This window comes from Pelobates fuscus, chromosome 1 (assembly GCF_036172605.1).
Source record: "Pelobates fuscus isolate aPelFus1 chromosome 1, aPelFus1.pri, whole genome shotgun sequence".
Classification (NCBI taxonomy): domain Eukaryota; kingdom Metazoa; phylum Chordata; class Amphibia; order Anura; family Pelobatidae; genus Pelobates; species Pelobates fuscus.
In genome coordinates, this window is record NC_086317.1 from 477288331 (window position 1) to 477432509 (window position 144179).

Genomic DNA, 144179 nt, shown 5'->3' on the forward strand with positions numbered 1-144179 from the left:
AAAGCACTCCTGGAAAAAGGTGCTCTTGTCAAATGTGAATCAAAATGCAACACACCATTGTTTCCTGTGAAGAAAAAGACTCCCAAAGGAGAACCAGAGAAGTACAGAATCGTTCAGGATCTCCGTGCAGTGAATGAAGCAACAGTCCTGGACACCCCTATTGTGCCAAACCCACACACTCTGCTCTCTGGGGTCCCACCTTCTGCAAAATACTTCACAGTCATTGATCTGGCCAATGCCTTCTTCAGTGTACCCCTGGATCCAATTTGTCAATTCCTGTTTGCCTTCACACATGAAAAGCAACAGTATACATGGACTGTCATGCCCCACGGGGCACAAAATTCTCCAAGTCAATTTGCAAAGGCCATGTGTTCTATTCTTGATCCATGGCAATCTGACCATCCAGAGGTGGTCCTGCTCCAGTATGTGGATGATTTGCTGCTCTGTGGTGATGACATTCCCACAACTGAAGAATGCTCAATTTATCTCCTCTGCTATCTAGCAGAACAAGGATGTAAAGCCTCACTTCTCAAACTTCAGTTCTGTCAACCTACTGTTATCTTCCTTGGCCACTGCCTATCTCAAGGAACAAGACATCTCACCCATGACAGAGTCAGAGCAGTACTGGATATTCCACCTCCAAGGACATCAAAGTCTCTACATGCCTTTTTAGGCCTCATTTCCTACTGCCGAGCATGGATCCCAGAAGCCTCTCTACTCATGCAACCACTCTATGATGCCCTCAAGTCAGACCCATTCTGCTTGACCATGGAAGCCCATGACAATTTCTGCACTTTAAAACGTGCTATTGCATCTGCTCCTGCTCTTGGCCTACCAGACTATACCAAACCCTTCAAGTTATTTGTCTCTGAAAGACAAGGCCATGCTACAGGAGTTCTTACCCAAGCACATGCATCTAGAGGAAGACAAAGGCCTATTGGTTTCTTCTCCTGCCAACTGGATCTTGTGGCCAGAGGAACCCCTTCTTGCCTTCGGGCCGTTTTTGCAGCCAAAGAACTAATTGAAAGAACTGCAGACCTGGTCCTTGGCCACCCTCTAGTTGTTTTGGCTCCTCATGACATTTCTGCCATCATTAACCAAGTACAACTCAAGCATGTCTCTCCTGCCAGACACCTCCGTCTTCAATGTCATCTCCTTTTGCCTGACAACATCACTATACAAAGATGTCAGGTTCTCAATCCGTCCACCCTTCTCCCACTACCTGAGGGGGGTATCTACTATGGGTTTATCATGGATGAAACCTATGTTTTCCTTCTTGCTGGCACCATCAAGAAGATGCATCCCAAGTTAACCTTCTATGACGGAGAAACACCTCTCTGTGATGGAGCTGGATATGCCTTCTGTACCATGTGGTACAAGCCAAACATTACCCCTGAACCTTGCTATGAAGATGAGCTCTATCATCTGGTGGAGGTAAAACTCACTGCACAAGACTTCTATTGTGACTCTGAAGGCAACAGCATGGTCTTGATTCATCTACCTTCAGAACTCAAATATCTGTATCGTCATTGGGACATTGCCATTCCACATGTCCCTGTTACCAAGTTAAAAACAAGATCATGGAATGATCTTGGGCCCATGGCAAAATTATGGGCCACCGTGAATGAATCACAGCTACAGGAAAATGGCGTTGTCAAATACCCAGCAACTGACCATCTGGAAGCATGGCCACGTCACTTCCTGGAAAATGAGTTTCAAGATCTGGTCATAGTAAATGATTATGACCCAGAAACACCTCATGACTGTTTTGAACAGATGAAAATGGAGACAATACATCTACCAACCGTACATGAGGATCCACTAGGAGATCCTGATCTCACTCTGTTTGTGGACGGTTCAAGGTATGCTGATGAAGAAGGAAAATATCACACAGGATATGCCGTAACCACAACAGATGAAATTATCAAGTCATCATCTTTACCACCAACAATGTCTGCGCAAGAAGCCGAATTGCAAGCCCTGACTTCAGCGTGCAAGATCTCTGAAGGAAAGCGTGCCAACATCTACACAGATTCAAGATATGCACTGGGTGTGGCACATGACTTCGGATTAATTTGGAAAACAAGAGGATTTCTTACCACTGCTGGTACGCCAGTCAAACACAGTTCTGCAATCAAAGAGCTAATGGATGCCCTCCTACTCCCAGAAGAAGTGGCCATCTTGAAAGTAAAGGCACATGGGAAATTGGATACAGATGAAGCAAAGGGCAACCATTTGGCTGATCAGGCTGCTAAGCAAGCAGCAAGAAAATTGCAGGAAGTGGATGAAGGAGTGTCCGGACACGAAGAAGTTCCTATTTTCACCTTGCAGACTCTTCCTACTGACCTAAGAATCCTACGGGAACAGCAAGTTGCAACTGCCCCTGAAGAAATACAGAAATGGAAAAAGAAAGGAGCAGTCCTAAAGGATGTAGTATACTACAACAACTTTAGATTCTGCCTCCCTAAGAATTTATATCCAGCAGTTGTCCAATGGGCACATGGACCTGCACATCTGTCAAAAGACTTAATGGCTGCCCTTATACAGAAGTATTATGAAGCACCCGGAATTACAACACTGGTCAACAACTTCTGCAAGGCCTGTGTCATTTGCGCAAAATGCAACCCAGGAAAACCGACCAAAGTGCCCTTGAAACACCTGGCTAAGCCTACGTACCCGTTCCAGCGAATTCAGATTGACAACATACAAATGCCAAAAAGTGGTCCCCATGAGTATGCACTAGTAATAGTGGATATGTTTTCAGGCTGGCCAGAAGCCTATCCAGTAACCAACATCACTGCCAGAACAACAGCAAGACGTCTACTCACAGAAATTGTATGTAGATTTGGACTACCAGAAGTTATTGAAAGTGACCAGGGCCCAGCTTTTACAGCAACAGTGACTAAAGAAATTTGGACTGCTCTGGGAGTGTCCCTAGCTTTTCACACCCCTTACCACCCACAAAGTAGTGGCAAAGTGGAACGCATGAATGGCACCCTAAAAGCTAGAATGTTAAAAATGTCACAAGAAACAAAGATGCCCTGGCCCGAAAGCTTGTCAATAGCTCTATTCAGCGTCAGACACACACCTAGAGGGAAGCATTCACTATCCCCATATGAGATTCTATTTGGGACTGCACCTAGGCTAGGTTGTTATTACCCCCAACAGCTACAGCTTCAAACTGATGTTTTAGTAGATTATGTAACTGAACTTGCAAGTGCTTTGAACAAGATACATGCCCAAGTTTTCTCTTCAATTCCAGATCCCGATTTTGATACGGGTACCCACAACCTGCTTCCCGGAGATTGGGTTCTGGTCAAGAGATTTGTGCGAAAACACACCCTGGAACCAAGATTTGACGGACCATTCCAAGTTCTCCTGATCACTTCAACCTCTGTCAAGTTGGCCGGCAGGCCACATTGGATCCACGCTTCCCATTGCAAGAAGACTCCTGCCCCAGAGGAAGCAGATACCGCACAACCATGTACCTCTGGTACATCATCTCCTTAATTAGCCTAATTAAGGCCCAACAAGTAGCCATTACTAAAGATGCCAGTGGGTATACCTTCTGGTACAATTCCTCATGTACCTGTGTGGCTACATACACTTTTGACTATTGTGACATTGTAGACTGCCCATTTCCTACGTCACAAATTCAAACCATCTATAGAGATATACCCCATGTAAAAGACCCCTATGTTTGTGTAGTTGATAAACAATGGGGGCATAATTGTAACCATTGGGGGGCTGCAGGGTGGAATGCTGGGCCTGCCTGGGGTTACAAACCCAAAAGTGCCTTATCTAAGGTAGATGACCATGGTAGATCCCTCCTCCAAAGAATGACTCTAAGAAAGCCTGGAGGAGGTACACCTATGAAACTAATCCTAAACATAGAGCATCCCAGCCCAACGGATGCAGACCAGTATGTAATGGGAATGTATTGGAAGAAAGGTTCCTATAACAAATTGGGGCACTTCTACCTAAAAGATATGTGCCACTCTCCAGAGTGGCAAGGGGCTACCCACATGGTCTCAAACCCATTAAAACCACACATTCAGTCCTTTAAAGACATGATGGCCATTGCTAACCCCACTTTTGAAGATACCATGGCCGCTGAAACAGGTTTTAATGATGTTAACTTATGGTTAGAATGGATGAAATATAATGCCAACAAACATAACAGAACTGCATGCTATGTGTGTGGTGGTGCCCGACCCCATCTAGGCACCGTACCTTTGACTTTGCCTGTAGATATAGAAGAATGCATTTTAAGCCTTTTTGCCTACCACTACAATTTTAACAGGTCCCTCTGCAAGGCATGGACAGTAGAATACCCTCTCCTAACCAAGGATGTCAAACCCCCAGATGGTATTATGATTTACAAGGGAAATTACACCTGTTATGCCAATTATGATGGAATTGGTAAGTTCCTGGGTAACTTCTCCAAAGGATATTGTGCCACCTACAGAACTGTCCCTATGTACCTGTTACAATTCCATACTAGGTCATTAGGGGATATTTACTGGTTGTGTGGGGATTTACAGCTAAGATCCAGGATGGACAAGGAATGGTGGGGGGAGTGTACTCTGGCTAAAGCTATCATGCCCATACATATTATCTCTGACACACACCCTGACATACATGAGTCCATACACACACCAGCCAAGGTTAAGCGTGAAGCCCCAGTAAGAGGCAGTTTTGACCCCCACATTTACATTGATGCCATTGGGGTGCCTAGGGGGGTACCTAATGAATTTAAAGCAAGAGATGAGGTTGCTGCAGGGTTTGAATCACTTTTTACCATAGTTACTGCAAACAAGAATTTAAATTGGATTAATTACATTTATTACAACCAACAACGCTTTGTCAACTACACTAGAGATGCCCTCCAGGGTCTAGCCGAACAATTGCATGCCACATCCCAAATGTCCTTCCAGAACAGAATGGCCTTAGACATGATTTTAGCTGAGAAGGGTGGCGTATGTAAAATACTGCCCGACACCATGACCTGTTGTACATACATTCCAGAAAACACAGGACCTAATGGTAAAGTCACCATGGCCATAGAGAAATTAAATAAACTCTCTCAAGAGTTAAAGAGGAATTCTGGGGTGAAAGATCCCTGGGAAAGGTGGTTTGGTTGGATGACGGGGTGGCAAAAAGCTTTAATTCACATTGGTATGGCATTACTAATTTTTCTTTTTATTCTCGCTCTTCTCGTTTGTTGTGTCCTCCCCTGTCTGAGAAAATTCCTACAGAAGACTGTAGACCAAGCGGCACCAACTTTTACACATCTGACAGTTGATGACCAAGATTTCCAAGATTCCAACTCACCCTGTATACCGCTGCAAACTATCCCTTTTACTGATAAAGTGCAAGAGTTTTAGGTAGGGAACCAGCTTAGGGACAGCGTCCGTCTCTATGGAACTGACTGCCGTGCGGAGATGTGGTGGATAAGCCACCGCGGGTTACCAGCGGAGTGAAGAGATTTCCTGACCGTATTGACGGATGTGCTGCAGCCTATTAGGGAAAGGAAGGGACAGATTTGCACTTTGCAATAACACCTAGCTAGTGGTCACGGGGTTTCTGTGCCTTTGGGCTAACACGTCTTCTGGTATTAACAAATAAAGTTTATCTTTTTTAGAGTCTAACATTTCATAGGGGGGACTGATGTAGAATTATTAAAAAACCTTTATTAAATTTTTGCACTAACTCCATTTAACTTCATTATATTACAGAATTTCCTAACAGCATTTAGAATATTAGAAAGAGAATGTATTGTATGTATTTTCTAGAAGGATATGACTAACACCGGAATTATCAAGTTCCTGTAATATGAAACAAAGTATACTATAGCTAGCTCATGAGAAACTGCTCTAATGAAATGTTCTTTCATAAAAAAGGCCCTGAACCTGACCCCGAGTCTGACATCACTAACTACCCAAAATGACGCCCCAAGCCCCCCTCTCATCGAGTAAAGCCTCGTGCTGAGTAAGATGGCGCCTGAACCATCTGTCCACACCCGTGTCCAAAATGACGCCACCTCCCGGTGGGAGGACACTTAGCCAGCCACTTAGTACTTGAGCCAATTAATAATATTGATGGGTGGACATTGACATAGCCACTTAACACTTAACCCAATTAATGATGTTTATTTGTTGTTATCTTGATATTCAATGATGATGTACTATTGCCTTTATAAGGGTCTGCGAGACCGCTTTTTAACCAGATGCCATTAAATTTCCTCGAAGTTATTTTAACCTGAACTCCGTGTGTCAGTGTGAATTTTCTTCTGCTTATACGCAATTTAATCATCTCAGATTTGGACAGGAACAGATAGACATTCAAACATATTTGTTTGCTTAAAACAATCTATATCAATATTATGGGGTATATTATATTATGGGGTATATGATATTATGGGGTATATTATATTATGGGGTATATTATATTATGGGGTATATTATATTAAGGGGTGTATATTATATTATGGGGTATATTATGTTATGGGGTATATTATATTATGAGGATATTATATTATGGAGTATATTATATTATGTGGTATATTATATTGTGGGGTATATTATGTTATGGGGTATATTATATTATGAGGTATATTATGTTATGGGGTATATTATGTTATGGGGTATATTATATTATGGGGTATATTATATTATATTATGTGGTATATTATATTATGGGGTGTATATTATATTATGGGGTATATTATGTTATGGGGTATATTATATTATGGGGGATATTATATTATGGAGTATATTATATGGTATATTATATTATGGGGTATATTATGTTATGGGGTATATTATATTATGGAGTATATTATATTATGTGGTATATTATATTATGTGGTATATTATATTATGGGGTATATTATATTATGGGGTATATTATGTTATGGGGTATATTATATTATGGGGGATATTATGGAGTATATTATATTATGGGGTATATTATGTTATGGGGTATATTATATTATGTGGTATATTATGTTATGGGGTATATTATATTATGGGGTATATTATATTATGGGGGCTATTATATTATGGAGTATATTATATTATGTGGTATATTATATTATGGGGTATGTTATGTTATGGGGTATATTATATTATGGGGTATATTATGTTATGGGGTATATTATATTATATTATGGGGTATATTATATTATGGGGTATATTATATTATATTATGGGGGATATTATATTATGGGGGTGTATATTATATTATGGGGTATATTATATTATGGGGTATATTATATTATATTATGGGGGATATTATATTATGGGGGTGTATATTATATTATGGGGTATATTATATTATGGGGTGTATATTATATTATATTATGGGGTATATTATATTATGGGGGTGTATATTATATTATGGGGTATATTATATTATGGGGTATATTATATTATGGGGGATATTATATTATGGGGTGTATATTATATTATGGGGTATATTATATTATGGGGTATATTATATTATGGTGTATATTATATTATGGGGTATATTATATTATGGGGTATATTATATTATGGTGTATATTATATTATGGGGTATATTATGGGGTATATTATATTATGGGGTGTTTATTATATTATGGGGTGTATATTATATTATGAGGTGTATTATATTATGGGGTGTATATTATATTATGGGGTATATTATATTATGGTGTATATTATATTATATTATGGGGTGTATTATATTATATTATGGGGTGTATATTATATTATGGGGTATATTATATTATGGTGTATATTATATTATGGGGTATATTATATTATGGGGTGTATATTATATTATGGGGTATATTATATTATGGGGTATATTATATTATGGGGTATATTATATTATGGTGTATATTATATTATATTATGGTGTATATTATATTATGGGGTATATTATATTATGGGGTGTATATTATATTATGGGGTATATTATATTATGGGGTATATTATATTATGGGGTATATTATATTATGGGGTGTATATTATATTATGGGGTATATTATATTATGGGGTATATTATATTATGGGGTGTATATTATATTATGAGATGTATTATATTATGGGGTGTATTATATTATGGGGTGTATATTATATTATGAGGTGTATTATATTATGGGGTATATTATATTATGGGGGCTATTATATTATGGAGTATATTATATTATGGGGTGTATATTATATTATGAGATGTATTATATTATGGGGTGTATATTATATTATGAGATGTATTATATTATGGGGTGTATATTATATTATGGGGTGTATATTATATTATGGGGTGTATATTATATCATGGGGTATATTATATTATGGGGTATATTATATTATGGGGTGTATATTATATTATGAGGTGTATTATATTATGGGGTATATTATATTATGGGGGCTATTATATTATGGAGTATATTATATTATGGGGTGTATATTATATTATGGGGTGTATTATATTATGGGGTGTATATTATATTATGAGATGTATTATATTATAGGGGATATTATATTATGGGGTGTATATTATATTATGGGGTGTATATTATATCATGGGGTATATTATATTATGGTGTATATTAAATTATGGGGTGTATATTATATTATGGGGGGAAATTATATTATGGGGTATATTATAGCTCCTCCCCCCCCCATGCTTGGTATCCCATGGCAGTAACTGAGTCTGGCCAGCCGGGAGCGCTCTGCTCACTCACACTGTGTTACTATGGTTACACTCACCCTGGAGACCGCCATGAGCAGCACGTCAATCACCAGCGCCAGCAAGAACAGCCAATCAGCGAGGTCGCCTGGGGCCCCGCCCTCCGCTGACTGGGAAGCAATGAGAACGCTGGGAAGCAAAGGGGGCGTGGAAGTGAGTGCTGTGCAGGGAGTGTGTGGCCCCGCCCTCCGCTGACTGGGAAGCAATGAGAACGCTGGGAAGCAAAGGGGGCGTGGAAGTGAGTGCCGTGCAGTGAGTGTGTGGCCCCGCCCTCCGCTGACTGGGAAGCAATGAGGACGCTGGGAAACGAAGTGGGCGGGGCAGTGAGTGCTGGGCATTGAGTGCGTGGCCCCGCCCCCGTTGCCGGTCAGGGCGCGGGTACGTGACGCGCTCGCGCGCGCGCTCTCCCCGCCTAGTGCACGCGGACCCGGAAGGAAGCCGCAGTCAGTGTGTCAGTCAGAGAGCGCGGCCGGTACCGGGGACACCGCCATCACCATGAGTGTAACCGGCACTGCCGGCCGGGGGAACACCGCCAGGGACACACTGCCTGCCGGACCGCCAGCCCCAGCCAGGGCCCTGCACGTAGAGCTACACAGCCAGCAGGTAACCACCATAACCACTGCACAATAACCATAACCACTGCACGTAGAGCTACACAGCCAGCAGGTAACCACCATAACCACTGCACAATAACCATAACCACTGCACCATGACTACCATAACCATTGCACAATAACCATAACCACTGCACCATGACGACCATAACCACTGCACAATGACCATAACCACTGCACAATAACCATAACCACTGCACGTAGAGCTACACAGCCAGCAGGTAACCACCATAACCACTGCACAATAACCATAACCACTGCACCATGACTACCATAACCACTGCACAATAACCATAACCACTGCACCATGACGACCATAACCACTGCACAATGACCATAACCACTGCACAATAACCATAACCACTGCACGTAGAGCTACACAGCCAGCAGGTAACCACCATAACCACTGCACCATGACTACCATAACCACTGCACAATAACCATAACCACTGCACCATGACTACCATAACCACTGAACCATAACCATAACCACTGCACCATAACCACCATAACCACTGCACCATAACCATAACCACTGCACAATAGCCATAACCACTGCACGTAGAGCTACACAGCCAGCAGGTAACCACCATAACCACTGCACCGTGACTACCATAACCACTGCACGTAGAGCTACACAGCCAGCAGGTAACCACCATAACCACTGCACCATGACTACCATAACCACTGCACAATAACCATAACTACTGCACGTAGAGCTACACAGCCAGCAGGTAACCACCATAACCACTGCACCATGACTACCATAACCACTGCACAATAACCATAACTACTGCACGTAGAGCTACACAGCCAGCAGGTAACCACCATAACCACTGCACCATGACTTCCATAACCACTGCACAATAACCATAACCACTGCACGTAGAGCTACACAGCCAGCAGGTAACCACCATAACCACTGCACAATAACCATAACCACTGCACCATGACTACCATCACCACTGCACAATAGCCATAACCACTGCACAATAGCCATAACCACTGCACAATAACCATAACCACTGCACAATAGCCATAACCACTGCACGTAGAGCTACACAGCCAGCAGGTAACCACCATAACCACTGTACAATAACCATAACCACTGCACCATGACTCTTATACCACTGCACAATAGCCATAACCACTGCACAATAGCCATAACCACTGCACAATAGCCATAACCACTGCACAATAACCATAACCACTGCACGTAGAGCTACACAGCCAGCAGGTAACCACCATAACCACTGCACCATGACTACCATAACCACTGCACAATAACCATAACCACTGCACCATGACTACCATAACCACTGCACCATAACCATAACCACTGCACCATAACCACCATAACCACTGCACAATAACCATAACCACTGCACAATAGCCATAACCACTGCACGTAGAGCTACACAGCCAGCAGGTAACCACCATAACCACTGCACCATGACTACCATAACCACTGCACGTAGAGCTACACAGCCAGCAGGTAACCACCATAACCACTGCACCATGACTACCATAACCACTGCACAATAACCATAACTACTGCACGTAGAGCTACACAGCCAGCAGGTAACCACCATAACCACTGCACCATGACTTCCATAACCACTGCACAATAACCATAACCACTGCACGTAGAGCTACACAGCCAGCAGGTAACCACCATAACCACTGCACCATGACTACCATAACCACTGCACAATAACCATAACCACTGCACGTAGAGCTACACAGCCAGCAGGTAACCACCATGACCATAACCACTGCACCTTGACTACCATAACCACTGCACCATGACTACCATAACCACTGCACAATAACCATAACTACTGCACGTAGAGCTACACAGCCAGCAGGTAACCACCATAACCACTGCACCATGACTACCATAACCACTGCACAATAACCATAACCGCTGCACGTAGAGCTACACAGCCAGCAGGTAACCACCATAACCACTGCACCACGACTACCATAACCACTGCACAATAACCATAACCGCTGCACGTAGAGCTACACAGCCAGCAGGTAACCACCATAACCACTGCACCATGACTACCATAACAACTGCACAATAACCATAGCCGCTGCATGTAGAGCTACACAGCCAGTAGGTAACCACCATAACGACTGCACCATGACTACCATAACCACTGCACAATAACCATAACCACTGCACGTAGAGCCAGCAGGTAACCACCATAACCACTGCACCATGACTACCATAACCACTGCACAATAACCATAACCACTGCACTTAGAGTTACACAGCCAGCCGGTAACCACCATGACTACCATAACCACTGCACCATAACCACTGCACGTAGAGCTACACAGCCAGCAGGTAACCACCATAACCACTGCACCATGACTACCATAACCACTGCACGTAGAGCTACACAGCCAGCAGGTAACCACCATAACCACTGCACCATGACTACCATAACCACTGCACGTAGAGCTACACAGCCAGCAGGTAACCACCATAACCACTGCACCATGACTACCATAACCACTGCACCATGACTGCCATAAGCAGGTAACCACCATAACCACTGCACCATGACTACCATAACCACTGCACCATAACCACTGCACGTAGAGCTACACAGCCAGCAGGTAACCACCATAACCACTGCACCTTGACTACCATAACCACTGCACTGAGCTACACAGCCAGCAGGTAACCTAGCACCATGACTACCATAACCACTGCACCATGACTACCATAACCACTGCACCATAATAACATAACCACTGCACCATAATAACATAACCACTGCACAATAACTACCATAACCACTGCATAATAACCATAACCACTGCACTGAGCTACACAGCCAGCAGGTAACCTTGCACCATACCCACTGCACCATGACTACCATAACCACTGCATAATAACCATAACCACTGCACGTAGAGCTACACAGCCATCAGGTAACCTAGCATTATAACCACTGCACCATGACTACCATAACCACTGCATAATAACTATCATAACACTTCACTGAGCTACACAGTCAGCAGGTAACATTCCATAACCACCATAACTACTGCATAATAACTATAACCACTGCACTGAGCTACGCGGCCAGCAGGTAACATACCATAACCACTACACTATAACTACTACACCATCACCACCATAACCACTACACTATATTCCTCAAATAAAGTAATTTTTTAACCAGTGAATCTCTAAGTTGTGATTAAGAAGGATATATTTTAAGACATATTTTTTCTCTATTTTCTATACACACTGGGATTTACACGATGCAGCTATCTACTTAATGGGACCACCAGGATGAAAATGTATTATTGGACTTTTATGCATATATCTAATTGTGATATGTTCTATAGACATCAAATATCTGGATTTTATTACTGAGCCTGTTATATTAAGAGGAGAAGGGTTAAGCAGTTTGTTATGTACATCTGAACATATCAAGCTTTCAGGGATTTACCTGTGGAGTCTTATTCAATCTCAATCGCTGTTTCTCTGAGAAGCATCAGGTTGGTGGAGTGTGGTTATTGGTATCCATGCCTTCTCTATCAGTACTGTTCTCTAAACTCTGAATTGCCATGACTTAAATCCGGATTGGAAAAACGAAGGAAAAAGTTCCAGACAAATTGTGATTATGGCTAAAAATAGATTCAAACTCATCTAAATGACCCTATGCCATTTGAAGTCGCAGATGACGTGGACCAATCTGAACAGATATAAATTTATTTAAGACCTGTTCAGGCCCTTACTTGTAGCCCTATAGTGGCTTCTGTTTAGTAACACGTTTAGTGCTCCTGTGATTTCTTGTGATTTCCTCTTATTGAATTTGGCTTAGTTTTGTCTCGGTTAACCTCTAGTATCCTGACCCGGCTTGTATATTGACTTGTGTATTTCTGGTATCCTGACCCGGCTTGTATTTTGACCTGTGTATTTCTGGTATCCTGACCCCGCTTGTATATTGTCCTGTGTGTTTCTGGTATCCTGACCTGGCTTGTATATTGTCCTGTGTATTTCTGGTATCCTGACGCGGCTTGTATATTGTCCTGTGTATTTCTGGTATCCTGACCCCGCTTGTATATTGTCCTGTGTATTTCTGGTATCCTGACCTGGCTTGTATTTTGACTTGTGTATTTCTAGTATCCTGACCTGGCTTGTATATTGACCTGTGTATTTCTGGTATCCTGACCTGGCTTGTATATTGACCTGTGTATTTCTGGTATCCTGACCCGGCTTGTAATTTGACCTGTGTATTTCTAGTATCCTGACCTGGCTTGTATATTGTCCTGTGTATTTCGGTTATCCTGACGCGGCTTGTATATTGACCTGTGTATTTCTGGTATCCTGACCCCGCTTGTATATTGACCTGTGTATTTCTGGTATCCTGACCTGGCTTGTATATTGACCTGTGTATTTCTGGTATCCTGACCCCGCTTGTATATTGACCTGTGTATTTCTGGTATCCTGACCCCGCTTGTATATTGACCTGTGTGTTTCTGGTATCCTGACCTGGCTTGTATATTGTCCTGTGTATTTCTGGTATCCTGACGCGGCTTGTATATTGTCCTGTGTATTTCTGGTATCCTGACCCCGCTTGTATATTGTCCTGTGTATTTCTGGTATCCTGACCTGGCTTGTATTTTGACTTGTGTATTTCTAGTATCCTGACCTGGCTTGTATAATGTCCTGTGTATTTCTGGTATCCTGACCCGGCTTGTAATTTGACCTGTGTATTTCTGGTATCCTGACCTGGCTTGTATATTGTCCTGTGTATTTCGGTTATCCTGACGCGGCTTGTATATTGACCTGTGTATTTCTGGTATCCTGACCCCGCTTGTATATTGACCTGTGTATTTCTGGTATCCTGACCCCGCTTGTATATTGACCTGTGTATTTCTGGTATCCTGACCCCGCTTGTATATTGACCTGTGTATTTCTGGTATCCTGACCCCGCTTGTATATTGACCTGTGTATTTCTGGTATCCTGACCCCGCTTGTATATTGACCTGTGTATTTCTGGTATCCTGACCCCGCTTGTATATTGACCTGTGTATTTCTGGTATCCTGACCCCGCTTGTATATTGACCTGTGTATTTCTGGTATCCTGACCCCGCTTGTATATTGACCTGTGTATTTCTGGTATCCTGACCCCGCTTGTATATTGACCTGTGTATTTCTGGCATCCTGACCCCGCTTGTATATTGACCTGTGTATTTCTGGTATCCCGACCCCGCTTGTATATTGACCTGTGTATTTCTGGTATCCTGACCCCCGCTTGTATATTGACCTGTGTATTTCTGGTATCCTGACCCCGCTTGTATATTGACCTGTGTATTTCTGGCATCCTGACCCCGCTTGTATATTGACCTGTGTATTTCTGGCATCCTGACCCCGCTTGTATATTGACCTGTGTATTTCTGGTATCCCGACCCCGCTTGTATATTGACCTGTGTATTTCTGGTATCCTGACCCCGCTTGTATATTGACCTGTGTATTTCTGGTATCCCGACTCGGCTTGTATATTGACCTGTGTATTTCTGGTATCCCGACTCGGCTTGTATATTGACCTGTGTATTTCTGGTATCCCGACTCGGCTTGTATATTGACCTGTGTATTTCAATTGACTTGATCTGGCTTGTTTTTTGTTTCTGTATTCTTGATCTCGATTTTCTCTTGTAATACGTTCATTCCGGCCACTCTAAGGCCCGGTAAATACGGCTTTTGGACCCTCACTTTGTGGGTATCCTCTTTGCTGTTTGTTATTGTAACGGTATTCATGACAGATTGGAACAAGATCATCAAAGATGATCAAAAGTGGCAGAGCTGGATTATATAGGTAGTTTTAATTTATTTTTTATTTTTCTAAGGGCAACTCGTACTATGCAGCAATAAATATATTTTTACACTTTTTAGGGTATCTCAGGGAGAGGCTTGTAATGTGAGGATCCGTCCAGAAATCGATCTGTTATTCCAAAGTGCTGACTTCAGGTACTTTACACACACAGAGAATACAATGTTTACAACATAACAGACTCATAAATAGAGGATTAATCTTTAGTCTAATGACACTAATGATAAAGATCCTCCTGATAGGCTAAATGAGTGAACATTGGGATAAACTCCCAAACCCCATATGGTAATATTGGTTATTCAGAGGCCTTATGCCCAATATGTGCCATATCTTGGATTTCTGTGTAACCCAAGGGTCATGGGTTTAAATTCCCTACAGCCATTATCTCATGTTCTGTATGTAGTATGTGATCTCTCTCACCTATTGTTTCAGCTGCTGAGTTATGTGTGCACAAAACGGTAAATAGTCCAAGTTTGTATCACAGGTGTCATTCTGCAGATTGGCTTCCTAGAGCAGAGACGGGCATTTCACGTCTTGGTAAATTTTTATGATATATTTTCTGCATGGTATGTAATATATACTGAGAGTGTCTGCAGCGACCTACAGCTGAAGTCAAAACGTATATAATTTATTTTCTACTACATTGTGTTCAGCAGAGCAGTTTGTTGCCAAAAAGGAACTCAAAGACCCACAGACTTGTCATCCTAAAAAATTGCACAATCCTAGCAGACCGGGTAGGAGTGCACAATGCTTTTGCTAATTAATTCCTGTTTTCTTGTGTCTGTCAAAATCCCACTGGCCGTGCCAACGTGCTCATTGGCCTGATCAGGAGCGGCACAGGGCACCGCATTTTGTAGCTCTGGTTAAGGGTTACGTATTGAGAGCATGGAGTGTGAGCAGTTTTGGGTTTAGGTGAAGCTTGTCATAGACTTCCTGTATTCCCCCCCCCCCCCCCCCCCATTACATTATTGCCAGACCTGATCAGAATGAGAGGCTCATGATTTGTGGATTCCCTCCCTGGTCTCCTCACTGCAGGTACTGTTTAGAGTATAATTTTTGTACTTTATAAATGATAATCATGTACGCTCTGAAGTATCAATTTTATATTTGAAAAGCAAGTAACTGTTGCATAGTATGTGTAATGCTGTTTTCTCCTTTTCCTTTATTCCCGTGATATTTTATGTACAATACGTTCCCTTACTCGTGGGACCAGACCAGTTTTTGCAACGTGCCATTTGTACCCAGTTGATGTAGTTTTCCTAAAGTGCTTTCCATGCTCCATTGTGGAATTCTGAATTATTAATGCATTGTGGAGCTGTATCCTCGTTAGCTCCAAAAAAGGGCTGCTTTTGTTTGCACCACTCTGTGCTAGGACCCAGATAATGAGCACTACTGACTGGCACAGGCTGAGAGATCACTGCAGATTGCTGGTAGCTGTTCAGTGTGTTGGCTGTAACACCATGCATTCTGAATTGTCCGGACTGCCCCAAAATTCTGTGTAAAAGGCATTGACCTCTGACCTGCTTTAATCCGGCTTCTTGTTCCAGAGGTATCTGGGGCACCATGCTGCTTGCTGTCCAGATCCTTCTTGTTGTGACTCTCACTGATCCGAGCATTACAAGATATTTTATTAATAATGCATGAAGTCTCAGCAAGCTGCCTGCATTTACTAATACCGGAGCTTGTGTTTGTGTGTGTTTAGTTAATATAATACAAACAGAAGATAGGGTGTTTTGATATATTTTTTAAATTTGTTCTAGAAATATACATTTAAATGTGCATCACAACGGAAAGGCAAACGCTTTTTTTACAGCTGCATACACAGCTCTGATACAGAATCTCTAATAGATTGATTTCCTTCTGTGTAAAACCTTCTCACACGTTAACCACACGTGTATGGTGACTTCACTGTAACAAGGCTGGGAAATATGAGGGTATTTAAATACAAACATTCTCCGAGCTCCAAGGTTTGCTTTAAGCTTAGTTTTTGGCCGTCTAGTGATTTTTTTATTTATTTTTTTAAATTCTTTATTTTGGTTGTGCAAGAAATAACAAGAAAACTTACATTGCCACAACAGCGTATGCAAGCTTCACAATCGCTTAATAATACATATACGTGACATTTTTTATGGTAACAGAAAGTTATTGTCTGAAAGGCATTACAGTGGTGGTAAGGCGAATCAAGATGAGAGCTAAGAGGTGCCACCATCTATGGGGTCACCCTCTCTCCCCTGGATTAGGGGTACTCCAGGGTCCCTGTGGGTTGAGATAAGTGAGAGGGGTGGGTGGTTTGTTAGGTTATGTGTCATGCATTATACAGAGTATCTGCGTGTTGGGAGCTGGTTTGGTCTGTTCTCCGAGCTGGATAAGCAGCTTTGTAGGGTGAAGAAGGGGGGGGGGGGGCTCTCCCCGGTATGTGACTACGTGTCGTCGTTATTGTATGTATGTACATGGGACAGAGCATAGTAGGTGAAAATTAAAATAAGCAAAGAGGAAAGAAAATGAAAAAGCAATACGATGGCAATAATAGGCAGGAAAGTCCATTGAGGTGGTATCATTAGGCATGTCCCGGTATAGTGAGGGGCTGTAAAGCCCAAGCTGACTGCTGTTGGGACGGCCTCAGATTGTGCAGTCAGGTCGCAGGTCCGGGTTTTGGGGAGGCCCGAGCAGTGCGGGGTACAAACTCCCGGATTCGAGCCGGGTCAATACGAGCCAGTCCAGACCCAGAAGCAGCGTTCGGGGAGGGAAAGCCAAGCCTGTTCAGGTGATCTTCGAGTTCTTGTAGGGTGCTCACCCGGTATGATTCCCCCTGTACCTGGTGGAATAGGAGAGTCCTCGGCATTCCCCAGCGGTAAGCAATGTCCTTTGCCCGCATGAGCTGCAGGTGAGGGCGCAGGGAGCGGCGCCAAGCTAGTGTGTTCCTGGTGAGGTCTGGGAAGGGAAGGCTTCTTCAAATAGTATTGGATTCTTCCCCCTTACTGCTTTGAGGAGCAGGGCCCTGTCCTGCAGTGACTGGAAGCGAACTATGAGGTCCGGAGTTGTAGAAGGGGGTGCACTTTTTGGTACCGGGATCCGGAACATACCATCGAGTTTTACCGCCTTTGCTTGTTTGGGCGGCATGTAGGCCGCAATGAACCTTCGAAGAAAGTGAGGTAAGTCCGAGACCCCCACTGATTCCGGCACACCTCTGAGCTTGAGGTTGTACCGTCTCCTCACGTCTTCAAGCGTGTCCAATCTGCCTGTTGTAGTGGCGTGTAGCTTTTCGAGCTCTCCCACTCTCTTCTCCACTGCGGACAGTCTGGAGTCGTGGGTGCTGTGCGCTGCCTCCAGTTGGGCAATTTTAGTCGTTGCGGTGTCCACCACCTTTTTGAAGTGGGCCATGTCTCCTGCGATATTGGCGCGCAGCTCTGCAAGCATCGCCCTCAGCATAGTTGCAGTAACAGGCTCCCTGTCAACCAGCTTCTTGTGCCTGGGGCCTGCACTTAGATTGGCGGTAGCCCCTTCCTCTGGGTCAGCGGAGTATTCCTCCGAGGAACCCTCTTCCAGGGCCGCCATCTTGTCCCACGCGGCCTGCTGCTTATTGCGGAACAGTTCCCAGATGTCCCGGCTTGGAAAGTCTTTATCAGCTTTCGGCTTCTTATTTTTGCGGCCCATGTCGGTTGCCTTGTGGTAGGTAGGGTTTGTGGACCTTCTATTTGCCCGCTATCACCTACAAAACTTGCGAATATTGTAGATTATTGCGGAGAAAAGCGTGTCTCCTCCGGTACTCTGCCAGGCTCCGCCACCCCTTTTAAATCTAATTTTAATGTACAGGTTTAAGCTGTCCCAGTAAACGTATTTACTGTCTTACAGGAGAATACGCATTGTTATGATGTACAATTACTGTTAGTGTTTTTATTTAGGCACTTTTGTGTTGTTGATCTGCAATAATTTGCCATTTATTGAACTTCATGTAACTATTGGAACCTGCTACAAAATGTCTTATGTTCATAAAATCTCCTTCTATTTGTGGAAATCAAAGCTCTATCATCAAAGACTTGTTCTCTCGCTTTCTTCCAGTTCTGGTTAAGTTTGCTAATGTGAACTATTGCACTTTCGTTAAGGCAGGGCTCCACAAATCCGAGGCGCCTGGGATTCCCTCCTGCTCCTATCTCTCGATCTCTGCGCACCGGTAGGAAGTGAAGGGAACTGTAACTACTTCCTTCCGGCACTGAGATTAAGACGTATCTGCTCACTGCGCGCCTCATTCGACAGAGCCGCTTGCCTGCCCATTAGGGAAGAGCCGCACGCACCCTAGCCCAATCCCCTGTGCTGGTTCAATGCTGGGAGAAAATAGTTCAGTTAGTTCACTTCCTCCCAGCGCACGGAGATACAGAGACAGAAGTGCTGGAGTCCGGACCAGCTGCAGCCCACTGCCATCAGCCGCATGCAGCCCCACTGTACCCTGCTCCCAGTCCCCCTGACCTCAGGGAAGCCACCCTTCTGTGCCCACAGGGCGGGTAACAGGAGGGTGGTAAAATATGTATTACATTTTTTTCTGTGTGTATTTGTCGTGTGTGTGTGTATCTATTTGAATGTATCAAATAATAAAAAAAAATACTTTGTGAGAGAATGTGTCTGTCAGTGGGTGTGTGTACATATGTCTGTCTGATGTGTATCTGTCTTTCAGTCAATGTGTATGTTTAGCTCACCAGTTGTGAATGACAATTTAACTTTCCTTTTCCCCCCCTGTGGCTGGCACGCCTCCATAGCTGAGATGATCAATTTTATTGATCTCCGCTAATCCAGTGCTTTCCCATAGGAAAGCATTAGGAAGCTATTGAGCATGCGCGGCAAAATGCTGCACCAATAAGCATCTCCTCATAGAGATGCATTAAACCAATGCATCTTTATGGGGAACGTTCAGCACCTCCAAGCAGAGCGTGAAGACGCTAAATGAAGATAGGAGATACTTTAGTTAGGAGACGGTGTTTTTCAACCGCAAAAATACAATTCTTAAAGGAACAGAACCATTAAATTGAGCTACAGTGGTTCTGGTGACTATAGTGTCCCGTTAATAAATTTATTTTTGTTGTTGGGGGGGAAAAAAAACTGGTTCCTAGATTCAAAGCAAATTTGTCCATCCCTGGGCTAAGGTGATATTTATTCCCTGCCTGTATCATTGACTTTTTCAGTAACGGTTTCTAATTTGTGATCCTATTTCTCTCAGTCCAGTGACATTCAGAGTTACCCTCCTAGTCTTCGGCTTTTACTCTGCTTCTTTGGGTTCGTCATCCCCTAAAATTCGACCTTCAACTGGTTGTGAACCTAAAATTTGTAAAAAAGTGCTGTTTAACTTGGTGCTTACAATCCAGTTGCAGCGAGTGGAGACTGAATAATATTAATATAAACTCTTTACTAGGAATAGATTATAGGTTTTGCCGATTATTACAACGTATTTCTGATCATCATATTGGCCTTGTTTATTTACCGATAACTTCCTCACCTCTCCCAGTCACACACGCTGTCCTCAGCATCTGGAAACTCCAGCTGCCGGCCAATGACCTCACGTTACCCTGTGAATCCCAGCATGCAGCGCTGAGTGAATAATCGACTGAATTATACTAGTCTGACTGCCTGAGAGTGGTAGGGGTTTGATTACTGTAGGCATGTTAAGTTAAGCGCAGATTTGTGTAGAAATTGTTGCTTTTTTTTTTCAAGATTTAAATGTGCAGAATATCAGCACCAGTTATCGTTAGTCGGCTTGAAATGCGACCGATAATCTGTAACGGCATTGGCTCTGGAATAATATCAGTCGATCCCTAGTCTGTAGGTGACTGACATTGATTAGCACGTTGCATTCTTACCCACCCCCTGCACTATTAATATTAGCTGTGCTAAGCTGGCCTGCGTGACCAGTTTACTCAAATAACACCTAATCCAGGAATTCCTTCCCACGGCTTACATTCACTAAGGATGTGTGAATAACTATTTTTAGGAGTAAAATATTTTGTCTGTTGTGTCTGTAAATGAGAATTTAACCCACATTTGTGCATCTAAATCAACAGGATATCGAAACCTTTGGTAGAAAAGGTCCTGTTTTTTTAAGAGACACAGAAAGTACCCTACATACACTGAATAGTCTGGATGCCCCGCTGGAGCTATTTTGTGCAGTCTTGGCTGCCGGGCACTTTGTAGCTCTATATCACATGATTTAGGCTTTCAACATGGGAAGTATTTTCTTGACTTGATACACTACACAACCGGAATTTGTCGATTTTGTCATGACCCTTTCACATATTGTGCTAACCAGGAACTTCTTTTTGTTCAATAGCCACATCTATGGGAACGACTTGTGCCCCTTCTTATGCAAATCTATATTTTATTTTAGGGAGGAACGCACCATGGCTTCTTCCTGTGTAAGAACACTTTATATTACCCACTGATGGCTTTATTTAATGGATATTCGGGACAGGACAGATTATTTATATATATATCTCACTGTAGGTTCTTATTCTTCTCTTGAACAACAGATTCAATGGTGCGTTAGATTCAAGTACGAACGGCGCATTAGATAAGACAGGCTTACGATGCGAATTTGCCCATGTAAAATTTGCATTCGCATCACAACAAAGATGCGAGGTACCTTTACTGTACACAGAAACAATCTTGCATCCCTGCCGCAGCAATGTGAGTTTCGCCCCAACAAATTTGTGCCGTATGCCCGTCGGATCTAATGCATCATTCGTACTCGAATCTAATACGCATTCACATTTTGGAGACTTTATTTTGCCAATAATGCATTAGATTTGAGTAAATACAGTAATTCTCTCTGTGTATTTGTCCCTCTTCCTTTTAGATTGTAAGCCTGTTTGACTAGGGCTGTCTTCGCCTACTATTCCTGCTTGCCAAACATGTTTTATTTTTGTTTTTTTAAGTTTGCCTTGTTTTACCTATTGTACAGAGCTACAGAATATGTTGGTGCTATATAAATAATTGTAGTTGAGCAAAGCTGTAATTTTATACTGTTTGGACCCTTATTGTCATAATCATCACAGCTAGTGAGACTTTTCATGCCGGTTACACCTCTGCTGTGCCATGTTGGTGTTCAGTGCAGCATTACATTGATCTAATATGCCTTACCTACTAATGGACAGGTATATTGTAATGCAGAAGTGGGGAACATACTTTTCAACTCCCACAATGCACTGCCAGCTGAAAGCCCAAGTTGCTTGCCTTGTTTATCTAATTTATTGTACAGCGATGCAGAATATGTTGGCGCTATATAAATAATTGTATATTTGATGTTGGTTATACCTCCCAAGTGGCACTATTTTTGCCCAACTCCCTCTGCCTCACTTTTCCTGAGAATTTTGTAATGGTTTTTAATGGTCAAATAATGTGTTAAGTATTTAAATTAGGGATATTATAAAAGCCTTTAACTATTAGATGGGGAGAATAAATAAATGCAATGTAAAAGCATTGTTACAGCAGGCACTGGGTTAGTAACACACTGAATCTTTACGCTTGCTAAACACAGTTTTGTTTACAGTGAATGATAATGTCCCTGTTAAATAAAATATTGATTTAATCCCAGCCGCCTGACTCCTTGAGCGTGTCGCAGGATTTTACTTTGTGCACATGGGCCATCAGTTGGCTGATTCTGATAAATGTATTATTTCACAGTGAGGCCTAATTGAGCGTTGGCAAGTTTCCTCTTTAATTCCAAAATAAAGTATGGCACCTGTGTGTGTTTTTATTTTTTTTTTTAAATGAATTTTTGGCTATAGCACTCACAGATAAAATAAGAATATTATTTATAACGAGGGCATTTTTTAGCTCTTTTTAATACCGTCATCTCTAACCCACAATTGCTTGCCTTCGTGGCTGTTCCACATATGTATTACTGCATGTGCATTTAGATCTGTGCATTGGCCGTTTATTTCACAAAGATGGTTATTGCTGACACAACAAAATAATTGACCTGCTTTCTTGAGCTATTGGAAATTCTATAATTTGACACTTTAAACCCAAAACCCCACTGTTTAGCAGATCTAGCCCCAATTATTGTATGTATTCATTGGAGGTATTTCTTAGAAGAGCTTGTAAAAGCTGCGGTTTGTTTGACTGCAGCCTGTGCAAGCCCTCACCTTTTCCCCCGGAGGAGACGTTCAGTGCGTTTTATTAAGAATATAAGGGTGACCGGTATCTTAAAGTTGTGTGCAGAAAGCAGTTTTATTGAGAAGCATCTGGTCTGAGCAGGCACTGGAGAAGTTGGTCTAATAGAATGTGGTCTTTTTTTAAGCTGGGATTAAAACAGTTGACTCTTCACCCATGAAGCAATTTTGCAAGCTGAATTATTACTGTTATTATTATTATTTTTTTTTCAATTGCCAACGCTTTTAACAGTGCTTACGATTATACAAGTGACAAAGAAGGCTCTGCTCACGCTACAGGTGATTTTCAATGTTTCCGGGAAGCACCGTATCCCTTTAAGGGGCATAAATGAATGGAGCATTTTAGTGGCAGGAATAAAAAACATATATTCCGGTCCTTATAGCTGTAATATCACTATTTAGCCCCCTGTAACCTATGTAAAAGGGGAGTTTACTCCCCTTTATTCAAGTGTTTTATTCCAGGCTCCGCCTCCTTGGCTGAGATCACATAGAAAAGCATTGTGGGGCGATTGCGCATGCGTGGCAAAATGCCGTGCTGCACCAATCGTCATCTCCTAATAGAGATGTATGGACACAATGCATCTCTATAGGGAACGTTCAATGTCTCCATGCAGAGAAGCTGAACATCACCCAGGAAGCACCTCTAGTGGCCATTTGACAGCCACTTAAGTTGTCCCTAGGCAGTATTGTGGAAATGAAAATTAGGGAATATTAGCGCGCTTTCTGGCAGGTGTCGCAGAATGCAAGCGCTGGGCGGTCATCTGATGCGGGAGCCGTGAAGCTGTTCCGGAGAGCATGCAGCCTCACAGACCTGCGGGCTTTGATGGGCTGGGGTACCGGGGAGCCACCCACAGTGCTCACTGCCTCTCCTGGAGTCTCATTGTTTATCCTTTTGCCTGTCACACAGAGAAAGCAGGACTAGAAAATACATGTGTGGGCATAATGATAATGGAAAGGTGCTGGAGGAGAGAACTACAACTCCCATCATGCTTTCTCACCTTTTAGGCTCACAGAGCATCATGGGAGTTGCAATTTTACAACACCTACCTCTTTGACCTAGCAATAAATTCAGGGTTATTACTTGCCTGTCAATTATGAGGAAGTGAAACTGATTTTATTTTAAGCCAAGCTGAAAATAGTTTTTTTTGTTTAGTTTTTTTAGTTAAGTTCCTAAAATATAATATTCACTGTACGTTGCTGACAATTAAAAAGTCCAATATTAATACAATTATAGAAAAAACTATTTGAAAATCGCTTGGGGGAAAACAGTCATTTTCTGTTTTCGGCCATGGGCATCCTGAATTTTTGGTTTCGGCCCAGAATTTTCATTTCGCTGCATCCCTTATTACCGTAAAATGCCTGCACAAGCTATCCTTTAAGCTGTAGTTGTTCTGGTGACTATAGTGTCTCTATCTTCCCACCCTGCATTTTAAGGGTTGATTTAAGGACTCGCACTGGGGATAAAACACATGATAAGATTGTGTGCGATTTCTTATTTGTTTTATTTTACAACCTTAAAGGGTTGCTCCAAGCACCAGGACCATGTCAGTGATTTGAACTGGTTATGGTGGTGGGAGTCTGGATTGGCAGTATTTCTGCTTGCACATCCTGATTAGTTTTTATTTGTGTTCTGGTGGCTCTGTTCTGGGCTGCCTAATGTAAATTCTAGGCACCCCTCCTGCCGTAAACTGGAAATGCTCTTTTTTTTCCCCTTCTAATTAAAATCGGCGAATCGGTCCAGTCACGTGCTTCTCTATGCTGAGTGATGTCATGATCAGTGCCGGGAGCATCGTCTAGCGCTTGTTTCAAGAGAAGTTTTTAAAAATTTTTTTTTACAGTCGGTGACTTATTAGTTATGCCCTGGAGGGCATTTATAGTATAAAAGGGCATTTTTTTTTTTTTGCAAGGGTTGAAGTACCCCTTAAATAGTATAGATGACATTCAAATAATGTGTATATAGTATTTAAATGGAGCAGCACTGCTGATCAGTGTATGTTTATGCCAATACCATAATTTTACATATCTGTGTGTTTTAGTTTAGTTTATGAAGGTAGCTCTAATCTAGAATGGCTAGGGATGATTCTAAGATAACAAATGCAGAGACTTCCTGGGCTTCAAATGGAACTTTGCTGATGAAAGCAGAAATAGACCTTAGAAGTAATTACATTAATCAACTTACTTTGGCTGCAGTGGGGGAGGGGGGCGAGGAAAGCGATCTGGAAATACTTGGGATTAGAGCAGGAGAAGAGGATATCCTCTTAATTACAGTTCCCTCCGCTAATGTTGGCACCCTTTGTAAATATGAGCAAAGAAGGCTTTGACTTATTGTTTAACCTTTTGATGTTTTGTTAAAAAAAATACACAAAATGCTCTGCTCTCATGGATATCATAGAAAGCAAATACAACAGATTTATCTCCCCAAAAATATTTTTAAAATGTGTGGCACAATGAATAAAATGTGTGGCACCGCTATGAATTCATATGCGCTCAATATACCGGTATTTGTATATTTGAAGTATATTCCCATTGATAGTTTAATTTTTTTAGTACACCTGGGTGACTAGGAACAGGAAATTGTTTAACCATAACTCCCTGTTTCACAATGATATAAATTTGAGGTAGCACATAGGCCACTTCCCATAGTCATTGATCACAATGGTTAGGACCAAGGAAGAAATCTGTGGGGTGTGACATTAGGTTGCTGAGCTTTGAAAAAATGGGAAGGACTTTAAAAAAAAAATATAGCAATAGCATTGAAAATGCCAATTTCCACAATCAGGGCAATAAGTAAAGTCAACTGGAAATGTTATGAATCAACATAGAAGAGAATGTGTGTCTAGACTGTCTCAAGATGGTCAAGTGGCAAAAAGTTCTCCAAAATATCCTAGCTAGAGAATTGCAGAAGTGTGTTGACTAAGTTGTTTGGAAGGGTTTCAAGAAAAAAAAACCTCTACTCTCACAGAAAAACAAACTCGGGTGTCTTCAGTTTGCCAGACACTACTGGAACTTCAAATACGACCAGGTTCTATGGCCAGATGAAACCAAAATAGAGATTTTTTTTGGCAATAAACACCAGTGGTGGGTTTGGTGCACACAGAGGTAGCCACATGGAAAAGTACCTCATGCCCACGGTTATATATGGAGGTGACTTTTTATTGTTTTAGAGCTATTTTTCTGCCCGAGGATCTGGACATTTTGTTAGGACACATGGACATTATCGAATCTAAAATATTAACAGATATCAAATTAATAACCGACTGCCTCTGCCAAAAAGCTTAAAATGGGGCATGGTTGGATCTTCCAACAGGACAATGTTCCAAAACATAAATCAAAATCAACACAAAAAATGGTTTACTGGCCATAAAGTCAAGGTCCTGCCATGGCCATCCCAGTCCATTTTGAAGGATCAGGAGATATTCTGTATGGAGGAATGGTCTCTGATCACTTGCCATGTAATCTTCAACCTCATCAGGCATTATAGGAGAAGGTTTAGAGCAGTTATCTTCTCAAAGGGAAGTAGCACAAAGTATTGACTGAAAGGGTGCCTAGAATTCTGCCACACATATATTTAACAAAATTTTATTTTTGGAGAGTGGGGGGGACCTGTGTTGTGTTTACAATTGTTTGATATCCAGGAGAATCAACGCATCTCTACGTTGAAAGTTCAGCGCTTCCATGCAAAGGGTAGAGACACTGAATGTCAGTCACACTGTGCAGCACTGACCCAGGAAGCACCTCTAGAGGCCGTATGAGTGATAGCTACCAGTGTCCTTAGGCAGTAATGTAAACCCTATCCTGTCTCTAAAAAAAAAAAAAAGCAGTGTTCACATGAAAATGCCTGCAGGGACTGACTTTACTCACAAGAACAATTACGGTACATTAAGCTGTAGTTCTGGTGACTATAGTGTCACTTTATATGTTAGAATAAAGGGGGCTGGACAGTGCTAACAAAGTTATAAGGGAACATATAGGGAACGACTGGTATACTATTTTCAGGACCATGGGTTCCCTTTAACAAGAAAATCTTCCAGTCCAGATATATCAAGTGGCTTAAGAAAGTAAAAGAAAATAGCAGGATATGTTGTGATAATGTCCACAAACTTCTGCAGTTTTTGCCAACTGCTTAAGTTACAAGCACTGAATGCAATGAGATAGCTACATGCCTTGCCCAGTAACCCATGGAGGGTGGGTGTTATGGTGTTTGGATTGGGCTAAGTAGAAACCATTCTCTGTGGCAGGAAACCCTCAGGAAATAGTTAATTTGAACAGTTAAGATGGCTCATTCTTCTAATATCTGCTGTTTCAATTAATGGCGGGTTGCGTGGGAAGCATTTATGCCACAATGGAAAATATTTTACTATATTAATTCGGATGGATTATTTTTACATGTTATTGTGCTAATCATTCAGGAAGTTTGTATGGTGTGGTGTTATGTCCTAAAGCTTATGTCCAGTGCTGGCCCCCGTGTGCCCTGCGAGGGCAGTATAATGTTAATAGCTGGTGAATATGTGGCTTGCCGTGGTGCAATAAATCCTGTGCCCACTGTACAAATGTAAACGTGTCTTTCCACTCGCCCACTAGCTAGTAACTAGTGAAAATGTATTCCCGATGGGTAGAAATTCATCGGGGGGTTACTAATTTTGTCTTTTTAAAGCAAAAGATCAACCAAAAATAATAATTTAAAAAAAAAAATGTTGACATGTTAACTGTATTTGTAGCTTGTAGTGTTTGCAGTATGTGGTTAAATGAGTCCCAGGTGCTTTCATTGTTTATTTGCCCATATCATGTATTGTATTTCAATGCTGTGTAGAACCCAAGTTTCGAGCTGTACATTATAAAGATCTAAATTAGAGACACAGTCTTGCTCACCCCCATTCTTCTTTAACCCTGACACACACTGAAGTCATTCTCGCCGTAGAATAAAGCCTGACCGCTTGGCTCATATGGCTGTCATGTGAAAGGAGACAAGATGGCAATTATTAAAGGATTTAGGAATCCTTTTCATACAGCCTTGCACCATTAACATGTGTTTAACCTCTTTGATGTAGAGTTATTTTCCGCAGTTAATCTAGCTGGGAAATCGATTTATGTTGTGCTGTTCACTTGGTGTGGGTGCAGGGCTCGTTATGTATGTGGTTGTGAAAGGATTGGCATACTAGGGTGTCTTTTGGCGTAATAAAAAATCTAATTTCTCTGATGGCCTCTATTGATGATAAACTTTCCAGGAATCTTGCCATTGCCGTCCAGACCCTGTAGTACGATTTAGCCAATTCTTGTGCCAGGAAGCATAGTAATAGGGCAATATAAGGGTGGTTATTGGAAACTCCGTCTTATTGCTTGATGCCATTGACAGGAACAATTTTTTTTTTTTTTTTTAATATAACAACAAACGTAAATAACAGCTTTTAGTTGGAACGAATTGTTTTGTTTTTTGCTGGTTTTATGTTGGTTTCCTTGAGGCTTTTAATGACCTGATTTGTAACTCTCTTGGAAGACTATAGACCCGACTAACAATTCTTTAAAACACTGCAGTAAGATTAGGCCTTGCTACTAGTATCTAGCAGTTAGATCATGCTGCGACATGTCTGTTATATAACGTTCTCTATAACACACTATTTTCCGAATACTCGTTTTACTTTTAAGATATGCAAAGATGTGTATATATGAGATGGCATGCATACTGTGGTCAGTGCCATTTTTTTTTTTAAATGACGTATTTATTCTTCACTGATTGTTATGAATGTGTTTCTGTGACTGAGTATCACTTCTCTTGTTTTATCACTTATATTTCTGCTGTTAGTGCCTTTGTTCAGGTCTGTTAACTTTTCAAGCGTCTGTTCAGTACTATCGAATAACTATTTTTACTGACAAATTAACTAATGCCTCTCTGAAGGAGTAGAACATGTTATGGGGCATGACGTTTGTTTTGGGATATTTTCTCTCGTGTCTAATTTGTTGCAGCTGGCTCGATCATGTATTAAAGGAATCCTATAGGCACTGTAGCAGTCAAATCTCACTGAAGTGGTTATAGTGTTGGGAGTCCCCTGGCACCTTCCTTCCATTCAGTTGTAACCCTTTTTAAATGTTTTAGTGTTAAACAAGAGTGTCCATCAGCCCATCCCCTCTGTGCTGCTTGGGCTAATGAGGACAGCAATGTGCCTATCAGAGCTCCCATTGATAGTAAGAACAGGTATGGCTAGAAGGGAGTGTGTAATCCCTGCCTTAGCCACACCTCCTAGATAGGACGCTAGATACCATAACCACTTCAATCAGATTAAATGGTCATAATGCATTCAGCGTGCCTTTTAAAGAAGTACTAGCTAAAGTTATAAATGGCTGTCAGTATTCTCTAGAGAAGAAACAATCTTCATTTGAAGTAATTGTCAAATCATTATAATTCTATATAAAAGGCTATATTTTGAGTAATAATGGTGCTTTCTTTGTGTGATTTGTACCACTGTCTTGTTACGAACATGAAGATAAGTTGCTTGGCATTGTATGTAAGTCAGCTTCAGGTATGTACTTTCCAACAATTTCTAGTCAATCTTTCAATAAGGTGATATTGGGCATTGGGGTCGGAAGCTGCATAATATTGTAGGAAAATATGTCTAACTTTATATTGATGGATGCCATTTATATTCTAGTACAAAACGTAATATGTTTCTGATTTAAAGATCTCCAGTGTTTGTAAATAAATATACTCTCCCTATCAATGTTTGTTTAATTCCCCCGACCTTCCCTCAGTTTGATGTGGAAGTATGGTTGTCTGTATAGTTTTGCCCTGGGGTCTGGTGAAGCCCAATCTACCGGTATATGGTAGTTATAGTTAGGCTGACACGATAAGTGGCTTAACTAGCATTAGAATAGATACTAGCTTGATAACCCCCTTGATAAGTCAATACAGGACATGTGTGTCTTCTTCACCTGGCTGTAAAATCACATTATAGGAACCATTAACCGAGTCACTGGTAAGTTAGTTTGGGCTTATAGAGGTGTATTCAAGAGGTTGGGGTTCTGTAGATAAAAAATAGCAAATGGGTTATAGAAAGTTTAGGAGTCAGAAGCAGATCCAGTTTGTCATCTTTTCCAGAGTGCACCTCTGACGTAATCATGAGCCCTCTCACTGTTTTGCCATCCGCGATCTGCTAAAAGTGTGCACAGCTTGGACGGACCTCTTTCTCATTGCTAGAGAGACCCTGAACCGTGGCAGCCCCATGTGGTGGTCTGTTAGAGAGATCTAAGTGTGTGTTTCATAGCAGCCTTGGTATTGCTGCTGTTAACTTATTGCACAGTTCCTAAAAAACACAATAGACTATAAGGAGAGGCTTCTCTGGTGGACAGTCTTCCTGGCATGGGCATTGTATTAAAAGAAAGGAACCGTAAAGTTACCGCATATATATATATTAATGCATGAAAGAGGGTTACTGTCAGCCTATGGCGTGATTGGCAGTATCAATGCAGCTTTATAGGTGAATGTATTGCAGTTGTTTCTTTCATTGGGCGAGCTTCACTGGTTCATATCTTTCCTTTCTCAATCATTAGTCAGGGCTCCTGTCTAAATCACATTCCAGGGGAGTATTATGAATATACTCTCCCTATCAATGCCATCCCATAATGGCTCCAACGTCTCTCTTACGGGGAATTGCCATGTGCACTCTGCATTCTTCCCAGCAGTGCTGTAGGCACAATGCTTCAAAACCAAAATAAAATGAATCCAGGACATTTCAGTTGGCTATTGGCTAATCGTGCTACAGTTTACAAAGTTACATTTCAAACCAGCCAGTTAGGATTATTTTATGCTTTTCTATTGGACTTTGAAAATGCTAAATCTGACCCATAAATTCCCGAGAGGCAGAGGTTTGTGGGAGTCGTAGTTTTTATCAGCTTTTTTTAAATTTTGCTTATGAAATCTGTTGCCTGATCAACCATACAGGAACATTTTGCTGTCGGTGACACTGTAGGTTTGCAAGCATGGGATAGAAAGTATGCAGTAACCAGCAAGAAGGAAGGGGTGACAATCTAACTTGCAGAATGCGGCTATTTTATTTTTTCATTTACTGCTGTATAAAATAGGGTTTGACACATATTTGTTAAGCCTTGCTGTGAAATCCTATAAGTCGTGTTGGAATGAATCTTCCATTTAAAATGTATTTTTAAACTGTTTCGCATTGTGCATTCGAGCCGTCATAATCTTCTTTACACGGGTTTACAGTTGGCCATTATGTACAATTTCACATGATTTGCTCACAAATTCCATCCAGATCACAAGTGACTGATTTAAAAAAGTGTGAAATGTTGCTATCTCTAAATTACCCACAGTTTGTTTTGGTCATTTGATGTTTTTATCTGGCAGGGGGTCATTTTATAAGTCAGTGCCAGTAAACCATTGACGGAGGAATTGTTTCTATATTTACATTTTTGTGTTTAAAGCTTTACATTTTATTATATCTATCCAGTGTCCAAGTAAAACCCCCATTACATCAAATCCTACTTCGCGCACTGAGGATGGGGTACATTTCATTTAAGCATCACGCCAGGTATCTGATACAAGAATTTGTGATAATCTTGCATCTTACCATCATTCTGTCATTGGGATTTGTTTTTACCCATATACAGCTATTCTAAATTCCTTGTCTCCATCTTGGCAGAAGAAGTGAGAGCTGAGCTATAGAATGTCCAGGTAGCTGTGAATCAGTCAGGATAGGATAATAATTTGCACTTGATAAAGTATAGTTTCTGGGGTTTTTTCTGTGCAGCTGCAGGGGGTACTGGAGATAAATGTGTGCCTATTGATGTAAGAAGCTGTAGTGGTTATGGTGCAAATGAAGTGTCATTTTTCGTTCTCTATGAATGAGACCAGCCATTGTCTCAATGTGAGCATGCAGTTACCGCTGCGAACTACATTATCTGCCTATTATTCTATGATGGCTGGTCTCAATGGATAATCGCTGAGCATTTTCAACAACCAAGGGAATCCAGATTCAGCTGATCTGCAATAAAGAGGGTTACGATGCCTTCTAACGTTTAACACTTCTAGATTGCAAGACCCTGGAGCACAGTTTTTCTCTGTTACATTATGTAATAAATTTATTAGAGTACTTTAGAATTTGTTTGACAACAAACCTTTAGGTATTGTTTGTGGTAAGGCAAACCAAGACTGTTATTACCTGGTATATCTTCTCAGCCATCAATCAGACTGTATAGACATCATCTTTCACCTTGTGCGGGAGATTCGGTATAGATCATTTCAGAAGTCCCCCAAATCTCCCATCTAGTTGGAACTTTCGTACATTTCTGTTTGTCTTTTGTTGTCGTTTCTTTTTTCCACAAGACAAAGAATTGATCACTTGCATTGCTAATCATAAAATTGCTAACGCACATGTTTGAGAGCCATGTAGTAAAAACCTGCTAACATTGTATTGTTATTATTTATTTTTCCAGCGACGCCTCCGCCACTTGCGATACATCGCTGCAAGGAACATCGTCAGCAAAAACAGATACCGGTTATTAGATACCTATTTCACACTTCACATGTGTGACGACTCCAAAATCTATAAAGGTATGTTTAGAAAGTAGATGGAATCATTCTGTATGAAATGTGGGGAGTTTGGCCATGTTACCTGGATTCAGCGCCTGAGTTTTTAATATTTAACTTTTTTCTTTTAATAGAATTTTACAAGAGTGAAGTAGTGAAAGACTCCCTGGTAAGTAATAAGTCAGTGATATTTCTATTGAGAAGGATATATTACATTGTGACGTGCAGTTTTTCTTTCTTTTTCTTTTTTCTTTTTTTTTTATATATTTTCTGTATTGACTGTTTGCAATCCATTATCATTTTGCTGCTTTGAAGGTTCTATTCCTGCCCAAGGTGTTAATTAATCTGGATATTATTTATTATTTAAGTTAGGACTACTTTTCTTTATGTATAAACTGCACCTTGATAAAGGATGGAGCTTTAGTCGAGCGTTGCATCCATTGCTAACTTTGTCACAGGCAGTCTTGATCCACATTCACCTCTCACCAGCATTTCAACCCTAAACCATTTAACATTTCTTTACTAAAAATGTAATCTGAGGAGTTTTTACAAAGATGAGTGACAACACATATATTTTACAGGATAATAAAACATTACATCTGAGTCTGTATTTCAATGTAGAGAATCAAGAGTCACTTTCAGCACCATAACTTTGTAGAATTGAAATACGATAGAGCATAGAGATATGTAGAACTCATACAGGCTGCCCCTCAGAGCTGTCAATCACGCAGTTCACTTAACAAGGGATTGGGTTGTTTATAAACTGATAGCCTCTTTATAGCTGTTAGTTTACAGATTAGCTCCACTTATCCTAAGGTATGAGGGAAACTTCTCTGGGAGGATAAATTACTTATAAACTACGTTGTCTGCTAATGAGAGCAAACCCACTAAACAGTGCCTCGGGGCAAACTATGAATATGAGTAACTTGCATTAAAACAAGTGAACGTTTTTACCCCATAGTTTGCTTTTCAATGTCAAGTTAAAATTCTAATAAAGTGGAACGTTTTACTTAAAATTATTTATGGTGATACCACAATATTTTAAAGATATTTTAAAAAGCACTCCACCTTATCACAATTTTGGTTTCTTTTTGGTGTTTCACGAATGGAGGTAAAATACATTTGAAAGTGTGAAGCAGCTAAAAGGTATATTGTGGAAATCGTTTTTTGTTACTTTTGCAACAAAAATAAGCGCCATTCATATTGTCTCTTTTAGGTTTTTTTGATCGGTTAGTTGTCTGAATTAGTCTCTGTAAATGACATCACAGATCAACTCCAGTTGATGAGTTAGCCCAATATTTTACTGAAATTGACTTTTACTATACCCAACAACGTGAGGCGTGGGGTGCCTTACTATATTTTACGAGGATACTCTATAAGTGCATTATGTGGTCAGTATGTGCGGCTTAGTTTAAATGTCAACATGTTTAGTCTAACTGCCACCTATTTTTTCTTTCTTTCTATTGTTTCCACTATGTAGAACCCAACTTGGAGAAGTCTTGACTTTGGCTTAATGCCCGATCGACTGGACACGTCGGTGTCCTGTTTCGTGGTGAGAATATGGGGTGGAAAAAATGAAGTCTACCGGCTTCTGATTGAGTGGCAAGTTAATCTAGATGGCCTAAAGTATCTGGGTCCTCAGGTAAGGGCAAGCAGTAATGATGTTTAATAGGCATGGTGGGTGGGGGCTACAACACTTTAATTATTAAAATATAATAAATAAAACCAATTCTAGCACGGATTGGGCTTTCTTGCAATAGATTTATTTTAATGTTTTGGTTTTTATGCACATATATTTTTATATACGCTTCTATTTAAATGAACACTGCAAACACCATAACCACTGCAGTGTGTTGCAGTGGTTATGGTGTCAGTAGTACTCTGCCCATCTTCAATGTAAGAAGTCAAACCATTTGCTAACTATTTACAATTTGGTGAAAATGGGTGTCAAGCCCTGCCTTTCCCCTTCTCTACAGCACCAGCTCATTGGCTAAGAGCTGACCACTCTCGGTGAGTCGCCTGACCACTCTCGGTGAGTCGCCTGACCACTCTCGGTGAGTCGCCTGACCACTCTCGGTGAGTCGCCTGACCACTCTCGGTGAGTCGCCTGACCACTCTCGGTGAGTCGCCTGACCACTCTCGGTGAGTCGCCTGACCACTCTCGGTGAGTCGCCTGACCACTCTCGGTGAGTCGCCTGACCACTCTCGGTGAGTCGCCTGACCACTCTCGGTGAGTCGCCTGACCACTCTCGGTGAGTCGCCTGACCACTCTCGGTGAGTCGCCTGACCACTCTCGGTGAGTCGCCTGACCACTCTCGGTGAGTCGCCTGACCACTCTCGGTGAGTCGCCTGACCACTCTCGGTGAGTCGCCTGACCACTCTCGGTGAGTCGCCTGACCACTCTCGGTGAGTCGCCTGACCACTCTCGGTGAGTCGCCTGTCCACTCTCGGTGAGTCGCCTGACCACTCTCGGTGAGTCGCCTGACCACTCTCGGTGAGTCGCCTGACCACTCTCGGTGAGTCGCCTGACCACTCTCGGTGAGTCGCCTGACCACTCTCGGTGAGTCGCCTGACCACTCTCGGTGAGTCGCCTGACCACTCTCGGTGAGTCGCCTGACCACTCTCGGTGAGTCGCCTGACCACTCTCGGTGAGTCGCCTGACCACTCTCGGTGAGTCGCCTGACCACTCTCGGTGAGTCGCCTGACCACTCTCGGTGAGTCGCCTGACCACTCTCGGTGAGTCGCCTGACCACTCTCGGTGAGTCGCCTGACCACTCTCGGTGAGTCGCCTGACCACTCTCGGTGAGTCGCCTGACCACTCTCGGTGAGTCGCCTGACCACTCTCGGTGAGTCGCCTGACCACTCTCGGTGAGTCGCCTGACCACTCTCGGTGAGTCGCCTGACCACTCTCGGTGAGTCGCCTGACCACTCTCGGTGAGTCGCCTGACCACTCTCGGTGAGTCGCCTGACCACTCTCGGTGAGTCGCCTGACCACTCTCGGTGAGTCGCCTGACCACTCTCGGTGAGTCGCCTGACCACTCTCGGTGAGTCGCCTGACCACTCTCGGTGAGTCGCCTGACCACTCTCGGTGAGTCGCCTGACCACTCTCGGTGAGTCGCCTGACCACTCTCGGTGAGTCGCCTGACCACTCTCGGTGAGTCGCCTGACCACTCTCGGTGAGTCGCCTGACCACTCTCGGTGAGTCGCCTGACCACTCTCGGTGAGTCGCCTGACCACTCTCGGTGAGTCGCCTGACCACTCTCGGTGAGTCGCCTGACCACTCTCGGTGAGTCGCCTGACCACTCTCGGTGAGTCGCCTGACCACTCTCGGTGAGTCGCCTGACCACTCTCGGTGAGTCGCCTGACCACTCTCGGTGAGTCGCCTGACCACTCTCGGTGAGTCGCCTGACCACTCTCGGTGAGTCGCCTGACCACTCTCGGTGAGTCGCCTGACCACTCTCGGTGAGTCGCCTGACCACTCTCGGTGAGTCGCCTGACCACTCTCGGTGAGTCGCCTGACCACTCTCGGTGAGTCGCCTGACCACTCTCGGTGAGTCGCCTGACCACTCTCGGTGAGTCGCCTGACCACTCTCGGTGAGTCGCCTGACCACTCTCGGTGAGTCGCCTGACCACTCTCGGTGAGTCGCCTGACCACTCTCGGTGAGTCGCCTGACCACTCTCGGTGAGTCGCCTGACCACTCTCGGTGAGTCGCCTGACCACTCTTTTTTTTCCAATTGGGGTATATCTAAAAATAACTTGCAAAAGCTGTAGATCTCTTGTCTGCAGCCTTTTCAGTTCTTTCCTTCTAACCCCGCCCATACTTCTTCTGGCTGTCCAATCACAAACTTTGCAAGGCAGATGCTCTTTGCATTTGCTGCCTCTTGAATTTAGTTCCACTGAGCTAAACAACCAGGAAACCTTGTATGACAGTCAGGGGTTGTAACAAAGTTGAACTAGCTATGTACCTACATATGTAAAAACAAAAAAGTGTAAATTTTTACTAAAATATGCACTTTTTCTAAAATGAAAAAAGGGGTCAAACCCTACACATAAAGATTTCAGCAAGCCAAGGTGCTTTATGGATCTGGAGTGTCTCTTTTTTTTTGTACATATATAGGTACATAGCAAGTTCGGCTTTAGAAATAAGTGTGGAGCTTGCTGTAGTGTGATATCTATATTTTCCAGGATACTTTACTTTAATAGGGCAATGAGGTACACACTATTTAAATCCCATGTCTTCACACTTTCCATATTGTGAGGAGCAGTGAAGATGCAAAGGTTGAAAGGTAGCTTAGTGTATTGCAATATAGTGTCAAATGCAAACCTACAAAGTGTGTAGACATTTTTGTTAGTGAATTGGGCTTTTTATTTGTCGACATGGAATAGTTCCAGCTCTTTGTATAAACGAACGTGTTTTCCATATTTACCAAAATGGGATAGTTTATTCTAACTCTCACCCAGTACAGGTGACCTGTTTCTATCGTGCCGTACTCACGGCGCTCTGTGAGATGCTGTCATTTAGCAGACTGTGTACTGTTAACACCACCCAAAGCTCTTGTTTAACTTGTCAGAAATTTAAGATGTGAGTTACGTGGAAAGTTTTTAAATAATTGAAGTTCTTTTTCATTGTGTTAGCGAGCTTAGAGATACTGGGTTAATGGGTTACTCAACAAAGCTTTCTGTCCTATCCATTTCATTGTTTTCTACAAGGTCTTTGTTTAATTACAGTATGTTATTTTATCTAAATATGTTCTTAACAGATGTTTTAGTAGAACTGCCAATCAGTAAAACAATACTGTGTGTGTGTGTGTATATATAGCCAGTGCAATATTAACGCCTGACTCTAAATGTGACCAATTGATGGATAAAATGATTTTAAATAGTACTTGACCCTCTCGATGGCCTTTACAATTATTTAGATTTCACCAAATGAATCCAGTGTTGCCATTGGTTTAGCTCAGTGTATCTGTTCTGTACAGTAGTTCTCACCTGTTATTGATGAGATGAAATGAAGTGTATAAAGATACTACATAGCCACATATACTGCAATATTTACAAATAAACACTTGGCATAGTTGTCTTACAAATCTAAATGTAATAATATATACAGTTTAAAATTATGAGTAAAACAATCGATAAGCTTTATTGAGCGTAAAGTATTGCTTGGCATGAATCTGCACTTTTAAGGAAAGGTGAGGACGATCTTTCAGAGTCCACATAATAAAGCACTGCAGCGGTGCCAGGGATCGGATCACGGCTGCCCCAAGTCTATAAGGGAGCCAATACCCAGTCCCTATGAACCCATGTGACCTGCATCTCCCAAGACCTTTCTGCCAAAAAGGGTCTACGCAGGGTCAGAAAACTGAGACCAAGAGAGAAACTCATTGATTGAGGGATAGTAACGGCTTTATAGAGATGCCAGCTCCCTGGTGGGGAGACGTGGCCCTCTAAAGCATGGACTGGGTCTAGGTTGATACTTAACACTCTCAGAAGTAAGAATTGCTGGTCTCCATGGCTGTGGTCAAGCCCGATCAGGAGTAGGAGCCATCAATGTTGGGCACGGTGCAGTGGAGTCTGAGTTAAGTTGCAGCTTGGCATTCACAGTGCAGGAGGCTGCAGTTGGTGGGTCAGCTTCAGCCAAAAATCTTCAATGTTCTTCTCTAGATTAGACAGAGTAAGAGACCGCTAGCATGTTGAAAAGGTGCCTTTCTGCCTTCACACTCACCAGTACAGTAGGGCGATGTTTTAAGTGAAGACTCCACAGTGAAGCTCTTTTCCCCTCAGCCATCATTACAAACGGCTGAGAACTTGACAAAAGGTAGATCCCCATTTTGTTAAACTTACATAAGAGAAAATAGTTCATACTGTATGATATCCTGTGAATTATTCTATCTCTATGAAATGCAAATTGTTATTGGAAGGCGGGGTGACAGGGCCACTTTAAAACCATCATTTTGCACATTCAATTAATATAAACGAGTAATCCTTGGATGGGAACACCACTGATTATACAAATAAACTAATGGAGAATATTGAACAGTAACAATTTATTGCATTCAACTACATCTTTAAATACAAAGATTTGTTCCTTCCCAAAACAGGTGCTACAGCAGCATCTAGTGGTTAAAATGTATAATGCCACTATCAAGTCGTTAATTGACTTTGTAGCATGTTTGACATTAAACCTATATTCTAAAGATGCATGTATAATCTGAAAAAAAGTAATTAAAGGGACACTCCAAGCAACCTATAACTATTGCACATTTCATGATGTGCGCAGGCAGTCCATCTACTCGCCTTAATTTTTGCAGTAGCTTCAGGAATTTTAGTAGTATCTTAGTAAATATATGTATTTGTGTGTATCTCGTGATATTGTCATTTACAGACTGCTTTATAAAATTCTCCAGCAGTAATTATTTTAGAAGCCCTATAGTGCCTATAGCCTATAGTGTTCTTGTAATAACTTTCTACACCTATTCACGTCATACGTCTGATTAATTGCTATATATGGTGCTTCTAGTCCTGTTGGGCAGTGCACAGTTAACTAGTGTTGACAAGCTGTCAACAGCTGTCTGTCTCAACCCTAATATTTTTCTCTTTTCTCTTAGATTCGTGCTTGTAACCCAAATGAAATCATTTTTGGCCTCAATGATGGTTACTATGGTGCTTCATTTGAATCAAAGGTAAGCTGAACCGAGCAAATATAATTTGAGAGCAAATAACGTTCAGCAGCTGAGCAATTAATATTCACTTTGTCATATTCAGAGTTCACATCTTAATTCAGAATAAACAGCATAACTAGACTGTACTTTCAGAGAGTTCAGCGTGTGTTTTTTGTAAATGTCGTATGTATCTCCCTTGTGATTTATATCTTCAGCAGGGCCACCAGTAAAATGAGTCTGGCATTTCAGTGAACTACAGCCAGTGTTTGAAGTTTTTATAGGGGCTTTGTCACTAGTGGGAATTGTGAATATAAGGCATAATTAGCCAAATTCTGGAATCATAGCTGTTAGCAGATTGCGTGTCCAGTGAACCCTAGCTAGCCAGTTGCTGTACATTGTGGCTGCATAGCGTTAGTGGCTAGAGTGAATGGAAGCATTGTGCAATAATATCTGTTGCACAGCATTCAGATGTACACAGCTGCCAACGTTCATATTAAGCTCATATTATCTCTGTCTTGTCTGTCACAAGTTGCCACATGCAAGTGACCTGCTAGTACAAAGTATAGATCAGCAGATAATGTTAAAATGGCTTATATTCATAAGTATATGAATGAAAAAAAGAGGTTGATATGTAAATTAGTTATTTTCCTGTGAATTTTCACAGTGAATTCACAGCAACATTTCTGAACCAGAATCAGCTGGGACAATTACTTTCTGTACGCACAGCTCACAATGCAGTGTTCCTTAAATATCCGAACAAAATGCAGAATAGGGGCACCTGCCATGAGAGTTCCTAAAACGCTTCAAATGCAATGCAGAAACAGCGATCTACTACCACTTCCCATAAGTTAACTTAAGATATGAATTGGGTGTGAGAAGCCATAAACATTGTATTCTCTTCATACAGTAGTTATTATTTTTGTTGTCTGTTTGTTATACTGCGCGATGATGTACAATTCTAGAATGTGAATATCCTTCTGCAAATAAGTGACATACAGAGTATTGACAGAGACCACAGGTGAAGAAGCCCTGCTCAGGTGAGGTTTCAATGTAGATGCCACCTAGTCCCAACTTATTGTGCAGTTAAACCTGAAACCGGACTTGTTTTCTTTGATCTATACTTGTTAATGTATCTGATAGTATGTCCAGTGTATGTATGTATGTATGTATGTGTTTTTCTGTAAAATTCTGTAAATGTCCCTGACGTGTATAATTTACTTGTATGTATACATTTATTTCTTATGTAAAACGTGTTGTCTTGTTCTTTCAGAGTCTTACAGAGTCTCGTAGAAACAGCCATCTGCAAGTGGAGCAGAGCTCTGTCCGAAACTCCTATGGGGTGTTCTCTTTGCTCAGGTATGAGGGTACATTTTACAGGCAATCACATTATTTTCATGCCATCTCTGGCATCACGCGCAATGATAAACTTGACTTCCTAAGTTATGACAGGAAGTACAGTTGTGCTCAAAAGTTTGCATACCCTGGCAGAAATAATGAAATATTGGCATTGATTTTGAAAATATGACTAATCATAGTGATAGTGATCATATGAATGTATATGATTTAAATCATAATGACAACAGAAATCACCCAAATGGCCCTGATCAAAAATTTACATAGCCTTGAATAAACACAGGTTAAAGTGACAAAGGTTAATTTCTCACACCTGTGGCTTTGTAAATTGCAATTAGTGTCTGTGTATAAATAGTCAATGAGTTTGTTAGCTCTCACGTGGATGCACTGAGCAGGCTAGATACTGAGCCATGGGGAGCAGAAAGGACCTGTGTAACAAGGTAATGGAACTTTATAAAGCTGGAAAAGGATATAAAAAGATGTCCAAAGCCTAGAAAATGCCAGTCGGGACTGTTCAATCACTTATTAAGAAGTATAAAATTCAGGGATCTCTTGATACCAAGCCAAGGCTAGGTAGACCAAGAAAGATTTCAGCCACAACTGCCAGAAGAATTGTTTGGGATACAAAGAAAAACCCACAGGTAATCTCAGGAGAAAAACAGGCTGCTCTGGAAAAAGACAGTGTGGTTGTTTCAAGAAGCACAACATGGTGATACTTGAACAAAAATGAGCTGCATGGTCGAGTTGCCAGAAAGAAGCATTTACTGCACCAATGCCACAAAAAAGCCTGGCTATAATATGCCCAACAACTCCTTGACACACCTCACAGCTTCTGGCACACTGTAATTTGGGGTGACAAGACCAAAATAGAGCTTTATGGTCACAACCATAAGCGCTAAGTTTGGAGAGGGGTCAACAAGGCCTATAGTGAAAAGAATACCATCCCCACTGTGAAGCATGGTGGTGGTTCACGGATGTTTTTTTTGGGGGGGAGGGAGAGCTCTAAAGGCATGGGGAATCTTGTGAAAATTAATGGCAAGATGAATGCAGCATGTTATCAGAAAATACTGGCAGACAATTTGCATTCTTCAACACGAAGGCTACGCATGGGATGCTCTTGGACTTTCCAGCATGACAATAACCCTAAGCGCAAGGCCAGGTTGACCATCTACTGGTTACAGCAGAAAAAGGTGAAGATTCTGGAGTGGCCATCACAGTCTCCTGACCTTAATATCGTCCAGCCCCTCTGGGGAGATCTCAAACATGCAGTTCATGCAAGACGACCAAAGACTTTGCATGACCTGGAGGCATTTTGCCAAGACAAATGGGCAGCTCTACCACCTGCAATAGTTAGGGGTCTCATAGACCACTATTACAAAAGACTGCACTAATGCTAAAGTGGGCATTATACAGTATTAAGAACTAAGGGTATGCAGACTTTGAACAGGGGTCATTTATTTTTTTCTTTGTTGCCATGTTTTGTTTTAGGATTGTGCCATTCTGTTATAACCTACAGTTGAATATGAATCCCATAAGAAATAAAAGAAATGTGTTTTGCCTGCTCACTCATGTTTTGTTTAAAAATGGTACATATATTACCAATTCTCCAAGGGTAGTCAAATGTTTGAGCACAACTGCAGATAAAATACTATAGAAGAACCACCATGCTTTTGAGTGGCATGTTTTTCATGTCCTACCTCAATTCCTTACCTACCTTATATAGGTGTGAGCAGCATATATTATGTATTTATTTATTTATTTTTTGCTGCCCCTCCCAAAATAGATTTTTTTTTTTCAGTTCCCTAGGTTGGCAGCTTGATGGGTACATGTCCTGTGGTATTGTATCACTGTGTGCCCTTGGGACAAAGGTCAGACCACAAGGAAATGAAGAGTGTTTATAGATCAGGCCCCTGAAGTCTCACTGCTTAATTCTCTTCTATTTAGGAGTTATATTATTTTTGTTTCTGTTCATGCAGCCCTAGACACACCTCCCCTGGCTGTGATTCACACATCCTGCATGAAAAAAATAATGGTTTCATATTCAATCAGATGTAACTTACTAGTTCTTAATTTTATCTCCAGCTCTGTAAATTCAACACAGCAGGCTAAGTCAAGGAGTAGAAAGCTTTTAACAGTGAAGGAGATACTAAATTATAAATTAAACAGAATTTGCAATAAAGGAAGTGTAAACATTAGATCTCACTTTACAGGAAGTGTTTAGGAAGTGTTTGTGTCAGAAAATTGAGCAGTGAGACTGCGGGGGCATGAACTATACTCCAAAACTGTTTTGATGAGCATTGACGAGAAGCAATCAAATGTTTTTCATGGAACATTGAATTCCCTATGGCCAGCTTTAGAGGACATTTAACGCTCTCATGCAATGTGTAAGGATGTCGCATAACTTAGTGTGACTCCGTTTTCACAACGGGAGTGCCTCTGGTGGAAGACGACCACTAGAGATGTATTTAGCTCTGCAATAAAAATAATGCAGTATCTCCGAAACAGCCATGTTTTACATTGCAGGACTTCATTGAATAGTCATGGGTGCCTATAGTGTTCTTTAATGCTATTAATTAATAATTCAATCTACAGGGCTCTTCTAGCACAAAGGCGAACCGTATCTTAAAAGGATTATAGCCTTGGGAATACAAACGTGTGTTTCTAACGCTACAGTGACCTGCTCATTGTTTTTTTGTCTTGTCTCACTTTATAAATTTTATTTATGAATATATTTAAATGTTGTTTGAATTAGCCAGCAGGTGGTGCTGGTGCTCTAAAAAGAGGCTCCGCTGACCTGCTTCATGTTTGTAAGCATCTAAACTCATGCCATTTACTCTATGCAAAAGGTCTTTAAAATGTGCCTATTTAAACTAAAATGATCGCAAGTTGTCTTATGGTGCACCCTGCTTTATTCTGTTGGAGAACATTACAGGAAAGGAACACGGGGTTATTGGCTAAACACCAAAATTTGTCCGAATAGCAAAATTCAGTTAAAGTGACCGAATTCCGACCGCATTGCCAATGCTCATATTTACTAAAGCCAAATGCGGTCAGTCCAACCGATTCTGGAATATAGGTTCGGACGCTAAAATCACTGACTTTCTAAACTCCTCTGAACCAATCTACACCACTAGAATGGAAGATTTATGCGTGACGGCTGATGATAAACCGAATGCATTTGCAGGATGTCTATTCGCGAATTATCATTCACTTGCTCTTTGCAAGTAAATTTATTTGAACTATTTTCACCTCTGGTGTTCACTCTTTTCATTCTGGTGGGTGGAGGCCCTAATAAGTATGCTAAAGTGGGGCTGTTGTCCTCAACCTCGGCCCTACCCATGCCCTTATTAATAATAAAGTGAGGGGTGGATAAGCCATTGTCGGTCCCCCCACCCCAGTGGCCAGAGGTCCCCAATTCCCTAGCAACTCTTTTAAATGTAGTATCTATTAACCCACCCCCACCCAAAGAGGGAGAGAAAAAAAAAAACTTAGTAGAAGTTCTGCTGCTTCTTTTCAGCTTGTTTTGTAACCGTGCCAGATCCAACATGTACTCGCATGACCTGTGTACACAAAAAAGAAATATTTAATCTTTTTCTAATTGCCCTTTGAGAAGTGCTAGGTGTTTCATTACAGATTTTGTGATGGCTAGTTTACCTGTCCTAGATTATGTATTGTCCATTGTTACTATTGTATAAACTTTTTGTTAACAATGGGCAGTACATTCCCTATTTAGTATTTAAAAGTCCACACTTCCCCGTCTAGTGGATAGGATATCATTTTTGCAATGATTGTAGTTATTGGACAGCGCACTCACCGGCTTGGTGTTTTAATTCCTGAAAATACAATGTATCTATAGCCTCCCCTCCCAACTCCCATCCTGTTGTGGTGTAAATTACTTTGTACTAATATGAACTTTGTCTTATTACAATTTTCGTAATTAGAGATCTTTCACAACTATTTTCCCCAGACTCTCAAAATTTGCTAATTCCACAAAAAAATGAAATGAAATAAATGAAAATAACAGTTAACATTTCTAGCAAGGGAATTTCTGTTCTTACACTGATTGGAAGAAAATACGCTGGAGCGGTTTGTAACCGAGCACAAGAATCGCATAGAGCATTCGTTTTGGATGGCAGTAACATCCGCTATTTTCAGACAATTAGACCCTTTTCTCTTTTCTAATAACAAACGCTGATATTGAGGCTCATGTGTCACATTGAATTAGTGCACTTTAGAGCTTTATTGTATTCGAAACATTCTGTATAACAAAATCGAAATTAGCCACCTCGGAATTTCTCCTGCCAGGATAAGCGCTGGCAAAATACTATTGTTTTAAATCTCGTAAATGTCTCTTCTTGCTGGGATGCCAAAGGCTGTAGAAATGCAGTGTTTACCCCTCCTGGCACTCACATGGCCTTATTGGCATTTGGAGAGGCTAATCTAAACCAAATGGAACTTGTTTAATGTGTTTTTAAGTTGTTTATCAAAGTGAATCAGGCCTTTTTCAATGATGTTATCATGGCGTTAACCAATGCAGTCATTATCACAGTCTGTGGTCATTACGGCCAATTAGTCTGGTGTTATTTAAATGCACGTTTGCTAATATTTGCCGTTCTATGGAAAGTGTGAGGACAGACCAGAACCATTGATTGTGTGTGCGCCTGTAATGAAATCTAAGACGGATTCTGCCTGTTTGTTCTTCCCGATAACTTTCTATGTGTCCTGAGGATTTACTTTACTGTGTTTCCTTTCCTTTGCAAGGTGTTTACGCTCTACTGGAAGGCTATTCCATGTATCTAATACACTTTCTATGCCAGCATTGGCCTTTACTGCTTCCACACCAGATAATTATGGGGTGCTGTTTAATGACTTTGAATACCCTTCATTCATTGAAGGTAATCGCCTTCCAGTGGAATCAGTAAATGCTGACAGTGATCTAGAAAGGGTAGTAGGTGAATGGGATCGCCTTCCAGTGGAAGCAGTAAATGCTGACCGTTATCTAGAAAGGGTAGTAGGTGCATGGAATCGCCTTTCAGTGGAAGCAGTAAATGCTGACAGTGATCTAGAAAGGGGTAGTAGGTGCATGGAATCACTTTTCAGTGGAAGCAGTAAATGCTGACAGTTATCTAGAAAGGGTAGTAGGTGCATGGAATAGTCTTTCAGAGGAAGCAGCAAATGCTAGCAGTGATCTGGAAAGCGTAGAAGATGCATGGGATCGCCTTCCAGTGGAAGCAGTAAATGCTGACCGTTATCTAGAAAGGGTAGTAGGTGCATGGAATAGTCTTTCAGAGGAAGCAGCAAATGTGAAGTGATCTAGAAAGGGTAGTAGGTGCATGGAATCGCCTTTCAGTGGAAGCAGTAAATGCTGACCGTGATCTAGAAAGGGTAGTAGGTGCATGGAATCGCCTTTCAGTGGAAGCAGTAAATGCTGACAGTGATCTAGAAAGGGGTAGTAGGTGCATGGAATCACTTTTCAGTGGAAGCAGTAAATGCTGACAGTTATCTAGAAAGGGTAGTAGGTGCATGGAATAGTCTTTCAGAGGAAGCAGCAAATGCTAGCAGTGATCTGGAAAGCGTAGAAGATGCATGGGATAGCCTTCCAGTGGAAGCACCACAAGGAAAACTGTACTATTAAAAAGTTAAACAGAGATGTGGAGTAGCCTATTAAAGGTAACCTTGTCCTCCTCTGAATTTCAGGGTTACTATTCAGGGTTAATCTTTTTAATGTCTGAATTAAACTGTGCCCTTCGTATCTATCTAGTGGAAGTGTCAGGGAGCTTATCAACTGGATAAATTATATTTTTATAACTTATTCCATGTCAGAGCGAATTGCAGTTGTTACTCTTCTGGCACAAAGTAAAACGTCCTAGGATTGTGCTTTTTTTGATGTGTTTTAAGAGGGATGTGCGATTAGTTATTTCTTTCCTCTTTGGGAATTTCTTGTGTAGGAGTCTGGAAACCATTGATGGACTGTGAAGCAAACTCTACCTTATAATATTTTATATTAATGCCCTCCCTCCTGCCCCCCCCCCCCCCCCCCACACACACACACACACACACAAATCAGCCTCAGGCCGTTCCTGTATTAGTACGCTTGTTTTGGCGTGTTCTTATTCCCACTAAGACAGAAGCTTACTGCTATCCCTCATCAAAATCTGAAGATCAGCCCACATGCGGAGCGCAGCGAGTGTTACGCTGTTTGAGGTGGATTACAAAGGTTTCAAGGATATGCTGATTTTATAGTTAAATACACAATATTTGGACCTTTCTGTTTTTTTTTCTTTTTTTTATAGATCCTATATTTATATCAATTTCTCTGATAAACAAACTGCATAATATTAAATGGAGTTAAAGCTGAAACCCTTGTGTACGTGTGTCTAATTCAGTGAGTACTGATGTTTTAAATAAAACAATACACGAGTACAAGAGTACTCTCACTTTCCCTTTACTTATCACACTGTATTTTCATTGTATTCTGGTCCTGGGTGCTATCTTCTTGGCTCTCTGGCAGTTATTATTATAAGCAGGACCACTTCCACCTGTCAATCAGTACAGAAGACATTATATAGCATTACACCGAATTAAAATAGTGTGTAAATTAAAAATTACTTATCATAAAAATATATAACCGCTTCCTCTCAGGATATTCCAGACTGTATCCCATACATAGAATGTCAGCAAACCGTATATAGAGGGTATAGCTGATTATCGACAGAAGAAAACAAAACAATGCAATAGTGTAATACAGCAAACCTATAACGATAATGCGCCTGATACAGGACAGACAGAAACAATGTTTGCAATGTGTGCCTTGGCTGTGCCAGGACTGAGCTGGCTTATGATAAATCTTTATTGTACTTTTAAGAGGAAACAAAGCATTATATGAAACTCACACTTTATTTTCAATGTTGCATTCACTGGTGTAATCTCCAGAGAAGTGACTGTTCCTATTTAAATTTGCTTTTGTTTTAAATTTGCCTAAAGGGAAGCTCCAGTGCCAGGAAAACAATCAGTTTTCCTGGCACTGCAGGTCCCCTCTCCCTTCCACCACCCATCCCCGGTAGCTGAAGGGGTGAAAACCCCTTCAGGTCACTTACCTGAGACCCCGCCGATGTCTGCTCGCCGCCGCTCCTCCCAGTGATCAGGTCAGCCGGTGGGCGAGACTGATCCTGCCCGCTGGCTGAGGACACCTAATGCGCATGTGCGGCAATGCCGCCCCTGCACATTAGAGCTCTCCATAGGAAAGCATTGAAAATGCTTCCCTATGGGGAATTGAGCGACGCTGGCGGTCCTCACACAGCGTGAGGACGTCCAGCGACGCTCTAGCATAAGTTTCCTGTGCTATGGACACGGAAGTGCCCTCTAGTTACTGTATAGTAGACAGCCACTAGAGGTGGAGTTAACCCTGCACGGTAATTATTGCAGTTTATAAAAAAAACTGCAATAATTACACTTGCAGGTTTAAGAGTAGTGGGAGTTGGCACCCAGACCACTCCAATGGGCAGAAGTGGTCTGGCTGCCTACAGTGTCCCTTTAAAAATGGCTTGTTTCAAACAAATCAGAATCGCGATGGAATTCAATTTGTGCTTTATTGATAAAAAAAAAAAACACACAACCTTTACAAACGAGAATGCACTACTCACACACACCACGGCTGTAAATTTGCAACAGTAAAATTAGAAATGGTATATACCCGTGGTGGCGAACCTATGACACACCGCATTCGCCAATGCTGTGAGTAGACTATACACTGTCTAATTAGAGAGCCACGTGGTTACCCACCTCTTCCTGTGTCTTACTGTATGGATATGTCTCATAGGTTGACAGGCACACTTAACACAAAGTGTGGATGGTTAATGTACCGTCACATTAATGAACAAAGCATTTATTGGTTAATTTATGAACCGGTTTTGTTGTCAATTTGATATTTCACTTAGTGTGTACTTTCCCCTTTTATACTGTATTAGTATATACTTTGTTTTGTTCTTACGTTTGTATAATTAGAAAATGTAAGATAAAAAAATGATACATCAGGTGTGTGGTGGGGGGAGGGGGGATTATTCAGTGCCCATGATGTCTATCCGGTGCCATCTAGTGGGTATATGATATTATTACAATAACTAGGGGCTGTTTAGGATAAATCAATGCATTATCTTATGTGAACCATAACAATCCTTTTCAAGGGTTTTGATCTATATTTTGGATATCTATGAACTAGCCATGAAGACGTTCTTAAATGATCATTATACAATGGCTTTCTTTCCAGACTGGAATCTCAAATTCCCATCCATTTATCGCTTGCGCATGACTGAATATTCTTCCTTTGCTGTGGGCAAGATTTAAAGACGGTCCTATTATCAGAGTATGAGGAGATTTCCCGTATTCTGGTACAAATGAGTGTCTGTCACTGATGCAGTTATTATTTATATCCAGAAATCTTTTCTCTAAGCTCTAGATTGTCGGAGGAGATCCCTCAATGTACCGTGAGCTGACAATTGATGGTTCAGTGCAGGCAGACTCGGTTCATTTGAAGCTGTTGCAGCCACGTGTTTAAATTTGGTTTCAGGGATCGATCTCCGTACATTTGTAGAGATCATCACTGTTTATAACAGTTTCTAACTTTTTTCAGACTCCGCATGTGTTTTTAACTTGATTAAGCTTCCATGCTCCCAATATTGTTCTCTTTTGATGCTGGTTTGGAACGAATGTATTGGGTCAAATCGGCTAGACTGTATTTAACTTCCTGAACCCAAAAAATAACAAGTTTAACTTAATGCTTTGTTTTCCATTGGCTGTATGAGTTTTCTACAGTCACACCTCAAACTAATAATTCTATATAATAATTGCATGTACACAAATCTATATATCTGATATCAAAAGTATTAAAAATGCTTTTTAGAATTGGGAAAAAAATAAATATAGCATGTTCTCAAACATACCTCCACTTGATATTAGTTTTAAACAATATATCAATTATTTAAATTGAATTGTGCTTTTAGGATATTTTGCATGCTCTAAATAATTCAATAGTTTGATAAATCGTTAATATGATAACTTTAGGACATCTGACAAAGACACTGATAGGAATGTTTTGTTCCTATTTGATATATTTGCCATTATTCAGCAGGTATGACTGAATTAAATGATTGGTATTTTTATGTTAACTATTTCTTTTTTATTTTATTTTTTTCATGTTTTCATTTTTAGCGGCCGAATAAACTCTTTTAACAGCAAACGTGGCGTATAGTCTGTAAATGGCTTAAAATAAAAATGGTTGATTTTGGTTTACATTTGTTAAATTCATTCTTTGCAGACTGCATCGGGCACAGTGCGCAATCAAACAAACTCAAGTAACTGTCCAAAAAATTGGAAGAGAGATTGAAGAAAAGCTACGCTTGACGTCCCTCAACAACCAGCTGGTAACGCTTATTAATTCATACCATTTTGCAGCATTGTATAAACACAATCACTTTGTGTACATTGATAGTGATTTCAGCAGAGGGCACTCCTTCCTGCAAATGCATGTTGCCAACACTGGACAAGAAAAAAACGATGCCAAAGCATCAGCAACTCACTCTACTGACTAAAACCCTAATGTCACTGCACCTCTGTTTACAGAAATGTCTTTATTTAAAGTATTGTTATGACAATGACCTGAGTAGCACTTTGCTTTATTATATTGCTCAGAGAGCCATGCTATTCAGTACAGGACATTTTGCTTTATGGCATTGTTTAGACAGAGGCATGGAACAGTTTTAAAGGGACACTATAGTCACCAGAACAGCTTATTGTATTGATTCTCGTGAGTAGAATCATTCCGTTCATGTACATGTTTGTGTTCCTGATCCTATAGTGTTCCTTTAAGTTTCTTACAGTAATAATAAGTAATAATAATCTTATTACCTTAGCGTGCATGTGTAGCATTGTCCACTATAAAGGGGGGGGGGGAATGAGCAGTCTGTTTCTTTTACACTACTAATAATAACTTTAGCCCGAATCGTACTGCTTTGTTATAAGCGATGGAAAGCTTGTATGGTATCGGTATTATTGCCGGCTGGGTAAGCACCTCGAAATCATGGATCGGAGGGAGGGGGCACCTCGTGGTATGTGGAGTTGGTGTCTGATTTATAGTTCAGTTTAATTAAATTAAACCTGCCTCGCATTCTGTATCTGTAGAAGAAAGAGCGAGAGTGTCTGCGCTTGAAAATACTGGTGCTTCAGGATGAACTCGAGAGACAGAAAAAAGCTCTGGGCCGAGAAGCAGATTTACTACATAAAGGACTTAAAGCGGTGGATGATAAACGTGAGTAATGTGAATGGGCACGGCTTTATTATTATTCATAGTGTTATAATTCACTGCCCTTTAACACGTTGAGAGGTGGGCTTTATGGTTCACTGTAAGAGATGCTCCACGCTGGAAACTGGCAGATAATGCATCACAAATAACAGATTAAAGAGAGGCTCACTTTTCAAGCTATTTCATTTTTGTGCGGTTCCTTTCTATTTATGAAAACTGATAGTTGAGCTACAGTTCACAAAAAGGTTTTCTTTGCTTCCTTCTGACATGTGCAACTTTGCTATTGGAGATAGTATTATAGGAAGGAGGAACAGAAAGGTGGCTGCACGCAGGTACTGTAATATTTTATCATAGGAGGCAGGTCTGAAGATGCAGAGTTACAGAAACTGTCACCTCGACAGATAGTTACAGAATCTCATAAAGCTGGAATGTTTTTCCTTTAACCCCTTAAGGACCAAACTTCTGGAATAAAAGGGAATCATGACATGTCACACATGTCATGTGTCCTTAAGGGGTTAAGGGCATAAAGTAAAGGAGTACAAAAGAGTAAAAGATTCCCTGAATTTGCAGAATCTAAAGTGTGTCCATAGAACTCCACTAGGGGATAACCCTTGTATGTATACAGAGACACTTAAAGAAAAGGTGATCCCTAGCCAAATAGGTTTGAGAAACACCAGAAAAGGAGTTCTATGAATGCAGTACTATGTATATGCATTAAAAAAACATTTTATTGTAGGGCATAAACTGGCCCCAGAGAAATAAGGAAACTTAAAACACAATCACAACTATAAGCACACAGGGGAGACTGTATATTTTACGGCAGAACCAATGGTGTAGATGGGTAGAAAATCTTATGGTCTGAATCTTTCCATAATCTATATTAACACCATAAAATAGAGCCTTCAATAAAGAATAGTATCCCTTGCTAGGATCACTCAAAACGTTTCATTGGAGTTGTTACATTTTGAGTGATCCTAGCAAGGGATACTTTTTATCCATTATTGTGGGTCCTCTTTAATTTTATTTTTACTCCACAGAGATCAGTACCTAAAGATCACTATTATTCCAAGCTATTTACTGGGAAGTTTACTTTAAACTGTGAGGTTCTCTGACACTCATATCCAGAGTCTTATCTTATTTTTCTATTTTTAGGATAAACCCTAATTACTATTCTTTATTGAAGGCTCTATTTTCTGGTGTTAATATAGATTATGGAAAGATTCAGACCATAAGATTTTCTACCTATCTACACCATTGGTTCTGCCGTAAAATATAGTGTCTCCCCTGTGTGCTTATAGTTGTGATTGTGTTTTAAGTTTCCTTTTTTCTCTGGGGCCAGTCTATGTCCTACAATAAAATGTTTTTTTAATGCATATACATAGTACTGCATTCATAGAACTCCTTTTCTGGTGTTTCTAAAACCTATTTGGCTAGGGATCACCTTTTCTTTAAGTGTCCTTTAAGGGCTTGTTGGGAAACGTTGGGTCTACTCTACCTTATGTAGAGCAGTCAGGTTGACACAACTTGACAAAGGACAGAGCTTAAATCAAGGTTCTGCTCTAGTTACCAATCAGATTTACCCACAATCCTCAACAATCAATCCTACAAAAGGACAAACCGCAGAATAAAATGGCAGCACCCAGATATTGAGATACGACACAAAAAGATAATGAAAATAAAAAAGGCAAGTGGCAAAGGAGGAGTGTAATCATTAAGATACAAGGGCATAAGGAAAGCAAATCAAAAGAAAAAACAAACTTGACAGGACCGTTCTAAGACGAAATAGAGAAATCCCATTCAGATGTTGCATTTCAGTGTTACTGTATATTAAGTAACGCACATTACATAACACAATACCGCACACTGAGAAGACAAGTTATTGATTCCTTAAAACACAACGTGTCCTTAGTCATCTCATTTTGAATATTCAAATTTCCATTATGAAAAAAGGTCCGGTCTCTCTTGCTATATGGAAAGGAACATGCCCATTCAAGGTAAAGGTTTGCGACTTTCGACCCCTTTTTATTGGCCCTGTAGCAGCTAGCTGATCTTATGTAGCCTGGTAAGCATGCTCACACAGTCCTGCTGTTTGTGTACTTTATTTCACACACAATATGTTGGCAGAGCTGGAACTCATTAAAGCCAATTCCGTGGTGTGTTTGCATTGTTTTCATTAGACTGTAGCTTGTAAGTTTCCCCCTAGTGTGATAATTCATTGCAGTTTTTTCTCTTCCTTTTCTTTTTTTTATTTGAATCAAACGCCATATGTTGAAACATCATTTTTACTCTAGTGGCATTTACTTTTAAGAGCGCACACATCTGACACAAAAATTATTTTTTGTTGCTGTTTTGAGCTATTTTTCTTTTCATATAAAAGGACATCACTGTCAAGAAAATAAATCTATTTCCAAACCAACAGCTGAACGATCATAAACTTGGATCGGTGTTAAAGGACTAATGCAATTCGTTCTCAGCCTTTATAACTTAATGCAGACTGTCACATTAACGTGCGTTGTACCACAGCAAACCATCAATGCACATGCTTTAACTTGCCTTTACTCCTTCCCCTGCCAGGAAATGCGTTTAACGTGGAACATGAGAAGCTACAGAAACATGGGGAATCTCTAAATATGTCAAATAAAGAGTGCACAGCAAAAAGGTAAAGAAAAGCTCCGATACGTTCAGTTTGGGTTTGAAATGGGAACTGTATTGTACTTTCTAAAGGAAAACGCCACGCACCATAACCACACCATAAGTTTGCTGTGCATATGTAATATCACTGCTTCTCTGCTATATGAAGAATGTATATGCCTATTGATCAATGACTTGACTTCCTGTCTGCAACATTTTAATTCTACCTTCAGTAAAATATCGTGCTTTACATGTGATGCCCAGCTATTTGCATTAATGGTGGATATGACAGAAGGCTGCTTTTATGTGTTTTTTTAATTGAATTTCTTATTTTACTTGTTTGCTCAGACCCGCTGTTGTGGGACAACAGGAAATGTTGACATGAAGCCACATCTTCAGTGTCCGAGAATAGGCAATAGGTGATATAGTATAGAAACATGCTTGGGTGAGAATTAGGCTGTCTAGTGGTACAAGTAATGTGGAATGAAGGTCTGAGGCCACTCGTTCTGCTTGCAGCTTCATCAATGTGGTTCTCTCAATATTACGCTCCACACGGCAAAGTGGAGGAATGGCTAAAACAAGGTGTTATAGAACAGACAGAGCTGTACATAGCCCATATAAACAGACTGTGTGCTAAATTGAAATAGATCCATGCAGAGAGAGTCGTGCGCATGCGTGGTGTACCCACTAGTGAATACCACATAACACAACCAACCGGCTGCTTCTATCGGCATGAGCGAGTAGCCATCATTTCTTCCCATAGTGCATACAAATAAATAACTCCTGTCTGTAGGGTCTTTTTAATGTGTACAATGGATAAGAAAATTAAATAGTGCTAAATCAGATTTTTTTTTTTTTTTTTAAATGTCAGTATTTTGGAGATATAATAGATGGTACTCGAAATGTAGATTAACACTTAAAAACCCTTCCAGGTGTATATTCGGAAGCAAGTCATTTTTTCAGGTTCTGTTTACCTTTCCGATGTACAACAAAAAATTGAACCAACAAAACATGGTCGGTGTGTATTTAAATGTATTTACAGGTGTACTGTTTGAGCAGCCTCCCGAGAGAACACTGAGAAAGCTAAATGGTTGAACAGTTTTAAGGATTTTATTTTAAATATTTGAAATCACAGTATTACATACATACCTCTTGTAGTTAGAACATCTTTATAACTGTTCCACAAACTAGGATAAGATTGTTGTGTAGCCAGCTGTTGGTAAAATGTTTTTTACAAACCTGATGGAACGTATTATCCACACTATGATGGGTGTCACGTTCACTTTATTTATTTCAAATCTTTTATTTTTGTTGTGCATCAGAGGAGCAAACAGTCTTGCGCTGTCCCGATAACGGTGGCAATAGAATTAGTGTACATAGTTAAAGTGAAGGACAGTCAATATTACAGCACATTTTTTGGTAATAACACGTTTTTGCATGCATAGATAATTACAGATAATTACAAGAAGAAACATGAGCAGTTTATCTAAATAATGTAATCAGAGAGACATCTCAACATATTATGATAAAGTAGAAGAAGAACCATGAAGAACCTCACTAGCTGGGCACAAAATGATAGACATAATGCAATTAAAATGAATTAAAACAAAACAAACTTAGCAGGCACTCTGCCATATTAAGCATCCCCATAAGGGCCGCCAACTCAACCACTGCCGGCAGAGTCCAGACTGGTGAAGAGGTGGTCACGTTCACTTTAAGAACTATTTTCAAATGTTTTTCTTGATCTGTTTGATACCAGTTACTGGTTATATCTTTTTTTTTTTTTAATGTTTATCTTCATTTACAGGGAATGCTTCTTGAAGGTGAATGCTCAGTTGACTTATCGCTGTCGCCAGCTACTAACCGAACTTGCCTGTATTTATCCAATTGATACGGTAAGTAACATCATCCATCTCACACAATTGCAGCGCCCTTTTTGATAATCGGTTGACTCGTTGCTGAATGAATGAAGACACTTTACCTTTTGTAAGTGTCTTATCTATTCAAAAATAATAAACATGTAAGAGAAAATACAAAATAAATAATAAAGTTCACTATCTTTATTTGCATTTTCTCTTACATGTTTTGCCATAATTTTCTGAATATTGAACAAATAACAGCAGTATTAGCCACTAATTTAGTTTATTTTTAGTCTTTGCCTGTTCTGAGGGGGTGCATTTGTCAGGGTGTTTTTGTCACTCACTTTTTTCCACTACAAATCAAGCTCCACGTTTGAGTTATTCTGCTCACCCTTTGTGACTTTACATAGGGGTAAAACATGTAACCCAGGTATAAAAAGCAGTGAACTCTCGTTAATGAACAAATCTATTCCACAGAAGCAAAATAAAAAATAAAAAAAAACTCTGATAAGAGAAATTGTGTGGTTTGCTAGCTGAGTGTGGGACATAAGTCAATGGGTGGGATTGTTGCTGGCTGGGCACCCAGGTATGCGTGGGTGGGATTGTTTTGTATCATGCTTAGTGAATAGGGCATGGGGTATTAGAGTATAGTGAATTATGTGGTGTGTGATAGGGAGGCAGGGTAAGTGAATGAAGGGTGTGATCATAGCATAGTGGGTAGATATGTGGGGAGATTGTTAGAAACATAATGGATTGACTACAGTTGGTTCAATCGAAGGATGACTTGTATAGGGCGGGAGGCACATTATGACAGGCATGCAGCAATCTAAAATCAAAATCGGACCATAAGTCAATGATTTCAGTGTGTTGAAGAAAGTGTGAGTTTTATGTTTCTGCAAGTTAATTTGCACATTTATTTATTTTTGGCTATTGCTGTTTTTTGTTATCGTTTGCACTGGTTATGGATAGGGCACTCTGAGCTAACATTCAGCATAGCTAAAGAGGTACGCTTCTAGTGCTCAAAGATTCAAAACATTTCTGTTTTATATAAAAAAAAATGGGAGAGATTTAAACCACTTAATGCAGCATTCTGTTCACTCCAAAATCTAAGTTGTTTTGGTGCCCAGATTGTTCCCTTAAACATTTTGTTGCTGGAACAGTACTCTGACATATCTTACTCGTATACTCATGTTTCATTCTTTTGACAGCATGATCAAAAGGATTACTTTATATGCGGCGTGAAATTGCCTAATTCGGAGGATTTTCAAGGTACGATGTTTTTTTGTTTTCTCCTTGTCTTGATTACATGGAAACATACATGATATATGATAATCTGTGCCCTAATTATGGGAAAGTGTAATATATAGACATTGTTTAGCTGTTAAAGAAATAACAGGGAAATATCTCTAGATGCACAATTTGTTTTTCAAGATTTTTGTTTTGTTTTGTTTATATGTACCGTAGTTGTTCTGTGCTGCAGAACAGTGAAATTCTGCATAATTTGTGCACTCTAACTCCCACTAGTCTTGGGCTGCAGCAATGACTATGGCATCCAGTATCCAGCCCAGATATATAGTACAGAACAAAAACCTATTGTAATGTTACTACGTGTCTCTTTATGAAGATTGACTTCCTCTGTGGTTATCCGTTTGCATATGGGAATGTAAGTTGACATAGTGAGGAAAGGACTTTCAATCTTCATATTTATTTAGTGCTGATTATAATGTTGTTATTTTGAGCCATTTGTTGCTCAATCATCAAACTATGGCCTTTTCTATTATTCCAAGTGGTTTTTGTTGGCTATTTCGAGCAACGGAGAGAGGGTGTAACGGTGTGTACACTATGTTCTGTTAGATACACTAAATGTGGTTTGTTATTTAAACAGAGACTGTTTGTGATTATAAAAGAAATTACGGCCCATTACAGATCAATATGTCCCACCACTGTAACTCAATCAATCTAACTGGGTTTTCCACTTCCATTTACTGTAAAGGAAGCAGAAAATAGCAACATGATTGCACACTATTTTTATTCTTGGCCATGATAATTTAATATAAGTGGCAGGAGAATCATTTAAACAACATTAAATAGTCAGTGAGTTATTATTGTGAATTATGGCGAATGTGACCTATCTGTCAAATGGATACTTTTTCTTTAAAATGTGAACCAAATGTGTAGAAGTTAAGATTTTGTGCAGCTGTCACCTTAGTTGGCCTGCTATGTAGGAAGTTTCGCTGGTTATCATTGCGTGCATAGACATTGACTATGATATACAGTACATCGTTGATTAAACATATCACTATGAGATATCTACCATTGTTGTCAGAAATACATTGCAATAATTCGAATGCAAATAGACCCCTCCGGATTTAGATAGATGAGCAGAGTGGAACTGATGGAAGTGTTTCATACCAAATTGGGGAATTTTAGCTTTAGGGAAGTAGGTTTCTTGGAGTCAGAGTATGCCCGCCGCGGTTTTGCGGGCCTCCCGGAGAAGCATGTGTCATCTGTGGGTCATATTTAGCCCCCATATGTTATGGGAGTAGACTCTCAATGCAATCTGGATGTGGGATCTCTTACTGACAATTTGGGCCTAGTCTACGTCCTACAGGTATCGGAGGTGGTGGCAATGTAGGTGGCATGAGCTGGCTCGAGATATCATGGTGCCCTGGTTTAATACATCTCTGTAAATCTCTGTAAAGTGAACATAATTAAAACATATAAACTCAACAGTAAACATTTGCTTTGGGCACCCCTATACGACATAGTGAAATTTCCAGTGTGGGGGTATGCCTTAATCTAGTCTAGGGAGTACGTACATTGTGTCATAGTTCTCTGGGCGACAGTCATATCACATATAAAGAGGAGTCTGCCTGAGGCAGGTAATACTTGCAAGATTAGTGTCTTTAATACAGGGAATTACACCGATCAGTCACAACATTAAAACCCTTGACATGTGAAGTGAATAACATTGATTATATTGTTACAATGGCTTCTGTCAAGGGGTGAGATATATGAGTCCGCAAATAAACAGTTCTTGAATTTCATGTGTTGGAACCCTGGAAAATGGGAAAGCGCAAAAATGAGTAATTTTGACAAAGGCAAAATAGTGATGGCTAGGTTGCTTGTGGGGTGTTCCCAGGAATTCAAGTCTTGTGGGATGTTTAGTACCTACCAAAATTGGCGCAAGGAAGGACTACCAGCGAACCAGGGTCAGGATCCTGGGCGCCCAAGGCTCAGTGATGCACGTAAGGGAGCGAAGGCTAGCCTGGCTGGTTCTATCACACAGAAGAGCTACTGTTACTCAGATTTCCAAAAAACACAATGCTGGCCATGACAGTTGTCATAACACACAGGGTTTCATGGTATTCATGTGGATGTTACGTTGACATGTACCACCTATCTGGAGATTGTTGCAACCACGTACATCTCTTCATGGCAATGGTGTTCCCTGATGGCAGTGGCCTCTTTCAGCAGGATAATGGTAATGCACTCTGCCATGCTGCAAAAATTGTTAAGGAATGGAGGCCCCACCTCGCAACTTTTAGGATTTAAAGGATCTGCTGCTAATGTCTTGGTGCCAAATGCCACAGGACACGTTCAAAGGTCTTACGGAGACCATGCTTCAAAGCAATCAGAGCTATTTTGGCGGCACAAGGGACCCACACAATTTTAGGCAGGCGTTTTTGATGTTGTAGCATATTCGTTTCTAATAAATGTGTCTGTATGGATGCATGGACTGCAGTTTCCATTCTTATAGGTTCTATATGGTATACAGCTGTAAGCTAAAATCCCAAACCTGAATCTATAATCTATACATTAGCTGGTAGTTTAACTAGCGCAATGTATTTACAAAGGCATAAAATGGTCAGTTTCCTATAATTCCAGGTCAGTTACCAGTTTGGCATAAGAACTACGACTAAGTGGGAAAAATTGCTGATTGTTAGAATGTTTGCATCTGGGCTATTCTGACAACGTCTGAAATAGTTCATATAAAAATAAAAATGGTATATAATGTAAAAGATGTGTTCTGGCTATTTGAAATGTTGGACAGCTGTGGTTTCTCACGATAATTTGCTGAATTCCATGAAAAATATTTCTTCCCAGCAAGCTCTCCTTTTAAAAAAAAATAAAAAATAAAATAAAATAGTTATATCAGAAAGTAAGGCATCCAATGAAAACAGGAAGTAAAGTAGCAAGCTGCCGAACGAGAATGTGGTTTGCGTATCATTAATTGGAGAATATCATTGGCATTAAGTGGATCCCAATGGTGTAACAGAAAACATGCAAAGAATGGAAATCCCAATTCTGTCTTGGCCAGATATGTTTAATATCGAGTAACGAGTTCAATGACAAAGGGACATCGTGGTTTTCATATAGAATACGCATAATGCAAAGCTGGCCACTATATGCAACGTATAGAATACAGAGCGTGATGCACATCGCTCCCAAGTTTCACCAGTCCCAGAAATCTGAAATTGTCTGATTAAAGAAAACTCTCCCAAGCATGCCAGAGTTACCTTGTGTAACTTGACCGGACCCCATTAGCTTTTCCATAGATCTGATTTCCTCCACCATGCGTAGCCTTATTAAGCAGTCTGTGGCTCTTCCCTCCTTCATTCAAAAAGGTACTTGAGCATTCTTGCCGTTATCAAATGCCATGGCAAGGAATCTTTTATAGATTTTTACTGAAATTCCTGTATGGTGTAACAAAATTAACATCATGTCCACCACATGTGAGATAAAGTTCCCAAGGATCTCCCACACCTTAGGGAAAATGTCCCACTAGACAGAAGATGTTTACCATCTAGGTAATGTTTTAAAAGCAGGTTCTTGATCTGATCTAGATGAAGTGGAACGGTTATAAACAAGGATAAACCTTTTTGCCATTGTTCATGCCTTAGAAATGCCCCCAGGTCTGTTTCCCATTGTGTATTATAGTGTAGAGGTATGTATTCAGGAAGAGAAAATACAAGAATTAAATAGATACATAGAAGCCAAATGCTGAAAGGTTACCAGATTATCAGAAGATGGCAGATGGCTATAATGTAGCTGGGTGCCTAAGGGGAGATGTGATGTTGTCTGTCCTGTGGATATCATAGATTGTCTGAGACTGTTTCAGTACATTTAATTACACTTACGAAACCTTTTGTAGTAATAATGTTCTAGGTGTGGGAGCCCAATTTTTCCATCAATCTTTTTTTTAAAGTGGTAGCACACCTCTTACAGCATTATCTTTGTCCACATTGTGTGGTCTGATGTATAGCATTCTGGACACCGATTGAGAAGCCGTGTTTTGTTTGCCTTTCAGCAAAAGATGATGGGAGTGTTGCTGTTGCACTGGGTTACACAGCTCACTTGGTTTCAATGATTTCCTTCTTCCTGCAAGTCCCCCTGCGATACCCCGTCCTGCACAAAGGATCCCGATCCGCCATTAAGGACCATATCAACGACAAGCTTACAGAAAAGGAGAGAGAGTAAGTATATCCAGGCGCTCTCTGTGCACAGAGACTGCCATTTCTCTAACTGTCATGTCTGTATTTACTATAGATCATCTCCAACACTTTGTCATCCAGCTACAGTTTAGTGCAAAGCGGTTTAGAGAGGAATAGTATCTACCAGAGGCTGCACTCCGTTACACAGCATGATCTATTGTTGTTAAAAATGTATTCAATATCTGTAGAATTGATCACTCAATGGGCATCTCCATACATGGCTATCCGTAGCATTATACCAAGTAATGGCACACTCTTTATATAGTTAATAGATTGGGAGTGTTAGCATTATTCCAAGTAATGGCACACACTTTATATAGTTAGATAGATTGGGAGTGTTAGCATTATTCCTAGTAATGGCACACACTTTATATTTTTAGATTGGCAGTGTTCTCTCCATGCATTTGCCACTATTCCGTTACATTTATACTCGTGACACTGTGTTAAAAGTATAGAAATATGTCCAGACATAGTTAAATCAGTAAGTTTAACAGCTTAAGGACAGAGGCAATTGTCGAAGTTCTGAACCAAGACAAAACCTTATCCCAGCGCCAATGTCCCACGGTGCTGGGTCGAAGCTCCGCCCACTCCTTCGTCCCTCAAATGTCGCTCACGCATTAGTCCTCCGAATAGGAAAGCATTGAATCTGATGCTGGAGGTTCTCATGCAGAGGATGACAGACCAAAAGTCTGTTACGATTTCAGAAGCCCTCTGGTGGCTGACTGATAGACGGCCACTGAGTGCAGACTTAGAGCTGCAATGTAAATGTTTTACATTGCGGCACTAAGTGCAAAAGGGACACAGCACCCAGACCACTTCAATTAGCTGAAGTGGTCTGGGTGCCTACAGTGTCCCTTTAATATTTATATATTAAAAATCTAATATGAATACAATCTAAAAAAAAGTGTGAATTTATTTTCTCTGCATGGCATGTTAAAGGACCACTCTAGGCACCCAGACCACTTCAGCTTAATGAAGTGGTCTGGGTGCCAGGTCCAGCTAGGGTTAACCCATTTTTTTTTTATAAACATAGCAGTTTCAGAGAAACTGCTATGTTTATAAATGGGTTAAGCCTTCCCCCTAATCCTCTAGTGGCTGTCTCACTGACAGCCGCTAGAGGCGCTTGCGTGATTCTCACTGTGAAAATCACAGTGAGAGCACGCAAGCGTCCATAGGAAAGCATTGTAAATGCTTTCCTATGCGACTGGCTGAATGCGCGCGCAGCTCTTGCCGCGCGTGCTCATTCAGCCGAATGGGAGGAGGAGAGGAGGAGGATCGGAGGCAGAGATCTCCCCGCCCAGCGCTGGAAAAAGGTAAGTTTTACCCCTTTTCCCCTTTCCAGTGCCGGGCGGGAGGGGGACCCTGAGGGTGGGGGCACCCTCAGGGCACTATAGTGTTTTCCTGGCACTAGAGTGGTCCTTTAACTGTGAATGTCATAATGATGTTGACTTTTATTGCAATAAACACACATTTGTATGCTGTGACGTTCCATGAGTACAATGATGCTTCCCATGTACAGATGCTATGGGGTTTTGGAAAGTTACAGGGTAAAATATAGAGCTGGCCAATTTCACTATTTACACATTGAAATTTGCCAATTTGGTTTGCTGGGCCTATTTTGCTTTTGAGACAGTATTGCAGCTCTGGAATGTGAATTACCATTATGGCATACCATTTGCAAAAGTAGACTTCTTCGGTTATTTAAAATGTCCTGTCTTTTTTAGTAACCTATTGGTCAAAAACCTGGCCAAAGTGTTCATATTATTTTTTTTGTTAGTTTTTTTTGCTTTTTTCACACACAAACTGTACTTGCACTGATGATACCATTGTCTTTGTTTTACAGCTCTAAAGCACAAATTTGTGTGTGAATATGTCAGTAGCCCCCATTTTATATGTTTTTGGAAAGTTTACAAGACAAAACATTGGGGCATGATTATTTCAGGCTTCATACCTGGAAATTTGGCAGTCTGACATTTTCTGGGCCTATGTCACCTTTGAGACCTTATGGCAGCCTGGGTGGTAATATTTCAACCATTATGGCATACCATTTTCAAACGTAGGCAGAGTATTTCAAATCGCGTCTTTTGAGATGTTTGGTTTAGCTACTTTATCACAAATGCAGACCCCATTTAGTGGTAATACCTTTATTTGTGTTTTTTCACACACTTGAATTCCATTTTCACAGGACATTTCATAATTTTGAGTTAGAGTAATAATACATCAATATGTTTACTTTGCATGGTCTCACTAACAGTTCTCCACATTGCCACAGTGTTCCATGTTTTTGGGGAAGTCACAGGGCCAAATATATTAGATGCCCTTTTCAACTTGTAAATTATTTTCGGGGCATATGTCCCCTTTGAAGCAGTATGGTACAGATATTCTATACTACAATCATCAGGCAACAGGGAAGGGGTTAAAAATAATACATTGCTGTAGCTGACAAAAAGAATCAAAAAGGATCATTTTTGGACCCTTAAAAAAAATAACTAAAATTGTGAACAGTCTGATAACTATCTGTTTTTAAATCTATTTTCATCAGACTGATTCACAATTTATTTATTTTTTAACAGTAAGAGACACATTGTAGCAATGATCTCTCTGCCTCTCTCCGTCATATCAAAGTGAGGAAAGAGATGGACAGAGAACAATGTCTCAGCTAATTCTAAAATTAATTGGTTGAGACATTGTAACAGTGATTGCTGCGGTATCACCTTGACCATGTGACTCGGATCGCCAGCATTAATTGCAGGGGGACTGCCTGGATTGCCTGGAGCGCAGGGTAAGTCTTTTTGTAGGACGGCATAGCATGCCCTGACTTCGTTAAGGGAATAGTTATCTGACAATATTTGAGTGAAGTAACCATGACAATTCCTCCCTGCAGGTTTATTTCACGATCTGCGTACCTAGCGTACCTATTTATTTTTGTATCTGGCGATCCTTTGGTAGGTGTGTTGCACATTTGCTTAATTCCAATTAATGCAAATACTTTAACCTTTTAAATGCCCAAAAAACCCTCAAACTGTTATGAGTTTACTTTTCTGGCTCCAAAAATATTTACTTGTAACGTTTTGCTTCAATATTGTATCCATCCCCAGTACAGATAATTCCCAGCAGCATGGCTTGGCAGCAAATTATATGAACATTGGTCTAGTTTCACTGATTTGATCACTTTAATATGATTTCAGACATTCTGCACCAGTATTTTGTCAGGTTAACCCCTTAAGGACCAAACTTCTGGAATAAAAGGGAATCATGACGTGTCACACACGTCATGTGTCCTTAAGGGGTTAAATAAGTTTTTTTTTTATTGAAATGGCCTTCCATTTTTATCCAGGTTTACTTATAGAAACCACTGCCGGGGATCATTAATTATAGCAGTTTAACCTGGGAAGTGTATAGGCTGGAAATGGGTACTGTACTGTGCTCTGTACATGGGAAACTAAACACAAGGTACAGTAGGGACTACTTTTTCTCACGGGGAGCATGGTATTTGGCAATGGGCGGCAGGGTCGGCTTTAGGCGCCATGTGAGCAAAATCTTCATAGTGCCCCTGGCACCCAGTCCCTTCAACCATAACTGTTTTACTCACAGATATTAAACTTGTAGGTACAATACTAGTATAATTATTATTAAATAAAACGGCAGTAAACCATAACTGTCAAATTAATATACCAACACCGGAATCTGCAATCATCTATAAAGCTACAAAAATCTAGACAATATTTGTTATACTTGTATGGAATTGCCAAATATAATATATTATCAAATTAGGTTCTAATCAAAAAGGTTCCCAATGCATCTCAGTGAGAAGTCTTTACAAGGCAGGTGCTCTGGGTAAGGGCTGCCTCTTGAGTTAATCCACTGAGCTAACCAAACCAGGAAGTAACTGGACCGGTTGGTTGTTTGATTGACAGCCAGGGAGGTTGTTAATTCTAATGAAATCTGCACAGTTTGTAAAACGAAAAAAAGAGGACGCCATCTTCATACATAAAGCAACAAGCTGAAGTGCTTTAGGAGCCTAGATTGTCCCTTTAAGGAAAACTGAAAGAAACAAATGGCACAACTGCTTTAAATCAGTCTTTGTCACCTGTTTGGAAACTGTATGTAAGTGTGTGTGTAGGGGATAAACATACCCAAAATATATGCTAGAGTACAAAATGGGGTCTATGGAAAGACCCCTTACGATCGTCCAAAGAAGATGTTTGTTTTTGTTTTTTCCCCATCAGTCATTGCAGGAGATGGCTGCTGTGGAAAAGTGAAAAAGTGATGTGACTGCAGATTTACATGTTCATTGCAAGAGCTGAATCAGTCAGCGTTCGTTATATGTATATATTTTCTTTTTTTTTATAAATAGCAATGTGGACAGAAAGATGAATGGGGCATTTTATAAAATTCAAATTCCAGCCCTTTTGTTGTAAATGAGGGATTTTGGTAAAGAACAAAAATGAGGATACTGTAGATTTATATAGATGGTATTGTTAAAGGAACACTATAGTGTCCCTTTAAGTCCTCCTCTAGTGAGTGTCAGTATGATAGCCACTAGAGACTCTTCAATGGCCCACGCAGAGTAGAATCAGGTGCCGTGACCCGAAGCCCCATAGGAAAGCATCGATTCAGTTCTTTTCTTGAGAAACTTTGAATGAATATTTGATTGGACCATCAGGGAGGGTGAGGAGAGGTCTGCAGAACAGAGAGTGTCTCTGTGCTGGAAACAAGGCAAGAAAAAAATAAAATAAAGGGGGGGGCGGGGAAGGGCGACAGGGAGGTTTAACACTATTTATGCTCCATAAGGTGGGGGACCTGGTGGTACTAGGGACAGGAACACTATAACATTCGGAACACAGATTTGTATTCCTAACATTATGATGTTCCTTTATAGAAAACTATAAAAATCACTTCTTGCTGCTTTCTGATCGATCTTTGATATTAAAGATTTTCTATAACCCTATTTATGCATTATTTTAATCAGTAATACCCTAGTTGGCATATTACAGATTTGTATCATGGTTAGCGCTAACCCTATTAAAAAGCAATAAACTTTCCTGGAATCCAGTGCCAGTGCTATGTCACAGCCTGGCTCGTGTGATCCAATGAAATACTTTTTATTTTTATAATTATTTCTTCTCATAGAGAAGCATTGTTTTTAAACAGTTTCACCAGATCATCACATGCACGTGTTCTGAGCCAGGAAGGGAGGGTGTGCATGGGGGGAGGGAAGGTAGATAAAGCTACCCCTTGCAAGGGAGAAGACAATTACTTCTGTCCTCAGCTGTGCTCACCGACAACAGACAGAATTTTCGCATAGTATTGATGTCATACAGCCCGGAACAGAGTTCTAGGCTGCCGTAGTCACGTGTGCTGGTGTGTAACTTGCCAGTGGCACATAAGGGGTCATATCTCTGAAAGTGTCTGAATATAGAGACTCCTACCACCATGATTACTAGTGGTTGGAGTAACCCTTTAACTGCACCAATCGCAGCTTTGTAAGAGACTGTCAATACCCTCACCAGTAGCTGGTCAGCCGGTACACAGAACCCAACCTGAAAAAGGAGGACACAGGGAACACTAGATAAAACGAGTTTAAAGTGAAAGGGTTCCTTTTTACATGCTGCTTATATTGCATTCATTTTAAAGAAAAGAAAAATACAGTGGTTTCCTTTTTAAGGAATTAAAGCCCCCCTAAGCAGTAATATTGAAATTAAAGAAATGAGATAATATTATGAATGTGATTTGCTGTATGAAAGGCAAGTGACCCCATGTAGCTGATTTGCTATATAACACAGGGCTGTAAACGCTTTCATCAAAATGTCTGGGCGCCGGCGACTCTGCAAATTTAAGAATGGTGGTAATACTCACCTTGTTTGTTCGTTTTCCCATAAAGCCTTCATCATGAAGCGTGTTACTTTTATTTCTCTTTTTCTTTTCACAAGGTTACAATAATCCAGCATGTGTGTTTCATCAAAAGAGGAAAATCTTTCCCCAATATGATTAATTATTCTCAAAATGGCTAGATATGCATAGAGTCTGTCTTCAGATTCCCTGTTTTTATTAAAACAATTCTGTTTTCCTTGGCTTCGAGTCGCAGTTCTTTTTACACAAATATCTATGGGAGCCAGTACGACTTGTTTGACATCTTTCCACGACATTCAAGCTTCTATTCCTGCGTAATCACAAAACGTATCATTTCTACCGGAGTACCTCTGAAGCAGTCCTCACTCCAAGCTTCCAGTCTGCTATGGTGTTTAGAATGATAGGGGCATCAAAAGTTTAGGTTGTCTTACAATAGATTGATCCCCAAATAGTGGATTTGGTAAAGTCTCAATCTGTGCTGTATGCACTCTCAATATTTTGCTGCCTAGGAAAACCTCTAGTGATGTAATTCAGACATACACTAAAGGGACTTCCTGGGTTCAGTCTTGCAAAGATTGTAGGGCGGACATTGAGCCTTTCCATGCTTTGCATTGAGGTGCTGAATGCTTCCCATGGAGATAGCGAGTTGCTGTTCATGCACACTACCCTCCCAATTCTGTGTGGTACCATTGTACCAGGACTGATAATCTCAGCCAGGGAAGCTGGTGGCAACAACAAGATCTGCATGCCACATGAAATAGTGTAAATCTGCTTTGCACTCACGGGGGGCCTGTTAATCTAAAAGCAGTGAGTGGAACACTTTAGCATTATTAACCCATGTTTGTATTCCTAACTCTATTGTTCTTTAAGCAAAGTTGGAGAAGAAAGCAAATTAATAAACATTAAATACTAATCAAGTAATCATGTTGAATCGAATCGTAATTTTGTGCGATTGGTCATAGGCAGCAATGTAAATGGTGATGTTGGTTGTCAACATTGAACCACATGGTCACACAGCTCTGCAAATTCCTTTGGATCGTGTCTAGTCAAAGCCTTGTAGTGTATTTTTTTGTCTTATTCCTTCAATGCGATCTTTATTAATAATACACTGGGGAGAAAGCTCACCGTGCATTTTACTTTAAAAGAGAACCATTTGTGCCTTCCAATTAAATGGCTGATTTAGCCCACATTACTAATACCTCATGAAATCTCCACTCTCCCTCCTTTTTGTTCCAATTCATTAAAGAAAGCTTGGCAGCTCCAAGCATTAGCAGATGGCGTGAGTCACATTTGCCCTTGGACCCTGTAATGGGCAAACTTCAGCTTTATAGTTGGTAATCTAAAATTCCCATACACCTTGTGCTCCAGTCTATCGGCACATCATGGTCATTCTAGTTTGGAATTCAGGTCTTATTGGTATAGTATTATGGTAAATGATTAGTTACTATGAGGAGTACCAGCCAGTAACGCTGCATTTAGTTCCTATTGTTGGTCAGCAACATGACCCAAGCAAAATGCTTGCAAACTCCACAGCAGTATGTGATTGCTTTTGCCGATGGTCTGATGCCGAGTCATTTGTTGGCAGTGTTACAGTAGGTCTGTAACTTCAGTACTTCATGAATATACTTTATGAAATACTGGCCCAGACGGTGTGGGAATTTCAGTGACATTCCAACGCGTTTCAAAGATTCTAGAAAAAAGATGGGCAAGCCCACTTTTGTCCAATCCCTGCAGTCATCACAGGTGAGGCTGGAAGATTCAGGCATTGTCTGTGGAGGCTCTCGCTGGATCCTCATATACCTGAGTGTTGTACTTTCATGACTCCTGACACCTAAAGCACCAGCAGCTGAAAAGACCCGCAGGATGAAGATGGTGAGGGAAAGCTTGAGGTATGTACAACTTACCTACCCCTGTACCCCGCAGCCACTGGATCTGTCACTTTGCAAAATATGCACAGGCCCCAAAAGTTACTTTAACAGACCCACCACGCTTTTCTGGACACAAATCTTTTCTACTCTTCAATGGGCAGAATATGCTAACGTGACTTGCAGTGTGTTGAATTCATGTATAGCTGAGGAAACATGGGGGATATGGCCATCATACCTGCAGTTTCTGCTACTTGTATGTGATTGCCCCTGAAAATTCTGACAGATGGCCAATCTTGCTGCCTTTGGACATTTACTGGGAATCCTCTATTGAAAGGTTGACACTCGGTGGGCAGTGTCCATTGTAGCTATGGCAGCGATGGTGCCGCAGACTCTGGCTGTTTTAATTTTGGCATTTTATATTAATTTCCTCTCCTGTAGCACAGGGAGTTGATGGTAAATAGCATTGATTTTATATATATATATATATATATATATATATATATATATATATTTATATACAGCTTCCATATTTGAACACTTTAGCGAATCGGATCGTCCTGCATTTGAATACCGGACTGAGCTGTAAACATGAAGATGTAACAGGTGGCCATGTGCACATTAGAGGCACTGCCTTCAATGGCAAGGTATAAAATACACACTGCAGATAATCCGTATAACCTTATATGTAATTGGCAGTTCCAGCCGTCTTAATGAGAGATCATTGGGAGATTGTCAAATACACACCTATTCTATATACGGTATGTCAGATGAGATTTACTGGTACACCCTCATATGCATGAAACGGGATATTTAGATTTTTTGTGAGGATACCAACGTATGTACCTATACTGAGGAGATTTATTAGTATAATCTCGAATGTATTGCTTCCCGAGAGACAACAAAAACTGCCATTTTTGTTCTTTGGACTTTTTTTCTAAATACATATCCACTTGGAAGTGAGATTTGCAGAGGTCTATGAATGTGTATGTAAATTAATAACTATATATGTAAATCAACTATATGTAAATTAGTTTTGTACAAGCCTGGCGTTGATAAATATGTTGCTGTTGACAATAAATGGATATAAATACTGTGTCAAACCTTGCTTCTACACACGAGTTCTCCGGAGCTCTGTTTTGCTGCAGACCCGATGATGTTATCTGGGATTTGAAACAATCTGTAATGTTGTAATTGATTCAGAGGAACTATTAATTAGATTGCGGAATTTTGTCATATTGGTTTACAGTCTGTTACTGTTGCACCCAAGGACTGCAGTGCTTTAACTATATTTACAAAGTACACTGAACCTATTGTGACTATATCTGGAGTCTTTAAAATAACACTTTTTACCAGACCAATGTAGATTAAGCTAAAGTTACGTCCATAAAATTGTGCAGTGTCTCCTGTCGCCAGCCTGCTGGATGTATGGTATTGCAATCTCCTGAATACAATCGGAAAAATAAAGTTCCTAGTTTAGGAAATGGCAGGGTCCAGAATTCAGTATTTTATATAGAGCTATCTGGATGTGCATCTTTCCCAGATTTTACAATAATCAGGTTTTTATTAATGGGGTTTAATCCTAGATATTGCTGTCTTTTTAACAAACCTGTATAAGCACTTATTCTGCTATTGAAGGATTGTTTGCTAGCATGTGAGGGTTCCCAGGTTCGAGATCTCGAATCTAGCATTAGTCATTGTGTTGTCTATAACAGGGGTTCCCAACCCAGTTCTCAAGTACCCCCTAACAGTCCAGGATGTAGGGATTACCCAGTTGTAATGGGTAATGTTTTTAGAAGAAGAAACAAAAAACAGTTTAGACCCAACAGGGCAATCCCTAAATCCTGGACTGGTAGAGGGGTATTTGAGGAGTGGGTTTGGAGCCCCAGGTGTAGAAGATGACCATTTATTAAGATGGAATGTGTCAGAAGTTTGATGAATTACATTTACAGAAAAACAAATTTTGGGGGAAAAAAACATACAAAGTTATAAAATTGAGTTTTTATATGGTCATCAAAACTATTTTGAATAAGCTTTTAAATGAATAAACCTCCTTTAAAGCATTTAATATTTTAGTGCTGATATGTCTTTTTTTTATATATGGTACAGTTTTGATTATTTCAATATTTTGATAAAAAGTTTTAAAGGGGAGAAAGCCAGGGGCCAGCAGTGTCAGGTGCAGTAGGACCATCTTGAAGGTTAAACTGTTGGAAAAAGATGGGTCTCACACACTCCTGCCCCCATAACTCCAGTGAGCTGACTTTATGGGGGTGGGTGGCAAAGTTCCTCTAACCACAATGTACCTGGCATCTACAGCATTTGTTGGCTGCATTGCTCTTGTGGTTTGTTTTTTAGTTTTTTACCAAATTATAAAGATTACTAGACAGTTTACATCTAACCTGCAATGGTTTGCAGGTGACTATCTGAGCAGGTAAGTAACTACATATACATTTGTAGCGGCTCCTGGATTATGTGAAATCCTTATTTTGTTTTACTTGGAAATTTAAGATAGAGCTTTCCATTCTTTTCTAGATTCCCTTTGTATCCTAAAGGAGGAGAGAAGTTGCAGTTTGACTATGGAGTTTACCTTCTCAACAAAAATATTGCTCAGGTATTTACAAAAAAAAAATCTCTACAGCATCACTCATGAAAAACAGTAAATGTGGGTTTTTATAAACACATACTAGTTGTTGTTGTTGTTAAACAATTAATAAACTTTTGCAGATGAATATCCTTTTTCTAAGTCCCTTGAGGTGTCCGGACAGGTTTACCGATCTTTGTTTCGAGTGCTGTATTATGGCTGAGAGCAGTTTATGGGGGAGAGGTCCAGTGTTGCTGTGAAAATGTTCTTAATTGCAACAACATTGACACTCGAAAAACAGTCGCACAGCTCTTGCAACACAGAAAAGGTATAGAGAGATTTGTCAAAATTCCCTTTCTTTTATTTGATACTAACTTGTTTGCCATAAACCTGTTATCATTACTGTGCATATGGTTTTTCTTTTTTCATTTACCTGCCTCGATATGTAACTGTTGTCCGTCCTTGTAAGACTATATTTAAACAAGCGCATTCTTGCTATATATATATAAAATAATAATTTAGGCACTCACCCCTGAATAGTGTTCCGATATATCCTGCCTTCGGTGCATCCGACGTCCTCAATATATATCCAACGATAAAGTGGAGCACTCCGAAGGTCTTTTAACAATAGTGAATTTATTGGTACAAAAAAGTTTTACATCGACATGTAAATCCTGTGATTCGACGTTTCGACCCCTCAGGGTCTTTTTTTCAAGAAAAAGACCCTGAGGGGTCGAAACGTCGAATCACAGGATTTACATGTCGATGTAAAACTTTTTTGTACCAATAAATTCACTATTGTTAAAAGACCTTCGGAGTGCTCCACTTTATCGTTGGATATATATATATATATATATATATATATATATATATATATATATATATCCGGTAATATTTGTAAATACTTAAATCTAGGCGTGGACAATTTATAAAGTAAGAAATAAATCTAATGTATTGTGTTTTCTAGTATAACACAAGTCTGATATTTACTTGGAGCCTGCAGTGTGGTCGAAAGGTTTACGAGAAGAAAGGGTGTGGTGGCCAGTTTTATTTGTGTTTTTATTTATTTTATGACCCTGCTCTGTGAAATGTATTTATTAGCTGGCTTTGCAGTTACACTGTTGGGTCGTATTCCTTGAAACAGTAATATTTATTTTAAAATTAGCACAGCTAAAACTCTGGCAAGTGCAGTGATTTCTTTATAGTCTTCTAGCGCAATGGGATCTGAAGTATTGTCCGTGTTTAATTTTTCTTAATCACTTCTGACTTTGTGGATACGGTTCCAAACTTCCTTTATTTCATAGCTGAAGAGATCAGGTTAGCGTCTCTCCTCAATTTCAAAACCAGGGAGCATGTGAGTCTTTCCGTCACATTCCAGAGTTTGTTAGTCACTTATACCAGGCCAAGTGGCAAGTTAAACAACGAGGTATAATTATAGGCTAGTCTGTCATGATTTGTATTTTTTTAATTGGTCTCTTAGCCCTGATCTAATCTTCTTATCGTGTAAGAAATGAATCACATTTCTTGCATTACTAAGAGAGTCTGTTTCTCTGCTGTACACAACTCTAAAGGATGTGTGCAATTTTTAAGGAACAAGGAGAAGGTCCCAGGTATCTGTAATTTTCCACCGATAGACTTCCTACCTCAATCTATAGCTGTGATGATGATTAAAATATTCTATATTATGAATGAGACTAAGAAATATTGCTTGTGATCATTGAGAATGTCCAAGATTTGTATTTGTCTTGCAGAGTAATTTCATTAGTAATTTTCTGGATGTTACCCATCAGCCTTTGGAGCGTTAGGTGTTTATATTTTGAGGTTTATGCTCTTTAGATATGCAGGCAACTTTGTTTACATATATATACATTAAGCAATGGTGACCAAAAAAGTAGAACTACTTCTTCAATGATGCTTAGCTACTCAGGAGGTCTACTTTTTGCCCGCACCAGGTTTAGAGACCAGGACTAGCCAGGGTTCCATAATATTCTAATGGTATCCTAATGGAAGTAACCATTATAACTACATTGTACCTTACACTGCTCAATCTTTCTTAGATGGACAAGGCCACTCAGAGACTGATTTAATGGACATCCTGCATGCAGCACGTTGGTCTGATTACATTGATTATAGCAATTATTTTTATTCGTGTTTATATAGTGACAACTTATTCCACAGTGCCTTATGATATAAATCCAATGTGATATTTGTTATATTCATGGGAGCCCAAATTGTTATTTCAAGTGCACTTGGAGGAGCGTGAATTCAGACACCAGACGCTTGTATTTTGACACCAGACGCTTGTATTTTTATACATTAAAAAGTAAGTGCTTACATGCAAATACTCATAGAACAGTAGTTGAAAGGAGTACAGATAAGACATAGGGATGAACATATAACATATTTAAGTTCAGAGAAAGGGAAAGAACAGACTGATTTAGGAAAGACCGCTCAGGTGGAGGCCAACTGCTCCTGGAACTAGACATATATGGTCTTAAGTGTCGTATTAAGCATTTTTTGAGTCCAAGTTATATTATATATAGGCTATCTAATAAGACACCTATAAGCTTGAACCTTGGAATCGAGGTAAATTCTTTCACACTTACCATAATATAACTGGGAAATTTAACAACAAATGACACAAACTATTAGATTTTGACAGGACAATGGGCTGATTTTCGGGCCCTGCTTGAACAAGCTTATAGTCTAGAGGAGGTGGGATATAAAAACACAATAGAAAGGGTGACAGGATGGGAAAGTAGCAGAATTGGAAGGTGACCTAATAATTAAGTTGAGGAAGTAGGATATAGGTTTGAAAAATTACTGATGGGAGGTAATAGGCTATTCTGAAGAGATGGGTTTTTATGGACTTGTTAAATAATTGAAGACAGGGGATGAATCTTATGAGAGCGAGGTAGGCTGTTTCAAGAGTGGAGCTGGCCAAGTGCGAGTTAGCAGTACGGGTACGAGCAGCTGACCGGATAATGGCTGAGAAAGCAAGTATCTATGAATTAATGACAAAATATGGCAGGGGGTTGAGTTGTTAAAAGATTTGTAGGTAAAAGGTAATCTGATTTGAATCCTATAGGGAGCCATTGTAACAATTGAAAGAGAGGTAACGGGATATAAAAACAAGCTTGCATTCATTGTGGACTGTAGGGAATAGCCGTTTGGTTTCTGTTAAGACCAGTTAGAAGAGAATGACCGTAATCAAGGCGAGAAATTACAAGAGCATAAACACGCTCCTTGGTATCAATTGGCAGGATTTAGCGACAGACTGGATATGAGGTGTAAAGGGGAGGCTGGAATGAAAGATAGCACGAGGGCAGCTAGCTTGCAAGGATGAGCTGAGTCTTGTATCAGTGACCACGGAGGACTAGTATTCTAAGGAGGGGAGGTTTAGAAAGGTTACGTGTGTGGAAGGTAAAATTCATGGTTCCCATTTTCTATATGTGTACTCACTCACTTTATAGAATTATCTGAACCCTATAGATCTTTGATCTCACCTTTTTAATCACACATGCAGAAAGCTCCATTTTCACTGTACGCTCTGGGGTAAAACAAAACTGTCGTTTTTATCATAGTACCTTTGTACCTATTTCAAGGAAAACTATACTATTAAAAATAAAAAATTTGTATTCCTAACGGTATAGTGTCACTGTCACTACTTTTTTCTTTTTAACCTCCCATCACCGTTCTATTCAATTCGATGTTGCTCGCAGAGGAGAATTGGGGACCGAATGTACATGCACAGCATGCTTCTGTGTCACATGACAGTCTTACTCTAGAGTCATACTGGCAGCCATTAGGGATGGCCTTAATCTTGCAGTAAAAACATTGCAGGTTTTAAAAAAATACAATGATTTACATTACAGGGTTAAGAGGACAGGGACATTGCACCCAGACTACTTCATTAACATGAAGTGGTCTGGGAGACTCTAGTGTCCCTTTAATATATCTTTGATCCACACAATCGACAAAATACAATTGGTCCATCTTTTTTTCTGTTTGGAGTATTGAAAGCTCTAAAACAGGGGTTCTCAACCTTGTCCTCAAGGACCCCCTACCAGTCGAGGGTTTAGGGATTACCTGGGTGTGTCTAAGGTGTTTAGAGTCTAAGGTGTTTCTTTTCCCTTTTTCTAAACACCTTAGACACACCCAGGTAATCTTCAAATCCTGGACTGGTAGGGAGTCCTGAGGACTGGGTTTAGAACCCCTGCTCTAAAAGATCGATCCCCAGAGCAATACACAGACCTGAAATACTAATGAAGGTGTTTGCAAAGCATTGCATATTAAAATATTAAGAATTTTCAGAATAAACATTTATGTAAGCCTGCTAATTTGTAAGTTGCATTTCTTTACACTTTAAATAGTTTTTTTTGTTTGGGGTAACCTTGTTGTTTCTTTAACTCTTAAAGGAGTTGTATACACCATTGTAGGCATGTGATGCTGCAAATATTGCTTACTAGTGGACTGTGATGTCAGTTTGGTAATTTTATCTGGAACCAGACAATAATCTTAACCTTTCCTTAAGAAAGTGTATTCATATTGGCCTGTTCCTATGTTGTAACACAATTTGATACTCACATTGACGTTTGGGCGGTTGGAAAAGTTGCAGAGCTTCGGTGGAGAGACTTCATTAGCTGTTCACTGGAATGGAAATGGAATCTCGACACCTGTATCCCAGTCTGGCCAAATGTTCTGCAGTAACCTTGTGTCGAACTTAGGGGAGATGTAATGTCTTGGCTATTCCACGGTCATAAAATAGAACACTGACCTCAGTTCAACAGGCCGACTATAAACACATGCAATCATATAGGTAGATCTCAACGACGACTTTTTAATGTCTTGTGTCTTCTCTGGCCAGGACTTGTTTAAAAAAAAAAAAAAAAAAAAAAAGAATTTGAGGTTTACCAGCAAAGAGGGGAATTATTATTGGTTCACAGGTAAAAGAAAAAAAAGTGTGAATTATTTGTCCGTACAATATTTTGCAGCCCAAAATTAAAAGCTTAAATAAAATTCTGCTGACTGGTTTATTATTTGCCTCTTCAGAGACATAACTGCAGATATTGTAAAGACTGACTGGTAAGCTGTTTAATAGCGTGTTGCTTCCTAAGAACATGCTGTTTTTCTCTTTTGATGACCCTGAAACTCATTTGGCCAATGCTTGCGTCCTCCCTACTTATGGATATTATCAGAAATGCATTCTAGAGTATTGGTTCTCTCAAACAGTCTGGCCTGCTGGACGGTTTGCTTCTCCGGCTTGTCTGTGCATGGTGTGTCCAACTGTTTTGTCCTGAGTTATTAGAGTGGACTTTCACATCTAGCCTTGGTACTTGTGGAGCTAGAGTATCTCCCACCCATGGAGGATATAATAGGAGGTGTATAAAGAAGAGGATCCCATGATATGATATCTGTCATGTCCTGGTTGCCAAATTCGTTTGTCATGACCCAACCAGTTACCTGGGTAAATCGGTGTATGGATCCCCACTCTCCCCTACAGAGCTGCTAGGGTTTGTTTTGGTTGCATACTGATGAAGCCGTGCTTATATTGCAATCAGAGATAATAGCTCAATTAATGCAATCCCAGGTATATTTGGCAGTAAGAATGGGATATGGTAATAATGAACAAATTCCCGAAGCACCACTGTATTTATTAAAAATAGAATGCCGGCCTGTGCTCATTTACAAGCATTTACAAGCTCATTTATTTGTACTGTGGAGATTTTGATTGTATCTGGTCTTGCCACAATGCTTTTATCAGGGGAAGGGGGACTAATTTACAATACAAAGGCAAGTCGTCCCCCCCTCCTGCCCATATATTGTTTCTGGTGTTTATTTGCTTATTTCCATGTTCTGTCCCCTTCCCCCCCCCCCCCCCCCATTATATATGCCTTTGCTTATATTGTTTAATTTCTTTTATTGTATGTGTGTGTCTCTGTCTCTCTGATAATACATCTTTAATGCGATCTATGCAAAGCTTTGCGTTACAAGTCACAGCATTGACTATCTTTATCTTCTAAACAAAGGGCTTAGAACTAGAAGCTACACTTCTTACTTTGCTGTAACAAGTACTGTTGGTTTCCCCTTGTATCTGCACTATGGCTTATTTGCAATGTAAACATATTGTCCTCTTGCAGCTATTTAATTTGCCAGCAATAGTGTACATAAAAATATCGTTACACATTTTTCCTCACTGTTAAACATCTTGAGCTTTACTTTTAGGGCTTTTTATTGACCTCTGCTTTGCAATAAAATGCTAATATTCTGGCAGGAGCCTTACTTCTCAAAAGGCCATATACACTCTCCGGCTCTCCCAAATGAAAAATGAAAAACAAAGAATCTCTCCTACTTATAGCTCATTTTTTAAGAATTGTGACATCCTTTAGAGACTTTTCTGAACCGTGTAATAAATGGGCTGCTGCAGCATGTGTAGGTAATAAGGCATTTGTAATCCATAATAAACGCGTTGAATATTTGATTTCATATTCAGCATTTCTGTTAAACAAGAATTAATTAATTACAATTTAAATGTAGCCGTTTAGTTTTTACCTACTTCTCAGACTAATTTACTAATTTTCCGTGTTTTCTATCTGGTGCCTCTACTTATGTTTTCTTTATTTCAAACAGAACATTTGTTTTGTACAAAGGTATGTATGTAAAAAAAAAAAAAAAAAAGCAGGTGTATGGTGTAGCAGTGGGAGGAGGGGTGATTGTCACGTGTGCATTTTCTTCTAATGTGATACACTTTTCAAGTAATTGTATGAATAGATGAGCTATTTAAAATGAAGGGAACTGAATAATTAACATTGACAGTTCGTTTGGGCAGGGTCCTCATCAGCCTATTGTTTTAACTTTTTTTTAACTCATTTGTTATAATATTGGAAAATGCTGTGCAATAAGTGCTTTGCTTATGAAGAGTCCGTATTGCATGTTATATTTACACACCCATTTGACACCCAGTTGTTGGCTTGACCTCCAGATTCATCAGATTGGCAGTGATATTAGGCGGGTGGTTTTAATATTTTGGCTGATATATAAAGTTAGACGCGCAGATTTCTTAGCGTTATAATCATTTGACATCCTGCTTCTAAAACTCTACTCAACAAAGACAGGAAAAAGCGCATTTTTTCAGCAGACGGGACTACGTTATTTTATTGAAGAAACGTTTAGGTTAACCCTACGGTGGCTTGCTTTTTCCAACCCCACTGGCACCCATTTGGCCCAGATTGTATTTTTCCTTATTTTATTATTTTTCAAAGCACTGATCTTTCTGTAACTTGTCCCAACATCACGGTTTCTGCATCAGACACGTACCTTGAAAGTATATGCAAGCCATGAATTTTAGGAGACAGATTAATGTGTTCTTCGTCCCCATGTAATCTATCACCTTTTTATGAGCCTTGAAAAGAGCGGCTATTTGTTGTTAAAAGTGCCTAATAAAAACTAAGATCTTCCCTAAACATTGGCAGAGCTTCACTTGTCATCATATAGACCTCTAATAAACGCAAGCTGTGAGTGTCTGAAACGAGCTCTAATGCACTCTATAAATTCTATCATTCTATTGTTACCATTTTATTCCTCCCATGGCTTTGAAGGACGGAGGATCTTGGCACACTTCAGTTTTTCGCCATAAGGCACTCTCGATACTTTGCTACATTTGGTAATGATATTTCCCTGGTAAAAGCCAGAATCCATTGATTTGTATCTTTCAGCCGCAGTAGGTTTTCTTTTCTTCTCATGTTAGAAATGCGTGCGGGTCTGAGGATCATAAAAATATCCCGGAATCCTTCGTTATATTATTTTCACCATCGTATATGACAGTTTCTGTAATATTAATACGGCTTTTCTTGTGTGTGTTCAAAACGTACTTACTGAGTTGCCATTTACATCCCGGAGTTTAGATTTCATGTTTGTTTATACTAAATGTAGTATGTTTTTTTTTACTCTGTGCACCATAACTTCATCAGAAGAAAGTTGTCTCGGCGAGAGTGTCAGCTGACCGTCTCAGATTATCAGTAGTTCACCATTCACAAAACGTAAATATTTTTTTTAAACTGTTTTGTGAATAAGGAGCTGCCGAGAGCGTCGGCTGACACTCTCAGCCTATCAGCGGCGTCATTGTCTGAAGTTTCCGGACCAAGTAAAGCCTTGGTCTGCAGTAATAGTAGGTACAGATATCTGGGCACACCTGATGTTTCTTTCAAAGGCAGTTTTTATTTGCAGTACAAAAGTGAACACAAAGTTTCACCTCCTACAGGAGCCTTTTGTCAAGTCTAAATTAACAAGTGTCACAACTCTTATGAATACCATTCCCAATAATCGTTAACAATTAATCAGTTAGTGATAATAAAAATAGTCAACTCACATGTTTCATGAAATAACACAGCATGATACAATCACAGATCGTGATGGCTACCTCGGTCTTGAGAAGCACTGGGTTGCAGGCATGTGACATCCGCAGCCATATGATGTTGTCAAGTTGCAGGACTTCAGAGCGAACCAAGCGATCGGGAAAAGCCCAATGCTTGTTACAACGTTCCAAAATGATCCCCTTCTTTGGTGGTTTAGTGTTTATTATTTTGCCAGGTTGCTGCCTGTGCATCGTTAAACCCATTGGGCAGAGTGTTCATGAGTCAAGAATGGTCCAGCCTCTTTATGTTGTGACGCCAAGGGATGGAATTAGAGACCGGCCCTCCGTTATCACAAAAAACAAATGTGATCCAGATACATCGCGAGGGGGAGCAGAGTCAGTCATTGCCAGTCATTAGGGCTGGGTTTGGCAATAGGTAGAATAGGCCACTATCTATATGAGAGGTGTACTTTCTCCAAATTATGGATCAATGAACTGATGATGGATTTTTTTTTTTGTGGGATGGTTCTAGTGGTGAATAAGCATTCTGTGCATACAGGCACATGTTCTATATTTCTGGCTCTTTCAACCAGTATAAGTAACTAAAAGCTAAGGTTTGTGCAATAAAAATCTATCTCTATCTTATATTATTCCACTCCAGTTTTGCATCCTATGTAAAACTTCCCTGGCTTACTGTGCAATTTCTTTGCCGCCATGTTGCAAATGAGTGTGACGGGAGCAGCGTACCATAGATGAAATGCCGCGCATGCATATACTTGTGCTGCACTTTAAGATGTTAGATCGCACATGTTTGTTCCAGGAACTATCCATGTGTATCCCACACCTGTAATACTTACCTTCCCTGCTCTTCTCAAAAACACACCTTTTAATAGTTAACATTGTAAGTTTGTAGTTTTGTTGTGATTTTCTACCTGAAAATCAATGGTGAAAAATGCTGCCCGCTTCCCTGGCCATCTGTATATTCCATCTCTGTTTAAAAGAGATTTGCAGATATTAAGCACAAGCTAATGCAAGTCTGGTCAGCCTCATTAAAACTTAAAAATCATTGCAACATGGATAGGTTTCAAAATTAAGATTTAGCTTCATGCTTTCTCTTGCACCGTTTTATAGTGTGATCTCTTTATGTAGCTTTTTATATGCATAATTGTCTCAAATACCAGTCCTTTCACCTTATCTGCCATGATTTCCCTCTACACATACACCACCATCGCGTAAAACCGGGTTAATTTCATAAACGAGCACATTTTAGGTCACAAAATGTTCTCTCAGTCCTTGAATTTGGAGAACATGTTACAATGTTGTGAGCAATATGGAGGAAACTATTTTGACAAAATTAAAATGTAAAAAGGACGACGGAAGTCACCCGGGCCACTTTATCTCAATGAAGTGGCCTGGATGCAGTGGTCCTGTGAATGTAACCCTTCAGGTTTTGCAGAAACGGCATGGTTGGATTAAGCACACCTCTGGTGGCTTTTACACAGCCACTGGAGGTGCTTCCACTGCACTTACCAAGTCCCCCAGTGCATCTCTATGGGTAGCATGGGATTGGACCATCAAGTAGGAGGCTGTACATGCGGAAGGTGGAAAGGTGATCAGCACTGAGGGAGTCTCTGTGCTGGAAAATGGTGAGTAAAAAGACCGAACTTTTTTATTTTGGTGAGACACACATAGTGGGGGGAGGTGGGGTGGTAACCAGGGACACTAAAGCCTTGGAATACAGGTTCCTTTAATCTAATGGTCTGCCTTTCCTGGTTCCAGTACCTTGAAATGAGTCTGCGAAATGGAACTCCTCGGTTATCTAAACATCCGTGTGAATAAAGAGTTCCCTTTAAGGTACAAGTATTTAATTTCTCACGCCCTTTTCACCATCCCATTTAACCTACTAATACTTAGGCTTTATACATTTTGGTAAATAACGGATCACTTAGGTTTATTTGAATTTGCTCTACCATAAAAAAAAAAATTGGCTCATTGTCGTCTGCAGTGTCCAAATATTACCTGATAATCTAGGGTAATTCGAAAACCAATACCCAGCAAAAACGTAAGAACTGTTAGAGAAATGCAGAATGTTTTTGCTTAGTTTTAACCATTTTTTTTTTCTTTGACCATAACATCATTTACTATTCCATCCAAAATTCTGACTCACGAATGTATTGATAAAACTAACTTTGATTCTCCATCATTGCAATGTGCCAACTTTATTCTAAAACTTGCGTAATTAAATGCATGCGTGTTTTCATGGAGTGTATTGTTATACTCTGAAAACTTTGCTGAACACAAATATGAATGTTTAAAACAGTAACACTTATCACGACTATGAAATCACCAGTAAATGCAGTTTTTGTGTAAAAAAACAAAAAACAAAAACAAATATGAACTCTAACTTTGGCAAGCGTTTGTGACTAAGTGGCTACTACAAAAGACTGGACATACCCTATTTTAAATAACCTGGGTTGTCTAATTTTTCAAATGGTATGCCATGATGGGGTTCATTTCGATTTCTGGGCTGCCATACCGTTTCAAAGGCAACATAGCCAATCTGTCAAATAGCAATTTAAGGAAACAGAAATTGGCAAATCTTATGTATGACCCTGTAACTTTCCAAATCACCATAAAACCTGTACTATAGGGGTACTGTTGTACTTGTGAAATGCAAAAAAAAAAAAAAACAAATATAACTTTTGGCCAGGGTTTATGACTAAGTGGCCACTAAAAAAGACTGAACATACCCTATTTTGAATACAGTGGGTATGGTAATCCATGATTGGGTTAATTTTCATTCCTGGGCTGCTATACAGTCTCAAAGGCAACAAAGGCCCAGCAAACCAATCTGGCAAATTTCAATGTGCAAACATGGAAAAGGGGAAAGCCCTACATTTGACCCCTGTAAGTTTACAAAAACCCATAAGACCTGTACATTTTGGGGCACTGTTGTACTCATTATCTGTTGCTGAGCACATATTGGGGTGTTCTTTGTCAGTAACACATAACGGGAACTGAGAATCCATGCCTAAAGTACAATGTGAGAGAAAAATAACACAAAGGTTTGACAGAGACTGGTGGTAGAATTAGTGCGTGGAAAATGTTAAAATACCACCACTTGAAATCCCTTGGGGTGTCTACTTTTCAAAAATATATGGTTTGATGGGGGTAAGTTACATTGGCTGGCTTCAAAAATGTCCCAAATAGGACATGGGTGCATGATTACCAGCTGTGAAAATTCCAATTGGAAAACTGGAATGCGCACCCTCCAAATAAGGTCTTTTAGCCCCCAGAGAACCCGACACACATATACATGGGGGGTATTACTGTACTCAGGAGATGTTGCTGAACACATATTGGCAGTAACCCTTAATGTTCTCAGTACATGTATTCTTAAATTGTTATTTGTCAAACAAATCACCAATTTATTTATTTATTTTAAATTTGGCATAAGTTGGTGGTAAAATGGTTGCATGAAAAGTCAAAATACTATAAATATATACATGTGAAGGTTTTTTTCAGTGTTACAATGTAACTTTGGTTAATTTGGGGGGGGGGAGGGGGAAATGGTTTGGAAATAGCAAAGTGCAGCTTACACTTTTTGACCTATAACTTTCCAGGAAAAGCTAAGAACATCACCAATACAAAAAACTCTAAAAGAAACTGAATTGGAGTACACAATAACCCTGTGCAAGAAGGAAAAACTAAATAATAAAAGGGCTGCGTCACATACAGAGGAGCGACTAAACAACTAAATAAAATATAAACCAACAAATCAAAATATGACCACTAGAAATTATACTCCAAAGCAGCAGCTGTTGAATAAAAAATTTAAATATACACAAAGTATTTATTTATACATATATAAACAATAAAATGAATCAAACATGAATACAAAAAGAAAAAAAAAGTTTGTTACCACAAAAATATATGTCCAGACCAAAGTTCAAAGATACAGTGTGGGGCCCCCAAAACTAATATTTATAGTGTATCAAAAATAAAAATAAAAACCAAAGGACTGTGCACATCAAAATTAAAAATTAAAAAATGTAGAACATCAAAAAATGAATATCAGACCCCAAACACATATATCATTCCTGGGGGAGGGAGCTCTTAAACCCGCCAAACAACTAGGTTAGGGTAGAGGGTGCCGCTGTGAATAATCTCCCAGAGTTGCAAACCTAGGGAGTAAGTCAGAGCCAAAAGCTAAGAACATGTTAACATTGGGTATTTCTAACCTCAGGACAACATTTTGAAACTATTTAGCATGGGTGGTTTTGGCGGTTGTAGATGCACAACAGATTTTGGGGGTCAAAGTTTGAAAAAGTGGTGGGTTTTTTTTTTAAACTTTTCATTATATTTTATAAAAATTTTTTACAGTAAATTATGATATGATAAAAATAATGGTATTTTTTAGAAAGACCATTTAATGGTGAGAAAAACTGTGTAGACTATGTGGGTACAGTAAATGAGTAAGAGGAGAATTACAGCTAAACACAAATACCGCAGAAATGTAAAAACGGTCTGGTCACTAAAGGGTTAAAGAGGTTATGATTTTTTTTTTTTTAAATGAAAAAAAAAAAACCCCGCTGTGTCCAAGTTCAAAAGGCTAGCAGGATCTCGCTATCGCAAGTCACCTGATATGATCATATTCACTCGACTTTTCGGCTTCCAAGAAAAATACTGGTTTCTACTCCTTTTTGGTTTCCTGATATGTGTTGCTCTCTCACTGTCTCTGGGAACCATTTTTCACATGACTAATTTAAACACTTTGCCGTCTTTCAGGGATCCAAGACCCATTTTGTATACTCATAATGTCCAGCATGTAGCAATTTATCTTAAACGAAAAGAAAATTCCGACATTCAGATTATTACATCGAAACCAGAATTCTTTGGCTAAGACAGCATGACACAAGGTCAAAAAAATCGTTTAATCATGTCTTTTTCCTCTAAATGCTCTTTTTTTAATGTTCACAGAAACTTTGTAAGAGACGTATAATATTTGGTCATTAAACTGTCTAAACTTGTTTTGCTAATTTTCACCCTTGATTTCATGCACATAATTTAAAGTCTTCAGTTTTGCGTGCCATTGCATTACCACAGTAGCTGTCCATTAGACTAAGGGTCACATACAAAGGAGGGTTCATGAATAGACATTCGTGGTTGTCAAACCTCTCACATGCTCCACTTACTGATGTGATAAACAGATTGTATTGATAATCTCGTCTCTTGCTTGTAGAATTATCAGGACCTGATAAGCTCCGATCTAATCGTGTCTAATTTGCAAGGCAGACTATACGACAGAGTAGCTAATTGATAATACAAATAGATTTATGTTGGTGATTTATAAGCGCATTATGGGAGCCCATTTATTCCATCTGTTCTAAAACTTGTATTCATAATGAAGAAACAAATGATGCAGAACAAGTAAGTTACTTAGAAAACTAGTTCCGGACTTGTCCTGCTTTCAAGAAACTAAATTATATTGAGTAAATAAAATGTTTTTGATATAAAGGTCTGGCAAATGAAATCAGAGACAGAATCATATTTAAGCTCTTAAATCTCTTTTCAAGGGAGACATAGCTTCCATGCATCTGTCATTCCCAAGCTTTCTCCAAACTGTAGCACACTTGTTTCCTTAATCCCTGCTTTTTTTCTATATAAAGGATAATTAAAGCGCATCTTTGCCTTTCTCCGTGCTGATCTTGATCTTTACCTTCTATGATACTCCACCAGAATGTGGCTTGTAAAACGTGGAGAATAGGAGTCTGTAGAGATGTTTGTAGAAGCACGGAAAGAGAATACAACCTCACCGGTATGTAGGTTGAGATAAGGTTCATGCTATTGTCATCTGGTCTCATACCAGCACATTATTTAACCGAAGTTAGACATCACTAATTATTGCATAAAATCAACTTGTTCTGTCATCAAACTGAAACATGCATTTTATTTCTGTCTTTGTGGACTAGATTTTGCGAATTTCTTACCTTTTCTCATCTATCTTGATTGAGGAAATTAACTGTGCTAGGCTAAATAATGGACTTGAATAACTATTAGCCTCTCACTATGATGGAAAGTTACAGTTGGCAAACACATTATGGTAACCCAAAGTTACCTATCACATACATTAGATTTGTTGAAGAGATACATAACTGTTATCCGACCTTCTGACATGACTGTGGCATGTTGATTTTTTCACAGTAGTACATTCTGGAGCCATTCATTGTGCTTTGTAGGGACATAGCCCTCATATCACTCATTGTCTTATGGTCTTAGTCCTGGAATCTGACGGTAGCAGAATTTCTGGCATGCGCCTTGTACTGCTAATTCCACTCTGACAACTGCATTATTTAAAAAAAAAAAAAAAACATTTTATTACAATTTTCTTGGAATGCAACATGCGAACATAAAGTATAAAACAAGCGACTTCTAGAGTTAGATATATAATGATTAATAACTTTGAAGGAAAAGTTTACCATCGAAAAACCTTTCTATAAGATTGCTCCTGCAGACCAATATGGATAAATGCCTTGGATGTTTGCTCACATCTTTCTTCCAAATGGTAATATGGCAAACAAAACCTTTGTCTGGAAGAAATGCGCAAAGCCGTAAAGAGAAAATGGCGATAAAAGGAGGGAAGGACAGCTTCCAAGTATTTGTTCTCAAAGAAAGAATAAAGCAAATGATTGTATTTCTGGCGAGGCAAAGAAACTTTAAATCTGTTCTAATCTTCAAAAAAATAAATAAAAAATCTGCAGTGGATAGTCAGGATATCAAACATAATCGACTTGCTTCTTCATGTAGCTATTCATATCAATGCCGACCTACATTGAGTTAGTTGAGCCAAATTTAAGTTCCAATTGAAGTTTCTCATAGGGAATTCAGTAAAACAGAGCATGTTCGGTAAAATAAGGGGATAGGTCAAAACCCATCATTAGTCATTCTAAATCGGCACTTCTGAGTTACACGAAAAGAATGGAGCATATCGATGTAAGATAATAGAGATATAATTACATAGAAATAAAGGGAAGATTCAAACCCCTACACTTTTTTTGTTGGTTTTGTCTGTAGAGGAAATCACTTGAGATGCACTACACGTATATTGCTAAATAAGCAAGTCTGTGTGTTATTGTAATTGGGAAATGTCTGCTTTATCAAGAGGAATTGGTAATGCATGGAAAGATGACGGTATGAAAAAATGACTAGAAATGTAGACAGCGGCATGGGATAAGGGAATAAAGTCAGTAGTGGGAGAACCACCAACCAAAGCAGGATATTAAATAGGAAACCTCTTCTATGCTAAAGTCCGTGCTCGTGTGGCTTTCATTTGAAATTGCGACTGCTACTGGTAGTTATCATGTGTTAATGCAAAGAATAAAGTAGAAATATCTCTACCGCTTGCGTGTTTTATTTGATTGAAGAGTTGATAAAAAGGCTGTTGTTGTATAAAAAACTAAATAAAAATAGAGAAACAAAATAACCTTCTTGTGTAAACGGTAAAGACAATTGGTAATAAAGGGTGGTAGACATGGGAAATATCCTACTGGTGGAAACCGTAAAGACAATCGGTGATAGACAAAGGCAGTAGACACCTAAAATAACCTTCTTGTGTAAACGGTAAAGAAAGAAAAAACATAAATACTTGGAATAGCCGACTAGTGGAAAGGAGTGAACCATTGTAAAGAAATTAAATATCTTGGCTGGGCTTGCATTTAGCTAATCTGAGGAACAAATGATTTGTGTTTATTTTCTTAATCTGGCTTCACAACCCTTTTCTTTATTTGCCTACTAAGATCCGTTATTAAAGGTGTTATTGTTAAATTGTTAAAATAATGTTCTCGCTACATGTCAGGGGTTATGATAGGTCTTGTTCCATGTCTTTTTCTTTTGAAGGATTCTCGCTAGAGTAAATTATTAATCATATTCCTAGTGCACTAAGTTGAGTACACCCTAATTAAAAACCATAATCTAAATTAAGATTTATGGAGCTTGCATTCCACGAGGTAATCTCCGTTTTACAAGACATTTTATAGGCTGTTTTTGGAGTTGGCATTGTTGTACACTAAAAAATTGTAATACTTATCTCATTTTGTTGAAGCTTTCATACCTTTCATAATGCTTTTATTATTGTCCAATGAGTCATTTTGTCCATCTACATTCTTCTGTAAATGTTTCTCATGCAAGTACATTGGAAAATGTTCTGAATTCCGTATGACTGTATTGTTTTGTCCCAAGAGATGTAAGAAGTTTATTATAACCATGAAAGTTAGTTTAATGGACACTATAGAAGGATATTTGCATTTGCACTTTAAGAAATTCCCTGTTAATAAACATCTAGTGATCTTGTAATTTTGTGTGTGTATATATGTATGTATGTATGTATATGTATATATATATATGTGTATATATATATATATATATATATATATATATATAATACAAGGAATTGATCTTGATGCATATTTTATTATGCCTATCCGATAAAATTTGGACATTTGCGAGTTAATTTACATAAATTCCGTTTGAGAATATCACAGGATTTCATGCTCCTTCAGTGGAACGCAATTTGCGTTCCACCCAGGAACACAGAACGAAAACCGGAAGTAAGTGCTGACGCCCCACGTGACCGGAACCCGGAAGCAACTGCAGACGAAGAAATGGAACGCAAGGTGCGTTCCACCGGAAAAAGACCGCGAAACACAGCATTTAAAGACAAATAGGCACAATAACCAACATACAGCCAACTGAGGAAGCCACAGAGGCGAAACGCGTTTTGGCTATTTATTTACTTTACTTTATAGACTTTTATTTCCATTTTATGTACCAATAAATATAAGTTTTACTTTTAAACAATCTGGATTTATTTCAGTCTATGATTGGGAGCTAACTTATTTTTGGACATCCAAACCATCCAGAGAGGGACTTGGAATCACCCTTGCAAGATCCTGAGGCCATTGACACCAGAGCCAGGTTTACAATTGGCTCTACCTTTGTGAGTGTTACCTTGCATATGTCACTTTATAGTTATACTTAAAGGGAAACTCCAGTGCCAGGAAAAGTCAGTTTTCCTGGCACTGGAGGGTCCCTCTCCCTCCCACCCCCCAATCCCCGGTTACTGAAGGGGTGAAAACCCCTTCAGTCACTTACCTCAGGCAGTGACATGTCCCACGTCGCTGCCTGCTCCTCCCCCGCCGCTCCACCTTCTTCCTCCGTCGGCCGGTGGGCGAGACTGATCCCGCCCACCGGCCGAGGAGTCCCAATGCGCATGCGCGGCAATACCGCGCATGTGCATTGGCGCACCCCATAGGAAAGCATTGAAAATTAATTTCAATGCTTCCCTATGGGGAATAGAGCGACGCTGGAGGTCCTCACACAGCGTGAGGACGTCCAGCGACGCTCTAGCACAGATAATCTGTGCTAGGGACCAGGAAGTTGCCTCTAGTGGCTGTCTAGTAGACAGCCACTAAGGGAGGACTTAACCCTGCAAGGTAATTATTGCAGTTTATAAAAAAACTGCAATAATTACACTTGCAGGGTTAAGGGTAGTGGGAGTTGGCACCCACACCACTCCAATGAGCAGAAGTGGTCTGTGTGCCTGGAGTGTCCCTTTAAAGTTATCTGCACTATTTTGTGTACCTCTCTGTCTCCACAGAATTATTGAATTGAGAAGAGGGGATTATAATTGCTCCATCCATTGTGTTTGTACTGTATGTATATTTTTGTGTTGGTATAGGGGATACCACACGGATGTTTTAGAGCAATTTTTCCACTTGTCACTATTAGCTATACCACTTTTGTTTTATTAATGGACACTATAGGCCATTACCCCTGTTTTTAATGTATTGTGTATATAATGGTTTAAAAATTAAATCCGATTCTTGCCTTTGGAATCCCTGGATTTGCTACGAATACCTAGGCTTTACATAAATGTTGTGGCACAGCCAATCCATTTGCTTCCTTTAAAAATCAGTGCATGTGAGCATATCCTATGAACACCTGCCCGAAAAAGAATTCTGTGACATGAAATTAAAGGTTCACTCTAGGCATCATCAGGATTTTTGTAATTGCTCCCTGACTGTATCACAGTGCTGAGAGTGGCTTAGGATTGCAGGGATTTGTAAGCTGTGCAAGCTTGCCAGGGAAGGTGAGGATTTGTGTGCATGTTGTTCTTATATTATATATAATATATATAAATATGTATACAATTATATATTATAATTTTGAACAATGTGCACCTTCAGTGGACTGTGTATTAATTATACTTAAAAAAACACAAACATGTATTACTGACACTATAGTGTTAAAAACCACCATCTGTCCCCCCTCCCACCCACCTAAATTTAGTAAACATCTTACTTTTGTTCAGGTCTGCAGCTGCTGGCTCTGCCCCTGATCTAACTGCTTGCTGACATAATCAGAAGTGATTCTCTGAGCCTATCATAATTCTTTCATAGGATTGGCTGAGACTGTCGAGGAGACATATCAGGGGCAGAACCAACACAAGCCAAACACCGTCTTGACCAAGCCCTTTTCCTATGTGAAAGCATTGTGATTGGTTGAGATCACCACTTTTGATGTTAGCCAAGCAGGCATATCAGGAGCACAGCCAGCATGAGCAGATTGGAATAAAGGTATGATTTTGCTATATTTAGGCGGAACAAGTAGGGGTCTGGGGGGCTAGATGGTGTTTTTAACACTATAGGGTCAGGAATACATGTTTGTGTCCTGACCCTACAGTGTTTATTTAAGTTGCCTCTATTCTAACACTCTTGCAGGGGGACAGTTGCTATTTCAAACTCTTAAAGGGACACTATAGACACCTGAACAACTACAGCTTAATGTAGTTGTTCAGGTATGATCTATAGCTCCCTGCGGGCAATCTAATGGAAACACTGTATTTTCAGAGAAAATACAGTGTTTACATTGATCGGAATACCTCCAGTGGCCGTCACTCAGACGGCCACCAGAGGGACTTCCTATCATGCAGGGCCCTAAAAAGGCCCTGTACACGTCAGACATATTAAAATACATCTGACGTGTGCAGGAGAGAGAAGGCACTTTGTGCGCGCCTTCTCTCTTCTGCCTGTCAGCAGAGGAGGGGGGCGGGCAAAGAGCGCAAGCTGAGCTGTCAGTCAGCTCAGCTTGCGGCCGCGCGCATGCGCGGTAGTGCGCTCAGGACTTCAGAGGGCGGCATGAATGCCGCCCTCTGAAGTATGTGCGCATGTGTGGCAAAGCCAAATGGAAGCGTCTGATTGCTCCCTGCTCGCGCCCGCCTATTTCGTCATTTTGACGAAATAGGGGGCGCGGCTTCACGAGGCTCCCGGCACTGGAACCAGGTGAGTAAAGAGGCTTGGCTGGAGAGTCCCTTTAACGGGTAGCTAACATTAGCCAGAAATATATGCACAAACTTTTAGAAAAAGAAGTCAAAACAAATGTATTTAGAATACATTTTTGCAAACTACAGCATTAAATAACAGGTGTAATATGACGCATAAACTGATGGCAGTCATGGCAAAGGCTCAACCAAATGGTAATCTCTGGTGCCTGCAAATATATTAACTTATTTGTACTCCTTTAACACTTACAATCTTTTACTATACGGTACATATCCCTGAGTCATTTATAATTATCTTTATTTTTATATTTGTCATTGTCATGTTTAAAAAAAAATTCCTCTATGGGTAGCTCTGATTTTCGTTATCTGTTGTCCTTTATTTGTCATCATTATCTTTGTTACAGTCTAAGGGGTCTCTCTAGACATTCTGATTTCACAACATTCAGGTGCTCTACCCCTACAATTAAGCGATTCCTTTCTCGCAGGGTTGCAACACGCTGCTTATATTTATTGAGACGTTGCCTTTTCCCAACTCGAGAGGTTTTGTATCGATCACTATTATACTTGTATCTAGAACCCCATTTATTGTATCGAAAGGGGTCTCTTTCTGCTGATACCATAATTTGTCAGAATCTGTTTGCAATATTCAGCTGCTCTACCCCTTTAATTGTGAAACACCTTGAACCTCCCATTTTGGGTTAATTGCACATTATCACTTTTCATTATAGTGGTGGGGTGTTTCCCCCCCCCTAAGTCTGTCATTTATGGTCCATTTATATCAGGATTTTCTTTGATAACTGATTGCCCTCCTATAGAGGCAGATTTATTTTTTTCATTTTGTTTAACCCCTTAAGGACACATGACATGTGTGACATGTCATGATTCCCTTTTATTCCAGAAGTTTGGTCCTTAAGGGGTTAAAAGGAAACTTTTTATTTTATTTTTTAATTTGATGTATTATTAAGGTTAAACATAACTTTTTATATAGGAATAGACTTTGTCTTTCTTTATATACCCACAGTTTTGGAGCGCACATACTATATATTCTTAGTCAATCCTTTTAAGTTGCTTTCACGTGTATGTAGCTGCCCAGATTATTTGATCATATTGATGACCATTGTCCTACCTGTTAACTTTTCTACTTTAACACTAACAATGTAAAGTTCTGTATTTAGGTTATAAGGTCAGTAAAAAAAAGCTTTAGAGCTGGTTTAATGCGCCTAACCATGTAAGACGGGGCTTGACAAATCCATGTTGCCATGGCGCCTAGGAATTTTGGGATGCATGAGTCCATTACCTCTGAGGCAGGCTGCCGTCTGTGTGTATTGTGAGTGCACCGGTTAGTGAGGCCAGGGCCAGAATATGACGTCATCGCTAAGCGGCGTGAGTGCGAGGCAGCAGAGCAGGGAGATCACAGCTCTCTCGCCACCTGCTCAGAATACACGGAGCAGCCCGCCTACACTCGCCAGCAGCCAGCTGCTCGCCTCCACTCTCCCGCTTCCGACCGCCCACTGGACCCCAGGATAAACCAATCCACTTCAGCTCTCCCAAAGGAGTGCATCAAAGTGACCTTGCAGACTAAAACTCCAATAGTACATTTGCAGTACATTTGAGAAATCATTAGAATAAAATAAATGCTTTAAAGTGTAGCCAATAGGATGGATACAATTGTATTAAAACAAGCAACAATTTTAAATAAAATGTTATTAAAACCAGCAATAATTTGTGATTCTGTGTCAGTGTGAGTCTTTCTGTGAGTGTATGTGTGTCTGTCACTGTGTGTGACCAACCCCCTCCGATCGCAAGGGAATGGTGGTTTTACTTAGCACGAAGTGTTTTGTAAGTTAAAAAAATAAAATCTGACTCCTAACTTTTTTAGCTGGCTCCTTGATTTAGAGTAAATTTGTCAAGCCCTGTAAAATGTGTCACCTTACCCAGTGAGACTTACTTCGTTTTTATATATATATCCTGATTTATTAATGTTTTCCTTTTTGTAAACACAAGTATACATATATTTCAGTGGCATTACACTTAAAATATGATTTTCTTAGTTTTTTTGTTTTTTTTAACATGTAGATAGTCGTCTTCCCCAAGATTTTATTGGAAACTTTGTATAGTATTGTAGCAGTGTTGTATTGTTAGTGTAGTGGTATAGTTATTGTAGTGGTGTAGTTATTGTTAGTGTAGTGGTATGGTTATTGTAGCGGTATTGTATTGTTAGTGTAGTGGTATGGTTATTGTAGCAGTATTGTATTGTTAGTGTAGTGGTATGGTTATTGTAGCGGTTTTGTATTGTTAGTGTAGTGGTATGGTTATTGTAGCGGTTTTGTATTGTTAGTGTAGTGGTATGGTTATTGTAGCGGTTTTGTATTGTTAGTGTAGTGGTGTGGTATGGGTATTGTATTGTTAGTGTAGTGGTATGGTTATTGTAGCGGTTTTGTATTAGTGTAGTGGTATGGTTATTGTAGCGGTTTTGTATTGTTAGTGTAGTGGTATGGTTATTGTAGCGGTATTGTATTGTTAGTGTAGTGGTATGGTTATTGTAGCGGTATTGTATTGTTAGTGTAGTGGTGTGGTAAGGGTATTGTATTGTTAGTGTAGTGGTATGGTAAGGGTATTGTATTGTTAGTGTAGTGGTATGGTTATTGTAGCGGTTTTGTATTGTTAGTGTAGTGGTATGGTTATTGTAGCGGTATTGTATTGTTAGTGTAGTGGTATGGTTATTGTAGCGGTATTGTATTGTTAGTGTAGTGGTATGGTTATTGTAGCGGTATTGTATTGTTAGTGTAGTGGTATGGTAAGGGTATTGTATTGTTAGTGTAGTGGTATGGTTATTGTAGCGGTTTTGTATTGTTAGTGTAGTGGTATGGTTATTGTAGCGGTATTGTATTGTTCGTGCAGTGGTATGGTTATTGTAGCGGTATTGTATTGTTAGTGTAGTGGTATGGTTATTGTAGCGGTTTTGTATTGTTAGTGTAGTGGTATGGTTATTGTAGCGGTTTTGTATTGTTAGTGTAGTGGTATGGTTATTGTAGCGGTTTTGTATTGTTAGTGTAGTGGTATGGTTATTGTAGCGGTTTTGTATTGTTAGTGTAGTGGTATGGTTATTGTAGCGGTATTGTATTGTTCGTGTAGTGGTATGGTTATTGTAGCGGTATTGTATTGTTCGTGTAGTGGTATGGTTATTGTAGCGGTATTGTATTGTTAGTGTAGTGGTATGGTTATTGTAGCGGTTTTGTATTGTTAGTGTAGTGGTATGGTTATTGTAGCGGTTTTGTATTGTTAGTGTAGTGGTATGGTTATTGTAGCGGTATTGTATTGTTCGTGTAGTGGTATGGTTATTGTAGCGGTATTGTATTGTTAGTGTAGTGGTATGGTTATTGTAGCGGTATTGTATTGTTCGTGTAGTGGTATGGTATGGGTATTGTATTAGTGTAGTGGTTTGGATTTTGTAACAGTATTGTAGTGGTATTTTATTGGTGGTTTGCTGATCTAGTGTTTCTAAACACTTTTGAAACACTGGATCCAGTTTTAAAATGTCACTGAAAGTGCTTTTATAACAAACGTAATGTTTTGTCTTTCCAGTTAAGATACCAGCATTCAATGGGCACTACAGATTTACGGCAAACTCTTCCAAACCTTAAAACATTCATGGAGTACGGACTAATGGTCAGATGGTAAGTTTGGTTTTATTGGGGAGCAGAAAACATACCTTTTACCTTTTTGTACTCTTGTTTATATCATTGTTTATAAGGAAATGTATTCTGTCTGTTACAGTGTCTTCAACAAATAAGTAGGCTACAGACGTAGGCTTTGATTTAATTATTTGTTGATAAGCTTTTCAAATTATATATTTTTGGATAAACTAAAAATATTTTTTCAAAATATTAAAATATCTCACAAAACATTAAATAATTTCAAAACTTTATCCATAAATAAATCATTAAAAAAGTATATCCAAAAATATTAAATTGAGACCTTAATTGGTTAATGGACTACCCACCAGGTCAATCAGTCGACTCTTATTAAGAACATTTATAGCTCATGCTACGTAATGGACTTAAGGCTAATCACCAGGCTGGAAATCCCATTAGGCACAGTATGCACCTACCTACAGGCATATCTCCAATAGGGGAAGCATTTTGGATCTTAAATGAGCTGACAGAGAGATACATATTAGGAGTCTTGGTCAATGTCCTCTGTAGTCTAGTCAGACTCCTGTGTTTAATATCAGAGCTGCAGGGACAGTTATAGAATGTGTAAAACTCTGCTTCAACTCATGTCACTAATCAGCAAAGAGCATATTTCTGTTTTGTCATTTAGCTTATTGAAGTCCTTCCTATAGGTCTAATCTCCATACAGCTTGTAAAATGTAGAAAATAATCCAGGCACCAGAATGGACCAAATATAAACTTGTAAAATGTAGAAAATAATCCAGGCACTCCAGCGAATTCCAAAAAGATAGGCAATTTATTAGAAACAGCAGCTACACAGTGACGTTTCAACCCCTAAGGGTCTTTATTAAGCTTGAAACGTCGCTGTGTAGCTGCTGGTTCTAATAAATTGCCTATCTTTTTGGAATTCGCTGGAGTGCCTGGATTATTTTCTACATTTTACAAGTTTATATTTGGTCCATTCTGGTACTGGGACTTATCCAGTGAAAGCACCCTGGATTCCTGGACGAAGGGTTGAGTGCACTTCCACAATTTCTCTAATCTCCATACAGCAGCATGTCTCTTATTTTGCTGATAAAATGTCCAAGGGTATGGAATTCCTCTTCACCGCGGGACAAACACGTATTTTCTTTTTGCAGTGATTTAAGCATTGGGTATGTCAACCCGACCCTTATGATTGAGCCAGATAACACAAAAATAACTTGTGTGGTGTTTCTTTAGACATTGCATTGTGTTGGTGTAATTGTAATGTTGTATCTGATCTTTCAAGGTTTTCCTGATGGATAGGGTGAATAGCAGGCATAAACAAGGATAATTCACTGGAGCCATTATTTTGTCAACACAGGCACATGTACCGTCAGTTCAGCTATACCCTCTCAGCCATCTTTTAGCACTTGGTCACTAACGTCAAACTCAACTTTAGACTTTTTTTATATTAACTGCACGGAGGTGCAAATTGATTGCAATTTTCTTTGCTGAATTGACACAATGTTGGCTGGCAGTCATTTGCATAGCTTTAGATGCTTCAAATGGCCACGGACCAACTTAAACATGACCAGTTATAGTTCCTACAACAATGATGTCATGGCTTGCCAAAAAAGGAAGAATGAAATAATAAAAGATGAAAGGGATCTCTGGCAGCTCGGTGTTCTCATGCCATACTCTCTAACTGTAAGCTTTGGATAGCCTCCAGGCAATCAAGATTTGCTCTTTCTTTGACCGGCTGTAGTCTTAATCCATCGCAAGAAGCATTTGTCGAAAGCTAGAGACGTAATTGAGGTCTTACATCTGTACCTTGTTTCCTGTAATTTACAACACAAAAATCTCATTTCTAAATAGCACAGTCACATTGGATATTTTTTAATGAGATAGAGGATCCAACACAATTCTCTTTTCTAGAAATCAGCCGACAAAAAAAGCCCCCTCTCCCTCTCTGCACTAAAACATGCACACGTTAATAATTCCACCTACTACATTATTCACCCAGTATATAAACATACAAACTACTCCCCTACTCTACTCTAAAACTATTCTCCATACTGTTGGAGCACCGAGATGATGTATACATGCACTTATGGTTTTATATTAATAAATTGAGAGGAACCAACATTTTAGAGACATGGATAATTCTCAATAAATTCCATTGATGTAGATTCACGCTTTACTCACTGATGAAAACTGCTTTAAAACGATACTCTAAGAACCATAACAACTACCGTTTAGAGCATCCCTGTGATTGAAAAGTTGAATGAATTTACCATAGGAGATCTTAAGTAACTTTTTTCTTCCAGTGTCAGGTGCAAACTGGTGTTTTTTACCAAATGATTCTGTTATATTATTTGTGATTGAGGTTCTTAATGTATTCTAGTATTCTAATCCTACCTTTTTGTCATTTGTATCTTTTCTAAAACAGTGACACCCATCACGTTTCAAGTGCTATCCCTGTTCCAAAGAGAACCCCAAGCTCCACGTTTGGAAGCCATGATGTTGGCTTTTCTAGCCGGACCCCTACTCCTGACAAAGGCATACGAAAACGAGCGAGCTCAGAGAATGAAAAAACAATGTACAAAACCCCACCACCCAGCTACGTGTCTGCAATGGCAGAGCCCATGGCCATTTTAATTCCTCCAAAAGAAGTAGAGAAAAGATACGTGTCCTCTTCTTTGGACGCTAGCGTGGACCTCTCAAAGGAAAAGGATTTCTCTGAGAGCTTTAATGGTAGCCTAATGACAAGTGATAGCAATGACCAAAGCCAGGGGGAACATTTCTCGGATAATTCATGTTCACTGAATGGGACACTGCTTCAGAATGAATGCATAGAATGCGCAAGTGAGGAACTGCCTTCTAATATCAATTCTTCCCAAGTCAGTGATTTGTGCTGCACTGTTGAGCAGGCAGAGGAGATTATTGGCACAGAAAGCCAGTTAGAAGCTTTTAATTGCATCCCCGTGGACAGCGCTGTGGCCGTGGAGTGTGACGACCAAGTGCTGGGGGAGTTTGAGGAGTTCTCACGAAGGATCTATGCACTGAATGAAAATATGTCCAGTTTCTGCAGACCACGGAAAAGCTCTGAAAAATAGTCACGAGCAAGTTTGTGGCAGAAAAGACATGATATCTTTTTACATTGAACAGGAAAAAGACGATTTGTGCAGAAGGCTGTTATGCTGATGGTCTGAGTACCTTGAGTGTTTATTACGTTTTCATGATTCCAGTTATTTCTGTCCAGAGATGTTTGTGCATGTTTCGTTTCACTTTCCACATTTTACAGAAAGAAAATCCAAATAATTCTTGTTGATGGTTGCTGCATTGATGTTAGATTTATTTTTTTGTGTCGCACACAATCTGTGGCGGCAGCTGAGAAGTACATATCCGAATAGTCACTTGCACCTTTATTGACATTCATATATGAAACATTTCTTTTATTATTATTGGTTGGCTATTTCTACAGATCTTAGGGATGGTACGTATAATTAATACTTTCCTCATCTCCTCATAGTTTACAATGTATTCCTTCAAACACACGCATGTTAACACCCCAGTATGAATGCTGATTGACTTTGATTTATTTTTCTAAAGACATCTGCCCTTTTTTTCATCAATATGCCTCTCCAGAGAAGAAAACCAAACTTGAGACTTTTTCTTTTTTTTTTTTTTTTTCTTTTTCTTTTTTTTTTTTATTCCTTTTTCGTCTGAGATAGAGACTTAAGTTAAAAGTAAAATGCACATATACACGCTGGCCTACACAAAAATCCATCTATCAGCAGATTAGACAGCATTTGTGTAAAGCAATTAATTTATTGCGACAGGAGCTGTCGTGGTAGCTTTCATGCAGATGATACAAAGATCGGTATCTTTAAAGGTAAGTGCTGTATTGACTCCAGGCAAAGTGCATTTTTAAAATTTACTGCTCTCAAACAAGCAAAGATCTAAAATATGATCAATTTAGTGCCTCTCTATTGAACTAAAGTAATACGGTTACCAAAAAACTTGGCTCAGCATGACTGCCATTACAATTTGTAACGGTTTAGCCGCTTTTAAAACCTTTTTAATCCACTTGTTATAAAATGTATTAAGCCATAGACTTTTGGGCTTATGCATCTTTGGTTGTTTAGTAATAAGAATCCAATTTCTGCCGCCAATTTCATGAAGGAAGAATGAACTAGGAAGTAAACGTGTGTAATTACAAATACCCAAACCTTTATTCAACTGAGCGTTCAAAGTATACATTCCCCCAGCATTGGTAAAAAAAAAAGACCCGATAAACGACTCCTTGTATTCCTGGTTTATTTTGTTGAAATGGACCGATTGACCTTCTAGAACATGAATAGAACTTTTTTATTATTATTCTTTATTTTGTTTCTTACCCTCTCTCAACGATTGCGCTCTAGTCTTTGTTTATCCTGGAATAAGAATTAATTTGTATATTATAAAATATTTATATTGCTTGGACGTTAAATTATATCTACATTGTATTTCAGGAATCCCGGGAGAACATTTTGGCCTCGGTTCTCATAGGTGATGGGTATTTTTAATATTGGAGGTCAGATCGTTGCTTTGACTATTTGTAGAAACAGTCTTATCAGAGGTGCATTGCATTTAAAAAGAACAGGGGGTCTTTGAATTGACCATTTACATTTATTTCCTTGTTTATTATCCTTGTAAATCCACTAGAAACATCACTACATGTTCTAACCCATTTAACAGTGTTATGTTATTAATCTGCGCTACCCAACTTCTATATGGTCTTGACTGAGTGCAAGAATAGGCTTTTCTTTTTTTTCTTACCAACAGGTGCCAGATATTGATGCATTGTTGGTTTATTCTTCTTAATACAAAGTCTTTCTGGGACTTAACACTAAATCTTAGTTCTGTGCAAGAACATGTATTCATGGTTAAATACATGCAATATAGAATGAATTGAAGAAATCTCACTTTGGATTCCAGTCTTTCTGTATAATACCATCATGTATCTACTCTTATTTCATTTGTTTAATCTCAGGTTTTATTCTGCCAAATTATACACTATTTAGACACATTTCTGATGGTGTTTTGGCATTATTGTAAATCGTTCTGTCTTTTTTCTTAATCAATCATGGTTTTAGAAAACGAGTCAATCCTGTCCTCCTTTAGAACATCATTTGGCACCAGTTTGTTTTTTTTGGGGAAAAGGTTCTCCTCAACCGTGGAATTAAACTTCAATGTCTTAGTGTCATGTCCGACATAATGTGTTTGCAGTCTCTTTCAGAGGAGCAGCAAAGGAGAGTGCACCAGAGTTTGAACTTGTTGGCAATGCCAGGTCAAGCCAAGTCCAGTTTAAAATATGCAAGTCTTCGAGTATATCCAACAATGTAGTGATCTGCATATTTTTGTATGTTTTCTGACTTCAGGATATATTTTACCACAAAATATATTAAACTGATACTCTTCCAAATGTATTCATTTTATTTGTGTATATTATATCTCGTTATTCTATTGGGCATCATATTGGACTGGATTGTCTCACATTATTGGTAAAAAAAAACAGTGGAAATGTCCCTCAAAGTTAATTAAAGTCTAGTTTGTGACTTTAACACTATTCTTGAAAATGGATGAAAAACTTATTTATTCGGTTTTAACTTCCTTGACAAGTCAGCTGCGTCTTTTATCCCAGACGGTTTTTAACACCCACGCTTAACACACACGCACATCCTGGATTAACTGTAGTTGGAAAGCTATTCTATGGAGTCACTGCTAACAGATTATGCCTTGTTATGGTAAGCAATGAAATGTTTCATAGCTGCTACCCAATGCTAGATGTCGCATGCTAAGTTTACTACATGCTTTCCCTGTAACAAATAAAACTTTGGCGTCAAAAGAAAAAAGTAAGATTCAACTTATAGTAACGAATATAGTCCATGGCTGCACTACATATTAAAGACCATAATGAAGAACGGGCAGCGTGTTAGTTTTTTTGGAGGATGCCGTTCAGTGAAGAGGTGAAAGAAAATCACTATAAAGTAAAGAATAAAATAAGAGGAAGGGGTAGAAAGTAGTTGTCATTGTAGTTCCAGATTATTGCACATGCAAAATATTAAAATAGTCCCAAAATGCTCAAGGACTGGGCACCAAAAGGTTATGTTGAATTTTTTTAGGAGTATAATGTTCTATTACAAATTGTCTTTAGCCTTATTATATGGCAAATCTATGGGATGGTTAACAAAATGGTAGTGAACGTAGTGTTTTGTTTCATGTCTTTCATAACTTAAAACAGTGTTATTAAAGGCTAAGAATCTTCATGATGGACCTTAAATTTTATCTGGGTATCTGAGTGAAGAATTCTTGAATGCATATAATCGTTATGTCTATGCATACAACGTACAGGTATATAAGAGCTGTCACAGCTAGATACAGTCTCTATGGAATATACAAGTGACATGAGAAAATAGATACTACGTTCTCTTATGGTCATGCCTCAAGTTCACAAAAGGAGTTTCTTCTGCTGTCCAGTTTGGTCAGTCCCTACAGGCAGCACTGAGAATTGGTATCTTACAAGATTTTGTCAGTGGAGGATCATGTGGTCTTGGAGGCATCTCAATAGACTTCTGTTCTGTACTCTTGTTCTTGTGTGAGAGTAAATCGGTGCCAGGAGCTAAAGAAAGAAAATGGCAGCTTTCACCAGGGAGAGCGGCAGCGAAGTATAAAACTACCTTCAACCCCTGGCTGCCATACACAGAAGAAGAAGTCATCTTTAGAGTTTATGCAAAAACTTGCAAAGATCCCTGAAGGTGGCAAATCCACTTTAACCCCTTAAGGACACATGACGTGTGACATGTCATGATTCCCTTTTATTCCAGAAGTTTGGTCCTAAAGGTGTTAAAGAGGTAAAGGTAATGTGTTCATATATCGACATTTCAACAATGGTGTCCTCTACACACCAAAACCCGAACAGCTGGCAGAACTGAAACCTAACCTTATAAATTTAAGGTTTTCTTTCGTTTAAATTTTTATTTCATACAATAACTAAATTACTTCTTAGTAGATTGCTTCAGCATCAGTAGAAAAGACCACATCGTCAACATTAAAATACTAATAACTGGCAGATCTAGATAACACCGAGAACTACTTTAATATCAACAACTCCGGAACATTTATTGTAAGAATTCAGCTTTCAACATGTAGGCAATTCCACTGCTTCGTGGAACAAAATGTTACATTCCACCACATAATACAGTGATTAAATATTTTAGTGACAACGAAATCCCACCAGTAGTGAAATTGCAACACTTTAATAAAGTACAACGTCCTGGAAAACTTGTATATCATTTCACCAGCGATGAGGTCAAATTGGGTCTTCGGTTCTCATCTTCTCTAATGTTTCAGCTTTGATGACATTTTCATAGCCATGTAAGTTTCATAGAGATACAGACATATTTTCTGAAATTAACCTCCAGAGCAAACCGATTGGAACGCAATGATGGTAGTTTTTATTTGTTAAAGTAGATATAGAATCTCAAAATAAGCTTCTTAAATGACAAGACTATTTATTTGCTATTCCTGTTTTACATACCATGCAATTTCTCCTGGTGCGCACAGTTAAATGAATCAAATTTTACTGGTTTTTCTTAGTGATGAACAAATGCCTCGTGTTTAGCCTGGCAGCCGCTACCAGGAAATGCTTCAGAAAATCTTAGCTCAGTTCCTGATGTAGAGTGAGGGCATATTTTCTTCAGACTCCACTGGCGTGGCCCTTTTTTTACAGAATGCAGACATTATCCACACTTTGTACAGGAAAGGTTTCTGGTGGTGAAATGTGCCATCTGCAAGGCATCAGAATAAAAAATGAACTGTGTTTAAGAGGGTTTCATTTGAATTTGTAAGTTCTTGACTGATTCTTGGGGTAAAAGTAAATGTTTTGAGAAAATATTTTAAAAAGAACTTAATACAAATTATCCTTAATCGCTCGGACGTGTCAGTATATCTTGAATTAAAGTAAATCGTACAGCAGAAATAAACCAGATTTAAAAAATGTTCTACTTAAGAATGTTTTCCAACTTGGTCAGAGAATATACACTGCAAGCATGGTCAGTTGCCTAGAGCCTAATGCAGGGGTAGGCAACCTTTGGCGCTCCAGATGTTGTGGACTACATCCACCAACATGCTCTTTTACCCATAATGTTGGCAAAGCATCATGGGAGTTGTAGTCCAAAACATCTGGTTGCCTATGCCTGGCCTTGTGCATCTAATGTGCTTGTTCCAAGCTCTAAGGATTTGATGAAATATCATAAGGATCCGGCTGGCTTTGGGTCATGCCTCGGGAGTTAAGGACTGCTAATGTAGATGATGTTTAACAATAATTTTGTGGAGAAATAACTCTTAAAGCTCCTAAAACTGCATCACTTGAACAAAATGAGTGGAACTGATGGATAAGTTGATAGCAGACATACTATTTCTGATATAAACCAGAAAAAGGTGTTCAGCGCACACATACCATTTACCTTACAATAATCACTTGGTAAAAAGTATTTATTTTGGACTTGCCCTGTTTCCTATATAAAACAGGAAATAAAATAATACATAGTATAGCCTGAATAAATCTTTGCAATTGATCTATACAAGGTCAGCACATTCACAATTTTCAGAGCCTATTATAAGTTGGCTCTAGACTTATAAGGCACATCAACTCCTAAATATTCATAGTATTTTCTCCAGCTTGTATCACAGGAACAGCAGGGAATCCCAGATCCAGAGTGAAAAATAAGCTATTTAATTTGTACAAGTAGTACATACAGAATGTATGATATAAATTTAAAACACAACGCACAACTGGGTCTTCCTCAGGTGCAGGCATAATATATACCATATACAAGTTAATTAACATCAAACACACATGTGCATAATTAGAATGGGATACTCCTATTTCCAAATATGGAGTTCCGCCATCCACAAAAATGGTTACATACTATTTAGCCCAGGACCCTCCACAATATGTCACCCGGCATCTTTACTTCCTCCTTCTGCTTTCACCTGGTATTTGCTGATACGTCACCTCCTGTGACGCACTTTCTCCGATGTTCTCCGTACCGAGCATCTCACCATGTGACAGGAATAGTCTTTTTGCACGGGTTCATCTTCTTAGAGGTCTTGAAAGTACTATGTGCCGTATCCGGCAGGGAAAACGGAAGTCCTTAAGACACCATTTTACAAATGAGCTAACCTCTCATTGTCCATATGGCCATATCGTGGAAGTTAAGGGCAAAAGAGTATACATGAAAAGAAAAAAAGATCATTAATATATATATATATAGTCAGAGAGCGATTATAACAATAAGTATAAATAGAAGGAACCCGAACCAAAAAATTAATTATCTCCTATTCAAAAATATATTAAAAAACATATGACACATGTCAGTACATAAAAAAATTATATACAAACATTTAAAAGATTTTTTAAATGAAGAATAGATCATGCAATTATGGAGGGGTTATAGTTTATACAATTGTATTGATTTCCCCATTTTCCAACAATTTAATTTAGTAATTTTTAATTGTAATTTAGACATGGAGGGGCTGAGGGGGTAGAATGGTGGAATAAGACATATAGTCTTATACACATATCTCTTGCCATAGGATTGTCATTAATATATACTAAAGAAAAATTGTTATTTAAAATGTCCTGGTCTTCATTAACTAACAGACCCATCTCTGTTTCCAGTGTACCTACACTTTCATTTTTTTTAAATTGATGTACTTGAAAAACCTTTTGGGGTTGGCTTTGCATTTTTTGGCTATCCATTTCTCATTTTCTAGTGTGGCCAATTTAATTGCCTTTTTGCAAGCAAAAAAAGGCAATTGCAAGCATCATTGGCTTCCTGGTGGAATAAGACACATAGTCTTATTCCACCAGGAAGCCAATAATGCTTGCAAAAAGGCAGTATAGCGAGTAGGGGCAAAATTTACTAATACTCAGTAATTTTTACTTAGTATTAGTCAATTTGGATGAAAGACCAATTTAGGTCTTTCAGCCTTTTGGTAGATAACTCCCTAATTCCCACGGTATTAGGGAGCTATCTACTAAGTGGCTGCAATAGAAGTCCCGAAATGCCGAATTTCTGAAATTCCGAAGTGTCGAATTGCCAAAGTCCCGAATTTTGGAATGCTGCACCGAACCGAAAATTTCCCCCATGCACATGCCTAAAAGGGACAGTATAGTCACCAGAATAACCAGAATGTATTGTATTTGTTCTGGTGACTAGAATCATTCTCTTCAGGCTTTTTTGCAGTAAACATTGTGTTTTCAGAGAAAATGCAGTGTTTACATTACAGCCTAGGGATACCTCCACTGGCCATTCCTCAGAAGTGCTTCCTGGGGCAGTGCTGCACAGTGTGACTGACATTCAGTGTCTTCATCCTTTGCATGGAGACACTGAACTTTCGTCATAGAAATGCATTGATTCAATGCATCTCTATGAGGAGATGCTGATTGACCATGGATGTGTTTGGCTTGTGCTGGCTCTGCTCCTGGTATGCCTCCTTGACAGTTTTAGCCATTCCAATGCTTTCCTGTAGGGAAGCATTGTTATTGGCTGAGATCAACACTTCTGATGATGTCAGCCAAGCAGGCAGATCAGTGGCAGAGCCAGCAGCAGCAGACTGGAATAAGGTTAGGATGTTACCATATTTAGAGGTGCAAAGGAAGGGATGGGGGATGGGGAGTAGATGGTGGAATACATGTTTGTGTTCCTTTAAATAATTTCCATAGAGATTAAATTGTTTAACATAATTAAATGAAAATTTGTAAAGATTTTTAGATGGAACAAATGTATAAACCTAAACAAAAATTATTTGCGTTTACATCTCTACTTTCCATTATTTGTCGTACTGGTAAATAGCCGATGGTTGTAAGAAGTTGTTACCAATCTGATCATTAAATTATTGCACAATGTGATCTTTTTATATAGGAATCAATCTTTCACCATACTCCTACAGGTAGGTTCACACAAATCTACCAAATCATGTGGATAGTTTGTGTCCTCTTGTTGAGCTGGTGTATTGAACCTCACAGCAGTTTGTATCCACCTCTTTTCCTACTAGCATGAATGTAAAAGTGACTTTTCATCTTTCCCCGTGCTGAGTAGGGTTGGGGACTGTAATGGAGCTTCCTGTACCCCGGTTGGGTACCTCCACCGACGGATGCTCCTAGTGCTCACCGAGGGCTCCAAGCACTCCACCAGACACCATAAGCAGCTTGGTTGGGGTATCGCCGTCTCCTACCCAGCCTGGAACTACGACAAGGCTCCAGGTTCCAGTGGGTGAACCTCTCTTCCTCCAGAGAGTCAAGCAGGAATAGCTCTTACAAGAGCTCAGAGAATCCAAGGGAGTATAGTGATTATAGCAATCCCTTGTAGTGATATAGCAGTTTCCCCCAATAAGAGACAAGACTCTAGATTGAGGGTTAAGTAAGTAAGTAAGCCGCAGCTGGCCTTTTATGCAGGTTTCCCAACAAGGGTGATGCCCAGGTGGACCTTGTTGGGCGCAGGGACACAGATTACAAACCAATGAAAACAATGCCACAATGAATGACACTCCCACATACAGTAGACAATCCCCCACCTCTGCCTGTGATATAATTAAGGCAGATAATGCATTAATTTAATTATCCCCAGGCAGAAAAAACACACATTTTTACAAAGTCCAATATGTACCCCAAAATACAACATATCCACATAAAGTCACACACTGATAGCCCTGATCTGGGTGAACAACATATCCAACAATCACCCAGATCGGTTCAGGGGTTCAGGAATTTCCTGGAAGTCATAGTTTTGACCCACCATGCACATGGTCCCATGCCCAAAACAGTTCCAGAGAATTAGGGCTAACGGGCGGTCTCTCTGTCTGGAGTACAAAAGTACATACTTCACATGAACAGAGCCTTTTAATGTGCATTGGGCAAGGTACATTGCAGGGCCCATAGTCCTGGGGCAAGAGGCTGGCCAGCAGGCCCCTCCACTTTCGTCACAGGAACCACTTACTAAATTAAACAAGCATGGAGCTTTCATTACTCCCCAATACACAGTATTATTGTTTTTTTTCTAAGGAAATATAAATTCTGGCACACGCATTGCTATGACCTCATGGACATTTCCATTTCTCTTCAATAAAAACAGCATTGTATTTGAAAAGTAAAAAAATAAGAATTCTATCTTTGAAAAGAATTATGAAGAGTACGATTGTTCAAGAGTTTGAAACCATTTTGTCATATTAGCGAACGATCCGAAATGAAAACTATTATGTAAACACTGTAAATAGCCACGAACATATTCCCACCAAATGCACGCAATTATTCAGATCTTAATGTAAACAGCCAGTGCCCAGAGCTTGAAAATATGGAACAAACTGTGCCGAGCAGATTTTCATATAATACAGACTAATCACTGGTAAATAAACAAGTGTTAGGAGAGAGGAAATAATTAAGAATATTGATGTATAAACTGTGTCTACACTCACATACGTCAATATTGTACATTAGCTGGGGTCAAGGACTAGTAATATGATATTTTACCATATGTGCAATGTACATCTCTTTGGAAGTCTAGATCTTTGATTAGTCTAGATTGGTCTATAGCATCATAAAGCAAATATGGACGTCGAGCTTCTTGAAATAGATGGTGACATTTGTAGATGTAATTTATTACCATAAGAACAGATGATCTATATAACTAGTTCTGTGGCTGAAATTAGTAAATTTTTATTTAAACCTTGGGGCCACACTGCCACGTTACAAGATAAACTCTAGGTTTACCTTATTTAAATTGTGATGTGTCGACATCATTTGTGCCTTGAATGGCCTTTGCATAATTGGTATCAATAATGATTTTAATTATATTTCAAAGATTTGGACCTGGCAGTTTCAAACATAAAAATGTGTGTTGAATTCATTACCTCCTGACCCAGCCAAGTAAAAAAACAACACTGTGCCAATATCTTTCTTTCTCTGGTTCGTCAACCTAATGGAAAGGGGTGTATCAAGTTGAAGGTGCTAAGATCCGTGTTCGTAGCAACACAAAGCATTTCTGAGTGTTACAAAATCTTCAGCCTGATGGATGTTCTTTTGCATTACGTTTATATCTGACTTGTGCAACTCAGTTGGGTTAAAAATTTCACATAAATGCCATATAAACATATTGGGTCTGTGGCACATGTTCCATTCCTCTTCAGGAGGACTCATGCACCTTTTTTTTTGTTGAGACCTCAATTCAGAGAATAAGATGAAAACCCAACCAAAAGTGATTGTGAAGGTCATTGGTGCAAAGAGATTTAGAGGGTGATATAAATCTCTTAGCAACATTGGATTCAGCAGTTATAGCAGAACTATAATTTCTTGAGTCAAAGTAATACTTTTAGATGAAAATGGGAATTTTGTCCTGAAGGGCTAGACACCAACCAAGGATTACACTCATTGTAGTGTTTGTCAGACATTGCAAAATCGCTCCAGCATTTCAAGGTCTGAAGAATTGTGAACTGACCGTTTTAATGTGTGGGAATCACTTGCCGGCCATTTGAAGTGTGAAAGTGCTATGAATTTTTGTTGGTAGAAGACGTATCTCTTTGTAAGTTAGAGATGAGCATCTCCTGGTTCTCAGCTGACTAGTACACAGAGCACCTGCTAAACAGACTCTGCAATGATGGCACAGGGGCCACATACATATTAAGTTGACAAATAGTGCAAAATTAAAGTGGAGTATATTAACTGGCCAGGGTCAGGCTAGTCACCTTAAGCAATCAGCAAACTAAATGAGGTTTATGACCGCTTACATCATAAAATGAAATGTTCCTTTAAACTCAATGGTTTTATTTGCCAGAAAAGTTGTCTCGAAAGGAAAGAAAATCTATTTTATCTGCCTTCTCCAACATGGATTCAATTTACCGAGGAGACTTTTCTTTCCTATCCGGTTGAAGGAAGAAAAAAAAAAAAGAAAAGAGCCCAATAACTGCCTCCTACTTTCATGGTGTCCCAAGACGGCAATAATTCGACCAAGGAAGCAGTGTAGATTGGGCTCAGGTGATGTAGTTTGCCTTGGAGCAAGCGAGATCTAAGCAGGATGGTTTGGGAGTGAGGTCTGTTCGCCTCCAGACCCATTTTCTCTTCAATGCAGTTGTCTGGGAAAATCTGTGAAAGGCTGAGAGATCTGGTTAGTGTCAGGTAAGACGTTCTGACAGATCACCCCAGGAGGCCTTTCAAGCAATCCTGTCTCATTCAGGTGGATAACACAGGGCCATACTGAGAATGCATTAAATCAATTATTTCTTCAAGTACTTTAAAGGTTAAACTAAAGCAAGGCATCGGGGGGGGATGTGGGCAATGTGCGAAATGTCCTTAATCAAAATCATCTTGTCACGTTTGCTATTTTCTTTGTTTCTTATAAATGTTACGGTCATTTTTTATGTAAATGCTAAAGAACAAACATTATGGACATGGAGATTGATATGGAAACGTGCAGACTCTATGGTTCTGTTGCCGTGGAAGTTTAATGAATGCTGGATTAAGAGTCCATTAGGCCTGGTGCTGACAAACATGATGTGCCTAATTACAGAATGTTATAGATAAAGAAACACTAACAGTCATATCCCCCCTCTCCCCCCTCGGTGCTGGAGGGACACTTACTGGATGATTATTAAGATTTCACCCCTGGTGGTCCCCCAAGCACAACTCTCATAAACCACCTACCTTTTCTCTGGCAAGGATATAATGGGAAGGGTACAAATGTAGGAAAGAACCTTAAAGGGACGCAAGTCTTTATTGGGGCTGCAGTGGAGAGTCCCTTTAATAATCTGTTCACCTCTTTGCTCTCTGCGGTCTAATGTGCCCACAGCTTGTGCAGAATCACCATTCATATTCTTTGGATTTTCCAACAATCTATATGGCACATTGTACATCTACCCCAAATGTAAACCGAATTACATTTATAAAAGGAAAATTAAAATATCTCAGCTCATGTTCCCTTCAGCAGTTTTATAATAAGCTGTAAGAAAAAAAACCCTAGTTCAATAGGATTTATTACAGTTATTTAACAAAATACTTAAAAGCCCTTCCAATTGGCATGTCCTCTCCGGAGGGCCCTGTGTTTAGTCTGTGGATGGGGTGCCACGTCGCTAGCACACATTAAAGAATTCCTTCGCTGTGCCAGAACTCATTACAGTGTATAATTATGCCCCTAATTGGTGTTGAAGGCAGATGTAAGCCAGTTTTGCCTCTAGCGATATATTTATAAGGTGTTTAACGTACCAAAGAAGGTAGATCATAATTTAATTGTGATCGTAAGTCGGAGCTTGACAAAAAGGTGTTTAATTAATTAGGTTTCTTGAAAGTTGTGCTAACGGACACGGCTTGTTGAGTTGTGATCAGTGTAGCTACGGCCGGCTAAATATTGCAAACATTTCACAACATTCTATAATGTGTTTGTTATTTGTAATGGCACTGGATTTGTGTTTAGTGTAAAAAAAAATAAAATAAATTCTAAATAATATTATAAATAATAACAAATAATCTCACATTTGAAGTTCCAGCAAATCTCTGACCTGTACTGGATTTGTAATAATATCTCAACAAACCAGGAAGTGAGTGATCCTTCCCATACATTGTGTAGCACTGATGGGCGTTTGCCATAGACAGTGGTTTATAGACATGGCATTGGGATTTTTGGGAGTTGTTGTTCCAATGCCATTCAATGTCATATTTATTTCCAAGTGTAATTGTTTCAGACACTTTGACTACAGCTATTACAGGAGACAGACTATTAAACAGGAATTAACTGCTGCTACCCCTGCTCTGTCTGGGTGGGAGATAGCATTTGTCATTGATGCTAGTGGGAGACTAGTTAGGTTTAGGTTACTGCTGTACCTATCTAGCTACTGTCGTTGGCACTTATACCAACATTGACTGTGATAGCATTATTTATTGTGTGCCCAATGGTTAGACTAATGCTGTGTATAGCCATTGCCAGTGTCACCAGTTTTGAATCACTGATTTAGAGTTTGTCAGGTTTTTTTTTTTGTCAACTGTTTGTAGACAGAAAATCCTTTTTTTGGGGGGTAATGGGGAGGGTGTTGTTCAGTAAAAATAAAAAATAAAATAATAATAAAAAAGGTCCTCTTGCCTAGCTACTGCTAGTGCCACTGACACACACTTTGATTGGTAGGTGAATAACATGGGTAATTGATATGAGTGTGAAACTGGTGGTTACGTTACTGCCAGTGACACAGTGCCAATTACACCAAATTTGATTCACTGATTGTCACGGCTGCCTGCTCTTCTGATGAATAAAACCTACCTCGATCGCGGTGTTCCGGTCCCCAGCCGGTGTGGCATTCTAAGAGACGCTGGCCGCTGCCGTTTCAGTTTACATAAAATACCTCCGTGCACAGCAAAGATGGCGCTGACGTTCGTGTGACGTCACGTCATCAACACGCATGCACGTTTTGTGGTCAGAGGTCACAATCTGGCCAATCAGTGACTAGAGAGGCATATTTAAACTCTGACTAGCTTTTTATCAGTGCCCTGTCAAGGTTTGTACTAGTTGGTTGTCAGAGAGTGCGTTCTTGATCTAATTTTGGTATTTGACTTGACTTGCATTTTGAATTCCCTATTTCTGGTATCCTTGACCTTTGGCTAATTTCCTCTGCTCTTCCTGTGTCCCTTACCTCAGCTTGTGTTTTGACCATTCTTTTTTACATGGGGTCCGGCCATTCTAAGGCCCGGTATACATTGGCCTGTATACGTTCATTTTCTGTATTTTTATGCATAGCTCTACGTGTTGGGTCGTATAGTAATCGTGACACTGATTTAGAGTTTGAGAGGTCTTCTCTTGTTAACTCTTTGTTGAAACAAAAAAAATCCTGTGTGTACAATCCAGCATGTGCTGTGCAGTTGTGTGAGCACTAGGCAGTATGGTGTTCAAACACAGTACTGTTACTGTATTAGTAAATGCAGATTTTCCAAACACAAACAAGCCTACTGACTTTTATCATAAGAGAACATTTTCCATAATGCAGCTCTATCCAACGAAATACAAATCCATGGAGAAATTAAAAGTCCTAGTAAGATACCAACTTTAAACAATCCCAATTTTAAATCCCTACATAATAAAATATCACACTTATTGACATCAGATTCCCCTGATATAGATATTAGATCAGACAAGGAAGGTCTTTTATGCGGTAAGCATCTAAAATTGGGGTCCAGACCCAAACAATTCCCTTTGGATAGTTGTTGGCAGAGGCGGCTCCCTAATTAGGCTGTTTAGGCGGTCACCTAAGACCTCACGCTAAACCAGCTTAGGGCAGACTGTGTCAGGTCCTCGGTCAGTGACCAAGTGCGAGGCCCCTCTGTGCCGTCTGTCCATGAGGAGAGCGCCTGTGGCCAATGATCTGCAGTGTGACCACGTGTCTCGCGAGATCTGACCAACCAGAGCGTTGCCGCAGGTTACCACGGCAACGCTCTGCCTGGGTCTCGTGAGATACAGGGTCTGCAGCTCTGCAAACCTTTACCCCCCCTCCCTCACACCATCACCCCTCCTCCTTCACACCATCACCCCTCTCACCATCACCCCACTAACCATTACCAACCTCCCTCAGACCATCACCCTCCCTCTCACCATCACCCACCTCCCTCTCACCATCACCCCCCTCCTTCACACCATCAACCCTCCCTCCCTCTCAGCATCACCCCCCTCCCTCTCATCATCACCACCCCTCCTTCACATCATCATCCCCCTCCCTCACACCTTCACCACACCATCACCACACTAACCATCACCCTCCCTCTCACCATCACCGTCTCACCATCACCCACCTCCATCTCACCATCACCCCCCTCCATCTCACCATCACCCAACCTCCCTCAAACCATCAACCAGCTCCCTCACTCCATCACACCCTCTCACCATTACCCCCCCTCAAGCCATCATGCACCTCCCACACATTATTACCCCCTCCCTCACACCATCACCCCTCCCTCACATGATCACCCCTCCCTCACACCATCACCCCTCCCTCTCACCATCACCCCATCCCTCTCACCATCACCCCATCCCTCTCAACATCACCCCATCCCTCTCAACATCACCCCATCCCTCTCAACATCACCCCTATCCCTCACACCATTGCCCTGTCCCTCACACCATTGACTTCATCCCTCACACCATCACCCCCCCACCCACACACAGTATTACCCTCTCACACACACTGTCACCCTCCCTCATACACACTGTCACCCCTTCACACACACACACACACACTGTCATTCCCCCCACACACTATCACCCACAACAATGTTATGTCACCATACTCCCACACACCTCATTTTCCCAAAACACACTGTTAGCATCCCCTCACACTGTCACCTCCACACACATTGTCACCCCTCCCTACACTGTCATCACCCCCATACTATCACACCCACCACACTGTTAGCCTCTTCGTGCATCCTCACTCACATTAACCACTCCTAATCCTGTTAATATCACCCCCTTCAAACTCACCTGCTCTCACTCTGCCACACTCATCCTGTCAAATTAACTCCCCTAATTTTGTCACACTCACCTTCTCTCACAGAGACATACATTCACACACACAAGGATACTGTCTTTCAGACATACACTCAGGCACATACACAGGTAGACAGTGCATCAATGTGTATATGTGTGCATGTATTGTAACTCTATTTTTTTCACTGTGGTGTTAGTGGGGCCTCATGTTTGGGTTTCAAGGCCTCATAAAGTCTAGAGCCGCCTCTGGTTGTTGTCACCCACCCAATTATTTGAAATACATTCAGAATTTTCTTAGAAATATCTGCTGAAATGGTGCACCCACATCTTCCCCTATTCAACCGAAATTTGCCAAGAAGGAGATCCCTAAACACAGAGGGTGTAGAGGTGGATGGGTCATGTGAACACAAGGTTCCTTGAATATTCTGAAATACATTTTTTAATTTATCACATGTATAATTGGACCAGACACAAATATTTTTCAGGATAACAATAAAATATGACATGTCCCTAAGGATTTGGTTAATTCAAGTGACAAGCAGATATTAGCCTTATTGCTAATTTAGTGCTTTATTCCATTCTAATATTTCCCCTGTGAGATTGGATTGTGAAAAGATTATTGATGCTAATATAACTACCGATTTTAAGGCACCCTCGACATAACCGCTTATAAAGGGAATTATATTCCCTTATTTAATGAGGTAGTAATGAGTAAATTTAATGATCTGTGTGATTCCAACATTAAAATGAATTTCCTTAATTTAAAAAGGACAACAGATATTGTACTTGAAATGCCTATAAGAGGGTGGTATAGTCATCATAAACTATCGTGACTATATGGAGGAAGCTAATGGAATTTTAGGAGACACCAGGTTTTATAAAAAAAATATGTTTAATCTTCTGACTTGTATAAAAAAAAAAGTTTAAAAAAGCCTTCTTAAATTGTATGATCACAAAAATCCCCCCCAAAATTCTTACTAGTTGCTCCAGGGACGGTTTCTTTTTTTCATCATAACCGTAAAATATACGAGCGCATAATCAAACCCCATAAAAAGACTATAATTTCTTTGGTGGGTTTCTTCACTTCACCTATATCATGACCACATTCAGTGGCTCATCATCTGCAGAGAAATCTCCTATCTGTCAGGATTTCCCCCAAATCTTCCTTTCCGATCGGCATTATGGGTTTCGCCGGTCTGACTCCGCCCATGCGTCTGACATCACGCGCTTCCCTTTAAAAACGCAAGCCGCAAACTAATCAAGATTGCTCAATCAGTTTATGCCTCTCGCATACTCGCTACTTTGTTGCAGATTGCCGTCTGAGATTACTGCTAGTTTCTCTGTGTACCGAACCTTTTGGCTTACTCCTGACAATGCTGATTCTCTGTGTACCGAACCTTTTGGCTTACTCCTGACAATGCTGATTCTCTGTGTACCGAACCTTTTGGCTTACTCCTGACAACGCTGACCTCTCCACTCCCAGACTTCGGAACAGACATCATCACTTCCTCTATTCCTCTACATACTTCAAACAACCATAATCCTCATCAAATCTGGGATGACTTCAATGCACATCATTCAAAGTAAGCATACTAAGTTCTCCAGTTTTTGGGATTATTAATTGGTTCGCACGTGAAGTTATTGAGAAGGATAACAAGGAATATAATTGTCTGCCCTCTGGGATTCAGCTACTCATCTTCTAAAGAGACCTATACATGCGGCCAGAACCTAAAAGACTCTGTTTCATTAGCTTGTATTATTACCGCGGAAGTTAAAAGAACTTTATCATTTGTTCCTAACTAAGGAGTTGCTTTATTTAATTTTCCCGAACGTTATTCACATTGAAGCAATTACCTGCAAGAATATTGTTTCTGATGCATTATCATTTTAGAATCTTGTTACAACAGAAGATGGCTAAACCAAAACTGCTTTATTTCAATACATATTATTTTCTTAAAGTGACAGTACCAAACTTCTTCATTCACCTGCAGTTTGGGTTCCAAATAACTTTTCCCACAACTATTACACTATCATTTCATTCCTATACTAGGGATACAGGAAAAATGATACAATTACTTACTGATTTTCAAATGGAAGAAAACGTATCCCTGGGTCACAATGGACGTGTGCTCCCTATACACCAATATAGCTCATCAGTTAGTACTAGAAGCAAAATAGTTTTGCTTGTTTTTTGGATCCTCAACTTCCTGGGAGACAAGCTGTGTCTCTGATTCATATTATCATATTTATTCTTACATGTCATTTTGTTTTACCTTTAACCCCTTAAGGACACATGACGTGTGACATGTCATGATTCCCTTTTATTACAGAAGTTTGGTCCTTAAGGGGTTAACAAGCAATTTTATTTACACGTTTACAAACTTTGCTTCCACCTATTTATTTATGTGATATTGAAGAAGTACAATTTGCATAACAAACCTTGGAGGGACAGGTTGGCTCTCTATCGCTGTTTTATTGATGACATCCTTACAGTTTAGGATAGAAACATTATTTAATGATATTAAATAATTTCTTAATTATATCAATGAAAAGACCCGTAGTGATTTCTTGGATCTCAGTTGAGTGGAGTGAGCGATCAGGTAATACAAAAAGAATGTTATAAAAATGTTGACGTTAATGGTTATTTACCTGCCACTAGCATCATCCCCAGTACATACTCAATGTTCCACTTGGTCAATTGCTCACGTTTGTTGGATTTTAACAGTGAAGTCCTGAAATTGATAGAATGCGTTCTAGAAAGGGAGTACCTGTCCTCCATTGTATTAAGAGCTTACAATAAAACTAGGGTGATGAATAGACATCATCTGATCTTGACACAGAGCAGAATAGGGACTGTTCCCCCTACATAGGGTCACTTGGCAGATATGGATTGACACCTGTCCTCAGAGACCCTGATACACACTGACACAGAGCAGAATAGGGACTGTTCCCCCTACATAGGGTCACTTGGCAGATATGGATTGACACCTGTCCTCAGAGACCCTGATACACACTGACACAGAGCAGAATAGGGAATATTCACTAAATGCCAAACATTGTTATACAGGGGAATATTCAGTAAATAATGATAAGGGTGGGTGGGGGCCATAAATCACAATGAGGGGGGGGACCTACTGTCCTCCCGTCCGCCCCCACCCGTGAGCGGTGGGTGGGGGCCATAAAAATAATGAGGGGGGCCCTACTGTATGATGTTGTATCGATCAGGTAGTGTAAGGGTTACGCCCGCTTCACAGTGACAGACCAAACTCCCCGTTTAACGCACCGCAAACAGTCCATTTGCACAACCGCAAACTCCCCATTTGCACAAGGTTGGATACCAAGCTAGCCATGTCCCGTTCCTTGTCCTCACTGATGTCATTGAAGGTATCTTCCTCCACCCAGCCACGTACAACACCAAGGGTCCCTGAAAGGTGACAACAAGCCCCCTGGGACGCCTGCTGTGTTTGATCTTCCACCTCCTCAAAGCCACCTTCCTCCTCTGACTCCTCTTCTTCAGACTCCTCTCTGTGCGTTGCCTCTCTCTGCGTTATTATAAGGTGTGTTAAGTAGTACTATTCTTATCAGTTTAATCTCTGTTACGAGTAGAGGACTATTTCCTTGTTTCGCCAAACCCCTTCAAAGATGGAAAAAGCGGTATGAGTGGAAGAAACGAGGAAATGTGGTCAGGTGGTGGTGCCAGCCCCACCGAGGGCTTGTACCCAGGTATGCTAATAAACTGAAAAAAGAAAAAATCTCCCAAGAAGGAGATCTAAAACTGGCATAGGAAAAGGTTAGACAACTATAATAAAGTGATACCTACAAATCCTAGTGAGCATAGGTGTATAATAGAGGGAGAAAGGGAAAGCAGAGTAATGCTTCCTAATACCGTGGTTAGTACCCTTTGTTAAGGTAAATTGAGTAATGGACAAAAGTCTTTATTGTATCATTTATAAATAACAAAGGGATACTATACTCATTCCCCTATAGTGGCTAATTGTGTAATAATGGTAATACTATTACCTATTATATAATATTGCCTGGGGCAAGGAAATTCCCTCTAAATAGATGGGTATAGGCAGAGAGTATGGAGACCGGAGTGATGCTGTCATAAAAAGTGACAATAAGGTGATATAAAGTTAAATGTATCACAGACACACAGCCACCCTTTCTCTTAGCTAGTTTCAAGAAATGCTGGATAGGTAGAAGGGCTATAAAGACTCAGAGAGGTCTAAGAAGAATCCACTAAACTAGCCCTAATCTCCTTAAACACCTTCAAGGGTGTTCTAAGCTAAAGCTCAATCTAAACGTTTAGATGACTGCCTGATTTCCCATCACAGATGCTGGCTAGGAATAACACTGTACAAGACAAAGAGTGGGTCTAAGTGCCCATAGTGCAGTAAAGTGTCCCTAGTGAAGTGAAAAAGAGAATAACGAGCTGGCGCCCTATCAGGGGACGTGTATATGGCATCGATTTTAGGAACCGGGAGATGGAAAAAGATACTTCAAATTTGGGGCACTGGGCGTGCAATCTAATGTGCCACCAGATAGGAGTGGTGTGTTAAGTAGTACTATTCCTATCAGTTTAATCCCTGTTATGTGCCTTTTTTTTGGCTTGGTTTTTGAGGCCACTGTAGCAGCGGCCAGAAAAATTGATGTTTGTTTCCCAGGCAGAAAGTGCCCTAAAACATTGCGGCTTGAACCCTAGTTGGTGGCGGATAAGTCACGCAAGTCCACCGGCATTCTGGTAAGACCACACCTTGAATATGCGGTGCAATTTTCGGCACCTGTTCTAAAGAAATATATCATGGCACTAGAAAAAGTCCAGAGACGAGCTACAAAATTGATAAAAGGAATGGAGCATTTTAGTTACGAAGAAAGGTTACAAAATTTAAATCTCTTTAGTTTGGAAAAACGGCACCTCAGAGGGGATATGATAACATTATACAAATATATTCGGGGCCAGTACAAACCATTATCTGGAAATCTATTCATAAACAGGGCTATACATAGGACACAAGGTCACACATTTAGGCTGGAAGAAAGGAGATTTTATCTAAGGCAAAGAAAAAAGTTTTCTTACAGTAAGAGCAATAAGGATATGGAATTCTTTGCCTGAAGAGGTGGTTTTATCAGAGTCCATACAGATGTTTAAACTGCAATTGGATAAATACTGGATAAATATTGGATAAAAACATAAAATACAGGGATATAATTTCTAATTAGTCTGGTAATAGCTGCTTGATCCAAGGAGACATCTGACTGCTATTTTGGGGTCAAGAAGGAATATTTTCCTAGTTTATTGTAAAATTGGAAGCGCTTCAGACTGGGTTTTTTGCCTTCTTTTGGATCAACAGCAAAAACATGTGAGGAAGGCTGAACTTGATGGACACAAGTCTCTTTTCAGCCGCTGTAACTATGTAACTATGTAACTATGTAACATTAATACAGCAGGAGGTTCTGTACGAGAACAGATGGAGACAAGACAAGTCCTAGTTGGCTACCTACACTCTGTAACTTCATGTCTTCGTGGAAGATCCTCCCCCAAAATATATGTGGTCTTTAGAAAGTCCTAGCACCTTCTCCTGGTTGGTTAATAACTTCCTATGGGGAATTTTGAATGACTTGCTGCACTTGCACATTAGGTCCCCAATGATCCTCGATGAGGAGTATTGATTTTTATCAGTGATATTTGTAGTTAACCGACTGTACTTGAGAGAAACAACTTGCTTTTTAACCCCTTAAGGACCAAACTTGTGGAATAAAAGGGAATCATGACATGTCACACATGTCATGTGTCCTTAAGGGGTTAAAGGAACACTAAAGTGTCAGGAATACAAATAGGTATTCCTGGCAGCATTGTCATGAAGTGGCTGTTTAGGTTACCAACCATGCTCCAAACTCACTAAAAAGGTGTTTTTACTCCCCTTTCTTTCCAACCACGCCAGTCTTGCAGCAGGTCTTGGGCTTGCGTAGCAAAACGCCACGCTGTACCAATCAGCATCTCCTCATACAGATGCATTGAATGCTTCCTAGTCCAGTGCTGCATCTGAATGTAGGTGCTGCACACTATGCAGCACTGGACAAGGAAGCACCTCTAGTGTCTGTCTGTGTGACTGCCACTAGAGGTGTAACTAGGCAGTGATGTAAACATTGCCTTTTCACTAAAAAGGCAGCGTTTACATTGAAAAGCTTGCAGGGACATTTATCTGTAGTGGTTCTAGTGACTGCAGAGTCTCTTTAAATGAATCGTACACTGTATGAGAACTGAACTAAAGTATTGATATATATTGCTGTCCGAGAGCACAATGTATTTAGGTAATAAAATGCAAGTTTGGTTTACGCCAACAAAACACTCACAGGATGTTGGATTTGATTGTAATTGCCAGGTGTCTTGTGTTGTTATGGAAGAGATAACGCAGAACACTTAAAGGTCTCTGCTTACGGGGAACGCAATGAGCAGGGCATGCTCAACCTATTTCCTATCTGACTCAAAGCAGGTGTATGTGCCATGCTGCAAGAAGAATTTACAGTAAATTAATACATCTAAAATTGCTTACAGGGAATATTACAACAACATACGATCACATGTTTTATCGTCTCCAGAACGATTTCCTCTTAACCCTTTCATTGTATCGTCTTTGGCTTGACCACCGAATTGCAGACAATTAGACGCATTTAGACGGAAATAGCCGAGCTTTAACTACAGTTTCGTCTGAGAATTTCACCATTTCCTTTTCATTGCGTAAATTTTGCAATTGTTTTTTTTAATTATACTACAATTCGGTGGTTAGTGAATAAACCCCAACGAGTCACAATAACTGCCATCTGTTCCTCGTTTTTATAAATCTGGATTGGCTTCGGTGCTTTATTTGCAAAACAAATACAAAATAAATTGTGAACAGGTGAGGTAACACGGACGTGATTTAATGTCGAAAGAAAAACTTCCCCTTTAAGATCAAGCTTGTTAAGGCTTTCCCTGAGCTCTGTTTGAGATCCCCGTGTTTATACTGGCGAAACTACAAACTCTTTTTGTGAATATGTTTTCAGGCAGATATTGGTGCTTATTGATGGTATTTGTTACTAATATAAATAAGAGAATATCTCTTCCATCTTATCTAAGAGACTAAGAGAAGCCATCAGTGGGTAATACAGAACATGCTGCGGATCCTGCGATGCTGGGATAATGATTTAAAGCCCCTTACTGTAGATACTGTGATAAGACACCGTGACCCTCCAACCAATTACCCAAAGAACGCTCACTATTATCTACAGGATGGAGATAGGATAACTGGGGAATGCCTGATAAAGGTTTGAACTGTTATAAAAGGTAAATAAAAAGGATAATATATGTGTTCATAGGTGCAGGAAAAGTAACGTGATCGGGAGAGTAATCTATCCATAAGATCTAGTTTGGGTGAAAATCTAGTTATGACGACGTAGCTTTTAACATCATCTGTTTTACTGATTAAGAGATATAAGAAAAATAATATATATTGTAAAGCAGTTTAAATTTTCCACACGAGGCAGATGCAAAATGGTCAAAACGATTGAGAAAACAATAATTTGTTTGAGAGAAATTGCATATATTTATAGAGTATATTAAAAAAAGAATGCCAGGTAGATTAAATATGTGTATATCTCATTCTGCTAGCAGCCTCCGCGGTAATAGATTATCATTTTATTTTCAGAAAAAAACAGTCTTTAAGATATTGTCCTAAAGGGGCCACATTTCTTATAACATGCTGCCCCTTGATTTTATTTAGTTCCTACAAGATTTGGAGAATAATTTTTTGGGCGTATTTGGGACGATCGGGTGATCGGTTGGATTCCTGAACTCCGAGCTGAAATGTACCCAAATCATGAACAAACCAAAACACGCAATGCTGAGCATGTTTAGTTCAGTTTGCGATTTTTAATTCTACCTATGGTACATAGAAAGCCGCTCTGCGCCAATCAGCATCTCCTCATAGAGATTCATTGAATCAATGCATATTTATGAGGAACGTTCAGCGCCTCCATGGATGGCATGGAGACGCTGAATGTCAGTCACATTGTGTAGTGCTGGACTAGGAAGCACCTCTAGTGGCCGTCTGAGTGAGCTAGTATGTGTGAATGCAGGGGATTCCTGGTGTGTGACTGCAGGTGTGCATGTTTAAGTGCAGGATGTTTTTGTAAAGCGTAGATACACCCCTTTATTCTCACACACCCATTGCTTATGTGTGTTGAATGTGTGTGTATTTCAGAAGGATGTGTGAACATAGCCGTGTATTAACACACTGAGTTAGTTTGTTTGTTTAAGGTCTCAGGGGTTATAGGTGCAGTCCCTCCTGTTTTTCTTTACAAATAAACCCCATCAGTGAAAGAAATATCAATTACTAATAACTGACTTCCTAACTGGTTTCCAGCAATTATCTCAACGCTGTAGAATATACAATATGCACAGGTTTTATGATTTACCTACCCCACTGACCTCCCCTTCTCTTTCACCAATATATTTATATTTTTCGTCATTTTGCTATCGTTCTCTTAATATTTTTTCTCCTCCTGGTATCCCTAGTCAGCAGTCGTTCGTTCTACTTCGACTCATCCTCTTTTTTTCGTCTCCGTACCAGTTTATTTCTCCTCCTCTTGCTCAGTCAGATGATTTCCTGCAGTTTTCACGTCCACGATCAGGCTCATCTCACACAATGTCTTTACTTTCCTCCCATTTCTTTTACCACTTTCATTTTATCTAATCACAAATTTTATTATATTGTCAAGTCTTCCGATTGAACTATAATTTAGATATATTGATTAGTTCTTGTTCCATAGTCATGTCGCAGGTTCTTTAATTAATCATATCTAAGATTCTTATTTCGAAGTTTTTTCGTTTCTTTCGTGCATGGATCTTATTATCGTTTGGCATCTAATCAATTTTTCAGTAAATTCCAACACATATAAATGTTTGTTTCACATTGGTTTTTAATTTATGGGGGATAATTGCGTTTGTATCATTTCAAGTAGATAAATGAGGAGACATGACAAGAGAAAGGTTGGAACCTCAAACATCTGCTCTCCAGACGGGTTACTATAATTAGTTAGTATAAATAGAAAACATTGTATTTTGGTTTTTTTGGAAGAAGTGAAGCCCAGAAGATATTTTTGTTCTTCCTTTGCTTTATCTGGAAAGTGGACCGAATTTGGTGCTTTTTGTACGTGAGGACTTCAAAATTAAATTAACACTCCAAACACTATAATTACTGTAGCCAGCTGTAGTGATTACGTTGCCAGGATAATTTGTCAAAATGTTTGAGAATTGTTCGAGAACTTACCTGGGTCCCAACGAGCCCCTGTGACTGCACAGCCTGCTTCCAAATTCTATAAGCAGGGCAATTTTGTTAACTACACTGATCTTTAATGTCGAAGTCTGCACGTATGATCAAAATCAAATATGGTTTGCTTTTCAAATAAAGCAAAGGAACCCCCCTCGCCATCCTAGAGTAACCGGTTTAACTGTAAAACCTACCTATATTGCTGGGCACATGGTCAGCTAATGCTCAGTGGTGCTCTCAGGGGCAGCACAGAACCCCTCAGATCACCTGTGTGGATTAGGTAGATGCAAGTTAATAAAACAATACACTTCATATCCTTCCATTTCCTGACAGCTGAGAGGAAAAAGCAAGATCTAGAAACAATAAATAAAATAAGTGGATACAATGCTAAGGCAAACATTTCATCAGATATCTTCATCTCTCTTTCATGCTGTTATTTAAAAGCAAACATGTCAAATTTCCTGGCACGAACAACATATTTTCTGCACGTTTATTGCTCTCTACGCTGCTTAAAATATGGAGCAAATGTCTTGGGATGTGTCATGATTTCACAGACGTTGCCGGAATAGCCTCAAAGAATTTCGAGAGGGAAAACAAGTTACTGATTGTCAGGTTGGACTAAGACCCAACACGCAGAAGTCAAGCAAACAACTAAAAGTATACTAAACCAGAATACTAAAGCGTATTACCGGACTTTAGAGTGACCGAACGCTATATAGAATAGTACCAGATAGACCAAGATCAGAGAGACAGAGAGTAATGTAGACAAGTAGACAGGCCAAAGGTCCATAGAGCGGAGAATGGTTAAGATACAAGCTGGGTCAGATAACTATAGAAAACACACTCTCGGATAACCACTAAAGGGAATCCATGACAGGGCTCAGTATAATCGCTAATAAGGTAAATATACACCTTTAAGTGGGCAGATATTGGTTGTTTTTACGCTTATGATGCCATGACATGTGTGAGCGTCATCGGCTTGATGATGCACACATGTCTGCATCATCAACCTGGCCTTAGAAAGGGGAATCCATTAAAAGACTCTGATATGCAGCAGCCGCCATTGGACAAGACCCCAGAAGGAGGAGTGCTCGCATAGTGGAAGGATGTAGGCTGCTCTTGTGGTAAGTATACCAAGGACATAGGGGCACGCCTATTAATATTGAGGTATATTCCATAGATTTAGGCAGATCTACTATAAAATCCATTGCCAAATGGGACGGTGGGGTATTAGGCACAGGGAATGATTGTAAAATGACAAATGGTAGTTGATAAAGTTTTCATCATGGCACAAGTCGTACATGCTTTAGTGTAGGTTTGTCCATCATGTCGTAGAGAAGGCCACCAGAATTGTTGTGCTATCGCAGTAGTGATCTTGTGTATGGTGGAATGCCCAGGAAATATATTATCTTGAAATAGTGTCAGGGTACCTGTGGTCTCTAAGTAAAGGATGTGTATCATAAACCACATAGGGAGGGGAAATCCCTGAGCCAGGTATAGTAATAAACAGTAATAGTAACAAAAAGATACGACCTGACCACAGGCGAATGGCAGAGTATTATCTATAAAATAAGAATAAAAAACATAACATAGTGTGTACTGTATATTGAAAATCTGTAAATAATATGAGGATGGACTACCACTCACATTTACCAGAGCCGTACCAGGCTCTGTATAGCAGGCTCAAAGGTGCCAATACTGGCTAACGAAACTCCAAGGCAGAAATATGCAGGATTCCGTAGTAAAAAAGAATTTATTTGATGAATAAAAATATAAATATAAAATAACAGACTCCCGGTTACAAGGGGGTGGAACCCAAACAACAAATGTTATAAAATGAAGGTATCCACTTACCCCAAACAAAGTAAACCGTCGGAGTAAGTATAAAGAACAAATAAAATACAATCAAATGATAAAAGGACAGCAGACGCGTTTCGGCTCGGTGGCCTTCTTCCAGTGCTGATTTTCGGATCCTCGTGGCTTGCTTAAATGCGCCCGGCATTGCAGATCACCTGTGCGTGTTTTTCTTCCGTATACGTCATTTCCGGTAATTGCGGACAATGTCATTTCCGGTATCGTCAGTTGGAACGCACGGTGGAACGCATACAGCGTTCAGTAGTTTCCGGTCTCGGAAAAATTTGTATTTAAAAGAGAATTGATTATATAAAAAAAGAAATACATAAATAAAACATAATATAACAAATGAGAAAACCATTTGCTCTCTATCTTTGCCAGCTCCTTTACATTATTTTCATCAGGGGTGAAAATAATGTAAAGGAGCTGGCAAAGATAGAGAGCAAATGGATTTTTGATATGGACTGTTTATTCCCTAAGGGTTTAAATTTAGATTTTGAGTTTTCTCATTTTTTGTAATATTTTTATTTTAGATATTTTCCATTATCCATTCCTTTTTTTACATAACTCTTTTTTATATTATTCCTTTTTGCCTATGTTTGGCCGGCTTCTACACTCCACTTATGTGTATGCTTTATTATAAGCTTTGTTTACTGAAGTGGTTAATTAATATGAGAGTTTAAAAGATGACAGTTTAAGATCCACCTTTATGGATCTTTATTCACTTTATAAAGGCTTTTCTAGGTCTTTGTATATATTTCTGTTCCTATATATAATCAATTCTTTTTTAAATATAATCTTTCCGAGACCGGAAACTACTGAACGCTGCATGCGTTCCACCGTGCGTTCCAACTGACGATACCGGAAATGACATCGTCCGCAATTACCGGAAATGACGTATACGGAAGAAAAACACGCACAGGTGATCTACAATGCCGGGCACATTTAAACAAGCCACGAGGATCCGAAAATCAGCACTGGAAGAAGGCCACCGAGCCGAAACGCGTCTGCTGTCCTTTTATCATTTGATTGTATTTTATTTGTTCTTTATACTTACTCCGACGGTTTACTTTGTTTGGGGTAAGTGGATACCTTCATTTTATAACATTTGTTGTTTGGGTTCCACCCCCTTGTAACCGGGAGTCTGTTATTTTATATTTATATTTTTATTCATCAAATAAATTATTTTTTACTACGGAATCCTGCATATTTCTGCCTTGGAGTTTCGTTAGCCAGTATTGGCACCTTTGAGCCTGCTATACAGAGCCTGGTACGGCTCTGGTAAATGTGAGTGGTAGTCCATCCTCATATTATTTACAGATTTTCAATATACAGTACACACTATGTTATGTTTTTTATTCTTATTTTATAGATAATACTCTGCCATTCGCCTGTGGTCAGGTCGTATCTTTTTGTTACTATTACTGTTTATTACTATACCTGGCTCAGGGATTTCCCCTCCCTATGTGGTTTATGATACACATCCTTTACTTATTTTTCATTCTGATTTAGTGTCTGGGAAACACTGCTGTATCATACCCTGTTTTTCAACTATCTCTGTTAAATACTCGGAAGCGCCTACTCACTATCTTGTATTCTTTACCTGTGGTCTCTACCTCCCGATCCTGACAAATAGGTGAAGTATTTCTCTTTTTTTTTCTAATAGTGAAATAAACAAGGTGTCTTGTCGTTTCTCAATAGGTGCCTGAGCATGAACTACCTGTATAGTTTCAAGAAGAGGTTAAGACAATGACAATATCGTAGTATCTACTATATACTCTGAATGAACAATAGGAGAGATTTCCTGTTCATGTTCATCCTCTGTTTCAAACTGTCTAGACAAAGCATCTGCTTTCACATTCCGTGTACCTGGTCTGTATGTTATCACGCAATTAAAAAGGAAACCTAATAAAGAACACCTTTGTTGTTTGGCATCACTAACATACGTTTTTAAGGTCAGTGATATTCATTATAGGGTCCCTTGAGCCCTCCAATAAATGTCTCCACTCTTTCAGTGCTAAAATAATAGCCAACTCCCTATTCCCAATGTCAGAATTACGCTCCACTGAAGACAACCTTTTAGAGAAAACAAAAGGATACAAAGCAGTATCACTCGTCTTCCACTGGGAAAGAACAGCCCCTATTCCTGTCTCAGAGCCATCAACCTCTGATATAAATGGTTTGGAACTATCGGGGGCAGTGGGAAAAAAAAGAGATTTTAGGAGCTCAAAAGCATTAACAGCCTCCTATGGCAAGACTTGGGTATAGACACCCTTTTGTCAGTCCCTTCCTGTAAGATATAGAGCTCAATTTTAAATTCTGGTTCTTGCTTACAAATCTCTACATAATGCTGCTCCCACCTAACTATCCTCCCTAATACACAAGTATGACCCGTCTAGGCCCTTACGCTCTGCTGAAGACTTACGTCTATCTTCTGTCTGTACTCCCACCTCTGATGCTCACCTTCAAGATTTCTCGTGGGCTTCACCGTTCCTGTGGAACTCGCTTCCCTCCTCCATTAGATGCTCATCCAGTCTCCACTCCTTAAAAAAATCGTTAAAAACCCACTTCTTCATAAAAGAGTATTAATTAAACTGTTAATAGCTCCTGACTGATTCCTCTTCTGCAACTGTCACTAGTCTAATACTATCCTTACCTTTTTGTGTCATTTTACCCCACTCCCTCTAGCATGTAAGCTCACTGAGCAGGCCCTCAACCCCTCTGTTCCTGTGTGTCCAACTTGTCTGGTTACAACTACATGTCTGTTTGTCCACCCATTGTAAAGCACTGCGGAATTTGTTGACGCTCTATAAATAATAACATTATTATAATAATAATTATGGATTGCCATAAGGATACCAAAAATGAGCTACCTACTAAACAGCTCCCTAATTTTGGTAACCATAAATATGGCCATCCCACAAGGGTAGCCAACTAGGCTACTAAACAGCAGATGCAGATCTAAGTTTCATTCGTCCAAATGTATTTCCAAAATTAAAATAATTGGCAAAATTATTTCGAAAACAATGAACAAAAGGGCAAAATTCAGTTTGGACTAAACAAAATATTTTTTTTAGCACAACCTTCGGCGGCTCCCAAGTCTAGTGTTCAACTGTTGACACTTAGTGTTGGTATGCTGCCCATCACTGTTACCATGACGATTCGTTGTCACACATTCCAACTGAGGTAATGGGCTCCAGAACATCAAGCTGCCGGAACACCAGGAGTCAGAATAAATTAAACAGTGACGACCCCAAACATCGCTCTATTATTTATACTGGTATACATTGGTGCATCTAACCCCACTCTGCTCAATGACATCCGACGTAACGTTACACTGTGAATTCTATGTGTCTTTCTTAACAACTGGGTAAGAATTTATGCGATTTCCACAAAGCTGATAATTAATCAGAAAAGCTGAGAACTGGTCAACGCAGAAGAAGCAGATTTTAAGCATATGAAGAACATTTTGAGTGAGATATTTATCAACCCCAGTCTCAGGTGCCACTTTAAGGAAATACATTCTGAAAAATACAGCAGCCCAGGGGCCACGGCCCACACCAGCCCACCCCTGGACCTGCCACTCATCTCATGTTCCCAGGTTTAATGTAATTTGGCTCCAAGAAGGGAAATAAAGCCAAGACACTCTAATTGGTTCCAAAATATCCTGGAATAAATAAATATTATTACATTTGCAAGCTGTAGCTGAGTGCTGGGGCCCCTCATAACTTAACGCTTAATTACTGTCCAAGACCGCTTTCAAAAAGAGCAGACTGTAAAATAAAATATCTGCATCGTTGGACTATTCAATTATTCATTTCACTCCTTTACACTTTCACCTATTTTGTTGAGGTCAACTTTTTTTCTAAATTACATCAAAGTTCTACTTGTCCTTACAAAAAAAAAAAATGACCTGCGCTCTTCCCAAATCCCTATGTATATTTAAATAAATGGAGGTTATTTAGTTTCTCCAATGGCCATTAGAGGGATGCCCACTTGCCACCTCCTACACTAACCTTTCACCTTGAGCTTCTGGCAAAGATATCTCTAGTGAGACAGAGAGGGGCATTGTGATCCCTATTAAGGGTTAATAAGTATGTAGGGGTTTAGAAAAATGTCCCTCTCTATTTAGAAAAAAGGTGAATAGTCTGTGTAGGACCCACCTGAGAGGTTTGCCGTGACGTGGCAGGTGGCATCCTTCTCATGGCCATTGGAGAAACGAAATAACCTCCATTTGTTTAAATGTACATAGAGATTTAGGAAGAGAGCACAGGTAACTTTTTTCTTTGGTTGTTGCTGTATGTATTGGGGCTGATGTGTACTATGGTCGTTGCTGCCGCCCAGGAGTGATGGGAGTTTGAGCGCAGGACTTGTTTTTGTGCATTTGTTCCTAGTACTAGTCATTGCAGGTGAGACCATCATTCTTACCGCATTAACTGTGTAAATATGGCAATAGCGAGATTAGTTTCCATCACAAATTTCATGTCTGCAAGGGAATTGTTCTCTGATTTTACCAGATAGACTTGGATTCAGTTTGATAAGTATTGTTCAGACTTTGTAATAATAGCCTGATTTATTCTGTTTCTGAGTCCAGTCATCTAACTGCCCTTCACTGCATAGTCACGTTTTAAACATGATATATGTAATAGTAGATTTTAGATCACCTGTTCACATGGACCTTGGCAGTTTCAGATCGGCATCCTGGGTAATGTTGTTTAACCCCTTAAGGACCAAACTTCTGGAGTAAAAGGGAATCATGACATGTCACACATGTCATGTGTCCTTAAGGGGTTAAACACATTTTCTGCCTTGACTGCAAGCTTCACACGACCTTTGAGAAGACACCTGGACAGTAATTTATTTTAAGGAGCATGTTCTAATCATTGTAGTGCAATAAACCATCAAAGCCTTAACGTGTACTAAAGCCACTTGTGCCCTATCTCCTTTTTAGATTGTAAGCTCTTGGCAGCTCGCAGGGAGAGGTAAGAGTCCGCACCATTAATTTAAAGTGAAGGCAGTTTGTTAGTCCATGATATTACACAGCGCTCTGGATATTACACAAACACTCTGGACCTTGTGTTTGTTTAATTAATAATAAATACTTATTTGATGCACACATATTATGGATGTGTGAGGTTACCATAAGAAATCCATTACCAAGCACCTTCTGGAAGAGATGGAGATTAACTAAGGTTACGATCCATACCGTACATTTAAAGAGAAAATAAGTGGATGCCAAGAGCGAGGGATTAGACCGTCTACAGTACGAAGCTCCAAGTTCTATTTCATGTTTTGTCAGAGGTGGAACGTTTGGAAAAAACTGATATCAGTATCAGCTCTGAAACGTCTATTGAATAAGCACTTATCAGGTGCTGAAAGAAACTCATCTATTTGACAGCGTGCAACAGACATCATGCATATTTCCCTAATACTTTTTAAGCTGCCCGCTGATAGAAGAATTCACAAGCATTCTCAGACTGTGGTGCTCAGAGAATTTCGGACCAAGCTGAAGAGGCACTTTTAGGAAAGGATGCACTGTTTGCAGAAGAATTTGAACCTCACTTGCAGAGCGCTGGTGGAATTTTGGATGACTTACCCAGGATTTATCCTCTCGATAAAAGTAAATTGCAAATAGAGCATTATTTAGTTGCTTTTATTGCCAGAGGTATGCGCGGTGAAGGAAATCCCTTGTTTCTTATTTAGCGCAAGTGTGTGGAGGTCAATAGTGTGAAGGCCTTGTGAATCCTTCTTGAAAGGAATGTTTGCTGGCTTTCAGCCTATTAATTAGAACAGAGCGAAATCATTGGAATAAAATTCAAGCTTCACAAATTCCATTAACCGGTACATAATAACGGATATATATCGTATATCCTAGACAGATCTCACCCGCTAAGCTGAGCCTTCTACAGGTGGCCCTAGATTGTTTCTCATTTAAAGATTGGCATAGAAGAGGGGAAAAGGCTTGCATGATCTGCACTGCTATATTTAAAAGTTTATTGTAAAAATATTTAGTGATAAGGCTATTGCTAGTAAAACTTGTTTTAATTTCCATGTTAAACACAAACAACTCAAGGGATTGAAATCTGGGCATCCTATGCCGTAAGTTCCAATTGATTTTACTAGAGTAGAAAGTATTCAGCATCTAGTAGCATTTGGTGGTTTAACACTCCAGACAATTCATGTTCACAAAACAGCGAATTGCAGTACATTTTAACAAGAATGGTGAAATTACGGCAAAAAGTGCTCATACGGAAACATTTTCCAAGTCGACGATAGTCATGTCACTGGTCCGTTCACCCTGTTTCGACCTCAGATCTCCAATGTTGGGAGTTATGCATTAGACTACTTCCTCAACCTCCAGTGTTAGGGATGTCCACTTTGCCAGCACTACCCCCTTTCCTTTTCTGCTCCCACCATAGGAGGAAAGGAAGCTCTCCATATTATCAGTAATGCAATCTATTACATCTATTGTAATACAAAGTTTACCCTCTTCATATTATTTATCAATGACCTCAAAGTCTGATCATTATATGTTCTGCCTAGAATTTGCTCCCTGTCTGCCAGTGGGACTCACACAAGTTTTGCTATTTTCTGGCCAAATTCCCATGCTATCATAGCTCGATGATTGCAGTTTGAGCCTCAATATGAGCCTTTTTCATGTTTTATATCAGATTACAAACATCTTATATTACCCACACGATAAATCCGCACATGCATTTAATGCTCAAAATACTGTTCCATAAATGTGGGCCGGATTGTTCTCCCCAGTTAGTACGTCTGAAAAGATATTTTATTTCCTACAGCCTGCTTCCTGTTAACTTTCTTCTCTCAGCTCACTTGAGGGGATCTGCAGGTTTTAATTTATTACCAGCTTTCCTATCGCCCAGTAGAGATTATTACAACCTGCTTTGAATCTATAAGTCACTGGTGTGACTTCAGCAATTCAGAATGTTAGTACGATAGATACTTTTGGGTTCCTTCTGAGACATTACGACAATAACTGCCCTTCTCCAGCAATCTGTAATATCTGTGATCATTATTAGAAGGAGGGTGCAGATCTGTAAATCAGAAGGATTGATAGCCACTTAGATGCCAGAAGGGGAACATTTATTTTTTCGGAACATTTATTTTTGGTTATCTTTAACAGCTGCAAGCAAGCATTGCCACAGAAACCTCAGGCATCATAGGTTAAGCATCGTGTGCTCACTTCAACTAGAGTGGTATAACGAGACTGACATTGGCATGGGACATTATATAGACTTATATAGACTAAAAAGGGTTACTTTCTGTTTGGTGAATTGCTAAATAAACTGTTATCATTTTTTTTTTTTTTTATATCGCCATATCATTTTTATGTCATAATATAGTAGCTCATTATTTTTTAATTTGTGCATTTTGATAATTATATATTTTTAACCCTTCCCAACCTTTACAGCTTCTTCTTTTTGAAAGCCTTTTTATACATCTTGTAACTGTCCATTGCTTTTCAAAATTGCCCGACAGAAAATGCTTAAAGGGACCTATAGGCACTAAGACCACTTCATCTCATTGAAGTGGTCTTGTTGCAGTGTCCCTGTTCCCTTAGCCATGCAAGGTAAATTACAGTTTTAATGTAAATTAGATAAACTATAATGTTTACATTGCAGGCTTAAGACTGCCTCTAGTGGCGATCTACCGGAATGCATCTAGTGGCTATCTACCAGACTGCCTCTAGTGGCTATCTACCAGACTGCATCTAGTGGCTATCTACCAGACTGCCTCTAGTGGCTATCTACCAGACTGCCTCTAGTGGCTATCTACCAGACTGCATCTAGTGGCTATCTACCAGACTGCCTCTAGTGGCTATCTACCAGACTGCCTCTAGTGGCTATCTACCAGACTGCATCTAGTGGCTATCTACCAGACTGCCTCTAGTGGCTAACTACCAGACTGCCTCTAGTGGCTATCTACCAGACTGCCTCTAGTGGCTATCTACCAGACTGCCTCTAGTGGCTATCTACCAGACTGCCTCTAGTGGCTATCTACCGGAATGCATCTAGTGGCTATCTACCAGACTGCATCTAGTGGCTATCTACCAGACTGCCTCTAGTGGCTAACTACCAGACTGCCTCTAGTGGCTATCTACCAGACTGCCTCTAGTGGCTATCTACCAGACTGCCTCTAGTGGCTATCTACCAGACTGCCTCTAGTGGCTATCTACCGGACTGCCTCTAGTGGCTATCTACCAGACTGCCTCTAGTGGCTATCTACCGGAATGCATCTAGTGGCTATCTACCAGACTGCCTCTAGTGGCTATCTACCGGAATGCATCTAGTGGCTATCTACCAGACTGCCTCTAGTGGCTATCTACCAGACTGCATCTAGTGGCTATCTACCAGACTGCCTCTAGTGGCTATCTACCAGACTGCCTCTAGTGGCTATCTACCAGACTGCATCTAGTGGCTATCTACCAGACTGCCTCTAGTGGCTATCTACCAGACTGCCTCTAGTGGCTATCTACCAGACTGCATCTAGTGGCTATCTACCAGACTGCCTCTAGTGGCTAACTACCAGACTGCCTCTAGTGGCTATCTACCAGACTGCCTCTAGTGGCTATCTACCAGACTGCCTCTAGTGGCTATCTACCAGACTGCCTCTAGTGGCTATCTACCGGAATGCATCTAGTGGCTATCTACCAGACTGCATCTAGTGGCTATCTACCAGACTGCCTCTAGTGGCTAACTACCAGACTGCCTCTAGTGGCTATCTACCAGACTGCCTCTAGTGGCTATCTACCAGACTGCCTCTAGTGGCTATCTACCAGACTGCCTCTAGTGGCTATCTACCGGACTGCCTCTAGTGGCTATCTACCAGACTGCCTCTAGTGGCTATCTACCGGAATGCATCTAGTGGCTATCTACCAGACTGCCTCTAGTGGCTATCTACCGGAATGCATCTAGTGGCTATCTACCAGACTGCCTCTAGTGGCTATCTACCAGACTGCATCTAGTGGCTATCTACCAGACTGCCTCTAGTGGCTATCTACCAGACTGCATCTAGTGGCTATCTACCAGACTGCATCTAGTGGCTATCTACCAGACTGCCTCTAGTGGCTAACTACCAGACTGCCTCTAGTGGCTATCTACCAGAATGCCTCTAGTGGCTATCTACCAGACTGCCTCTAGTGGCTATCTACCAGACTGCCTCTAGTGGCTATCTACCGGACTGCCTCTAGTGGCTATCTACCAGACTGCCTCTAGTGGCTATCTACCGGAATGCATCTAGTGGCTATCTACCAGACTGCCTCTAGTGGCTATCTACCGGACTGCCTCTAGTGGCTATCTACCAGACTGCCTCTAGTGGCTATCTACCGGACTGCCTCTAGTGGCTATCTACCAGACTGCCTCTAGTGGCTATCTACCAGACTGCATCTAGTGGCTATCTACCAGACTGCCTCTAGTGGCTATCTACCAGACTGCATCTAGTGGCTATCTACCAGACTGCCTCTAGTGGCTATCTACCAGACTGCATCTAGTGGCTATCTACCAGACTGCATCTAGTGGCTATCTACCAGACTGCATCTAGTGGCTATCTACCAGACTGCCTCTAGTGGCTAACTACCAGACTGCCTCTAGTGGCTATCTACCAGACTGCCTCTAGTGGCTATCTACCAGACTGCATCTAGTGGCTATCTACCAGACTGCCTCTAGTGGCTATCTACCAGACTGCCTCTAGTGGCTATCTACCAGACTGCATCTAGTGGCTATCTACCAGACTGCCTCTAGTGGCTATCTACCAGACTGCATCTAGTGGCTATCTACCAGACTGCATCTAGTGGCTATCTACCAGACTGCCTCTAGTGGCTAACTACCAGACTGCCTCTAGTGGCTATCTACCAGACTGCCTCTAGTGGCTATCTACCAGACTGCCTCTAGTGGCTATCTACCAGACTGCCTCTAGTGGCTATCTACCGGAATGCATCTAGTGGCTATCTACCAGACTGCATCTAGTGGCTATCTACCAGACTGCCTCTAGTGGCTAACTACCAGACTGCCTCTAGTGGCTATCTACCAGACTGCCTCTAGTGGCTATCTACCAGACTGCCTCTAGTGGCTATCTACCAGACTGCCTCTAGTGGCTATCTACCGGACTGCCTCTAGTGGCTATCTACCAGACTGCCTCTAGTGGCTATCTACCGGAATGCATCTAGTGGCTATCTACCAGACTGCCTCTAGTGGCTATCTACCGGAATGCATCTAGTGGCTATCTACCAGACTGCCTCTAGTGGCTATCTACCAGACTGCATCTAGTGGCTATCTACCAGACTGCCTCTAGTGGCTATCTACCAGACTGCATCTAGTGGCTATCTACCAGACTGCATCTAGTGGCTATCTACCAGACTGCCTCTAGTGGCTAACTACCAGACTGCCTCTAGTGGCTATCTACCAGAATGCCTCTAGTGGCTATCTACCAGACTGCCTCTAGTGGCTATCTACCAGACTGCCTCTAGTGGCTATCTACCGGACTGCCTCTAGTGGCTATCTACCAGACTGCCTCTAGTGGCTATCTACCGGAATGCATCTAGTGGCTATCTACCAGACTGCCTCTAGTGGCTATCTACCGGACTGCCTCTAGTGGCTATCTACCAGACTGCCTCTAGTGGCTATCTACCGGACTGCCTCTAGTGGCTATCTACCAGACTGCCTCTAGTGGCTATCTACCGGAATGCATCTAGTGGCTATCTACCAGACTGCCTCTAGTGGCTATCTACCAGACTGCCTCTAGTGGCTATCTACCAGACTGCCTCTAGTGGCTATCTACCAGACTGCCTCTAGTGGCTATCTACCAGACTGCCTCTAGTGGCTATCTACCAGACTGCCTTTAGTGGCTATCTACCAGACTGCATCTAGTGGCTATCTACCAAACTGCCTCTAGTGGCTATCTACCAAACTGCCTCTAGTGGCTATCTACCAGACTGCATCTAGTGGCTATCTACCAGTCTGCCTCTAGTGGCTATCTACCAGACTGCCTCTAGTGGCTATCTACCAGACTGCATCTAGTGGCTATCTACCAGACTGCCTCTAGTGGCTATCTACCAGACTGTCTCTAGTGGCTATCTACCAGACTGCCTCTAGTGGCTATCTACCAGACTGCCTCTAGTGGCTATCTACCAGACTGTCTCTAGTGGCTATCTACCAGACTGCCTCTAGTGGCTATCTACCAGACTGCCTCTAGTGGCTATCTACCAGACTGCCTCTAGTGGCTATCTACCAGACTGCATCTAGTGGCTATCTACCAGACTGCATCTAGTAGCTATCTACCAGACTGCCTCTAGTGGCTATCTACCAGACTGCCTCTAGTGGCTATCTACCAGACTGCCTCTATTGGCTATCTACCAGACTGCCTCTAGTGGCTATCTACCAGACTGTCTCTAGTGGCTATCTACCAGACTGCCTCTAGTGGCTATCTACCGGACTGCCTCTAGTGGCTATCTACCAGACTGCCTCTAGTGGCTATCTACCGGACTGCCTCTAGTGGCTATCTACCGGACTGCCTCTAGTGGCTATCTACCAGACTGCCTCTAGTGGCTATCTACCGGAATGCATCTAGTGGCTATCTACCAGACTGCCTCTAGTGGCTATCTACCGGAATGCATCTAGTGGCTATCTACCAGACTGCCTCTAGTGGCTATCTACCAGACTGCATCTAGTGGCTATCTACCAGACTGCCTCTAGTGGCTATCTACCAGACTGCATCTAGTGGCTATCTACCAGACTGCATCTAGTGGCTATCTACCAGACTGCCTCTAGTGGCTAACTACCAGACTGCCTCTAGTGGCTATCTACCAGAATGCCTCTAGTGGCTATCTACCAGACTGCCTCTAGTGGCTATCTACCAGACTGCCTCTAGTGGCTATCTACCGGACTGCCTCTAGTGGCTATCTACCAGACTGCCTCTAGTGGCTATCTACCGGAATGCATCTAGTGGCTATCTACCAGACTGCCTCTAGTGGCTATCTACCGGACTGCCTCTAGTGGCTATCTACCAGACTGCCTCTAGTGGCTATCTACCGGACTGCCTCTAGTGGCTATCTACCAGACTGCCTCTAGTGGCTATCTACCGGAATGCATCTAGTGGCTATCTACCAGACTGCCTCTAGTGGCTATCTACCAGACTGCCTCTAGTGGCTATCTACCAGACTGCCTCTAGTGGCTATCTACCAGACTGCCTCTAGTGGCTATCTACCAGACTGCCTCTAGTGGCTATCTACCAGACTGCCTTTAGTGGCTATCTACCAGACTGCATCTAGTGGCTATCTACCAAACTGCCTCTAGTGGCTATCTACCAAACTGCCTCTAGTGGCTATCTACCAGACTGCATCTAGTGGCTATCTACCAGTCTGCCTCTAGTGGCTATCTACCAGACTGCCTCTAGTGGCTATCTACCAGACTGCATCTAGTGGCTATCTACCAGACTGCCTCTAGTGGCTATCTACCAGACTGTCTCTAGTGGCTATCTACCAGACTGCCTCTAGTGGCTATCTACCAGACTGCCTCTAGTGGCTATCTACCAGACTGTCTCTAGTGGCTATCTACCAGACTGCCTCTAGTGGCTATCTACCAGACTGCCTCTAGTGGCTATCTACCAGACTGCCTCTAGTGGCTATCTACCAGACTGCATCTAGTGGCTATCTACCAGACTGCATCTAGTAGCTATCTACCAGACTGCCTCTAGTGGCTATCTACCAGACTGCCTCTAGTGGCTATCTACCAGACTGCCTCTATTGGCTATCTACCAGACTGCCTCTAGTGGCTATCTACCAGACTGTCTCTAGTGGCTATCTACCAGACTGCCTCTAGTGGCTATCTACCGGACTGCCTCTAGTGGCTATCTACCAGACTGCCTCTAGTGGCTATCTACCGGACTGCCTCTAGTGGCTATCTACCGGACTGCCTCTAGTGGCTATCTACCAGACTGCCTCTAGTGGCTATCTACCGGAATGCATCTAGTGGCTATCTACCAGACTGCCTCTAGTGGCTATCTACCAGACTGCCTCTAGTGGCTATCTACCAGACTGCCTCTAGTGGCTATCTACCAGACTGCCTCTAGTGGCTATCTACCAGACTGCCTCTAGTGGCTATCTACCAGACTGCCTCTAGTGGCTATCTACCAGACTGCATCTAGTGGCTATCTACCAAACTGCCTCTAGTGGCTATCTACCAAACTGCCTCTAGTGGCTATCTACCAGATTGCATCTAGTGGCTATCTACCAGTCTGCCTCTAGTGGCTATCTACCAGACTGCCTCTAGTGGCTATCTACCAGACTGCATCTAGTGGCTATCGACCAGACTGCATCTAGTAGCTATCTACCAGACTGCCTCTAGTGGCTATCTACCAGACTGCCTCTAGTGGCTATCTACCAGACTGCCTCTATTGGCTATCTACCAGACTGCCTCTAGTGGCTATCTACCAGACTGCCTCTAGTGGCTATCTACCAGACTGCCTCTAGTGGCTATCTACCAGACTGCCTCTAGTGGCTATCTACCAGACTGCCTCTAGTGGATATCTACCAGACTGCCTTTAGTGGCTATCTACCAGACTGCCTTTAGTGGCTATCTACCAGACTGCCTTTAGTGGCTATCTACCAGACTGTCTCTAGTGGCTATCTACCAGACTGCCTCTAGTGGCTATCTACCAGACTGCCTCTAGTGGCTATCTACCAGACTGCCTCTAGTGGCTATCTACCAGACTGACTCTAGTGGCTATCTACCGGACTACCTCTAGTGGCTATCTACCGGACTGCCTCTAGTGGCTATCTACCAGACTGCCTCTAGTGGCTATCTACCGGAATGCATCTAGTGGCTATCTACCAGACTGCCTCTAGTGGCTATCTACCAGACTGCCTCTAGTGGCTATCTACCAGACTGCCTCTATTGGCTATCTACCAGACTGCCTCTAGTGGCTATCTACCAGACTGCCTCTAGTGGCTATCTACCGGAATGCATCTAGTGGCTATCTACCAGACTGCCTCTAGTTGCTATCTACCAGACTGCCTCTAGTGGCTATCTACCAGACTGCCTCTAGTGGCTATCTACCAGACTGCCTCTAGTGGCTATCTACCAGACTGCCTCTAGTGGCTATCTACCAGACTGCATCTAGTGGCTATCTACCAAACTGCCTCTAGTGGCTATCTACCAGACTGCATCTAATGGCTATCTACCAGTCTGCCTCTAGTGGCTATCTACCAGACTGCCTCTAGTGGCTATCTACCAGACTGCCTCTAGTGGCTATCTACCAGACTGCCTCTAGTGGCTATCTACCAGACTGCCTCTAGTGGCTATCTACCAGACTGCCTCTAGTGGCTATCTACCAGACTTCCTCTAGTGGCTATCTACCAGACTGCCTCTAGTGGATATCTACCAGACTGCCTTTAGTGGCTATGTACCAGACTGCCTTTAGTGGCTATCTACCAGACTGCCTTTAGTGGCTATCTACCAGACTGTCTCTAGTGGCTATCTACCAGACTGCCTCTAGTGGCTATCTACCAGACTGCCTTTAGTGGCTATCTACCAGACTGCCTTTAGTGGCTATCTACCAGACTGTCTCTAGTGGCTATCTACCAGACTGCCTCTAGTGGCTATCTACCAGACTGCCTCTAGTGGCTATCTACCAGACTGCCTCTAGTGGCTATCTACCAGACTGCCTCTAGTGGCTATCTACCAGACTGCCTCTAGTGGCTATCTACCAGACTGCCTGTAGTGGCTATCTACCAGACTGCATCTAGTAGCTATCTACCAGACTGCGTCTAGTCGCTATCTACCAGACTGCCTCTAGTGGCTATCTACCAGACTGCCTCTAGTGGCTATCTACCGGACTGCCTCTAGTGGCTATCTACCAGACTGCCTCTAGTGGCTATCTACCAGACTGCATCTAGTGGCTATCTACCAGACTGCCTCTAGTGGCTATCTACCAGACTGCATCTAGTGGCTATCTACCAGACTGCCTCTAGTGGCTATCTACCAGACTGTCTCTAGTGGCTATCTACCAGACTGCCTCTAGTGGCTATCTACCAGACTGCCTCTAGTGGCTATCTACCAGACTGCCTCTAGTGGCTATCTACCAGACTGTCTCTAGTGGCTATCTACCAGACTGCCTCTAGTGGCTATCTACCAGACTGCCTCTAGTGGCTATCTACCAGACTGCCTCTAGTGGCTATCTACCAGACTGCCTCTAGTGGCTATCTACCAGACTGCCTCTAGTGGCTATCTACCAGACTGCCTCTAGTGGCTATCTACCAGACTGCATCTAGTGGCTATCTACCAGACTGCATCTAGTAGCTATCTACCAGACTGCCTCTAGTGGCTATCTACCAGACTGCCTCTAGTGGCTATCTACCAGACTGCCTCTAGTGGCTATCTACCAGACTGCCTCTAGTGGCTATCTACCAGACTGCCTCTAGTGGCTATCTACCAGACTGCCTCTAGTGGCTATCTACCAGACTGCCTCTAGTGGCTATCTACCAGACTGCATCTAGTGGCTATCTACCAGACTGCATCTAGTAGCTATCTACCAGACTGCCTCTAGTGGCTATCTACCAGACTGCCTCTAGTGGCTATCTACCAGACTGCCTCTATTGGCTATCTACCAGACTGATTCTAGTGGCTATCTACCAGACTGTCTCTAGTGGCTATCTACCGGACTGTCTCTAGTGGCTATCTACCAGACTGCCTCTAGTGGCTATCTACCGGACTGCCTCTAGTGGCTATCTACCAGACTGCCTCTAGTGGCTATCTACCGGACTGCCTCTAGTGGCTATCTACCAGACTGCCTCTAGTGGCTATCTACCGGAATGCATCTAGTGGCTATCTACCAGACTGCCTCTAGTGGCTATCTACCAGACTGCCTCTAGTGGCTATCTACCAGACTGCCTCTAGTGGCTATCTACCAGACTGCCTCTAGTGGCTATCTACCAGACTGCCTCTAGTGGCTATCTACCAGACTGCATCTAGTGGCTATCTACCAAACTGCCTCTAGTGGCTATCTACCAGACTGCATCTAGTGGCTATCTACCAGTCTGCCTCTAGTGGCTATCTACCAGACTGCCTCTAGTGGCTATCTTCCAGACTGCATCTAGTGGCTATCTACCAGACTGTCTCTAGTGGCTATCTACCAGACTGCCTCTAGTGGCTATCTACCAGACTGCCTCTAGTGGCTATCTACCAGACTGCCTCTAGTGGCTATCTACCAGACTGTCTCTAGTGGCTATCTACCAGACTGCCTCTAGTGGCTATCTACCAGACTGCCTCTAGTGGCTATCTACCAGACTGCCTCTAGTGGCTATCTACCAGACTGCATCTAGTGGCTATCTACCAGACTGCATCTAGTAGCTATCTACCAGACTGCCTCTAGTGGCTATCTACCAGACTGCCTTTAGTGGCTATCTACCAGACTGCCTCTAGTGGCTATCTACCAGACTGCCTCTAGTGGCTATCTACCAGATAGCCTTTAGTGGCTATCTACCAGACTGCCTTTAGTGGCTATCTACCAGACTGCCTTTAGTGGCTATCTACCAGACTGCCTCTAGTGGCTATCTACCAGACTGCCTCTAGTGGCTATCTACCAGACTGCCTCTAGTGGCTATCTACCAGACTGCCTATAGTGGCTATCTACCAGACTGCATCTAGTAGCTATCTACCAGACTGCCTCTAGTGGCTATCTACCAGACTGCCTCTAGTGGCTAACTACCAGACTGCCTCTAGTGGCTATCTACCAGACTGCATCTAGTAGCTATCTACCAGACTGCCTCTAGTGGCTATCTACCAGACTGCCTCTAGTGGCTATCTACCAGACTGCCTTTAGTGGCTATCTACCAGACTGCCTTTAGTGGCTATCTACCAGACTGCCTTTAGTGGCTATCTACCAGACTGTCTCTAGTGGCTATCTACCAGACTGCCTCTAGTGGCTATCTACCAGACTGCCTCGAGTGGCTATCTACCAGACTGCCTCTCGTGGCTATCTACCAGACTGCCTCTAGTGGCTATCTACCAGACTGCATCTAGTGGCTATCTACCAGACTGCCTCTAGTGGCTATCTACCAGACTGCCTCTAGTGGCTATCTACCAGACTGCCTCTAGTGGCTATCTACCAGACTGTCTCTAGTGGCTATCTACCAGACTGCCTCTAGTGGCTATCTACCAGACTGCCTCTAGTGGCTATCTACCAGACTGCCTCTAGTGGCTATCTACCAGACTGCATCTAGTGGCTATCTACCAGACTGCATCTAGTGGCTATCTACCAGACTGCCTGTAGTGGCTATCTACCAGACTGCCTCTAGTGGCTATCTACCAGACTGCCTCTATTGGCTATCTACCAGACTGCCTCTAGTGGCTATCTACCGGACTGTCTCTAGTGGCTATCTACCAGACTTCCTCTAGTGGCTATCTACCGGACTGCCTCTAGTGGCTATCTACCGGACTGCCTCTAGTGGCTATCTACCGGACTGCCTCTAGTGGCTATCTACCAGACTGCCTCTAGTGGCTATCTACCGGAATGCATCTAGTGGCTATCTACCAGACTGCCTCTAGTGGCTATCTACCAGACTGCCTCTAGTGGCTATCTACCAGACTGCCTCTAGTGGCTATCTACCAGACTGCCTCTAGTGGCTATCTACCAGACTGCCTCTAGTGGCTATCTACCAGACTGCCTCTAGTGGCTATCTACCAGACTGCATCTAGTGGCTATCTACCAAACTGCCTCTAGTGGCTATCTACCAGACTGCATCTAGTGGCTATCTACCAGTCTGCCTCTAGTGGCTATCTACCAGACTGCCTCTAGTGGCTATCTACCAGACTGCCTCTAGTGGCTATCTACCAGACTGCCTCTAGTGTCCATCTACCAGACTGCATCTAGTAGCTATCTACCAGACTGCCTCTAGTGGCTATCTACCAGACTGCCTCTAGTGGCTATCTACCAGACTGCCTCTAGTGGCTATCTACCAGACTGCATCTAGTGGCTATCTACCAGACTGCCTCTAGTGGCTATCTACCAGACTGCCTCTAGTGGCTATCTACCAGACTGCATCTAGTAGCTATCTACCAGACTGCCTCTAGTGGCTATCTACCAGACTGCCTCTATTGGCTATCTACCAGACTGCCTTTAGTGGCTATCTACCAGACTGCCTTTAGTGGCTATCTACCAGACTGCCTTTAGTGGCTATCTACCAGACTGTCTCTAGTGGCTATCTACCAGACTGCCTCTAGTGGCTATCTACCAGACTGCCTCTAGTGGCTGTCTACCAGACTGCCTCTAGTGGCTATCTACCAGACTGCATCTAGTGGCTATCTACCAGACTGCCTCTAGTGGCTATCTACCAGACTGCCTCTAGTGGCTATCTACCAGACTGCCTCTAGTGGCTATCTACCAGACTGCCTCTAGTGGCTATCTACCAGACTGCCTCTAGTGGCTATCTACCAGACTGCATCTAGTGGCTATCTACCAGACTGCCTCTAGTGGCTATCTACCAGACTGCCTCTAGTGGCTATCTACCAGACTGCATCTAGTAGCTATCTACCAGACTGCCTCTAGTGGCTATCTACCAGACTGCATCTAGTGGCTATCTACCAGACTGCCTCTAGTGGCTATCTACCAGACTGCCTTTAGTGGCTATCTACCAGACTGCCTTTAGTGGCTATCTACCAGACTGCATCTAGTGGCTATCTACCAGACTGCCTCTAGTGGCTATCTACCAGACTGCCTCTAGTGGCTATCTACCAGACTGCCTCTAGTGGCTATCTACCAGACTGCATCTAGTAGCTATCTACCAGACTGCCTCTAGTGGCTATCTACCAGACTGCCTCTAGTGGCTATCTACCAGACTGCCTCTAGTGGCTATCTACCAGACTGCCTCTAGTGGCTATCTACCAGACTGCATCTAGTGGCTATCTACCAGACTGCCTCTAGTGGCTATCTACCAGACTGCCTCTAGTGGCTATCTACCAGACTGCATCTAGTAGCTATCTACCAGACTGCCTCTAGTGGCTATCTACCAGACTGCCTCTAGTGGCTATCTACCAGACTGCCTTTAGTGGCTATCTACCAGACTGCCTTTAGTGGCTATCTACCAGACTGCCTTTAGTGGCTATCTACCAGACTGTCTCTAGTGGCTATCTACCAGACTGCCTCTCGTGGCTATCTACCAGACTGCCTCTAGTGGCTATCTACCAGACTGCCTCTAGTGGCTATCTACCAGACTGCCTCTAGTGGCTATCTACCAGACTGCATCTAGTGGCTATCTACCAGACTGCCTCTAGTGGCTATCTACCAGACTGCCTCTAGTGGCTATCTACCAGACTGCCTCTAGTGGCTATCTACCAGACTGCCTCTAGTGGCTATCTACCAGACTGCCGCTAGTGGCTATCTACCAGACTGCCTCTAGTGGCTATCTACCAGACTGCCTCTAGTGGCTATCTACCAGACTGCATCTAGTGGCTATCTACCAGACTGCCTCTAGTGGCTATCTACCAGACTGCCTCTAGTGGCTATCTACCAGACTGCATCTAGTAGCTATCTACCAGACTGTTTTTTCACTGCAATATGGCTATCTACCAGACTGCATCTAGTGGCTATCTACCAGACTGCCTC

General features: G+C 40.6%; 1 protein-coding gene across 1 annotated transcript; it reads left to right on the forward strand.

Annotated features, from left to right (window-relative positions):
* The first annotated feature begins 9121 nt into the window (after positions 1 to 9121).
* On the forward strand, positions 9122 to 98159 carry UVRAG (UV radiation resistance associated). Its single transcript, XM_063432217.1, has 15 exons — positions 9122 to 9342; positions 32815 to 32932; positions 33043 to 33077; positions 34389 to 34550; positions 39518 to 39592; positions 40842 to 40927; positions 50238 to 50343; positions 51101 to 51227; positions 53796 to 53880; positions 55660 to 55747; positions 56920 to 56980; positions 61023 to 61188; positions 71457 to 71535; positions 94782 to 94873; positions 97284 to 98159. The coding sequence occupies exons 1-15, from the start codon at positions 9235 to 9237 to the stop codon at positions 97948 to 97950; spliced, it is 2055 nt and encodes a 684-aa protein (XP_063288287.1). The 5' UTR covers positions 9122 to 9234; the 3' UTR covers positions 97951 to 98159.
* Positions 98160 to 144179: the final 46020 nt, after the last annotated feature.

Bases quoted from the DNA above. Each gene is read 5' to 3' on its own strand.
- UVRAG (XM_063432217.1), top strand. From the start codon at position 9,235: ATGAGTGTAACCGGCACTGCCGGCCGGGGGAACACCGCCAGGGACACA. The intron at 56,981-61,022 runs GTACGATGTTTT...TTTGCCTTTCAG, and splicing joins TAATTCGGAGGATTTTCAAG to CAAAAGATGATGGGAGTGTT. The intron at 71,536-94,781 runs GTATTTACAAAA...TTGTCTTTCCAG, and splicing joins TCAACAAAAATATTGCTCAG to TTAAGATACCAGCATTCAAT.